This window comes from Silurus meridionalis, chromosome 13, assembly GCF_014805685.1.
Source record: "Silurus meridionalis isolate SWU-2019-XX chromosome 13, ASM1480568v1, whole genome shotgun sequence".
Classification (NCBI taxonomy): domain Eukaryota; kingdom Metazoa; phylum Chordata; class Actinopteri; order Siluriformes; family Siluridae; genus Silurus; species Silurus meridionalis.
The window spans coordinates 16,167,966-16,312,144 of record NC_060896.1 but is presented as its reverse complement, the minus strand read 5'-3'; the positions used below and the strand labels follow the sequence as shown (position 1 = coordinate 16,312,144).

General features: G+C 38.5%; 2 protein-coding genes and 1 long non-coding RNA gene across 6 annotated transcripts in view; 1 reads left to right on the top strand and 2 right to left on the bottom strand.

Annotated features, from left to right (window-relative positions):
* Positions 1–47,161: 47,161 nt before the first annotated feature.
* Positions 47,162–99,984, bottom strand: srpra (SRP receptor subunit alpha). Of its 2 annotated transcripts, none has more exons than XM_046864501.1 (14): positions 99,718–99,984; positions 95,604–95,687; positions 95,302–95,465; positions 93,598–93,758; positions 74,148–74,295; positions 68,628–68,778; positions 68,131–68,255; positions 63,688–63,806; positions 63,141–63,227; positions 55,239–55,411; positions 54,248–54,458; positions 50,818–50,981; positions 47,774–47,872; positions 47,162–47,655 (listed from the first exon to the last, which is right to left on the bottom strand). In XM_046864501.1, the coding sequence occupies exons 1-14, from the start codon at positions 99,838–99,840 to the stop codon at positions 47,527–47,529; spliced, it is 1,938 nt and encodes a 645-aa protein (XP_046720457.1). In that variant the 5' UTR covers positions 99,841–99,984; the 3' UTR covers positions 47,162–47,526. The 2 variants fall into 2 exon arrangements, with proteins under 2 accessions (XP_046720457.1, XP_046720456.1); XM_046864500.1 differs by having other exon boundaries at positions 74,148–74,298; positions 99,718–99,982.
* Positions 99,985–100,070: 86 nt separating this feature from the next.
* On the top strand, positions 100,071–103,500 carry LOC124395723. The gene is made up of 3 exons (XR_006927671.1): positions 100,071–100,262; positions 101,782–101,938; positions 102,118–103,500. It is a non-coding gene; the product is annotated as an uncharacterized LOC124395723 (long non-coding RNA).
* Positions 103,501–142,747: 39,247 nt separating this feature from the next.
* The window catches only part of slco3a1a (solute carrier organic anion transporter family member 3A1a), a 67,492-nt gene continuing 66,060 nt past the window's right edge, over positions 142,748–144,179 (bottom strand). For 2 of the 3 annotated variants that reach the window (XM_046864499.1, XM_046864496.1), the window contains exons 9-10: positions 143,439–143,503; positions 142,748–143,319 (exon numbers count right to left, since the gene is read on the bottom strand). In XM_046864499.1, coding sequence (XP_046720455.1) covers positions 142,940–143,319; positions 143,439–143,503 — 445 coding nt within the window. In that variant the 3' untranslated portion in view covers positions 142,748–142,939. The remainder of the gene's footprint in view (positions 143,320–143,438; positions 143,504–144,179) is intronic. The other variant, XM_046864497.1, reaches the window with a different exon arrangement.

The following is a 144,179-nucleotide window of genomic DNA, read 5'->3' as shown; positions in this document are numbered from 1 at the left end:
TATGACAAACAATGGATTGAAACAAATCTGACTTGCTTTTATAAAAAAAAAATATATATATATAACATTTCATATTCATAATCATAATTTTATAAAAACTGTTAACTTTTTCATAAAAAAAATACGAGTTTTTGTGAAGATATGAATTTTTATATTCATAAGCATAATTTAATTGGAAGTCCCCTAGTGGTTAGGATGCCGCAGAACCAACCCCAGCCACTCTTAGTGGTCCCAAGTCCGGATAAATGGGTGAGGGTTGCATTAGGAATGGCATCCATGTAAAAACTCAAGCATCTGCTGTGGCGACCCCTGATGGGAGAAGCCAAAAGCAAGTACAGTGGAACCCCGTTGTACGAGCAACCTATAGTACGAGCAAACGGAGATACGAGCAACCTCGCTCGCAAAATTTTACCCTGTTTCACGAGCAAATTTCGAAGGCACGAGCAAACTCACGCTGCCGGTTCCCTGTTTTTGGCGGAGGCTCGCATCAGTCGCTTAGTTGATGACGTATCACTCGGTCGCTCTCGTTGTTCAGTGCAGCAAAAACGTAACTGTGGCAGCGGGGGCGTGGCCGAGCGGCGGGTTTTGAATGGAGGGCGGGTCCGGGAGCAGATAGGCAGGGGATTGCCTCACCTGAAGTTAATGTGACCTAATGATTGTTCTCTCTTTTCAAGTGATCGGAGGGTGCATTTAAGGAGGAGACCGTGTGTGTGTGTGTGTGTGTGTGTGTGTGTTTCGTAAATTCTATTTACGAAAGTAAATAGAATTACATGGAAACCGAGGAGGTTTTGTGCGTCTCACACTCGCAATCAACCACTATCACATGAGTAAGTGTTAAATTATGTTTATATTAACATTTGCTGTGTATTTGTTTTTAAAAATAGGCTACAAATACTTTTTAAGTGCAGGAATAAGCGATCGGATGAGATCTCAGAACGGATTAAATCACTTTTACATTCATTCCTATGGGGAAAATCAGTTCGAACATACGAGCAAATGGACACATGAGCAATTTTCAAGAACGAATTCTGCTTGTACAACGGGGTTTTACTGTAAAAGCATAATTTCATTAAAAAACATTAAAACGTGCAATACGTAAATGAAAAACTTTAACAACACAAACCATGGTTTGACCAAATTATGACATTTTACATAAATATTAAATTCATTTGTATAATATTAATTTTCATATACTGAAGCACATTTTCATGGAAAACAGTTGAATAAAGTGCAATACGTGAACAAAAAAGGTTTCATGATAACGATGATTGGTAAAAATAATGAATATGAAATAAATTGGCAAAATGGGAATTTGTATATCCAAAGGAAAAATTTCATGAAAACTTTTTAAAAAAGTGCAAAAATTCAATGAAAAACATGATATGACAAATCAAGTTATTGTTCAATTATGACTTTTCATATTCATATATCTCCAATATACCAGATATTGATGGATAAAGTAGCTAAGGAAGCAGCAAAATAACCAGTAGATTTGGACACAGTCTCAAACGGGATCTCAAATCCTGAGATCCCGATGATGGCACATATCTCCAATATACCAGATATTGACCTAAAAATACTTCAGAGTCAGCCTACTGAGGAGGACATAAATTATTGGGCTTCTAAACAATGTGACTCATATTCTGCTGGTATCATTAGCGCTGTAGATGGAAAAATTGTTCTGCCTAAACTAGCTTTAATATTGTTGGTGAAGCATTACCATTGGGTGTCATAAACGCATTATACTCTATTGCTGATGTAGCTAAAACTAAGCTAGTGTTAGATTCATGTTTGACTTGTGCCAAAACTAACATACATTGACCTGTACGACATGACCCACTTTTACCTTTCCTGAGCAACCTTTCCAACACCTACAGCTCGATTTCACATATATGCCACCAGTAGGAAATTTGAGAAACCTGTTGGTTATAGTTGACAGATTCAGTAAGTGGCCAGAAGCATTTGCATGCGTGACAGAGACACTAAAACAGTTGTGAAAATATTAATGAAAAAGATCATCTCTAGGTTTGGTATTCCTAGTGTGATTGAAAGTGATAACGTTAAAAAATCAATTTAATTAAAATATAAAATATATTTTATATTTTTAAAATATAAATGTTTGTATTCATTAACATAATTTAAAAATAAACCGTTTGATGGTGCATTTCTTAAAAAAAAAACTGACATGAATCATGTTTTGACAATATAACTTTTTAAAATAAATATGATCGTTAATCTCAAAATACGAATTTTCGTGTTCCTAAGCATAATTTCATTGAAATACGTTAAAACAGTGCAATACGTGAACGAAAATGTGACATGAAAATACCTTTTGGTATTCATTTTTGGACAAAGCTATAATTTTTATTTTTTTTAATGTTATTCTTTATATACAAATGTTCATATTCATGAGAATAATTTGATTAAAAACAATTGATAATACTTTAAAACAAAATATAAAAAAAGGGACGATAGTTAATGTTTTAATTTTACTTTTTTCATAAAAATATGATCTTGTTCAAAAGAATAATCTATCTTAAATCCATTACAAAAGGCAATACGTGAACGAAATGGTGACATGACAAATCATATTGGACCGAAATATTTTTTTTTTTTTTCAAAAAGATATAATGGTTATGCTTAAAATATGATTTTTTCCCACATCATAAGCAAAAGTGTTAAAAAGTGCAATAATTAAACCAAAAAAGTGACGAGAGATCATGCTGTCACAACATTACTTTTTTATGAAAATATGTTAAAATTTGAATTGTTTATTCCTAAAACTAGCTTAATTAAAATCTGGTAAAAAGAAAAAGGAAAGTGCAATACTTGAATGAAAATGTGACAGGACAAATTTTTTTTATTTTATTTAATTTATATATATATTTTTTATTTTGACAAAAAAATTCCCTTTTATAAAAACTATAATAGTTCTTCTTAAAATATAAATTTTTATTTTCCTAAGCCGAATTTCATTAAAAAGCATTTAAAAGTCCAATACGTGAACGAAAATGTGACATGAAAAAATCATGTTTTGACAAAAATATTCCTTTTTTTCCATAAAAATGCAATTTGCATAAAAAAGGGATTTTCTCATTCATAAGCATAATTTGATTCAAAATGGGTAAAAAGTGCAATAAAAAAAATTACACAACATATGTGCTGACAACAAATTTGAAATTTCATATTCGAAAGCATAATTTCATTAAAAAAAATGTAAATACATAAAAAGGTGACGAAAAGGTGACGAGACAAATCACATTTTCACCAAAAACATTTTTTTTTAAATATGATTTTTTTATATTCATGAGGAGAATTTTCTTAAAAAATAAAAAATAAAAAAATAAAAAGTGCAATTCTTTAAACGTAACATGAAACATTTACAAAAATATTACTTTTTAAGTAGAAATATTATAGTTAATCGAAAAATATGAATTTTCAAATTCATAAGCATCATTTAATTAAAAACCGTTAAAAGGTGAAATACAAGAAGAAAAAAGTGACAAGACAAATCATATTTTCACAAAAAAATCGATTTTTACCCAACAAATATTTACAAAATATAAATTTGTATTTTCATAAGCAGAATTCCTTAAAAACAATTGATTTTTCTCATCATAAGCATTACCATATAAAAACATTCCTAAGATTAAATTAATTAAAAGTAAAAAGAAAATAGAAAGGTGCAATACTTGAATGAACATCTGACAGGACAAATAATGTTTTGACAAAAATATTCCTTTTTTTTTAATTTTTTTTTTTAAATATTATAGTTATTCTTCAAATATGAATTTGTATATTCCTAATCCGAATTTCATTAAAAAACGTTTAAGAGTCCAATACATGAACAAAAAGTTGACATGAAAAATCATGTTTTGACAAAAATATTACTTTTCTCATAAAAATGCGATTTGCATAAAAAATGGATTTTCTTATACATAAGTATAATTAGATTCAAAATGGTTAAAAAGTGCAACAACTCACAGGGGTCACTTTCTAAGATGTGAGTTCCGAACCGCTTATTATTGGAGATTACTTTAAAACGAAAAATAAAAAATGTGGCATGACAAATCGTTTTTAAACCAACAAAACTTTTTATTAAAAAATATATTTATTTTTAACATTTTTCATATTTAAAAGCATAATTTAATTATAAACATGACAAAATAATATGCAATTATTTAAACAAAAAACCTAAAAGTGACATGATAAATCATGTTTTAACAATATTACTTTTTTCATACAAATATGATAGATATTCTTTAAATATATATTTTTATATTCATATTAATCATTTCATTAAAAAACTTTATAAAGTGCAAAACGTAAAACGAAAAAATTACGACATATCGTGCTGACAACAAATATTCCTTTTTACGTATAAATATGACATTCCTAAAATATAAATTTTCATATTCAAAAGCATAATTTCATTAAAAAACATTTTAAAGTGAATACATAAAAGAAAAGGTGACGAGACAAATCAAAATTTCACCAAAAAACATTTTTTTTTAATATGAATATGAGCAGAATTTCCTTATAAACCAATAAAAAAAGTTCAATTCATTAAAATAGTCATTCTATAAACATATATTTTTATATTTATATTAATCATTTCATTAAAAACTGTTAAAAAGTGCAATTCTTTGAAACGTAACATGAAACATTTACAAAAATATTACTTTTTACGTATAAATATTATAGCTATACTAAAAATATGAATTTTCAAATTCAAAAGCATCATTTACTTTAAAACTGAAATTTAAAAGTGAAATACATGAAGGAGAAGGTGACAAGACAAATCATATTTTTAAAATATGAAATGTAATTTTCATTAACACAATTTCCTTAAAAACAATAAAACGATTTAAATGAAAAACAGTGACCTGACAAATCAACTTTTTATAACATTAAATTTTTCATTATAAAATTTGTTATTCTATAAATATTGATATTTTAAAAATGTATATTAATATTTTAAATAAAAACCGTTAAAAACTGCAATTCTTTAAAACGTAAAAAAAGATTCACAATGGGTTTTAGAAAATTATTACTTTTTAGGTATAAATATGACTTTTTTAATATGATTTTTTTATATTCGGAAGCATGATTTCATTAATATCCTTTTAAATGTGAAATACATAAAGACAAGACAAATCATACTGTATTTTCACAAAAAAAATAAAATTTTCCAAAAACAAATTATTTAAAAAATACAGTATTACTTTTTCTATTAATAAGCACAATTTCCTAAAAAAAAATCAAAAAGTGCATTTAAATAAAACGAAAATCGAAAAAGTGGCAATGTTATGATCATATTACTTTTTATATAAAAATACAATATTTATTCTAAAAATATTCTTTTTTATATTCATAAAAATAATTTTATTAAAAACGATTAAATGTGTAATACATGAAGGAAAAGGTGACAAAAATTTTCTCACAAGAAAATGAGATCAAAATAATATTTTTTTAAATATTAAATTTTATATTTCATAAGCATAATTTCATTATAAACCGTTATAAACTGCATTTCTTTAAAACAAAAAAAGGCACACGAGAAATCGTTTTCACAAAAATAATAATAAAACAAAAGTTATGAAAATATTAATTTTCAAATTCATGATCATAATTTCATGAAAAACTGTTTAAAACTGTAAAAGGTTAACAAATATGCTTTAGAAAGTAATTTTAAAACATATCAACAGCTTATGTATGGCAAAGACATGTAGGGGCAGTCAAGAGTGAGCTTCTTAGATGCAGAAAATGCGATTCCGCAATCTCAGCCCCGTAGAACGAAAAGATAATGTTTTTCAAACCAACGCTTATTTGCACATACAGCATGCACTTAATCACGATTCTTTTACATGTGTCTGCTAAATGCCGCAAATTTAAATGTAAATGTAAATAAGAACCATCTTAACACTAACAATGGCCACTTTAACTCATTTATGATTTAGCATTAAACACCAAACTAGGATGTTCTTTCCTGGGAATAGGATCGGTGCGATAAACTGCAAATGAAAAGATAAAGACAAAACAAAAGATTTCATTTTATTCTGTCCCTACATGCATATAATCCTTCATCATTACCACTCCAATCGAGGCCTTTATGGCCTGTCTTACCATCGTCATCAAACATGGAAACATACAAAGTACAATTCCAACTTAAACACAAGAATCAATCCTAAAACAAAGTAGTGCTCAACACTCGTAAATAAATTCTTAATCTTCTCAAAAACCCTTGTCAGCATTTATTTCACGTTCTCCAAGACATCATGAGACAATTGTTTCTCAGTGCTTGTTCAATATGTCTATAAGCAGTATATCAGGTAAACGTAGCAGTTTCCTCTCTCTGAATGATGTGTTCAAAAAGAATAAGAAAAATTCAGAGTGTAGTTTCAACTATGCAATTGCCTATTGTTATTAATTTTAGACCTAGAGCAGGTATCAGGGTAAGCTAAACAAAACAGTCAAATAGGTCAAATCTTCACCCCAAAGTTGGCCCTCTTTTTACTATAAAGAATGGATCTTTCCGTGGACTCTCAACTATTTCAGCTTTAAATACTCACTTAGGCAGGCTTCTTAGGCCAACAGACCAATTAATGCACAGATTAAGGGGGTGCTGTTTTGCGTGTATCCACTGTGGCTGATAATCAGTCAGAACTCCAGTTCTGGTAACAGCTAGAACAGTCGCTGGAGTCCGATACTTCGGCTCACCGACCTTGGTAGGCTTCAGACTTCATATCAGGACCTGCTGATTAGGCACAAAAGGGTGTGTTGGGTTTTATGTGGGCAGAGGAAGAGTTAGTGAGACATCAGCACTAATAGAATTAAATTTTTTTAACCAGGGCAGAAATGTAGTCGTCCACCATCACTTCCAGGTTACCTAAAGAAGAAATGCCAGTGCATCGCCTGACCCATGGGGTCGGGAAAGGCCGGCCCATTAGAATTTCAAAACAGTTTAGTAGTTGAAGGTGGAGTCATTCTCATTTCTCTGATTACTGCCGGGAGAACAACAGTCCAATTTCGGCCTGTTTCAATGCAGGCTTTAATAATACGCTCCTTAATGGTGCTGTTCGTTCTCTCTACCACTCCAGCTGACTGTGGAAATATTAAAATGGCAATCGCCATTTGCTAAGCTTTTAGCCAAAAGTTGTGTTACTTTAGAAGCAAAAGGATAAAACTCATTTTTTTTGTAAGAATATGATTTGTTATGTCACCATCTCCTTCCCGCAATTTTTTAGCGGTTTAAATTAAATTACTCTTATGAATATGAAAAATCATATTTTAAGCATGATATAATATTTTTATATAAAAAGTAATATTATTATCAAAACATGATTTGTAGTGACACTTTTTTCGATTTTTGTTTTCATGTAATGCACTGTTTAAAGTGTTTTAATAAAATTTGGATATGAATATGAAATCTCACATTTTAAGAATAAATATCATATATTTATATAAAAAGCAATATTTTTGTCAACACATAATTTGCCACGTGACTTTTATCATTTTTTGGTTTTTTAAATAATTTAATTTTTTTAACGTTTTTTAAGGAAATTATGCTTATGAATATAAAAATGTACTCATATTTTTGTCAAATCATGTATTGTCAAATGTGAACATATTGCACTTTTTAATGCTGTGAATGAAATTATGCTTATGAATATGAAATATGATATCAAAATAAAATAGGATGTAAAATATGGGAGAAAAAAATACATTGTTGTGAAAAAAAATAATTTGTTACCCATTGTTTTAAGTATTGAACTTTTAAATAGAGGCCGGAAAAGTTAAATATAAGGCTGGAGGACCAATTTGAAACTTATTAGGTCAATTGGCAACATGATTGGGTATAAAAAAGAGCCTCTCAGAGTGGCAGTGTCTCTCAGAAGTCAGGATAGGCAGAGGATCACCAATTCCTTCAATGCTGCAGCGAAAAATAGTGGAGAAATATCAGACGAGTTTCTCAGAGAAAAATTGCAAAGAGTTTGAAGTTATCATCATTTACAGTGCATAATATCATCCAAAGATTCAGAGAATCTGGAACAATCTCTGTGCGTAAGGGTCAAGGCCAGAAAACCATAGTAAGAATTACAGACAGATTCCACCCCACGCTATATCAAATTCAGCTCATCCTCAAAAGCTAGATGAGCTTAAGGCTGAAAATAAGCAGCTTCATTCTAGAGTCAGTATCGGAGACATTTATACAAAAAATTACCAAGTCAGTGAAACCATATGGAAAGAAGAAAAGGACAGAATGCAGAAACAGATCGCATTTCTGAAAACTAACAACAGTATGCTCAAACTGTCTGTTGAATCCTTGTTTAATGATTTGGAGGAATCTAATGCTGCCTGTCAGTTTCTGATAAAGAATGGCAGATTTGAGAAAAATCCCAGTAAAAGGTTGGTAGATGTTGCATTGTGTAACCGAGTTCCAGGAATATTCAATTTGCAGAAAGACAGTAATGAGGGTTTGGAGAGAGAGTCTCAGTTACTCAATAGTAAAGACTCTGAATATACAGTTAGATTTCCAGTAGCACCAATTCACATCACTACGACTTTGAGAGCTAATGAAGGAGGGAAGGAGCCAATGGTTTCAAATCTGGTCAGAGGGTTTAGCCCCAATGAACTAGAAACCGTGATTAAGAATATTGGGAAATTTGATCCTGTAAAACAGGATCCCTTAGATTTTCTGAAAAACCTGGAACGATATGCCGACGTTTACAAATGTACGGATGGTGACATATGCATTTAAAAAAATGTTTTGCCTGACACCTTGTCTGGAGCCTTAACTAAGAAAGTAATGGACAGAACTGCAAATACGTTTGAGAGGAAACAGGCACTGCTTGAAGTGATAGGGCTGATGTCAGTTAACTGGGATAAAATAGCTGACATTAACACGAAAAAAGGGGAGCACCCAGTGAAATTTTCTGGGCGATTATTTGATGCATTTAGTTTTACTAAACCTGCGCAAATTTGCGTAAATTCCCTGGACCTAACACCTACTAGCACCCCTGCTGAGATTTTCACAGGCCTTCAGCTCCATTGTTCTCCTGCTTTTGTTGTGCAAACACACCCATTACCTGTGAGGCCTGGCACATTTGCATTTGTTTACTCAGAGGGGGCCAGAAGAAGACTCAGAATTGTGTCTCACTGAATTGTGTCAGAGGGCCACACCAACAATAACTTGAACTTCATTCTGCTCAACTTTCTTCCATTGTAAAATGAACTAAATTATATAATTTTTGAATAGCTGGTACTGATCATTGGAAGAATAAAACTATTCTGTAAATATTTGTGAAATTGTGGTGTATAGGTCGAATAAGAAAACAAAAAAAAATATTGTTATCCTAACCTCACTAAAATCAATGAATTGCAATTCAAAGAATAAATTCAATTACAAAAGTTTTTTATTTATTATTATAAATTATTATAATTTATTTGTTACCATTCATAGTATTGACAGACAGACAGCGGTCAATTATTATTAGCAACGGTCTGTTATACAAAATAATTGCCTGCCGAACGTTTGGAAGTCCATTCAAGTGAATGGAACGTATTATTATATTATAATAATTATAATTTTCGGGATCTACGGGGAATGTTTCAAAGATGTGATCTAAGGCAATAATTTCCATATTTTTTTGTGTTATGCCTTTTTCCTTGACACATCACTGGAAAACTTTCTTGCCTTTTCAAAAACGTCCTCTACAGACGGAGTGCGCATGCTCGGATTGACTTCTTTTCTGTGCCGCGTTCTTCTCATATTTAGAATGACAATCGGGATGTTTGGATTTCAGGTGATAAATTAAACCCAACGTGGATAAACTCTTTGCAGATACATCCTCTCTTGAAATTTCAGCATTGCATGTTTTGCAAATCGCTATCCGTGGGTCTTTCTCCAAGATATTGAAATAAGTCCACACTGCAGACATGTTGGCTCTTATCCAGATAACTGTGTGCATGCTGCGCTTTTTTACTGCATCATTACAATTGTGTTTCAGCCGTGTTGTTTCAGTGATTTAGGTATTTCTCCCGAAAATTTTCTGTGGCCGAATTTTTGGTGCATCCCTATAAATTATGATTGTCCTCACGCAGGCTGGACAGGGACGTACAAAGGGCCGGATGTGGCCTGCGGGCTGTAGTTTGCCCAGGTCTCATCTATGGTCATGTGTTCTCCTGGAGTGAAACTCTCAGCACAGTTCTTGTTGAAGCGTGTCCAGATGTCGAAGATTGCAGCAAATTTGTCTGTTTTCACCCATTCTGCGTGTCCTTGTCATCAAATCGAAGGTGTTGCATAATTGAAATGAATCTATCTCGGGGCATTGTCTCTTTGATTACTGGCACCAGAAAGCTTTCTGACCAGCAATCCACAATGGCACCAACAGGACACATGATTGCTCTTACAAACAGAATTGAAATGAATGCCATCAGTTCATGAATTGCGAAATTTCAGTCCGGCCTGCGGGCTTGATGGACCGTGCATTTCCTGATGGTCTGCAGCATTCCCATGTCTAACAGACAAAAGAAGCTTTGGAGCACGCTTGTAATTTTACGCTGTCGGAAGATAAACAAATAGAGAATGGTAAATTTACATGAACCTCACTCTAAATGGGTTTATATAAATACCATATGTACTATGGCAATGACAAACCTTAGCAGACTCTGTGGGTCCAGCTTGCGCAGTGAAGCACGAGTGATTTGCTACTGCACTGGGCATTCCAATGTCCTCCTCTACCCACACAGTGCCATCTTTTGCCGTCTGGCTCAGACAGAGCTTCCCAGTAACACAGTGCATCTTCCGTGGAAGCATGTTGGATTCTTGTTCCGTCTCCTTTTCGGGTTCTTCTAAAGAGGTATCAGTGGCCTGCTGGACAAATGAAATCTTTCCTCCATCAGAGTCTACTTCGTCCATTTCCTGAAGCCAGGCCAAAGCCTGAGAGGTTCTTCCTGCGTGGCAGTGATACGGAGGCCATCCTCATGTGCGTTCTCAAAAAGGCGAAAAATAAATGATTGTCCCGCCTGGGTCGGTCTGCTTTTATGCATAGACCTGCGATGTTGTATGGATTAGAGACAGTGGCATTGAGTAAAAGATAGGAGGCGGAGCTGGAGGTGGCAGAGCTGAAGATGTTAAGGTTTTCGTTGGGAGTGACGAGGATGGACAAGATTAGAAATGAGTTTATTAGAGGGACAGCGCATGTAGGATGTTTTGGTGACAAGGTGAGGGAGGCGAGATTGAGATGGTTTGGACATGTGCAGAGGAGGGACATGAATTATATTGGTAGAAGAATGCTGAGGATGGAGCCACCAGGAAGGAGGAAAAGAGGAAGGCCAAGGAGGAGGTTCGTGGATGTGGTGAGGGAAGACATGCAGGTAGTTGGTGTGAAAGAGGCAGATGTAGAGGACAGGGTGGTATGGAGACGGATGATCCGCTGTGGCAACCCCTAATGGGAGCAGCCGAAAGAAGAAGAAGAAGAAGACTGTGCTGTAGTCATGCAATGCCACTCCCTTACATACACAGTCACAATGGACAGAATCACAACCAATTGTTAAGAAGGTTTCCTATCCAGTTCGAAGGACAAAATGTTAGGATTTTCACTATCTGGTGTGCGCTGATCAGGGGATTGTACTCGGCCCAGCGTGTCAGTCAAAACACGGTACAGGATTCAGAACACTCAACTTTACTGGGTATAGAACTGATCGTATATGAGGTGATTCTTGCTATCTTAGCTGCTGTTCAGTAGGTTGCGTGATGGAGAATGCATGCTAAAAGGCCACTGCTGAGTGACCACTGCTGAATGGTCAGTGCTGAGTGACTCTGCTGAATGGTCAGTGCTGAGTGACTCTGCTGAATGGTCAGTGCTGAGTGACAGGTTGCATGATGTCGAATGGCCACTGGTAGTTCACACTGTAGTTCACCATCTCCCTCAGAGTCTAATGAGTTCATGACCCATGAGAGCTTGAATTTTGAGTGAGAACAGATCAAAACTGGCTGTATCTCCAGGCTACACTAGAGGCAGACACACAGTTTACCAAGCAATGACAAGCTGCCTATGACATTTCAGGAGATTTGGCAACTCCTTGAAGATAATTCTGGAGGAACTCCGACAACTTAGGGTCCTTTACAAGGATATGCAGAATTTAACAGTAAAGCTGAAGACAACTCTGCTAGTTCAAGCTCTAAATTCAAGCTCTCGTGGGTCTCCTGAACTCATTAGGCTCTCTCAGTCTCAGTAAACAAATGCAAATGTGCCAGGCCTCACAGGTGTTGGGTGGTTTGCACAACAAAAGCAGGAGGAGAATCAAGCTGAAGAACTGTGAAAATCTCAGCAGGGGTGACTAACACCTCAGGACGTGCACCAGAAAATAAAAAGTCAGTCAAAAGTCTTAGACCTAGTCCTTCTGTGTCATTTCTCCTGAAGCACAACTCCTTTTCTGCTGTACCTTTTTGGTATCTAAAAACATGTTTTGCTTCCAATGATGAATTGTTGGTTCAGCAAAATGCTAAGATAATTTACTGACAACAAAACTTAAATCTGGTCGTGGGCAAGTGGATAAGTAAAAAAAGAAAAAGCATTCAGATAATGCTTTTTCAGCATTATCTGAATAATCAAGCCTTGGTTCACATGGAGTTTTTCTAGATTTACAGTTTTGCATATCAAATTGATCTAGAACTTTTCTCGCATATCGCTTCTGTGACATTTTGACTTGACCCTCTGCTTGTTCAAAATCTATGCCCAGGAAATATTTCAACCTTCCCATGTCTTTCATTTTGAACCTTTCAGTATGCATTACCTTTACATTTTCCAGAACATTTTTGTTGTTAGCTGATATGATTAGATCATCGACCCATACTATCAGAATTACTTTCCCATCATGGTTTTCTTTTGTATACACACAGTTATCAGCTTGGTTTTGTGTAAAACCCTTCTCTTTCAAACACACACATAACACATCATTCCAGTTTCGCCCAGACTGCTTAAGACCATAGTGCGATTTCTCTAATTTGCATACTAGTTTTTCACCGATTTCAGATTTTTGTTCATAGCCCTCTGGCTGTTCCATATAGATTTCGTGATTAATTGGTGCATGCAAATAAGCTGTCTTAATGCAATGCTGGCCATCTGATGCAAGATCAAATTTTCTTGTGCATAACCACTCTCACACTTGTCACATCAGCTGTGGATGAGAATGTTTCATCGTAGTCAGTCCCTTGTTTCTGACTGTAAGCTTTTGCAAGAAATCTTGCTTTGTATTTCTCACATCCATCAATGTCCTTTTTGAGTGTATAAATCCATCTGCCCCCAACTGTTTGTTTACCTAGTGGCAAATGAGTGAGTGTGAATGTCTTATTTTCCTCCAGTGAATGCATTTCTTTGTCCATAGCATCCTTTAATTGCCTTGCTTTGGTTGATGTTATGGCATCCTGGTAAGTAACAACAGTCTATACATGTTTGAAGTTTGTCTTCTATATACTCAGTCTCAAAATATTGTAGATGAGCTGGTATCCTCCTACTTCTTTGAGGGTTCCTTCTGACTTCATTCTCAGCATTGTTGCTCCACCATTTGTTGCCCTTGCAACTGAGAAAATATCATGTGGGTATGTAGGCATGTCAAGTGTCATCTAGGAAGAAAATCACAGCTGTTCCTCTTTGTTGAGCCTTTTCGCTGCATTTTGTCCTGTCTGATAATTCCACTGAATGAGTTTCAGGATGAAAATAGCTGTCAAAGTCTTTGAATTTCTTTATGTCATTCACAATATGAGCTGTTGCACCATCGTCTACCATGATGCCTTTGATCTTTACATTGTCTGACGGTCCTCCAGATTCGGAGTGCTCAGCTTTAAAGAGATGGTCTTTTCCATCTACAACCTTTTCATCTTGGTCTCCCCTTTTCTTACATAGAAATTCTGCATGTGTATTATTTTTGCAATGATTGCACCACACCCTCTTGAAACATTTTTTGGCTATATGTCCCTTAACCCCACATTTGTAACAGGTCACATTGGTATCCTCATATTTTCTGTCTTTAGTGTGTGACTTTAAAGGGCTTCGTGCTTGTCTCATGTGTGCTTTCATCACATTATCTGTGGATTTTGTTTTTATTTTCTCCGCTTCCTCATAAATTCTCAATCTTCTTTTAAAGTCTGTGAATGTAACGTTGTCCTCATTTTGCGTTATGTGGACGGCTAGCGGCTTGAAATAATCTGGGAGTCCACGGAGAATCATGGCAATAGTCAATCCATCACTCATGGTTTCTCCTGCATCTCTCAATGCTGTAATGATGTTCTCTGCTTTTATCAGATAATCAGTAACACTTTCGTTGTCCGTTATGTGTAGCTGGATTAACAATGTGTACATATTTATTATGCGTGGCTTGCTTTTCCCCGAATAATGTTCTTTCAGTATTTTCAGAGCTTTTCTACCATCATCAGCTGCTTCATGTCTTATAAGCGATAGGCTTTTATCCTCTATAAGTCGTATAAATTCAGCATAGCAATCAGCATTCTTCTGCCCGTCTTCGATTAGCTGTTCTGCATTAGCATCAACAGGTTCTTGTAAAATAGTTTCTTTTAGCTTTAGAGTATGCAAATAGCCAAAGAAATATTGTTTCCCTAAAGTTATTAGATCCATCAAACAGAAACTGCGGTGCCAGAAACACTGCAGTTCTACTTGCCATTTTTTAGAATCGCTGACGTTGTTCCTAATGTGTCTCTTGGTAAGCTAGTTCAATAGCCTTTTCAATAACGCATAATACGTCGCGTATAACTCGAGAAAAAAAAAACGCTCGCTTGTTTCCTTGACTGGGCCCATAACCTGTTGTGATTCAATGTGCAGTTCACTAGCACTCGTCGAAACAAACAGAAAGCGTTGCACATTTTGCTCTTCTCATTTATCTTTTATCCAGCATGAACTTAAACAAAACACAGACAAAACACAGACAAAACACCTTCGACAAAACGAAAGAGATGGTTGTTGACTTCAGGAGAACACAGAGCGACTATTCTCCACTGATCATCGATTGATCCTCAGTGGAGATCGTCAAGAGCACCAAATTCCTTGGTGTTCATCTGGCGGACAACCTCACCTAGTCACTTAAGACCAGCTTTATCACCAAGAAAGCCCAGCAGCGTCTCTACTTCCTGAGAAGGCTGAGGAAAGCTCAGCCTCCCTCCCCCCATCCTGACCATGTTCTACAGAGGGACCATCGAGAGCATCTTGAGCAGCTGCATCACTGCCTGGTTTGGGAACTGCACCGTCTCGGATCGCAAGACCCTACAGAGGATAGTGAGGACAGCTGAGAAGATCATCAAAGTCTCTCTACCCTCTATCATGGACAATTACACTACTAGCTGCATCCGCAAAGCACACAGCATTGTGGATGACCACACACACCCGTCTCACACACACACTTCACCCTCCTACCATCAGGGAAACGGTTCCGAAGCATTCGGGCCGTCACATCAAACTGTGCAACAGTTTTTTCCCGGAAGCCATCAGGCTTCTCAACAAACATCTGAACTGAACTCTCTCAGACATACACACTTACACACAACTGTGTGACTGATCTGTACAACTGGACTCAACACACATCATACACTTCGCACACCCAGGTTTCAGCACCATTCACACTTTTCATTATCGCAAAATGTTTACATGCCATTTGTTGCTGATCGTCCGGGACTTGCTCTCTTTGCACAATATTCTGTCCAAATCCTTTGGTCACTGTTCAGTTTATTTTGATTGCTGCTATTGTTGAATTGTACAATTCTGTTTACATTTTTCTGCTATTGTAGAATTGCACAATTCTGTTTACATTTTTCTGTTTACATTTTTCTGCTACTGATGATTATTCTGTCACAACAGGTTTTACTGGCGGAGCTACTGCTATTCTTATTTTTATATTTTGTGTATTGTCCTGCACTGTCCTGTGTTGTCTTGCACTGTCTTGTGTTGTCTTTTGCACTGTTTGCACCAGTTGCACACATGCACTTTATGTGGCGAGGATCTTAGTTCCTGGCCCTGTGTTCTTCTGTTCTGTGACTGTTGTTTTATGTTGTTTTATGTAGCACCTGGGTTCAGGAGAACCGTTGTTTTATTTCACTGTGTACTGCATCAGCTATATATGGTTGAAATGACAATAAAAGCTTCTTGACTCTTGACTTGGAAACGGAGAAAGAAAAAATAGCAGCACATCATCACCACTCCAAAACCGTAATAACTTCAAATAAACCTATAAGTAATTTTAATGATACCGTCAGAGGTGGCAAAAGTACACACATCCATTACTTAAGTAGAAGTACAGATACTCATGTTTTAAAATACTCGGGTAAAAGTTTAAGTACTGATTATACTTTTTTACTTAAGTGAAAGTAAAGCAGTCTTGGCTCTGACATGTACTTAAGTAAAAAGTAGTTATTACTTCTACCTGTTTTAGCTGTTAACTGGACCTCACATCATATTAATATTTAATAGAGAGATAGATAGATAGATAGATAGATAGATAGATAGATAGATAGATAGATAGATAGATAGATAGATAGATAGATAGATAGATAGACCGACCACTGGACGGACAGACGGACGGACGGACGGACGGACGGACGGACGGACAGACAGACAGACAGACAGACAGACAGACAGATAGATAGATAGATAGATAGATAGATAGATAGATAGATAGATAGATAGATAGATAGATAGATAGATCTTTATTGTCATCTTTATTGTCATTGCATTGTACAGGTACACAGCAATGAAATGCAGTTTGGCATCTACCAGAAGTACAAAAAGTAGCAATCGTGCAAATAGTGCAGATAAATATGTATCATATTTACAGCATGTGATATATATGTAAGCATATGTACAGAGCCTTTGCTATGTTTCCACACGGACAGTTAATAAGGTGATACTGGAGAAAGTGCACCTCTTCAAGTCAAGTCAAGAAGCTTTTATTTATATATATATATAATCATAGACATTTTACAGATTTGAATGATGTGTTGTTTTTATCTGTACGATCAATAAAGACAGTAATTTAAGTTTGTGTCGCCATTATGAGGGAAAAACCCACAAAACGCCACCTAGAGGGTTAATTGTGTGAATCAAGGTGGATTTGGTGTTTGATTTGAGACTTGGCGCAAAAATAAAACAAAGGTTTACTGATAAAAAATATTTTTCGGTGAAGTTTATTTATTTATTTTATATCTAAGTAAAGAAGGGATGTCGTGAATAAGTGTATGTTTTGCTGGAGGTTTTAATTTTGCCTCTTTTATATTTAGTTATTTATTTATGTATTTACATTTTTGTTAATAAAAATGGTAAAAACAGAAATGTGCGCTGAATTGATAGCGTGTTAATAACATTTAGTGCCGTTTACAATAATTAGAATTTTGACAGCCAAATACATATATATTAATACAAAACTAATTAAAAATGTTGTTACCTAATGAATGTATCCAGGCTGAAGATCCACATATAGAACACAAGCAGAGAAAAGATGATGATCATCATGAATGGGTCTGTTCTCAGTCATGTTTACATCCCTGACTCCCTCTGTCTCATCCACGTTAACCCCAAACTTCTAACTGCCTTCTGCCTGCTGATTCTCATCTTCGTAAAGAGTGAGAGTCAGGACTTTATACACCAGCGGATTGAAAAAGACGCGCAGTAACAGGAAATCGGTTGTTCGGCTGAAATCGGCGCGCAGTGTAAATAAAAAAGTTTATAAGTAAAAAAAAAAAAAAAGTAACGAGCCTGTTTTGAAAATGTAAGAAGTAAAAAGTACAGATATTTGTGTAAAAATGTAATGAGTAAAAGTAAAAAGTTGTCTGAAAAATAAATAGTGGAGTAAAGTACTGATACCAAAAAAATCTACTTAAGTACAGTAACGACGTATTTGTACTCCGTTACTTCCCACCTCTGGATACCGTAATACTACGTATAAGAGCGCAATATTTAACAGGTGGGCGGTCAGGGCCAGCAAAGCCGTCTCTGCTGGCCTAAACACTATCAGAAGCACTGACCTACATTAAAAACCTAAATTACTGCTTCCAGTACGTGTATGTGGATGTTAGATTTTTTGTCGAATCAGATTTCAGCCTCTATGTGCTGCCATGTCAATCTAATCTGCCCAGGGCCTACATAGTCTGTTCTACTTGCCTTTTTTTTAACCATAGTGTCCTTCATAAATATCTGTGTTTCTTTAGCCAATCAGATTTCATATTCGCCTGAGAAGGCCAGCTAGTGCAGCAAAGAATCCACCCCTGATTTGTCTGCTCAGAGACGGGTTCTGATTTCCAACACTAGTTGGCCCAAAGTAGAGTCAGCATTTTTCTGTCCTCTAATTGGTTGGTCAAAGGGAAATTTACAGCCAAGTTCGACTAGCAAAAGCTAGCGTGCTGCACACACATCAGAGACTTTTTATGCCTACGGAGGAAGAGAAATTGATTTGGCTGCGAACATACTTAAAAATAAATTTTCAAGAAAAGCTATACATCTTGAGGAAAGGTCGGCCAACCCCAAAGCTAATCTCAGCCTGGGAAAGGGTTTAAATATATATATATATATATATATATATATATATATATATATATATATATATAAAATTAATAAAAAAGAAATTAGAAGAACTTAAGTGACCTGCACAAAGCTCTGATCATAACTTTACTGAACACAGTTCAGGCCCAACAAACAGTGAACTCACTCATGCTCATCCTCATCCTCATCCTCACTCATGCTTTTGTTGCTAAATGGGCAAATCCTCACAGCTGTTTGCTAAAATCTACAGTGCTTCACTTTTTCCACATTTTGTTGTTACAGCCTTATTACAAAATAGAATAATTTCCTCAAAATTCTACAAACAATACTCCATAATGACAATGTGAAATACGTTTGTTTGAATTTTTTGCATATTTATGAAATTAAAAAAACAAAACAAAAAAAAAAAACCACATGTACATTAAGTATTTAAAGCCTTCGCTCAATACTTTGTTGAAACACCAAAAAAGCCAACCTTTAGGACCAGTTACAGCCTCAAAGTTTGAGAAAATAAGTTTGGCACGCCTAGTTTTGGGAAGTTCTTACATTCTTCTTTGCAGAACCTCTCAAGCTCCAACAGGTTGGTTGGAGAGTGTCAGTGCACTGGCTGGGTTGGTTGTCCTGCAGCCACTCCTTTGTTATCTTGGCTGTGTGCTTGGGTGTCAATGTCCTTTTGGAAGATGAACTGTCGCCCCAATCCGTGGTCCAGAATGCTCTGGAGCAATTTTCTTTTATTCAAGGATTACTTAAGTAGAAGTACAGATACTAATGTTTTAAAATACTTGGGGGAGTGGTAGGTCGGGGGCTCAAGCCTCGGTATCGTCAAACTGCCACTCTTAGGCCCTTGAGAAAGGTGCTTAACCCTCTGTGCTGCAGGGGCCCCGACCATGGCTGACCCTGCGCTCTGACCCAAGCTTCTTAGCAAGCTGGGATATGCGATGAATGAATTTCACTGTGCTGTAATGTATATATGACAAATAAAGGATATAAAAGTTGAAGTACTGATTATACATTTTTACTCAAGTAAAAGTCAAGACATTTTGGTTCTGACATGTACTTAAGTAAAAAGTAGTGATTACAACTAACTGTTTTAGTGTCACGCTGGTAAAATGACCTCACGTCATTAATATTATCACGTCATTAATAATATTAATATAAGGGCTGTCAAAAAATTTAATTGCAACTTAAATCACACATTTCTATCTGTTCTAAATGTACCATATATTAATTCTTTATGTTTTTAATACTCTAAGCAGCATGGACATGGAGAAGTATGGATGCTTTTGCAAATGTTTTTTTATTATTGACTATATATGTCTTACCTACATCCGCTACCTAGGGTCTGCTCCGTAACACATAATACATTACCGCTAATTTTAAACCCCCAAGCTAGCAAAATTAACAAAAAACAACACAGTGGATTCACGTTTATAATTATATTTAGAAAATACCAGTTTGTATGCCAGTTGTATCATTTTATTTTGTTGTATTTATCTGTCACACCTTAAAGGCCGGTGCGTGAAAATATTGTCTGACATTAAACTGGTCCGTAAAAACGTTGGGGACCACTGCTCTAGGCAACATGGACATGGAGAAATTTTGATGTTTTATGCAAATGTATGTTACAAAACGCCACCCGGAGGGTTATCTGTGTGAATCATGGCGGATTTGGTGCTTGATTTGAGACTTGCAATATAAATTTAAAAAAATGTTTACTGATTACAAGTATTTTCGGTGGAGTTTATTTAATTTTATATCTAAGTAAAGAAAGTTTGTAAAGTTTGAAAGTTTGTATTATATACACTATATTTATACATTTATATATTTATACTGAATTTATACACTATAAATTCAGTGCACATTTTCCATTTTTAGAAAAAAAAATATACGCTATAAATTCAGTGCACATTTACCATTTTTATAAAAAAATATACGCTATACATTCAGTGCACATCTACCATTTTTATAAAAAAATATATATACATAAGTAAATAACTAAATATAAAATAGGCAAATTAAAATCCTAATAAAATGTAATAAAATTTAGTTTTTAATTAAAAGTTTAAATTTTAAAAGCCTAATTTATATAATAATACAAAACTAATTAAAAATGTTGTTACCTAATGAATGTGTCCAGGCTGAACATCCACAGATAGAACTCAAGCAGAGAAAAGATGATGAACAGGTGATCAGGAATGTCTCTGTTCTCAGTCATGTTTACATCACTGACTCCCTCTGTCTCATGCACTTTAGCTTTACTTCTTGTTGCTTTCTGCTTGTTGCTTTCTGCTTTGTAAACTAGTCTACATCTGTGGTGAGTGAGAACCAGGACAATATACACCAGTGGATTGAAAAAGAGACGCGCGATGACAGGAAATCGGGTTGATGGGCTGAAATCGGCACGCAGTGGAAGAAAAATTTAATATTGACATTTCATCAAATCCATGAATTAAAACTAAAGTAACAAGCCTGTTTTGAAAATGTAAGAAGTAGAAAGTACAGATTTAAAGATGTAATTAATAAAAGTAAAAAGTTGTCTGAAAAATAAAGTGAAGTAAAGTACTGATACCAAAAAAACCTACTTAAGTACAATAACGAAGTATTTGTACTTTGTTACTTCCCACCTCTGATCTCTGTACATTGCTGCATTCATCTTTCCATTTGGCCTGACTTGTGGAGTGCAGCAGAGATAGTTGTTTTTCTGAAAGTTTCTCTCCACAGAGAAATGCTTAAGCACTTTCAGAGTGACAATTGGACTTTTGTTCACCTCCCTGACTAAGGCCTTTCTCTCTGATCGCCCAGTATGGCTAGGAGTCCTGGTGGCTTCAAAATTCTTTCAATTACAGATGATTGAGGCACTAGGCTTCATGGGGTTGGGGTAATTCTGCATAGCTGCTTTGGTAACTGTCTCCCATGGGTGGCTGTAAAAAAAATTAAAAACTGTTTTGTTCTGTTTGCAAACCAAGTAATTTGGGTTGCACAAGCCAATGCACTCTTAGTGGTGGTCCCAAACTCAGATAAATGCGAAAGGGTTGTGTTAGGAAGAGCATCCAGTGTTAAACGTAGCAATATGCGGATCCCGAACCAGAATTTCATACCAGATAGGTCGAGACCCGGGTTAGCAACGACCGCCCACAGGTATTGTTAGCCAACAGGGAACGGGTGGAAATTGGGCTACTATTGGCCGAAGGAGGAGAAAAAGAGGAGAAAGATGTCTACAGAGACAGCAGAAAATGGAGAAGTGGAGGAGAGTGGAGGTTAGGGTGTCTTTAAATGTTGGTACTATGACTGATAAAGAGCGAGAGTTAACCAATATGATGGAGCGGGTAAAGGTTGACATTTGTTCAGGAGAACAAGTGAAAATGGAGTAAGGCCAGGAACATTGGAGGTGGGTTTAAACTGTTCTTTCATGGTGTGGATGGAAAGAGAAATGGGGTAGGGGTGATCCTGAAGGAAGAGTACAGTAAGAGTGTAGTGAAGAGACTTTCTGATAGGGTAATGAAATGAAGCTGGAATTGGTGAAGATAAATGTCATCAGTGCCTATGCTCCATAAGTGGGTTGTGAGATGAAGGACAAGGAGAAATTCTGGAGTGAGTTAGATTAAGTGGTGGAGAGTTTATTTAGGAAAGAAAGATTGGTGATTATGGCAGACTTTAATGGGCAAGTTGGTGAAGGGAACAGAGGTGATGAGAATGTGATGGGTAGGTAGGGCGGGTGGTAGATTTTGCTAAAAGCATTGAAATAGCAGTGGTAAATACTGATTTAAAGAAAGAGGATCATAGGGAGAGGAGGAAGGTGCACACAGGCGGACAATGTTGTATGCAGGAGACGCAACCTGAAGGAGATTGGAAACTAAGGTGTTGGCAGGGGACAGTGTAGCTTAACAGCATCGGCTGGTGGTCTGTAGGATGGTTTTGGAGGTTTTAAAGAAGAAAAGAGTAAGGACTGAAAAAAGAACAAGATGGTGGAATCTGAAGGAGGAAGACTGCAGTGTGAGATTCAGGGAAGAGAGGGACTCTGGGCTCGATGGTGGTGAACAGGTGCTGGATGATTGGGCAAATACTGCAGAAGTGATCAGGGAGACTGCTTAGTAAGTACTCTGAGTAACATCTAGAATGTGAAAGAAAAACAAAGAGACATGGTGGTGGAATGAGGAAGTGCAGGAAAGCATAAGGATAAAGAGGTTGGCGAAACAGAATTGGGCTCGGCAGAGAGATGAGAAAAGTAGGAATGTAGCAAAAGTCGGTTGGACCAGATGACATACCAGTTAGATGCATAGTGATGTTTAGGAGATGGCAGTAGAGTTTTTAACCAGATTGTTCAACAACATTTTAGAATGCAAGAGGATGCCTGAGGAATAGAGGAGTGTACTGGTACAGATTTTTAAGAATCCGGTGAGATGTGCAGACCTGCAGTAACTACAGGGGAATAACGATCAGCTACACCATGAAGTTATGGGAAAGAGAAGTGGAAGTCATGCTGAGAGAAAAGGTGACCATCTGGAAGCAACAGTATGGTTTCATGCTGAGAAAGAGCACTACGGAAGCAATATTTGCTTTGAGAATGTTGATGGCATTGTGCGTTTGTGGATTTAGAGAAAGCGTAAGACAGGGTGCCAAGAGAGGAGTTGTGGTATTGTATGAATAAGTCAGGTGTGGCAGAGAACTATGTGAGAACAGTGTGACAGCAGTAAAGTGTGCCGTAGGAATGACGGACTGGTTCGTAGATCAGCTTTTAGCTCTTTTCTGTTTGCAGTGGTGATTGACAGGTTGACGGACGAGGTCAGACAGGAGTCTCCATTGACTATACTGTTTGTGGATGATATTTGTGGTGAGAGTAGGGAGTAGGTGGAGAAAAGTCTGGAAAGGTGGAGGTACACAATGGAAAGAAGGGGAATGAAAGTCAGTAGAAGTAAGAGAGTACATGTGTTTGAATAATGCAATGCAGGGAGGTGGTGGTAAAGGTGGTGGTGAAGTTGAAGGAGTATAGGTACTTGGGGTCAACAAAGTACTGGAGTGTGTTAGAGAAATAAAGAAAAGGGTGGAGTGGGTGGAGAAGAGTAGCAGGGCATTGACTAAAATACAGGAGGTAGAGCTGGAGATGGCAGAGTTGAAGATTCTGAGATTTTCATTGGGAGTGACGAGAATGGACAGGATTAGAAACGAGGTTATTATAGCATATATAGAGCACATGTTGGACATTTTGGGGAGGATGTGAGAGAGGCCCGATTGAGATGGTTTGGACATGTGCACATGTTATATCAGTAGGAGAATGATGAGAACAAAGTAGTATGGAGATGAATGAGATGCTGTGGCGACCCCTAATAGGAGCAAGCAAAAAAAAAAGATTTTACACCAAATGAGGCACAAAAAAAGATCAGCAGGATCAAAGATTAGAGTAGAGCAACAAGACTGGTTAGACATTACAGGAAGTCTAAACTTAAATAAACACCCTTTACAATTGTGCTGAGCAGAAAAGCATTACATATTGCACATCAATAATCAGTTTGTGCACTAACTTAATACTCTTATTACACTTTTTTCAGCAAAAACTATAATTTCCTCTAGGGAAAGGAATGCCCCGCTTGTTTTCGGTTAGGAAAGTCTATCCACAAAGATACAGAGAACAATCATATATCAGAGTGACACTTATGTTTGAATGAGAACCAAAACTGATTATGTAACAAAGGTTTTTAATTTTATTTAAAATAAACTTGAACACAACAACCTATATGCAATTAGGAAAAATTCATTATTTATACTTTTAGTTTATACTTCGTATGTACTTTCAACAGTATTACTAGACAGATATTAACCCTCATTTTGAAACACTTAAGTATCATGTCCCAATTAACATTTCCTGAACTCTCAAAGCATTGACCATGATTCCATATAACTGTTGTATTTGTATCACTGTGCAGCTTTGAGATATTGTATAATACATTCAAAATGGCAGTTGGAAGAGAAGATGCACTAAGTACTTAAAGAATTATGAGTTATAAATAAATAATAGTAAATTGCTTTTACTCTAAAAAAACCCTGACATGTAAAAAATATTTTTAAGCTAATTTAGATGTTAGAATTTCTTGTATCCAGGTTTGAATAATATTTTCCTTGTATATTTGTTCTTGTGACAAAATACATCTGTCCAATACAGTGGACGTTATGCTCCAAAGAGCCAAAGAGAATAATTAGACTGTTTCCTGTACATAAAGATTTGGCAATGCTTTGCTCATGCACATCCAGTTGAAAATTAACAAATCACTTTTTGAGACTACTCGTTTTATGTGACTCATTACTTACTACTCCTTTTTTTTTCTTTATTTCTGTCTCCATTTCCATATATGCAACATTGCATAATGTTGCATATATTCAACATTATACACACACACACACACACACACACACACACACACACACACACACACACACACACATCTGTAGTGTGCTGTGCTTTGCATGCAGATGTTTTTTTTTTTTTTTTTTTTGAAGTGGTATGTTTTGCAGTTGACAAGAGCTTTTCACCAACACATAATCTACACTTAACCATTATTTCTTTCTCCTTTTCCTTGACTATTTCAAAATAATGAGAATACTTCCATCACCGTAATGTAATTCTCTGGTTTGCCATCTCATCTTCTGACCAGCTTCTGTTCCTGCTGCTCGCACGTATGAGTGCTCGATTCTAAGTGACTACGTTTCATTTTTTTATGCAAAATAATTTAACTGAAAAGTAACTCGCGTTAAAAGTAATTCAGATATTAATGTGTAAATTTATAAAGTAACGCGCTACTTTACTCGTTACTCCAGAAAAGTAATATTATTACGTAACGTTACGTATGAACAACATGCCAGAAAAAAAGAACAAAAAATTACTTTTGCCAAGCATGTCAAGTGGCATTGTGTCTGGGTGCCTTGAATTGTTTCATTCTTGTTAAACAATCAATAACCCACTTTAAGAGGCATACATTTTTTTTAAAGAGGCATACGTTCCTAAATAGACAGGACTAATTTGGGTGTGTGGAAGTCAGAATTCTTGTTGGTTGGTTGGTAGGGCATGAAATACTATTTCACTCGTTCAAATACAAATTAATTAATACATAATTTTTATTTTTTTCCGGATATTCTCTTTCTCTCTCTCTCTCTTATTATTTTCCCCACTGTAACTCACTCAAAATATATGTCAAAAAAATCATGTTTTGACATATTTCTGTCAAAACATCAAAAAATCAAATAAAATGTTATTTATCACATACACATACATACAGGGTACGACATGCAGTGAAATGCTTTATACGACGGTCCGGCATGTACATGATTTCTCATGTACATTTTTTTAGTTCTTTTGTTCACTTATTGCCTTTTGTAACGTCTATTAATGAAATTATGCTAATTAATTTAAATATTCATATTTTCATAATTACTTTCATTAGTAGTTTTTAACAAAATTAGATTTTTAATGTCATGTTTTTTCCCCTTATTCCATTATTATTATTTTTTTTTTTACAGTTTTTAATGAAATTATGCTGATGAAAATAAATATTAATATTTTCCAAATAGATAAAAAATTAGGAAAAAAAGTAATATTTCTATCAAAACAGGATTTGGCATGTAACAATTTTTTAGTTTTTCATGTCACGTTTCATTGACTTCTTGCATTTAAATTTGTTTTTCCTGACATGTAATTTTGAAATAAGAAAATTCATATTTTCACAACAATAATTTTTGTCAAAAGGTGATTATATCATGTCTGTATTTTCGTTAACTTATTACACCATTTTACCTTTTTTTTATGAAATTATGCTTATGAATATAAAAATTCATATACTCACAACAACTCTAATAACTTGTATAAATAAAACGTTATTTATCATCCATCATAATTAACATTTTGCATAACTGCTTTTTAATGAAATTATGCTTAAAAATTCATATTTCAACTAGATTTTTATGAAAAAATTTAAAATCTTTACAAAACTTGATTTGTCATGTCACGGTTTTTGTTCACTTGTTCCACTTTTAATGGTTTGTAAAACTTTTGCTTATGAGCATGAACATTCATACTATCCTACATTTTCTGGAAAAAAATAAACTTTTTGTCAAAACATGATGTCTCATGTCAATTTATAGTTTTTTTGTTAACTTATTGACGTTATCCCTTATTCCACCTTTGATTGGTTTATAATTAAATTATGCTATTTTTTTAATTGATGACAAAAGAAGAAAAAATTATGAAAAAAGTCATATTTTGGTCAAAACATGATTTGGCATGTAACATTTTTAGTTTTTTTGTTTAAGCTTTGTACTTTGTAATTTTTTTCATGAAACTTTGCTTATAAAAAGGAGAAATTCATATATTTATAATATATTTTTATGAACAAACATATTGTTGTCAAAACTTTATTTGTCATGTCACGTGTTTCATTGAAGTTTTGCGCTTTTTAATGTTTTTTCCTGAAATGTACCTTCGGAATACTTGCCTGTCATGCTTATGATTATCTGTCATGCTTATCTGTCATGCTTATGAATGATAATTTATATTTTCATATTAACTGTCCTACTTTTTCTGAGAATAAAGCCATCTATTTTTTAAAACATGATTTCTCATGTCAATTTTCTTTTTTTCGTTCAATTGTTGACTTTTTCCATATTTATATATATCAATACATGAAAAATATATGAAAAAAATATGCAAAAAGTTTTATTTCTGTCAAAATACGATTTGGCATGTAATATATTTTTTTTTTGTGTACTTAATGTACCTTGTAACGTATTTTCATGAAATTTTGCTAATGGAAATAAAAATGGGTGGGGTTCAGGACCTTTAAAATGTCACAAACACCACCAATCGTCGGTCAGACGTTTGGAACAGATTAGAAACGACTCTCTCGCCCTTCAAGATCTTCCGGCAAGCTTTACTTTCAAGAACAACAACTGCTCTGATTTTCAGGAGAACATCTGACTCCCTCCTAACCGACTCTTCAAAGATTTCTTTGTCCACCGCATCCGGACTCTTGTGCAACAAGTAAGTAACCGTTTACCATCCAATTTAAATAAGTGTTTAAGTTTGAGCCTCTTAATTTTAAGGTGAATTTGAATTTTTTGATGATTCTTGTTTAGGCTGTGGTTAATTTTGAAGATTAAACTTGCCATTCATTCCTTTCTTTCTCTCATTCCTTCTTTAACCTCTTTCTCCTTTTTCCTAGTTTTAACTTTTTGGTCATTTTTATTATTATTTTCTTTATTTCTTTTGTATGTTTGTGTAGTTAGTTTTATGTTGTGTTTGTCTCATTCATTAAATGCCGTATTTTTCATAAGTGATTGTCTCTGAGTGCCGCTCACATTTCAAGGTTCCTGCAACATTCTATCTGAAGTACATGCTCTATTAATTGTTCGGTATAAAGTAAAGGGGGGTTGCGTCTTTCTTGGCCGGGGAGATACCCTCTTTTATAGAACTAATAAAAGATTATACTGTCTGTTCACCGGACGAACAGACCAAATAAGTGTAACGTTAATTCCATTACCTTTTCAACTTAATTTAAATATTTAGGAGTAACTATAACCCGCTATAATTACTTATAAATACAGTGGAACCCGGTTATGTCGATGTCCTAGGGGGTCACCAAAAAGCATTGAGATAACCGATGATCGAGATAAACGAAAATCAAAATGGCGGCAATATATTAACGTGCTTGAAATTTCTTTATGTACATGATGTGCGTTAATAAATGAGAATGTGCATGCACGTGTTTTTGAAGGGTTTTTTTACACAACAGCGTTGCCGCGATTTGTTCGAAGAAGGCATGCTATAAAAATACATACAGTACATGTTTATCTGTCAGTAATCCATCTGCCACGCCCCCTTCGGCCCCCTTCAGCGTGTCAGGTGCTTTCTCGGCCGCTTTCTCTGAAGCTCCCGGCTTCAATCGTGCACATATGATGCTCGTTTAGCATCATCAGCTCCTATTTAAACTTATTTTTTACTTGTTATTGCTCATGCGTATCCCGGTACGTGCCTTCCCACCGGCACTTTCTCACCGGCTCCCCTTTTCTTCCCAAAGTGCACCGAGGATTCCCCCCGATCCTGCCGGTGTTCATTCTATGCTTTTGCTGCTCATCCCACGTTCCGCGCTGCGCTACTAACAAGCGCGGCTTTCGCCTCCCGTTCATCGCATAACATTTAACAACAAAAGGCATATGTGCACTAACTAACAGCAGAGATTCACCAGTATACAATACAACACCTGTAGCAGCTGTAAGCCTTGATTTTTCCGCCACTTCTGCGAGTTCTTCTGTGGCTGCACCGAGATAACCGACATTAAATGGCAAATTTTTCCCCCTTGTGCTCGAGATATCAGGGTTCGGCGACATAAAAGAATCGACATAACCGATAAAAAATGCTAAGACAAAGCGAGAATTTGGCGATTCCACTTCAAAAACGTCGACTTAATAGGGTTGTCGAGATAACCGAGGTCGAGATAAGCGGGTTCCACTGTATTTCCTTTTCTTTGCAAGCTAAATTCGCTACATCATAGGGAGGAGGTTCATGGATGTGGTGAGGGAAGACATGCAGGTAGTTGGTGTAAAAGAGGCAGATGTAGGGATATAAGATATTTTTATAATTATCATCTTCTTCTTCTTTTGGCTGCTCCCATTAGGGGTCGCCACAGCAGCTCATCCATCTCCATACCACCCTGTCCTCTACATCTGCCTCTTTCACACCAACTACCTGCATGTCTTCCCTCACCACATCCATGAACCTCCTCCTTGGCCTTCCTCTTTTCCTCCTACCTGGTGGCTCCATCCTCAGCATTCTTCTACCAATATAATTCATGTCCCTCCTTTGCACATGTCCAAACCATCTCAATCTCGCCTCCCTCACCTTGTCACCAAAACATCCTACATGTGCTGTCCCTCTAATAAACTCATTTCTAATCTTGTCCATCCTCGTCACCCCCAACGAAAACCTTAACATCTTCAGCTCTGCTACCTCCAGCTCCAACTCCTGTCTTTTACTCAATGCCACTGTCTCTAATCCATACAACATCGCAGGTCTCACCACAGTCCTATAAACTTTCCCTTTCATTCTTGCAGATACCCTACTATCACAAATCACTCCTGTCACTCTTCTCCACCTTCAGAGTTCAGGTACCTGGGGTCAACAGTGCAAAGTAATGGAGAGTGTGTTAGAGAAGTAAAGAAAAGAGTGCAGGCAGGGTGCTGCCTGCACTCTTTTCTTTACTTCTAACACACTCTCCATTACTTTGCACTGTTGACCCCAGGTACCTGAACCTCCACCTTTCCAGCTCTTCTCCTGCAACCACATCACTCCACTGCCCTCCCTCTCATTCACACACATGTACTCTGTCTTACTCCTACTGACTCTCAATCCCCTTCTCTCCAACGCATATCTCCACCTCTCCAGGCTCTTCTCAACCTGCTCCCTACTCTCACCACAAATCACAATATCATCCGCAAACATCATAGTCCAGGGAGACTCCTGTCTGACCTCGTCCGTCAACCTGTCCATCACCACTGCAAACAGGAAAAAGCTCAGGGCCGAGCCTTGATGCAGTCCAACCTTCACCCTGAACCAATCTGTCTTACCTACTGCACACTTAACTGCTGTCACACTGTCCTCATACATGTCCTGCACCACTCTCACATACTTCTCTGACACTCCTGACTTCCTCATACAATACCAAAACTCCTCTCTCTGCACCCTGTCGTATGCTTTCTCTAAATTCACAAACACACAATGCAACTCCATCTGACCTTCTCTATTCTTCTCCATCAACATTCTCAAAGCAAATAAGGCGTCTGTGGTACTGTTCCTCAGCATGAAACCATATTGTTGCTCACAGATGGTCACCTCTTATCTCAGCCTGGCTTCCACTACTCTTTCCCATAACTTCATGGGGTGACTGGTCAACTTAATTCCCCTGTAGGTACTGCAGGTCTGCACATCTCCCTTATTCTTAAAAACCGGTACCAGCACACTCCTTCTCCATTCCTCAGGCATCCTTTCACCTTTCAGAATCTTGTTAAACAATCTGGTTAAAAACTCCACTCTCCATCTCTCCTAAACATCTCCATGCTTTGAGCGGTATGTCATCTGGTCCTACCGACTTTCCGCTCTTCATCCTCTTAATAGCTGCTCTCACTTCCTTTTTACTAATCCTATCCACTTCCTGCTTCACCATCTCTACACCATCCAACATTCTCTCTCTCATTTTCCTCATTCATCAGCTGCTCAAAATACTCCCTCCATCTTCTCAACACACACTCCTCACTAGTCAACACATTTCCATCTCCATCCTTTATTGCTCTAACATGCAGAACATTCTTCCCAGCTCGGTCCCTCTGCCTGGCCAATTGGTATAAATAATTTTCTCCTTCCTTAGTTTCCAACTTCTTATACAGCATCTCATATGCCTTCTCTTTGGCTTTTGCCACATCCCTCTTTACCTGCTGCCGCAGCTCCTTGTACTCCTGCCTACTTTTCTCATCTCTCTCTTGATCCCAATTCTGTTTCTCCAACCTCTTTCTCCTTATGCTGTCCTGCACTTCCTCATTCCACCACCACATCTTCCCTTCTATTTACAGATGTCACACCAAGTACCTTTCTGGCCATCTCCCTTATCATTGCTGCAGTAGTTGCCCAATCATCCAGCACCTCTTCACCACCACCGAGCCCCTGTCTGAGCTCTTCCCTGAACCTTACACTACAGTCTTCCTCCTTCAGTTTCCACCATCTTATTCTTCTTTTAGTCTTCACTCCCCTGCTCTTTTTCTTCAACTCCAAAACCATCCTACAGACCACCATCCGATGCTGTCTAGCTACACTGTCCCCTGCCAACACCTTACAGTCTCCAATCTCCTTCAGGTTGCCTCTCCTACATAGAACATAGTCCACCTGTGTGCATCTTCCTCCACTCTTATACGTCACCCTATGCTCTTCTTCCCGAAATAAGTGTTCACCACTGCCATTTCCATCCTTTTAGAAAAATCTACCACCATCTGCCCTTCCACATTTCTCTCCTTAAAGCCATACCTACCCATCATCCCCTTATCACCTCTGTTCCCTTCACCTACATGTCCATTAAAGTCTGCCCCAATCACCAATTGTTCATTCTTAGGTCTACTTCATCTAATTCACTCCAGAATTTTTTCTTCTCCTTCATCTCACAGCTGACTTGTGGAGCATAAGCACTGATTACATTTATCATCAACCCTTTAACTTCCAGCTTCACGTTCATCACCCTATCAGAAACTCTCTTCACCTCCACTACACTCTTACTGTACACTCTTACACTACACTCTTACACTACACTCTTACTGTACTCTTCCTTCAGGATCACCCCTACACCATTCCTCTTTTCATTCACACCATGGTAGAACAGTTTAAACCCACCCCCAATGTTCCTGGCCTTACACCCTTTTCACTTGGTCTCCTGAACACACAACATATCCACCTTTCTCTGCTCATCATATCAGCTACCTCTCTCCCCCAGTCATAGTACCAACATAGATGTCTTCCTCCTCTCTTTCTCCCAACAATAGCCCAATTTCCACCGGTACCCTGTAGGCTAACAATACCTGTGGCGGTCATTGGTGATCCGGTATGAAATTCTTATTCGTATTCTTATTTTCACTGTGGAGGCACAAGCCAGTGCACTCTTAGTGCCGGTCCCAAGCCCGGATAAATGGGGAGGGTTGCGTTAGGAAGGGCATCCAACGTAAAACATGTGCCAATCGAATATGCGGGTCACGATTAAGAATTTCATACTGGATCAGTCGAGGCCCGGGTACCAACGACCGCCACAGGTATCGTTAGCCAACAGGGTACCGGTGGAAATTGGGCTACTGTTAGCCGAAGGAGGAAAAGGAGAGAAGAAAGACGTCTACAGAGACGACAGGAGAAGGAGAAGTGTAGGAGAGTAGAGGTTCTGGTTGGTACTTTAAATGTTGGCACTATGACTGGTAAAGGGAGAGAGATAGCTGATATGATGGAGAGGAGAAAGGTAGATATGTTGTGTGTTCAGGAGTCCAAGTGGAAAGGGAGTAAGGCCAGAAACATTGGAGGTGGGTTTAAAATGTTCTATCATGATAAATGTCATCAGTGCCTATGCTCCACAAGTCCGCTGTGAGATGGAGGAGAAGTTAAGATTCTGGAGTGAATTAGATGAAGTGGTAGATGGTGTACCTAGAAATGAACGATTGGTGATTGGGGCAGACTTTAATGGACTTGTAGGTAAAGGAAACAGAGGTGATGAGGAGGTTATGTGTAGGTGTGGCCTTAATGAGAGTAATGTGGAAGGGCAGATGGTGGTAGATTTTGCTAAAATGGCAGAGGTGAACACGTATTTTAAGAAGAAGGAGGATCAGAGGGTGACCTATAAGAGTGGAGAAAGGTGCACACAGGTGGACTATGTTCTATGTAGGAGATGCAACCTGAAGAAGATTGGAGACTGTAAGGTGTTGTGCAGGGGACAGTGTAGCTAGACAGCATCAGATGGTGGTCTGTAGGATGGTTTTGGAGTGAAGAAGAAGAGGAGGAGAGTGAGGACTGAAAGAAGAAAAAGATGGTGGAAACTGAAGGAGGAAGAGTGTAGTGTGAGGTTCAGGAAAGAGGTCATACAGAGGCTCAGTGGTGATGAAGAGGTGCTGGATGATTGGGAAACTACTGCATGAGTGATGAGGGAGGCAGCTAGAAAAGTACTTGGTGAGACATCTGGAAATAAAAAGAAAGACAAAGAGTGTGTTGAGAAGGTGGAGGGAGTATTTTAAGCAGCTGATGAACGAGGAAAATGAGAGAGAGAGAAGATTGGATGATGTGGAGTTAGTGAAGCAGAAAGTGGATAGGATTAGTAAGGAGGAAGTAAGAGCAGCTATTAGAAGGATGAAGAGTGGAAAGTCGGTTGGACCAGATGACATACCGGGAAGCATGGAGATGTTTAGGAGAGATGGCAGTGGAGTTTTTAACCAGATTTTTTAACAAGATTCTGGAAGGTGAGAGGATGCCTGAGGAATGGAGAAGGAGTGTGCTGGTACCGATCTTTAAGCATAAGGGAGATGTGCAGACCTGCAGTAACTACAGGGGAAATAAGTTGATCAGTCACACCATGAAGTTATGGGAAGGAGTAGTGGAAGCCAGGCTGAGAGAAGAGGTGACGATCTGTGAGCAACAGTATGGTTTCATGCCAAGGAAGAGCACCACAGATGCCTTATTTGCTGTGAGAATGTTGATGGAGAAGTATAGAGAAGGACAGAAGGAATTGCATTGTGTGTTTGTGGCTTTAGAGAAAGCGTACGACAGGGTGCAAAGAGAGTAGTGAGCAGGTTGAGAAGAGCCTGGAGAGGTGGAGGTACGTGATGGAGAGAAGGGGAATGAAAGTCAGTAGGAGTAAGACAGAGTACATGTGCGTGAATGAGAGGGAGGGCAGTGGAGTGGTGCGGTTGCAGGGAGTAGAGATGGAGAAGGGGGAGGAGTTCAGGTACCTGGGGTCAACAGTGCAAAGTAATGGAGAGTGTGTTAGGGAAGTAAAGAAAAGAGTGGAGTGGGTGGAGAAGAGTGACAGGAGTAATTTGTAATAGAAGATTATCTGCAAGATTGAAAGGGAAAGTTTATAGGACTGTGGTGAGACCTGCGATGTTGCATGGATTAGAGACAATGGCATTGAGTAAAAGACAGGGGGTGGAGCTGGAGGTAGCAGAGCTAAAGATGTTAAGGTTTTCGTTGGGGGTGACGAGGATGGACAAGATTAGAAATGAGTTTATTAGAGGGACAGTGCATGTAAGACGTTTTGGTGACAAGGTGAGTGAGGCGAGATTGAGATGGTTTGGACATGTGCAGTGGAGGGACATGAGTTATATTGGTAGGAGAATGCTGATGATGGAGCCACCAGGAAGGAGGAAAACAGGAAGGCCAAGGAGGAGGTTCATGGATGTGGTGAGGGAAGACATGCAGGTAGTTGGTGTGAAAGAGGCAGATATAGAGGACAGGGTGGTATGGAGACGGATGACCCCTAATGGAAGCAGCCAAAAGACGAAGAAGGAGACTGTGCGCCAATTTTAGCCCATCAACCGATTTCTTGTCAATGCGCGTCTTTTTCAATCCACTGGTGTATAATGTCCTGGCTCTCACTCACCACAGATGTAGACTAGTTTACGAAGCTAAGAATCAGCAGGCAGAAAGCAACAAGAATTAAAGCTAATGTGGATGAGACAGAGGGAGTCAGTGATATAAACATGACTGAGAACAGACATTCCTGATCATCATCATCATCATCATCATCTTTTCTCTGCTTGTGTTCTATTTGTGGATGTTCAGCCTGGACACATTCATTAGGTAACAACATTTTTAATTAGTTTTGCGCTATCAATTCAGCACGCATTTCTGTTTTTACCATTTTAAAAAAAAAATATAAATACATAAATAAATAACTAAATATAAAAGAGGTCAAACTAAAACCTCCAGCAAAACATACAGTTATTCACGATGTCCTTTCTTTCCTTAGATTTAAAATAAATAAATAAACTTCACCGAAAAATATTTTTAATCCGTAAACTTTTGTTTTATTTCTGCGCCAAGTCTCAAATCAAACACCAAATCCACCAATTAACCCTCTGGGTGGCGTTTTTTAATCATAATGGCATAACGAACTAAAATTACTGTCTTTATTGATCGTACAGATAAAAACAATACATCATTTGAATCTGTAAAATGTCTAAGATTATATATATATATATATATATATATATATATATATATATATATATATATATATATATATATATATATAAAAGCTTCTTTAAGAGGTGCAGTTTCTCCGGTATCAACTCATTAACTGTCCGTGTGGAAACGTAGCAAAGGTTCCGTTTGTGTCCTGAAGATTTACGTAATTTAAACCACCATTAATAGTTAAAAACATTTACAATATTTTTTTGTCTTCATGCTCTATGTTGCATCCATATTTCTCCTTGTCCACGTTGCTTAAAGTATTACAAACAGGACGTATTATTATATGGTACATTTAGAACAGATAGAACTGTGCGATTAAGTTGCGATTAAATATTTAATTTGATTGACAATCTCTCAATCTCTGTACAGTTGTACATACAATGTACATATTACATAGAATATCTTTTTTACTACTCATTACATCTGCATTATTTTTTATCTATATGTATCTTTATATCCTTACTGTACATACAGTACAGACCAAAAGTTTGGACACACCTTCTCATTCAAAGAGTTTTCTTTATTTTCATGACTATGAAAATTGTAGAGTCACAATGAAGGCATCAAAACTATGAATGAACACGTGGAATTCCACATGTGTTCATTCATAGTTTAGATGCCTTCATTGTACATAACAAAAAAAAGTGTTATATACATAACAAAAAAGTGTGAAACAACTGAAAATATGTCATATTGTAGGTTCTTCAAAGTAGCCACCTTTTACTTTGATTACTGCTTTGCACACTCTTGGCATTCTCTTGATGAGCTTCAAGAGGTAGTCACCTGAAATGGTTTTCACTTCACAGGTGTGCCCTGTCAGGTTTAATAAGTGTGATTTCTTGCCTTATAAATGGGGTTGGGACCATCAGTTGTGTTGTGCAGAAGTCCGGTGGATACACAGCTGATAGTCCTACTGAATAGACTGTTAGAACGTGTATTATGTCAAGAAAAAAGCAGCTAAGTACAGAAAAACGAGTGGCCATCATTACTTTAAGAAATGAAGGTCAGACTGAAAAATTGGGAAAACTTTGAAAGTGTCCCCAAGTGCAGTCACAAAAACCATCAAGCGCTACAAAAAAACTGGCTCACATGCGGACCGCCCCAGGAAAGGAAGACCAAGAGTCACCTCTGCTGCAGAGGATAAGTTCATCCGAGTCACCAGCCTCAGAAATCGCAGGTTAACAGCAGCTCAGATTAGAGACCAGGTCAATGGCACACAGAGTTCTAGCAGCAGACACATCTCTACAACAACTGTTAAGAGGAGACTGTGTGAATCAGGCCTTCATGGTAGAATATCTGCTAGGAAACCACTGCTAAAGAAAGGCAACAAGCAGAAGAGGCTTGTTTGGGCTAAAGAACACAAGGAATGGACATTTGACAAGTGGAAATCTGTGCTTTGGTCTGATGAGTCCAAAATCTGAGATCTTTGGTTCCAACCACCGTGTTTTTGTGCGACACAGAAAAGGTAAAAGGATGTACTCTACATGCCTGGTTCCCACCATGAAGCATGGAGGAGGAGGTGTGATGGTGTGGGGGTGCTTTGCTGGTGACACTGTTGGGGATTTATTCAAAATTGAAGGCATACCACACCATCTTGCAGCGGCATGCTATTCCATCCGGTTTGCGTTTAGTTGGACCATCATTTATTTTTCAACAGGACAATGACCCCCAAACACACCTCCAGGCTGTGTAAGGGCTATTTGACCAAGAAGGAGAGTGATGGGGTGCTGTGCCAGATGACCTGGCCTCCACAGTCACCGGACATGAACCCAATCGAGATGGTTTGGGGTGAGCTGGACCGCAGAGTGAAGGCAAAAGGGCCAACAAGTGCTAAGCATCTCTGGGAACTCCTTCAAGACTGTTGGAAGACCATTTCAGGTGACTACCTCTGAAGGCATCAAAACTATGAATTAACACGTGGAATTATATACATAACAAAAAAGTGTGAAACAACTGAAGGTTGTAGGTTCTTCAAAGTAGCCACCTTTTGCTTAGATTACTGCTTTGCACACTCTTGGCATTCTCTTGATGCCTACTTTGAAGAACCTACAATATGACATATTTTCAGTTCACTTTTTTGTTATGTATATAACTCCACATGTGTTAATTCATAGTCATGAAAATAAAGAAAACTCTTTGAATGAGCAGGTGTGTCCAAACTTTTGGTCTGTACTGTATATATAATATATATAAACTTTTGGTCTGTACTGTATATATATTTATATATATATATATATATATATATATATATATATATATATATATTGTAGCGTCTGGCACAGGTCATTTAGACTTCATGTCCCAGGCATTCCTTTTAACCTATGACATCTACATCTCAATCAAAAGGTAAAACTTTTATTGGGGTGGTGTATAAGTAAAGTGTCACACTCTCCCCCGGAAGACTGATAACACAAGCCGGTCTCTATACCACACACACACACACACACACACACACACACACACACACACACACACACACACACACACACACACACACATACACACACCACACCGAAAACCAGATAACCCCCCTGGCCTCTCTGGTTGAATTCACAGCGACCCTCAGACCATAAAACAATTCACTCTCGGAACTTGGCCCCAGTATGTCTGTTTGTGACACACACACATATGCAGACACACACACCGAAAGGGAGCATTCTTTTATTAATTAAATAATAAATAGAATGTCCCATTTCACATGATACAAACATACATCTTGTTTGTATCTTCTACTATAAATAAAGCAAGTGTTTAACTCTACATCAATAATATTCAAACCTTAAAATGTTTAGTAATATAACTCTGTGTTAAATGTTGTTTCTTTTCTTCTTAAGGCTTGATTGACTTAGAATTATCTGTTCTTTACTTTCCTGACAACGGTGCATTTTATTTATCAGAATACAACATTGTATTAACATCAGTTAATTACTGATCTCTGTAAGTTAATGTACCTCTGCCTCATACTGTCATTCCCTTTCATGTTTAGTATCCAAATGAGCGCAAAATTATCTGTTTCTTTATTTTTCAAATAATGGTACATTTTATCATGAAATGTACCATACCGTCTTAATTCACTTTGAATAAAACTTTAAAGTCCTCCAAAAGCAAGTATAGCCGGAAACCATGCCCACAGATGCATGAACAAAGGAAGTTTTTCCCTCCAAAATTTCAGGCCATAGCATTGGCCATTTCCCCAAGGATGGGTGGGGTTCAGGACCTTTAAAACATCTTGAACCCAACTAATCGGGCCAGTCAGAGTGCAGTCGGGTCCAGTCAGAGATCAGTCAAGAGAGCAACTCGCTCACTCGGCTCGACCGGAAGGCTCGGACCCCGGGGCCCGGCGTCTGGGGCCCGATGGCCTGGAGAGTCGGACGCTTGAACAGTTCAGCAGCGATTCTTCGGGACGAGATCTCAAATCTCTTTTGAGATCTTCCAGCAAGCTTTATCTTCAAAACACCAACTGCTCTGATCTTCAGGAGAAGCTGGAAGAACATCTGACTCCATCCTAACCGACTCGTCCAAGATTCTTTTGTCTAGCGCATCCAGACTCTTGTGCAACAAGTCAATGCAAGTAACCGGTTTACCAACTAATTTAGATGCGTGTTAAGTTTGAGCCCCTTAATATTAAGGCGAATTTAAATTTCCGTGACGATATCTCAGTTAGGATGTGATTAATTTGAAGTAAGCTGCCCTTTCCTCCTTTTACCTCCTTATTCCTTTCCCTTCCTCCTTTCATAATTTCAACTTTCGTTTATTTTATTTTATTTTAATTTTATTTTCTTTATTTCTTTTTGTTTGTTTGTTTGTGTAGTTAGTTTTATGTTGTGTTTGTCTCATTCATTAAACGCCGTATTTTTCATAAGTGATCGTCTCTGAGTATGTTCCATAAATGCAAGTTCCTGCAAACATTAGGTCTGAACTACATGCTCTATTTAATTAATTTAATTTACGGTATAAAGTAAAAGGGGGTTACGTCTTTCTTGGCCAGGGAGATACCTCTTTTATAGAATTAATATAAAATTATACTGTCTGTTTGCGGACGAACAGACAAATAAGTGTAATGTTAATTCCATTACCATCAATTCAACTTAATTTAAATATTTAGGAGTAACTATAACACGTTATAATTACTTATAAATATTCCCTTTTCTTTGCGAGCTAAATTCGCTACATATAATGGTGGAGAAAGCGGGCAGACTGTGCTTCCAACTATATACTCAATTTATCTGTATTATAAGTTTGTCCCTCTTATCCCCCAGTCGCTACAATATATATATATATATATATATATATATATATATATATATATATATATATATACAGTGAGGATAATAAGTATTTGAACACCCTGCTTGCAAGTTCTCCCACTCTGAAATTGTCATCGTAGGTTCATGTCCACTGTGAGAGACATAATCTAAAAAACAAAATCCAGAAATCACAATGAATGATTTTTTAACTATTTATTTGTATGATACAGCTGCAAATAAGTATTTAAACACCTGAGAAAGTCAATGTTAATATTTGGTACAGTAGCCTTTGTTTGCAATTACAGAGGTCAAACGTTTCCTGTAGTTTTTCACTAGGTTTGCACACACTGCAGGAGGGATTTTGGCCCACGCCTCCACACAGATCTTCTCTAGTTTAGTCAGGTTTCTGGCCTGTCGCTGAGAAACACAGAGTTTGAGCTCCCTCCAAAGATTCCCTATCTGGAGACTGGCTAGGCCACACCAGAACCTTGATATGCTTCTTACAGAGCCACTCCTTGGTTATCCTGGCTGTGTGCTTCGGGTCATTGTCATGTTGGAAGACCCAGCCTCGACCCATCTTCAATGCTCTAAGTGAGGGAAGGAGGTTGTTCCCCAAAATCTCTCAATACATGGCCCCGGTCATCCTCTCCTTAATACAGTGCAGTCGCCCTGTCCCATGTGCAGAAAAACACCCCCAAAGCATGATGCTACCACCCCCATGCTTTACAGTAGGGATGGTGTTCTTGGGATGGTACTCATCGTTCTTCTTCCTCCAAACACGTTTAGTGGAATTATGACCCAAATGTTCTATTTTGGTCTCATCTGACCACATGACTTTCTCCCATGACTCCTCTGGATCATCCAAATGGTAATTGGAAAACTTAAGACGTGCCTGGACATGTGCTGGTTTAAGCAGGGGAACCTTCCGTGCCATGCATGATTTCAAACCATGACGTCTTAGTGTATTACCAACAGTAACCTTGAAAACGGTGGTCCCAGCTCTTTTCAGGTCATTGACCAGCTCCTCCCGTGTAGTTCTGGGCTGATTTCTCACCTTCCTTAGGATCATTGAGACCCCACGAGGTGAGATCTTGCATGGAGCCCCAGTCCGAGGGAGATTGACAGTCATGTTTAGCTTCTTCCATTTTCTAATGATTGCTCGACCAGTGGACCTTTTTTCACCAAGCTGCGTGGCAATTTCCCTGTAGCCCTTTCCAGCCTTGTGGAGGTGTACAATTTTGTCTCTAGTGTCTTTGGACAGCTCTTTGGTCTTGGCCATGTTAGTAGTTGGATTCTTACTGATTGTATGTGGTGGGCAGGTGTCTTTATGCGGCTAACGACCTCAAACAGGTGCATCTAATTTAGGATAATAAATGTAGTGGAGGTGGATATTTTAAAGGCAGACTAACAGGTCTTTGAGGGTCAGAATTCTAGCTGATAGACAGGTGTTCAAATACTTATTTGCAGCTGTATCATACAAATAAATAGTTTAAAAATCATATATTGTGATTTCTGGATTTTTTTTTTAGATTATGTCTCTCACAGTGGACATGCACCTATGATGACAATTTCAGACCCCTCCATGATTTCTAAGTGGGAGAACTTGCACATTAGCAGGGTGTTCAAATACTTATTTTCCTCACTGTATATTTTTTATATATATATATATATATATATATATATATATATATATATATATATATATATATAGACTTGTTTATTCAGCTTGCACATTTCTTAAATGCTATAATATTATAACCTTCCTTTTCTGCATATTTCCTCTTCAATGCCATAGTCTATCTGTACTTCTTAATGATGTCCACACATCTCTGCACTGCTATAGCTTTATGTTTATTCACATGCTACATATTTATCTTCACTATTTGCACGATTGCTACTTTTTGCAATTCTGTGAGATCGATCGATCGTAGACGAGGAACTTAGCTCCAGGGCTGTTGATATTAAGGAGTTGTGTTGCGCTGCCGACCTATCCCTTAGAGCCACAAAGCACACGGTAGGGCTGGGTTTCTCTTTAATGTCTGCCGACGGCCCCTCTCTGGGCTTCCACAGTTTCGAACGAACTCAGCCCTCCCCCAGCGCGTTTGCCATAGAGATACACAAACAACATGGCAGTGAGCAGAAGAACTAGTTCCCAAGAAAGGCACAGTGTCATCTGTAATTTGGAATTGGTTCGGTTTTGCTGCGTCAGACACAGCACAAACAACACCCCGCTGCAATGTGTGTTTGAAGGCTGTTGCAAGCAAAGGTAGCAGTACCGCCAATTTACTTCAGCACCTCAAACAGAGGCATGTTGTCGAGTGGGAGAGATGTAGGGCCCTACGAAACGCAAAACAGCGGCAGCACAAGACTGCGGTTAAGCCAGCCGCATCTTGAAAATACACGGCTAAGCAGCCGCACTTTGTTTAGTGTTGCGTGTCTAATCGTACACGTACGGTATGGGTGGTGGAAGCGATCAAAATACATGTAAAGACGCTTCAGAACGGCGTTTCCGTTAAGAAAAAGAAAAATCAGAGCATTTGAATCACCATATTCAAACACTCATAAAACATTTTTTTTTTTAGGTTTGCTCAATCTGTCAAATAATTCTTATTTAGAATCTCCCTGTCTATTATATTCTTATTTGAAATTTCAACTCATTGTACTGTGGAGTTTTAAAAAAAATGTAAGGCAAAATCACTCCAAGCATCACTGCATTTTTAACCATGTTAACATTCAATCACTCATAAAACATTTTTCTTTATAGGTTTGCTCAATCTTTCAAATACTTATTTACAGTGTCCCTGTCTATTACTCTTAGATTTAAAATAATTTTACTGTGGAGTTTAGGAGAAAAGTAAAGGCAAAATCACTCAAAACCTCAGGTGCATTTTCAATCATGTTCCACATTTAAACACTCGTAAAAAAATTTTCTTTGTAGGTTTGCTCATTTTATGTTATGTTACGTTCTATTTTCACAATTTACAATGGCAGGGCCTGCCATCTTGTATTTTTGGCTTGTTGTTTTTGATTGCCCAAAGTGGGTTATAATCCAGAAGGCTAAATAAACTTTATTATAAACATTTTCTTTGTCATATGCAGATTGTTTTTAAGCAGGGGGAAAAAAATCAATTTAAATCGCAAATCGGATTTTTAATGTTTTTTCATGAAATTGTGCCAATGAGTATAAAAATGTAGATTTTAATAATTATAATTATTATTATTTTTATTAAAAACAGTCACATTTTGGCTGAAATTTGATTTGTCACGTCACATTTTTCGATCTCTTATTCCACTTTTTACATTTTTTTTTATCAATTTATGCAAATAAATATAAAAAATATATATTTTCATTAACATATTTTAAATAGATTTTTTTTTGTTGTAAAAACATCATTTGCCATGTCACTTTTTTTGTTTTTTATTAGCACTTATAAATGTTTTTTTTTAATGAATTACGCTTAAGAATTGTGTAGCCCAGAAAGAGGGTGTTGCCATTCGATCCCAATGGGGAAGGCCTAGGGGCCCCTGGCGATGCTGTAGGCCCTAGAAGAAGCCGGCTGACCTAAGGGTCACCCTTGCTTTAAACAAACGGGCCATGGCGTGCAAGTCCCGAAGGATTACGTCTTGGAGGGCGGTGTACACCTCATGCTATGCAGCGCCACCTTGAGGCCAGGCCGTTGGCTCTGCCACTGGATGGGCTTTAGAGCACAGCCCCCCTCCAGCGGGCGTCTCCCCCCACCTGGCGCTGTTCCAGCCGATCAGAGACAGGAGGCCAGTTTGTTAGCCCTGCCACTGGCTGTGTTTCAGGGCGCTGCCCCCCTCCAGCGGTCTGCTTCCTCTATCTCCACCCAAAAGATCGTTGGAGAGACCCGCCAATTTCTCCAACGGGAAATGCTGGCGGTTGCGGGTCCACGAGACCGGTAGCATGACATTCAAGAACCAACAGTCTGTGACTCTAGAACGGTCATTTATAAAGGTGCATAGTTAACGAGTGACAGGTGTCTGTAGTTAAAGCCGGGAGTGGCAGAGATAGTGGCAGCATGACAGCTGCAGAGGGGGGCGTGATCCCTGACACATAATTCATAAAAGAACGTTTAAAAGTGCAACAAGGCAACGAAAAACAGAGAAATGACAAATAAGTTTAAAAAACTTTTTTCATAAAGAAAATAATAATGAAAAATATTATATTTTATATATATTTGCATAATTTGATGGTGGAATAAGGGAACAAAAAAAGCCACATTTATAATTTATTTGTTTTTCATAAAAATATGATTATTAAAATATGAATTTTTATATTCATTAGCACAATTTTATGAAAAACCGATTTAAAATATAAAAAGTGAATGAAAAACAAAAAGGTGTCAAAACAAATCATATTTTGTCAAAACATGACAGATTTGACAAAAATAAGATTTTTTTCCTATAAAAATATATTAATGAAAATATAAATTTATTGGAACTAAAATATGGCAAACAAAGATAATTATGAAAATATGAATTAACATTATCATAATTGTCATCGAATTCTGATAGTTATAAGAACATTTTCATTTTAATATTAATTTGAAAAGTTTAATGAAAAATAGTTAAAAGATACAATAAGTAAACAAAAAAATGAAAAGGCATGACAAATAATATTTTGACAAAACAAAATCGTTGTTCATTTTAATGTTATTTTTAAAATGTATATTTTTATATAAGCATAATTTTATTAAAATCAATTAAAAAGTGAAAAAGAGAACGAAAAAAGGAGACATGGCAAATCAAATTTTGCCCATTATATACACACATATGTGATAGTTATTATTAAAATATGAATCTTATATTCATTAGCATAATTTTATGAAAAAACTTTAAAAAGTGCAATAACTAAACGATAAATGAATAGGTGCTGTGACAGAAAATGTTTTAACTAAAATATGATTTTTTTTCCAGTAAAAGACAAATAATAGTTATGAAAAAAAAAAAAATTAATTTAAGTCAAATGTAAGCTGTGTATTTCTGGTTCGAAGCTCGTATCTACTGCGATAAACAGCAACTCCAATCTGTTGAAGCTGCTCCAGGACCTCCATGCCTAAGAAGCTAGAAGCTATGCGCTAACCCGGTGTTCTGTTCTACATTGTTGATAGTTTTCATACTTCAGCTGTGAAAGGAACATGTTTAAGAGATGTGATATATTCAGTTTGTGCTGGTCTGACTTTAATAAAATTGTGTTTAAAAATTACTTTGTGTTTAAGTCAGTTTTGTGTTTGTATAGACCATAACGCATAAAAGGGCATTAATGAGAACATTAAAGAAGGTTCTTTAAAAAAGTAACTAAAAAGTTACTTTTAACAGTAACGCATTACTTTTTGGTGTAAGTAATCAACAAAGTAACGGAGTTACTTTTTGAATGAAGTAACGAGTAACTGTACAAGTAACGAGCACAACACTGTGTGTATATATATATAAAAAGACCAAAACCACTGCTGAGCAAAAAGAACATGAATGCTCATCTTGATGATCCCCAAGACTTTTGGAAAAATACTCTGTGGATTGACGAGACAAAAGTTGAACTTTCTGGAAGGTGTGTCCCCATTACATCTGGCGTAAAAGTAACACTTTATTTCAGAAAAAGAGCATCATACCAACAGTAAAATATGGTGGTGGTAGTGTGATGGTCTGGAGTTGTTTTGTCCTGGAAGACTTGCTGTGATAAATGGAACCATGAATTCAGCTGTTTACCAAAAATTCCTGAAGGAGAATGTCTGGCCATCTGTTCGTGACCTCAAGCTGAAGCAAACTTGGGTTCTGCAGCAGGACAATAATCCAAACCACAGCAGCAAGTCCACCTCTGAATGGCTGAAGGAAAACAAATTAAAGACTTTGGAGTGGCCTAGTCAAAGTCCTGACCTAAATCCTATTGAGATGCTGTGGCATGACCTTAAAAAGGCGGATCATACTTGAAAACCCTCCAATGTGGCTGAATTACAACAATCCTGCATAGATGCGTGGACCAAAATTTCTCCACAGCGCAGTAACCGACTCATTGTGAGTTATCGCAAACACTTGATTGCAGTTGTTACTCTTAAGGGTGGCTCAACCAGTTATTAGGTTTAGGGGGCAAACACTTTTTCACACAGGGCCATGTAGTTTTGGATTTTTTCCATCAATAATAAAAACCTTTATTTAAAAACTGTATGTTGTGTTCACTTGTGTTATCTTTTACTAATATTTGAATTAGTTTGATGATCTGAAACAAAGTGTGACAAGCATGCAAAAAATAAGAAATCAGGAAGGGGGCAATCACTTTTTCACACCACTGTATGAGGAATGTGCAGAGGAGGGACATGGGGTATATCAGACATTTTTTTTAATATAATTTAATTTAACATTTTATAAATGAAGTACATAATGTATTAGGTTTTTGTTTGTATAACCTTCCTTCTCACTGTCATCTAGGGTGAAACCAGTTTTAGTTCAAATACAAAGTTTGTTGGAATGTAAGATGGCGTCAAATTGTATAAGTGAAAAAATCTTAAAAACTAAACATAAATCTTTAGATGTTATCCTTTTAGAAAACATTGCATCTATAACCACACTTATAATGCACATACAGTGAATACAATCTTTTTTGTTTGATTTGTCTTAATACTTCCCATTCTCATGATTCAAAAAGATACTTTGGTTTCTGTCATCTCATATTCATAAAACAAAAGTGAAAGTCTTTGCTATCCATTTAATAGCACCTAAATACCTAAAGTACTTAACCTAACCCATCATTACCAAAGGCACCAATAATTTTGAGGCTGACTATATCTGACATTGAAAACAAGTGGCCATTTGTTTATTATATGAAAGTAAAAGTGTCAGCTTTTTAACCTACCGAATCAGAATTAACATATAAGAAAGTGCATAAACAAACTACCCTAATTTCCGGACTATAAAGCGCACCCAATGCATTTTACAAATATTTTTATTTTTAACATAAATAAGCATAAATATGTCTACAATAATGTACTTTACACAGGCTTTAACGAAAGACACACGGTGTAACGGGTGAAATATGTTGCGCTTCCTTTAGGAGCATAGAGGTATTTTGGGAATAGCATGCCAGAAGCGAGCTCTCCCTTCACCCGTTACAATGGCTTGTATCTGAACAGTAGCCGACCAAGAAAGTCATGGTTCACTGTCTTTCCTCCTTCCTTTCACAACTATTTCTCTCGGAGTTTATCTTTTGGCATCGTTGTGCATTTAAAAATCACCTGATGGAAGTTTTTTCTCCCGATGCCGTGCAGCTCAGAACACAGGTGAGGTGCGTTTTTTCGTTTCCGTTCGGGCATTTCATTGGTCTAATGTTATGGGGTTCAGTTTTTTGGCTTGAAGTTTGTGAAACCGGGAAAAACCCAGGAAGAATTCATAAATTAGCCACTTCGTTGTTTAAGCCGCGAGGTTCAAAAACGTGGGAAAAAAATAGCTGCTTATAATCCGAAAAATACGGTACATAAAAAATTCTAATTTTATATAGTATTGATTATAGATTAGTATGTATACTGGAAGGGGGTAGAGGTAAGGGAGAAGGAAAGAATGGATACTGTTCATATATATTGCTGAAATGATAAGAGCAACAAAAAAAAAACAGATTTGGAATTGTATTAATTTATTGTATTTGATTTCTTCCTTTGGACACAGAGCTTAGCAGCATGTGGGGTTGTGCCCAGGGAGCAAGAGAAGAGAGAGGAAATATTGTTTTCTAGACTTTGCTAAATATCAACACAGTTTTGTTGATCATTTCATAACCACTGGTTTATCACTAGCTTTTTACTAGCCCTGATTCTTTAGTACAATAGTGTAAATAATACCCAACACCTTGGACATTTTAATCTTCCTCTTAAATTAAGTTTTGCAAAGTGGAATTTGAAAAAAACAATATGTTCATGATTTCTAATAAGGCTGGTCAACCCTTAACTATATCCAACTGCACTGTGCACAAAAATCTTCTCAGAACTCAGGCCTTCATGAGAGCATTTACAACAGCTCTAGCATTCAAGCTGCGAAGGTCATTATAGGTTTGTCCTGTACCTACAAAAACAATAGGCTGACTTGTGATGTAAGTCATGGAAATGGCAGCACCAACCTAGAAAAAAAAAAATGACATCCAAAATCATTCCAATAGAATTTGTAATATGCTGAGACTTAAATTTAGGCATATTAATAAATATCTACATATATGTAGAGGCAAGAAAAAATCCTACCTTGTCATCAATAGTGTCGAACTTGGTAAGGACAATGCCATCTATGAGTCTCGGGTGGTCAGACATGGAATGATCAGCCAGCGCCTGGTTAAACTTAACCTGCATATACACATTGTTGCTGTTTTTATATATATATATATATATATATATATATATATATATATATATATATATATATATATATATGATCACACTATTGAGGAATATGAAGTTGATATAACATCACTTGCACTGCTTTTTGGTGTGACAATATAGTTTTGGTTGTTGTTTGCCTTGTATTAAACATGTTAAGGTAACACTAAATAAAAGAAGAAGAAAAAAGGATCGGGGAATAGAAAAACATATACTACCAGTCAAAAGTTTTATAATGCCCCAATTGTTCCAGTTTTTATTGAAATGTAGCAGTTGAAGGCTAGTTACAGACCTGAAATTTCAGCATAGATTTAATTAATAAAATTAAGCCATGAAAGTTGAAGCTGACAATTCCTATATTTGCCCCAACTTTTGCTGATTTGTACAAATCCTCTGTCTTTATAAAAGCAGTGGTAGAACATACTGTTACTACACCCTTCTAAGTAATATTTGGACAGTATTGTACTACAGGAAGCAGTATATTGTTCTCATTATTGTGAGAAAAAGGCAATTCATAAAACTGGAATATGGAACAGTCTGAGTGTAAGATTTGTTGCTGCAAAGGTTGTCCCTAGGCTGCTGTCCTAGGTGCAGAAGCAACACTGTGTTGAAGTCTGCAAAAAACTCCGGCAAGCTTATATTTTAACCAGTGGTGGACAGTAACGAAGTAACTAGTTCTTTACTAGTTCTTGAAGTTCTTTACCAAAGTATTTATATTGAGAGAAACTTTCTTCTTTAACTTCACTACATTTCAAGTCAAATTTCTTCAACTACATTTTGCAAAATCAGTTCCTTTTTATTTATGAGTAGATAAAAACGTAACCAGTCAAGTACTCAGCAAGCCACCAATTGCCACTTGGTGGTATCTACTTAACACAAACTTACAGTTGAGGGTCAGTTCAACAGCAAGTACAACATTTTGAGATTAATAATACAAATAAACCTTTAGACAAAAAAACCCAAAAACTCAAATCTTGTTATTTTATTCGGTTCTAAAGGAAGTATATTTCAGCTTCAAGGTTTTGGGCTCATTTTAATATACAGGTGCATCTCAATAAATTAGAATATCATTAAAAAGTTGATTTATTTTAGTAATTCAATACAAAAAGTGAAACTTTTGGCTTACAGATAACGAAAACCCAAAATTGAGTATCTCAGAAAATTAGAATATTGTGAAAAAGTTGAATATTGAAGACTCGAGGTGTCACACGCTCTTGTTCTTCTTTTGGCTTCTCCCATTAGGGGTCGCCACAGCGGCTCTTCCGTCTCCTGTCACACTCTAAACAGCTAATTAACTCCAAAAACACCTGCTCAGGTTTTCTGAGCCTTTAAATAGTGTCTCAGTCTTGTTCAGGCTACACAATCATGGGAGAAGACTGCTGACTTGACAGTTGTCCAGAAGATGATCATTGACACCCTGCACATGGAGGGTAAGACACAAAAGGTCGTCGCTAAAGAAGCTGCTGTTCACAGAGCCCAGTATCCAAGCACGTTAATGGAAAGTTGAATGGAAGGAAAAAATGAGGTAGAAAAGGTGAAACGAAGCCCATGGAGTAATTTCAGGGATTCACAAAAAGTGGACTGCAGCTGGAGTCAGTGCTTCAAGAGCCACCATGCACAGACTTATCCATGGGCTACAACTAACGCATTCCTTGTGTCAAGCCACCCCTGATCCAATGACAATGTCAGAGGTGCCTTACCTGGGCAAAGTACAAAAAGGACTGGACTGTTGCTCAGTGGGCCAAAGTCGTCTTTTCAGATGAAAGGAAAGACAATTTTGCATTTCATTTGGAAATCAAGGCCCCAGAGTCTGGAAAACGAGAGGAGAGGCACAGAATCCAAGTTGCTTGAGGTCCAGTGTAAAGTTTGCACAATCAGTGGTAGTTTGGGGAGGTGTGTCATCTGCTGGTGTTGGTCCACTGTGTTTTATCAAGTCCAAGATTAGCACAGCCGTCTACCAGGAAGTTTTAGAGCACTTAATGCTTCTCTCTGCTGACCAGCTTCATTGAGATGCTGATTTCATGTTCCAGAAGGATTTGGCACCTACCCACACTGCCAAAAGCACCAAAAAAAAGAGACCAAAAAATCCAAATGAGCTGAAGGTCACTGTCACAGAAACCAGGGATTCCATACCACCTTAGCAGTGCCACAGACTGATCACCTCCATGTCATGCACAAAATGAGGCAGTAATTAAGTCAAAAGGAGCCTCTACCAAGTACTGAGTACAGTAAATGAACATACTTGAATTATTCAAAATTTTTTTAGATGAATTGGTGGGTTTTTGTTAAATGTGAGCCCAAATCATCAAAATTAAAATAATTAAACACTTGAAAAATATCAGTGTATGTGATGAATCTATATAATATATAGGTTTCTCTTTTTGTATTAAATTACCAAAAACTTTTTTTTTTTTAACATCTCAGTTCTACTCCGGTCACAACTCTAAGTTGATCTGTAAGGCCAAACAAGGAAAATGCAAAAATATATGTCTCTTGAACTAGTGAAGCTAAAAATCAAGTTTGCACACTAAGCTTGTACTGCTAGAATCATTTAATTTTCCTCATTTTCTCTCTTTGCATTAAAGTAATAACACAAAAAACTGAAAACAAACGAAAAAAAAAAAACATCCATATGTATAGATTTATGAAAAATGTTTGTTCTCTGTACATTTACTAATTGTACCCATTAAAACTATGTTTTAAAAGTAAAGTAAAGTCATCAGGCCAACCTGTGCATGGAATAGTGTGCATTTTGCATGTGTTACGAATGGGCTAAAATGGTGGTTCTTAATCACATTGTTTGTGCTCAGTAAATTCGTAAGTGATAGAGTTTTCAGTATAATCTGTCAATATTATATTAGCCTCCAGGTTTTATGTAACGCAGTTTAGTTAAGAGGTAATGCTAAACTTACCAGCTGATCCACAGCCTCATTGCCCACCAAAGCCTCCCCAACAAATAACACCAAGTCTGGAGAATTTACGGCAATAAGCTTAGCTAGAGCGGTCATTAGTGGAGCGTTATCCTGCATGCGGCCAGCTGTGTCCACCAGCACAACATCAAACCCCTGGTTACGGGCTATAAAAGAAGAGGAGGGGTAAAGAAAAACAGAAACAGAAAAATATACAGTTAGGTCCATGTATAGGCACAAATACAGGAACAATTAATTTCTATTTGGTGCTGTATGCCAAGATGTTTTGTGTCATTGTCCACCTAAACTGTGAAGCACCATTTAATCAACTTTGCTGCATTTTGCATAATCTGGCCAGATAGTATACTGTAATTTCCGCACTATAAAGCGCACATATATAAGCCGCACCCACTGAATTTGACAAAGATTTTTATTTTAAACATAAATAAGCCGCACCTGTCTACATTGAAACTAATGAACTTTACACAGGCTTTAACGAAAGACACAGGTGAGGTGCGTTTTTTTGTTTCTGTTCGGAAATTTCATTGGTCTAATGTTATGGGGTTCAGTTTTTTGGCTTGAAGTTTGTGAAACCGGGAAAAACCCAGGAAAAATTCATAAATAAGCTGCTTCGTTGTTTAAGCCGCAGGGTTCAAAATGTGGGAAAAAAGTAGTGGCTTATAGTCCGAAAAATACGGTATCCGTATACATTTTAGAATTCATCTGGCTGCTTTTGATTTTTGTAACCAATAAACACAAGCGACCCAGGGCAACAAACGACCCCATACCATCACACTGCCTCCAATGTGTTTTAAAGTTTTGCATAATGCGCTGTTCCAAGCATACTTTTTTCTTCACATAATTCTGGTAAAGATTGATCTTTCACCTAAAGAATGTATTTCCAAAACCAGTCTGGCTTTTAAAAAAAGAAATAATTAATAATAATAATAATAATAATAATAATAATTTTTAAAAAGAAAAATCTAATTTGGCCTTTTGATTCTTTAAGCTTACAAATGGTTTGTAGTAAAACCTCTGTATTTGCTCTCAAAGTCTTCTTTTGATGGTAGACAATGACGTATTCCTCCTGCTGGTTTTGACAGCAGTTACATTAATAAATACAAGGGCACAAGTTCTACTAGCTGGAATAGGTAAGGTGCTGGGCTTCAGACCTTCAGAGCAGTTAGTTTCCATCTCCATGCCCTCAGCCCTGACATTCTGGTATAAATGTATTTATTTATTTTAAAGAAATAAAAATTATTTCTTTTTTTTGTACCACATCAGTGATTTGGCCACATCTTATGATTCTGCTATATCTGTGTTCTGATATTTCAGCCTGGCATGGCAGTTGTTTAACTTCATGTTGAGAGTTAACAGCAAACGATTCAGATTTGTATAATATCAGCTGTGGACCTATTATCTGTTTACTTGTAAGTGATACTGTATAATGAGAAAATAACATACAACTGGCCTTAATGAAGCTAAGCAGCCAAATTAGCTTTATACAATTACTGTACTTCCTCCAACATTCAACCAAAATTTAAAAATGACAGACAGTATTTTTAGATAATATTATTTAACTTAAACTATAAGTAGCTGTGACTGAAAGCTAAAATACAGTGAGGAAAATTAGTATTTGAACACCCTGCTATTTTGCAAGTTCTTCCACTTAGAAATCATGAAGGGGTCTGAAATTGTCATCGTAGGTCCATGTCCACTGTGAGAGACATAATCTAAAAAAAATAAAAAATCCAGAAATCACAATGTATGATTTTTTAACTATTTATTTGTATGATACAGCTGCAAATAAGTATTTGAACACCTGAGAAAGTCAATGTTAATATTTGGTACAGTAGCCTTTGTTTGCAATTACAGAGGTCAAACGTTTCCTGTAGTTTTTCACCAGGTTTGCACACACTGCAGGAGGGATTTTGGCCCACTCCTCCACACAGATCTTCTCTAGATCAGTCAGGTTTCTGGCCTGTCGCTGAGAAACACAGAGTTTAAGCTTCCTCCAAAGATTCTTTATTGGGTTTAGGTCTGGAGACTGGCTAGGCCATGCCAGAACCTTGATATGCTTCTTACAGAGCCACTCCTTGGTTATCCTGGCTGTGTGCTTCGGGTCATTGTCATGTTGGAAGACCCAGCCTCGACCCATCTTCAATGCTCTAACTGAGGGAAGAAGGTTGTTCCCCAAAATCTCGCAATACATGGCCCCGGTCATCCTCTCCTTAATACAGTGCAGTCGCCCTGTCCCATGTGCAGAAAAACACCCCCAAAGCATGATGCTACCACCCCCATGCTTCACAGTAGGGATGGTGTTCTTGGGATGGTGCTTATCATTCTTCTTCCTCCAAACACGTTTAGTGGAATTATGACCCAAATGTTCTATTTTGGTCTCATCTGACCACATGACTTTCTCCCATGACTCCCCTGGATCATCCAAATGGTCATTGGCAAACTTAAGACGTGCCCGGACATGTGCTGGTTTAAGCAGGGGAACCTTCTGTGCCATGCATGATTTCAAACCATGACGTCTTAGTGTATTACCAACAGTAACCTTGAAAACGGTGGTCCCAGCTCTTTTCAGGTCATTGACCAGCTCCTCCCGTGTAGTTCTGGGCTGATTTCTCACCTTCCTTAGGATCATTGAGACCCCACAAGGTGAGATCTTGCATGGAGCCCCAGTCTGAGGGAGATTGACAGTCATGTTTAGTTTCTTCCATTTTCTAATGATTGCTCCACCAGTGGACCTTTTTTCACCAAGCTGCTTGGCAATTTCCCCATAGCCCTTTGCAGCCTTGTGGAGGTGTACAATTTTGTCTCTAGTGTCTTTGGACAGCTCTTTGGTCTTGGCCATGTTAGTAGTTGGATTCTTACTGATTGTATGGGGTGGACAGGTGTCTTTATGCAGCTCAAAACAGGTGCATCTAATTTAGGATAATAAATGTAGTGGAGGTGGACAATTTAAAGGCAGACTAACAGGTCTTTGAGGGTTAGAATTCTAGCTGATAGACAGGTGTTCAAATACTTATTTGCAGCTGTATCATACAAATAAATAATTTAAAAATCATATATTGTGATTTCTGGATTTTTTTTTTTTTTTAGATTATGTCTCTCACAGTGGACATGCACCTATGATGACAATTTCAGACCCCTCCATGATTTCTAAGTGGGAGAACTTGCAAAATAGCAGGGTGTTCAAATACTTATTTTCCTCACTGTAACAATAACTTTGTAAAATTCCCATATTTTTTCGGATCTGACTGCATTTTTTAAGTGAATAAAGTCTCCAATTAGGTGTTTACAAGACAAGTTAATTTGTTTAGTTGTTCATGTTATTAAGAGAAAATAAACTTTTCATATAGATACATTTTGGAAACCAAATTCCCTCTATGGTATACAATTTTACCACAGGTACCATACAATTTACCATAAGCAATAGCCTCCATTGCGATGCCGGCAGCGTCCTTGCCATAACCCCTTTCAAAGAGCTGAACGACAGGGCGTCCATGCTGCTGTGGTGGGTGCAGTGAGTTCAGTCGCCGTTGGTGGGTCCTCAGCTGTTCTACAGCACCCGCACGAAATGTGTCACATGCAGCAATCAGCACCGAGAAACCATTTTCAATTAACCAGTATGAGATCTGTAGGAAGGGATAATTATGATGTAAATTATTTTACAAGTCTCTAGAACTGTACACTACAGTACTTGCCCACTTTTCGAGAATATGGTTAAGGATGTCTCACCTGACCATGCTACATGACCCCCACTACTAAACCTTCAAATGTCATGTGCAATAACTTGCAAACATACTAAATTTTCCATTTGTTTGTTTCATTGCAGATGGGCTGTTACTGCATATGGTCTAAATGCAACACAAAGTGTTCCTAATGCACCAATGCCTAGTTGAGTAATCTTTGTGACTAAAGCTCTAGCCATTCATGCCCAAAAACGAACATTGTTTTAACCCAAGTTACTTGAAATATTTTTTCCCTCTCTTTATTAATTTAAAATGTAGGTAAGCTGAGGTTGCTCAGCACATTCATATTAACAACAAAATATATCTGTATGTGCATTTTCAAATAAAATTATGCAGAACTGCATTATGGGTATCCATTCGGGCCTTTCCTCATTGAGTTATTGAGTCATGCAATTTTGGCAGAAAGCTATGTTACATCAGTAAAGGTTACGGACCTACGTCAACATTGCCCTTATCTTATATTTGGGTTGAAAATTTTGATTTCTCTAATTATTTAAAATTTATTATATTATCACATTCATCAAAAAATTATACTTAAAACAATCTGGGATTACAGTTAATAAACAACCCACATACATTAAATACGGTACAGTATATCATCCCAGTGCTGTTTAAAAGCAACTTATAAAACTAACATATAAACTGCAGTCATATTGTTCTGACCTTGGCAAGGTTGGTAGATTTGCCAACCCCATTGACCCCACAGAAGGTAATGACAAATGGCTTGTGCTGAGCCTGTGCCTCAAGTACATCTCTCAGAATGTCTACTCTTCTTTTTGGCTGCAAAATTTGCACCAGAGCTTCCTGCAGAGCCTGCTTTACCATAGACATCACAGCTGTAGAGAGAATGTGAGGAACAAAAAAAGCATGAGACAGTAAGAAAGACATCATACAAAAGATTAACACAGAATCTATATACAAATATTAAACATAATTTTAAAAACCAAATGCCCATACTAATTGGTACAACAGCCACTTAGAAGTTGCATTTCATTTTACTGTTAAACCTAATCAATGTAATGGAAATTTATAATTGACAACTGACATTTTTACGACATTTCTTTGTGCTTAGGATTTAGTTTGTTCTAACAAAGTGTTTGCACTGATCGGCCATTTCTCTCAGTAATGTGACATTTCTCTGGAAATGGGCTTAGACATTTTCTATTTTATTTATCAATAAAATAATATTTAATAATTAATTAATATTAAAAAACTGCAACAATAAAATTCTTAAATTTGTGTTTACAAAAGAAACATGCAAATTCTTAAATCCCTGAATGTCTGCTTTTATATAAGCCTTTACCCACTGAGTGTGATATCACAAATAAATTCAATGTTAAGCTTGGAAACCCCTTAAAAGTGAGAATTCCATTATTTGGCCTAGAGTATTATAAAGTTTGTGTGTGCAGCTCAATATAAACAGCCAATTCGTGAAAAAAATCCCCATGCTAACTGATTTAAAATAACAGTCTACAGAAAACATTTATAGTAGAGTGCACTATCATTGTACAAATACTATCAACTACTTCTTCTTCTTCTTTCGGCTTCTCCCATTAGGGGAGCCATGTCTTCCATCACCACATCCATAAACCTTCTCCTTGATCTTCCTCTTTTCCTCCTTCCTGGTGGCTCCATCCTCAGCATTCTCCTACCGATGTACCCCATGTCCCTCCTCTGCACATGTCCAAACCATCTCAATCTCTCCTCCCTCACCTTGTCTCCAAAACATCATACATGCGCTGTGCCTCTAATAAAATCATTTCTAATCCTGTCCATCCTCATCATTTCCAACAAAAACCCTCAAAATCTTCAGCTCTGCTATCTCCAGCTCTGCCTCCTGTCTTTTACGCAATGCCACTGTCTCTATACCATACAACATCTCAGGTCTCACCACAGTCCTATAAACTTTCCCTTTCACTCTCACAGATACTCTTCTATCACAAATAACTCCTGCTATCACTCTTCTCCACCAACTCCACCCTGCCTGCACTCTTTTCTTCACTTCTCTAACACACTCTCCATTACTTTGCTTGACCCCAGGTACCTGTATTCGTGCCTACTTTTCTCATCTCTCTGTCGATCCCAATTCTGTTTTGCCAACCACTTTCTCATTATGCTCTCCTGCACTCCAGAATTTTTCCTTTTCCTTCATCTCACAACCCACTTGAAGTGCATAAGCACTGATGACATTTATCATCACCCCTTTAACTTCCAGCTTCACGTTCATCACTCTATCAGAAACTCTCTTCACCTCCACTACACTCTTACTGTACTCTTTCTTCAAATACTATCAATAAACTTTAAAAAAATGTAAGTTGTGTGTGAACCAGTCCATTAGTAGACAGTGAAGTGATCTGCTGATTTCTCTAGGTCTGTTTTGTATCAGAGATTTTTACAACAGTCTCAATGATATCTCCCTAGGTATTGAGAGTGGGTTCTCCATTTCTATCTCCTTAACTGAACATAAAAACATTTTACTTACATAATGTGTAAGGGCCTTGAGTCAAAAATCTCTTTGATACATTTCTAACACTATAAGCTGTTATTTATTAAACATAAGCAGCTATTTTAATACAATAATTATTATTCAATTAAAGAGTTACCTGCACAATACACTTACTACAAGATAATTCATTAAAAATTATTTATATGAAATTATAATAATTTGTGCCTTTATAAGGTCCATCTCAACCTGTTTATGACACTGAAACTGTCCTCCCCCTTAATAAAAGGCACACATTCAAAAGAAAAAGCAGTTGTCTTGTCTTATGTCTGCTCTGACTTATATTGCGTTAGAAAATTCAGATTGGCATGTGTGAATGGTTTGTATAGGGTTAACGGTAATTTTGGTTCAAGTTATTGATGGCAACAGAGAAGCAAATATGATGTATAAGAAATAAAAACCCTCAAAACTCAAAAATCTAGCTTCATGGACAAATGCACTACATGATGCTGTGACCATGCATTTCAGACAATTTAATTATAACATTAAGGTGGTTGTAAATGTGTAGAAGATATGAATTAAACCCAGACAAGTAGTACACAAAATAAGTAAATAATTAAGTTTCCTATTGCAAGTTTTGATGACGGGGATTTATAATCATTACCATAGGCCATTGAATGGAACTACAAAGGATACATTTTGCATTATGTTAAAGTAATAAGAACATTCAATGGAGGGAATGTGGGAATGCAAAATTTAGGGTCACTTTAAGATGAGTTTATCCTTTACCTTTTCCATGTTTACACATGAAACACTAAACAAGATTTTGTGATTATAAATAAAAATTACATTTACAACATTTTGATTTTCCCCATCTTGAGTTATGAGACAATTGCCTTTTTATTGTTTGAGTTATGACACAACAAAAAAATATAGCTGCAAGCAGCGATGGCGGGCCCTCGCACGTTTGTGTATCGCTATACAGTGCCTCCCAGAAAACAATGCACGATGGGCAAGTGCATCAAGTGGGTAAATATCAGTGGACTATTTTATGTTGTTACTGACCCATTTGGGGACTGTAGGTAAAAGAAACCCCACATTTTAGACAAACGGGGGCGCTAGTGAGCCACTTAAGAGACACACCTTTGTCAGACTTTTTTGTCCACACTTAACAGCCGACAAATGTGATGTATGTGTCAAATTTCAAGTTAATCTAAGCACGCCAAAAGCCTTAAATACGCCTGAAATAAAAGTAAAGTTTGACACGTTGCCATGGGAACAGCGTTCGAGAAATAAAAAATCCGTTCACAATTTATCATCTACAATGTCTCGGAATCATGTTGACCACGTTTGGTGTCAATCGCATAAATATCCTAGGAGGACTATTTAAAAGTTCACCACATGCAACTGTCAAAAAATCCACCTTTTGTGACTGACACACTTCCTGGCGCCTGTTGGCGCTATGTCCGAGATTCACAATAAGCACATCGATGCGATCAGAATCCTTGGCCAAACATACACAATGTGTGTCATCCGAATAAGACATTTTTTGCTTTAGATATTAGACACTTCTGGTTTATCTGAATTCGCCATAAATTTGTCGCCTCCCCATGGCAGCACCGTGCGAGATATCAAAAATCCCTTCGCAATTTAGCAAGTGCAATGTCTTGGCATCATGTTCACCACGTTTGATGTCAATCGCATGAATTTACTAGGAGGAGTATTTAAAAGTTCACTGCATGCACTTATAAAACAATCCAAAATGGCCGACTTCCTGTTGGGCGGAGCTCATATTTTTGAGGGCAAAAGTTGTTCGGGTCAATGAGATCTATATGCATTCGACTCTCGTACATGTGCGTACATGTTTGCCCGATCTGTGCACCGATATTTGTTTTTGCATTACAGGTGGCGCTACAGAGCCCTACTGCCATATCTATGTTCCAGTCTTTGACCGGTCCTAATGGCAGATGACTTTGATGTCTGTGCCAAATTTCCGGTGTTTTTGAGCATGTCAAGGCACCCAAAGTGCATGCCAAGTGCTTAAATACGCCTGAAAATGAAAGTAAAGTTTGACGCGTTGCCATGGGAACAGGGTTCGATATATCGAAAATCCCTTCGCAATTTATCAACTACCATGTCTCGCCATCATGATGACCACGTTTGGCGTCAATCGGATGAATATCCTGGGAGGAGTATTTAAAAGTTCACCACATGCAACTGTCAAAAAATCCACCTTTTGTGACTGACACACTTCCTGGCGCCTGTTGGTGGCGCTATGTCCGAGATTCACAATAGGCACATTGTTGCGATCGGAATTCTTGGCTGAACATACACACCGCGTGTCATCAAAATAAGACATTTTTTGCTTAAGATATTAGACACTTCCTGTTCTCTGAATTCGCCATAACTTTGTCGCCTCGCCATGGCAGCACCGTTCGAGATATCAAAAATCTCTGCGCAATTTAGCAAGTCCAATGTCTCGGCATCATGTTCACCATTTTCGATGTCAATCGCATGAATTCCCTAGGAGGAGTATTGAAAAGTTCACCACATGCACTTATAAAACAAAACAAAATGGCCGACTTCCTGTTGGGCGGAGCTCATATTTTTGAGGGCGAAATTGTTTGGGTCGATGAGATCTATATGCGTACCAACTCTCTGGATGTGCGTACATAATTGCCCGATCTGTGCACCAATGTTTGTTTTTGCATTACAGGGGGCGCTACAGAGCCCCCCTTCCACGCCTGTATTCCAGCCTTTGCCTGGGCCTAGTGACGTACGACTCTGACGTGTATGCCAAATTTCAAGAGTTTTCAAGCATGTTAAGGGACCCCAATTGGCCAATGTGTGTAAAAAAAACAAAAACAAAAAAAAAACAAAAAAAAAACAAAAAAAAACAAAAAAAAAGGGACAAAATATAGCTGCAAGCAGCGACGGCGGGCCCTCGCACGTTTGTGTATCGCTATACGGTGCCTCCCAGAAAGCAATGCATGGTGGGCAAGTGCATCAAGTGGGTAAATATCAGTGGACTATTTTATGTTGTTACTGACCCATTTGGGGACTGTAGGTAAAAGAAACCCCACATTTTAGACAAACGGGGGCGCTAGTGAGCCACTTAAGAGACCTTTTTGTCCACACTTGTGATGTATGTGACTTGTCAAATGTGATGTGTCAAATTTCAAGTTAATCTAAGCACGTCAAAAACCATAAATATGCCTGAAATAAAAGTAAAGTTTGACGCGTTGCCATGAGAACAACGTTCGAAATATCAAAAATAACTTTGCAATTTATCATCTACCATGTCTCGGCATCATGTTGATTACGTTTTGCGTCAATTGCATGAATATCCTAGGAGAAGTATTTAAAAGGGCACCAGATGCAACTGTCAAAAAATCCACCGTTTGTGACTGACACACTTCCTGGTGCCTGTTGGTGGCGCTATGTCCGAGATTCACAATAGGCACATCGATGAGATTGGAATCCTTGCCGAACATACAAACCGCGTGTCATACAATAAGACATTTTTTTGCTTTAGATATTAGACACTTCCTGTTTCTCTGAATTCGCCATAAATTTGTCGCCTCGCCATGGCAGCACCGTTCGAGATATCAAAAATCCCTTCACAATTTAGCAAGTGCAATGTCTCGGCATCATGTTCACCACGTTTGATGTCAATCGCATGAATTCTAGGAGGAGTATTTAAAAGTTCACCACATGCACTTTTGAAACCATCCAAAATGGCCGACTTCCGGTTGGGCGGAGCTAATAGGTTTGATTGTGAAAGTTGTTCGGGTCGATGAGATCTATATGCCTACCAACTCTCGTACATGTGCGTACATGTTTGCCTGATCTGTGCACCAATATTGAGCCCTGTTGCCACGCCTATGTTCCAGCCTTTGACCGTTCCTAATGGCAGACGACTTTGATGTCTGTGGCAAATTTCCGGTGTTTTCGAGCATGTTAAGGCACCCAAAGTGCATGCCAAGAGCTTAAATATGCCTGAAATAAAAGTAAAGTTTGTGGCGTTGCCATGAGAACAACGTTGAAATATCAAAATAACTTTGCAAATTATCATCTACAATGTCTCGCATCATGTTGATTACGTTTTGCGTCAATTGCATGAATATCCTAGGAGAAGTATTTAAAAGGGCACCAGATGCAACTGTCAAAAAATCCACCGTTTGTGACTGACACACTTCCTGGTGCCTGTTGGTGGCGCTATGTCCGAGATTCACAATAGGCACATCGATGAGATTGGAATCCTTGCCGAACATACAAACCGCGTGTCATACAATAAGACATTTTTTTGCTTTAGATATTAGACACTTCCTGTTTCTCTGAATTCGCCATAAATTTGTCGCCTCGCCATGGCAGCACCGTTCGAGATATCAAAAATCCCTTCACAATTTAGCAAGTGCAATGTCTCGGCATCATGTTCACCACGTTTGATGTCAATCGCATGAATTCCCTAGGAGGAGTATTTAAAAGTTCACCACATGCACTTTTGAAACTATCCAAAATGGCCGACTTCCGGTTGGGCGGAGCTAATAGGTTTGATTGTGAAAGTTGTTCGGGTCGATGAGATCTATATGCCTACCAACTCTCGTACATGTGCGTACATGTTTGCCTGATCTGTGCACCAATATTGAGCCCTGTTGCCACGCCTATGTTCCAGCCTTTGACCGTTCCTAATGGCAGACGACTTTGATGTCTGTGGCAAATTTCCGGTGTTTTCGAGCATGTTAAGGCACCCAAAGTGCATGCCAAGAGCTTAAATATGCCTGAAATAAAAGTAAAGTTTGACGCGTTGCCATAGGAACAGCGATTGAGATATCAAAAATCCCTTCGCAATTTCGTCCGGGCAAAGGCTAGAACATAGGCGTGGCAGTAGGGCTCTGTAGCGCCCCCTGTAATGCAAAAACAAATATCGGTGCACAGATCGGGCAAACACATACGCACATGTAAGAGAGTTGGTATGCATATAGATCTCATAGACCCGAACAACTTTCACAATCAAACCTATTAGCTCCGCCCAACAGGAATTCGGCCATGTTGGGTTGTTTTATAAGTGCATGCGGTGAACTTTTAAATACTCCTCCTAGGGAATTCATGCGATTGACATCAAACGTGGTGAACATGATGCCGAGACATTGCACTTGCTAAATTGCGAAGGGATTTTTGATATTTTGAACGGTGCTGCCATGGCGAGGCGACAAATTTATGGCGAATTCAGGGAAACAGGTAGTGTCTAATATCTAAAGCAAAAAATTTCTTATTCAGATGACACGTATGTTCGGCCAATGACTCCGATCGCATCAATGTGCCTATTGTGAATCTCGGACATAGCGCCACCAACAGGCGCCAGGAAGTGTGTCAGTCATTAACGGTCGATTTTTTGACAGTTGCATGTGGTGACCTTTTAAATACTCCTCCTAGGATATTCATGCGATTGACACCAAACGTAATCAACATGATGCCGAGACATGGTAGATGATAAATTGCAAAGTGATTTTTGATATCTCGAAAGCTGTTCTCATGGCAACGCGACAAACTTATTTATGGCTTTGGCATGCTTAAATTAACTTGAAATTGGACACATACATCACATTTGTCGGCTGTTAAGTGTGGACAAAAAGGTCGGACAACGGTGTGTCTCTTAAGTGGCTCACTAGTGCCCCCGTTTGTATAAAATATGGGGTTTCTTTTACCTACAGTCCCCAAATGGGTCAGTAACAACATAAAATAGTCCACTGATATTTACCCACTTGATGCACTTTCCCACCGTGCATTGTTTTCTGGGAAGCACCGTATAGCGATACACAAATGTGCGAGGGCCCGCCATCGCTGCTTGCAGCTATATTTTTTCCTATTTCTTTCTTTTTCTACATGCACAAATTCTATTTTATGCCATAGATACTCCTAAAAACTATTGCAGTGCGTGTTAAAAATAAGAATTTAACCTCTTACAGAAGACTGAAAGTTTCAGGCTTCTTCTCATAAGTGCATTCTGTTTTTGCACCTTAAAGGAGAAACACAGAATTTACTTTGCTCATTTCCATGATTAAGCCCATTGGCAATGATACAATATTTATCTGTCCCAGCTGTTCAGCATGTATACTCACTGGTGAAAGTTCCCATGACCTTCCCTTCCAGTTTCCTGGCCACAGAGTCACAGAGTTGTGAGGCAATCTCAGCTGCTACATTCTTAGCTTCAGAACACAAGACCACATGATTGTTATGAAAATGAACTGCATTACACACTTTCATTACAAAGAACTAGATGAATCATATACTGATGAGCAGTCTTACATAAAAGTGCATAAATAATTTCAGAAGACATGCATACACAGACTAAACACTTTATTAATAACACTATACTAATACTGAGGAGGGATCTAAAAACAGAGATTTGAGAGATAATCCCAGATAAGGAGTTAAAGAAGTGTCCAAATCAGCCTGTCTGGCACCAACAAACATGTCATGGTCTATTTGAGGGTTTCAGTGAACATTACCTGATTCTGCTGGCCCATATCTGCAGGATTTCATATATTGCTTGCTGTCACCCAATTGGCTGATTAGTTAATTGCAATAATGAGTAGTTATCTAAGAGTTAATAGGTGTCATGGTTTAGAGGGTAATGTGTTTTTGAATAAAGGACATTTGGTATACCAATCAGGTGGTCTTTCATCTTTTCCAAAGCAGGTTCCATATCTTGCCGAATCAGGGTCTTCGAACCAACCAGACCTTTTAGCACTCCAAACATACCACCAATACCATGTTTCCTGGCTCTGAAAATATAAAATACACAAATGAAAAACTCTTTAAAAGGCATGAGAACTATTGTCTTTTATAATAGGAACTCAGTATGCAAAAAATCTGTCAGGAACAATTACATACAGTCCTCTCAGAAAGTACTGCAACAGTTTTTTTTTGTTTTTTTTTTTGCAACATTCAGGTTAACATCAAGAATAAAAAAAAACAAAACAAAACTGTGGAATAACCATGAAAGCAGAAATATACAGATTAACGAAAACAACCTTTTATCTTTTGTTGCATACTCCTATCTTAGAGTAATAAATAAATAAAACTGAAATTCCAACGTATAATTCTTTTGCTCTTAAACCCAAATCATTAGTGTATATAGCATTGCTGTTCATTCCAGGTCATTCATCTCTATGGACATGCTCATTTCTCCTTTAGAATATCAGAAGAACTATTCCATTCCTATACACACATGCCACTCAGGTACTTGTTCAGTCACTTGCATTCTCAAAAAGGGATTCCTGCACCTGGCTTTAAGTTTCAAGTTTATTTCTATAGTGCTTTTCACAATAGACATTATCTCAAAGCAGCTTTACAGAAAATATGAATTATAGAATTATGTGTATTTATCCCTGATTAACAAGCCTGGGGCAATTGTGGCAAGGGTAAACTCTCTTAGATAGTATGAGGAAAAAACCTTAAGAGGAACCAGATTTTAAAGGTGAAATCATCCTCATCTGGGTGATAAGATTGTTCTTATAAATCATAAAAACAATACAAAACACCAGAAAGAGAGACATACCATGGGCACCAGAGTGTGTGATGAGTAATGTTCTTTCTACAGTCTTATACAGTCGGTTGAAGTTGTGATACCAGTAGCTCCTGAGCAACTCATAAAATAGCTCAATGTCTGAGATCATTATAGATCCAACACCAACTCCTCGATGCATTTAAAAAATTTAGACTTCTATTTGAAAACAAAAGTGCATGAAAAGATATGAAAATAGAAGGGACACAGAAGCAGAGCTATGAAAGTAAGAAAGCAAGCAAAGCTGTGTGCTTGCACGTGCTTCAAATCCCAACAAAAAGTAAAAATAAATTTGGCTATAAAAGACAGTTAAGTAAAAAAAAACTGTCATCTGCCTCCGACTCCTTTTTCCTTGAGCAAACAAGCTTACTACACTGGTGTCAAAATCATGGGGAAAAAAGGAGGAAACAGCTATGGAGTCCTCTCTGCTGAAAAGAATGAGAGAGCTTGTGAAAGCCCTCACCACCCTCCACAAGACCCAACATCAACACCACCTAGACAGAATAACAGGCCATTAAGTGATGCAGAAGCTTTTCTGTAGCTATTTGATCGCACAACTTAATCATGGAGCTGGCCAGTGTCAGATTAGACAGACCCACCATTCCTATCTGAAGAAGCCCAACCTATAGCTCAGCAGGTGAACACAACCTCAAATATGCCAATCTGAAGCGGGTGACCTTGTAGTCCAACACCTAAGCAACACCAATAGTAGGTCTGCTGTCTGACTCTTAATGAGGTCAGATGATAATTTGCATTCACCCAGCTGTTCTGCAAGACACACAGGAAGTGGCTGCCTCAGGTGGAGAACACCTCCAAGAAGTTCTTCACCAAGGTTTTGTTTGCCACCTTACTCACCCCCCCACCCCTCCTCATCTCCCCACTCCTCGGAAATGGGGGTCCAAGCTGCAATCATACTGCCATCCACCAGAGCCTGGTTTGTCTTTAGATACAGCATGTAGAGTGAAGGTGAGCTGTGTACACAGGGATGTTCACAAATATTAGCAGTCAGTTATATTTAATTTTGGGGGGTTATACTGTGGAGGTTGTGGTTAGTCCCCGTGTTTTTAGTATTGTATTGTTTTTAATGATAATTAATACAAAATGTATATCGTTTTTAATAATAATTGCAGATGGCAAGTTAACAACCATGCTTAAAATAATCAATACAGTCGAACCCCGTTGTACGAGCAACCTATAGTACGAGCAAACGGAGATACGAGCAACCTCGCTCGCAAAATTTTACCCTGTTTCACGAGCAAATTTCGAAGGCACGAGCAAACTCACGCTGCCGGTTCCCCGTTTTCGGCGGAGGCTCGCATCAGTCGCTTAGTTGATGACGTATCACTCGGTCGCTCTCGTTGTTCAGTGCAGCAAAAACATAACTGTGGCAGCGGGGCCGTGGCCGAGCGGCGGGTTGTGAATGGAGGGCGGGTCCGAGAGCAGATAGGCAGGGGATTGCCTCACCTGAAGTTAATGTGACCTAATGATTGTTCTCTCTTTTCAAGTGATCGGAGGGTGGATTTAAGGAGGAGACCGTGTGTGTGTGTGTGTGTGTGTGTGTGTGTGTGTGTGTGTGTGTGCGTGCGCGCCTGAGACGTGCTGCGAGGGGCACTAAGCAGACCGACACAAAAAAAACAAATGAAAGTGGATGTGAAGCCTTTGCATCTGACCTGTTGTGGCGTTCCTTATTCCCGTATTCATACGCTCTCCCACTTTTTTTAGTTTTATATTTTTATTTCACTAGAAATCTTGAAAAATGGCTCCCAAGTAAATCAGTGATGGTGCTGTGAAAACGAAAGTAAATAGAATTACATGGAAACCGAGGAGGTTTTGTGCGTCTCACACTCGCAATCAACCACTATCACATGAGTAAGTGTTAAATTATGTTTATATTACGGTCATTTGCTGTGTATTTGTTTTTAAAAATAGGCTACAAATACTTTTTAAGTGCAGGAATAAGCGATCGGATGAGATCTCGGAACGGATTAAATCACTTTTACATTCATTCCTATGGGGAAAATCAGTTCGAACATACGAGCAAATGGACACACGAGCAATTTTCAAGAACGAATTCTGCTCGTACAACGGGGTTATACTGTATAAAATAATACATTGTTTTGACAAAAAACAAAATAAATACACAGACATTTTTTTCATTTGTGATGATATAAGCATCTACATTATAATTAATTTAATTTGTATAATAATTAAATTAAATATGCATATATTTAATATATACAAACATTGAAAACAAGCATTTGAACGTAGTAAAGCTGCAGTACATCACATTTGAAAACAGATAAGTTACTGTTGTAGACAAATGCTTGTTAAGAAAAGAGAATAGAACAGAGAAATGCAGCAAGCTAACAGCCTTAATTAAAATAATAGGCAAAAAATATGCATTGGTGTTCAAATGCATAAGCATTTGCTGAAAACCACAACAGTGACTAAAAAATTTAATCGTTTACTGCTGCTGTTATTTGCTGGTTTTAGATTTGGTGTTTGTTCACTAAAACTGTCCCCAAGTTAACAAACAGTTTACACAGCACTACATTAAACTATAATACTTTCACATGATGAGGATTTTACAGTTTTTGCTTAACATGCTGATGTTTTGCCTTCATCCAAGACACCATTGTGCATTTTATGTGCTCATGCATTACTGTGGTACTTCCATGCACCACAATTTCTGCTTTGTTAATTTACAGTGTTCTTTGTTTCATTTAATATAAAATGCTCCCATGCCTTTGGATGATGGACGCACACTTTTTGCTGCTGCTGGTTGACCTGTACCACCTGTACTGTACTGCCATTTCGCAAGCGTCTGTGTTATCTTGCTGTCATGCTAACCCGTATCTTAAGCAGGCCAACTAATCGACAACAGCATTCGTTGGCAATGAATTTCATTATCAATTTTATCGATTAGTTGTTGCAGCCCTATTTGTAACTGAAGAAAATGTAAATATTTGGCTTACCCCCATACTTAATCTTTTCTGTTAAGCCCAACCCAGTTTGGATCGATTATCCATATTACTAGGCAATCATTTTTGCGCCTAGGTAGTATGTATTATTTTCTTATTGTTTGTGACTCAAAAGGTATAGAAAATGGTTATAAATTCCCTTACAACTACACTTTTGTGACCAGGACATTGGTGTTTTCAAATGAATCTATTTTCTTTGATAAACAAGCAAACTGTTATTTACATTTATTCTAACTTTCTGATAAAAGGATCTGAAGAGGGCAGTCTCTGGTTGATGCCTTTAAACAAACAGTTCTTCAAAAATACAAATGTTGCAATAGATGAGAAAATAGAAGAAAATGCAGCAGCTGATAAAATAAAATAAGAATAAGCAAATAGTACTAGCAGTGACAAAAATGTAAAAGATCTACAGTGCAAAAGGTAGCAAAATTTCCCAAAAAACAGATATGAACCAGTAAGAGGCTCTGAGCTCTTGAGCAACTGGCTGTTTACCTACTTTTAAAAAATGTGTTTGTTTTGATCTATTAAATAAAATCTATTTGAATCTCAATAAAGCCTCACCCTTTTCTACTGACATCAAAAGTCACTAATGTGTCATTTTGTTCCTCTTCTTCCTCATCCATATCCTCAGAGGATTCATAATCCACATCTAGCAGGTCACCCTTCATAGAGCCCATCTGGATTTGCTGAGTAAAAAAAAAAAAAAAGATTTCAATAACTTTTCAGTTTACAGGGTATTCTAATCATGAATTATCACAGAGCACCAAACATTATCAGGACAGAGTAGCATTCTTAGTACAGCAGTTATACAGACACTGCAGTAGCAAAATAATGTGTGGGGTTTTTCAAAAACTACAGGTTTGAGAATAATCCACCCAAAGTTATCCTTCTAGCACTGACAAAAGACTATGGAAAAAAAACTAATCAAATAGGGGGATTACAAATTGGGTCTAAAACTATTTGCTATTAAAACAAGTACATAAATAGTATATGCACCTGATTAAATGGCTAATAAGTGTACCTATTGTATGTATTCTGGTTACATTTTAACTACTTACTGTTTCAGCTCGGAACTCCTCATCTTGCCCTTGGTTATTAAACGATCCCTTGTTGCTGGTTCCACTGTAGTCTAGGTTTCTGGTGCTTGTACCACCCATATCCCAAACTCGTTTCTCCTTCCCCTTTGGCTTTGTTAGTTTTGGGGATTTGCTGTCACAAATAAACAGAGCAGTTATGTACAAACAGTATATGTGAGATATACTCAGCCTGTTGCAGCAGCTCCCGTTTAAATTTGAAATGTTTTTTTAATACATATTTGGGTTTTTTTTTTTTTTTTTTTCTGGCACTTCTTGCTTCTTTTTGTGTGTGAATGTGAGCTGCACTATGGACTAGGGCAATTGCTATCAATTATTTTAATAATCGAGTATTCTATTATTCCAACAATAAATCAAGTAATCAGATATAAATCTGCTTTTTCTTTATTAAAGAGCAATACTAAATATACAAGAGAAAAGTAATGTCTCTTGAAATGAACAAGTCATTTGTTTCCTTTTTAGAATAATTACATTTTTATTGCTGAAACTGCATACAAGAATATTTGTGAAAACATAACCAATTTAGTGCATTTAATTGCCACATTACATCAAAATGTAAATACAAATATATACCTTAAAAATGATAAATAACAAAAATTTCAGATTCTTTATGCTTTAGTTGAAAATGATCCCAAACTTTGGAAACTTTATCACATTCTTTGGCCCAAATCCAATGGAAGCCTGTTCCCGCCACTAAAAAAAAAAGTTTGCCTTTTTTTTTCTTCACAATTCCGACTACCACCGGTAACCATGTTGTTGGCCTGAAGTTTGAAGCTTTTGGTGTATGAACGAGGCCTCCTCCGCATCATCTGCCTTGTTCCGTCTCCTCCAGAGCTGATTGAGGATTGGAGGCTTAGTTTGATACCATGCGATTCTACTGATTGTAGCCTATTTCATTTTCAATGTGTAAAGCTTTCTTGTTAGGGATGGCTGACAGGAAGGACCCAAAAGCAGGAGGCCACTGGAAGAAATAGCACTAGTCCGGTAGGAATAGCACAGGCAGTGAAGGGAGTCTGTACAAATACTCACTAAGTCAATTCCGACAGTTGGAAACATCGGGGAGGGAAATAAATGGCTAGAAGGTTTCCAGACAACGCACGGAGCCAAACGAGCCAATCTGGTGGCAAGCGCATGGGATCGGTGTCTATTTATAGAGTAGAGGGGGGAAATTCCAATATGGCAGAGTGAGTGGTTGCATGTAAGCAGGCTCTGATAAAAAAAATTGTGTGAAAAATGTCGTAGAATTGATTTCTAATTGATACAATTGTGTGAAGGAATTGTGCAATCCACATGGGGAGGATATGGACAATTGAACAGACTGTATAAAGGATTATATCAACTTCTGTGTTGAAAATCCTGTACGCACCAGAACTGTACAGCGTTTTCCCAACAAAAAAACATGGATCAACCTTGATATAAAGACTCTCCTTATAGAGTAGATGTTTTTTAAATCAGGAAACAAGGAGGAGCTGAAAAAGAAAAACAGGGGAAAAAAAAAAAAAAAAAAAAAAAACAGTGGGTGAATGATATGTATCTATTTTTGAATAGATTTGATCAGGCTCCTTAAGACCTGTGCAGACCAGCTGTTCTTAACATATTGTTGTACATGTTTGGTTTGAGCCTGAAGCTGGGGAAGGTGCCACAGCTGTGGAAGACACCCTGGCGTGGTACCTGTACCAACGATATTTTGGTATAGACCAGTATAGACCAGTTTCGCTGACCTTACATCTGATGAAGATGCTGGAGACGCTGGTGCTTACTCATCTTTGACCTCTGGTGAGCCCATAAATGGATCCACTTCAGTTTGCCTACCAGCCAGGTATAGGAGTAGAAGATGCTGTCATCTTCCTCCTTAACAGGGAGGAACTTAACATTAAAAGGCTGGGAGCACAGTGAGAGTCATGTTTTTTTACTTCTTTGGCACATTTAACCCGAGCTTCTAAAAGAATAAGCTGGTGTACATGGGGGTGGACCATCATCTGTGGTCGGTTTATGAGGGTAACCCATCATCTGTGGTCGGTTTTGTGAGGTAATCCAGTATACTGATATTCTGAAACAGAGGACTGATCCAGGATTTTGTGGACTGTGCCAACAGAGCTGCCTCCAGATGAATGTGGGGAAAACCAAAGAACTGATGGTGGATCTCCGCAGGCACAAACACACTTCTCTGTCACTAGGAAAAGGACATTGAGAGTGTGGACTACCTGGGTGTTCATCCAAACAGCAAACTAGACCAGACAAATAATACTGAAGCAGTTTATCAGAAAGGACAGAGAAGACTCTTTCTACTAAGAAGATTAAGGTCTTTTGGAGTGCAGACAGCACTACTAAATAAATTTTTTGACAATGTTGTGGCATCAGCAATCACCTGTTGCCAATTTATCTACAGTAATTGGAATTGGGGTTGTATTAGTTAGCAAGCAAACAGTGATTTATCAAAGTTAAAGGATTGCTAGTATGAAAAAAAAGCAAGTGCAAAGATTGGAATGGCTAGTCACCTAAGCAGCTATAAAATGGCAGATCATAATGGGTCAGATCATCCGAGAATGTAGTGTTTATTACCTACCAAAAGTGGCCCAAAGAAGGTTTGATGAGCGTGACAGAGTTAAAGTCTCTAGTTTTAGCTAATCACAATCTGATCTAGTGGAATGTCCGGGACAAAACAAGTCTGACCCATGGCATCTTACAGAACTTAAAGGATTTGTTTCAGCTGTCAGAGGTGAAACCAATAAGTAAGTCATAGCTATTTTTGCAGCACAAGACAACTATTTATTTAGTTATTACTTTATTACTTTATTTTAATTTTCACCCAATAATATTTTAAAAGATTGTTTCAAATAAAAAATGTGTGTCAAGTTACAAGGGATAGGTACAGAGAATCGTTTTTCTTTTGGTTTTTTTTTTGGAATTGCAATTGGGTCAAAAAGCTTTAAGACAACCGATACTGTTTTTGATACCTGCATGTTTATGTCTATGGTATGTCTATTTTCTTTGGTGTTATTGACAAACACTCATTCTAAAATAAATCTTTAGTTAATACTAGTAGTCTTTCGGGCCACCACATAGGTTTATATTAGGGCTGGGCGATATGGTCTAAAAAAAGAAATCCCAATTTTTTCACAAAAAATCCGATTTGCGATTTAAATCGATTTTTTCCCCCCTGCTTAAAATCAACCTGCATATGACAAAGAAAATGTAAAAAAAAAAAAAGTTGTAACTTTATTAAATGGGTTAAAGTGCAATAAGAAACAACAAGCCATTGTAAATTGTGAAAATAGAACGTAACAAACATAAAATGAGCAAACCTACAAAGAAAAATGTTTTATGAGTGTTTAAATGTGGAACATGATTGAAAATGCATCTGAGGTTTTGAGTGATGTTGCCTTTACTTTTCTTAAAAACTCCACAGTAAAATGAGTTGAAATTATAAATAAGAATATAATAGACAGGGAGATTCTAAATAAGAATTATTTGAAAGATTGAGCAAACCTCAAAAAAATGTTTTATGAGTGTTTGATTGTGGTGATTCAAAAGCTCTGATTGTTCTGTTTCTTAACAGAAACGCCGTTCTGACGCGTCTTCACAGGTATTTTGACCGCTCCCAAGACCCATACCGGAAGTGTACGATTAGACGCGCAACACTAAACACAGTGCGTCTGCTTAACCGTGTATTTTCAGGATGCGGCTGCTTAAGCGCAGCCTTGTGCTGCCGCTGTCCTGTTCACTTCGTAGGGCCCTACATCTCTCCCATTTGACAGCATGCCTCTGTTTGAGGTGCTGCAGTAAATTGATGCTACTGCTACCTTTGCTTGCTCGCTGCCATGTTGTTTGTGTATCTATGGCAAACGCGCGGGGGAGAGTTCGTTCGAAACTATGGGAGCTCAGAGTGGAGCGCCGGTGGACATTAAAGAAAAAAACGATTTTTATTAAAACATATCGACGTAAACTACACATTCGAGTTAATCGATAAAATCGATTTATCGCCCAGCCCTAGTTTATATATGCTAATCCAGATATGAACAACCCCATAGGAAATGCTAGGCTGGTAAGGGTTTCACTGTCAGTGAAGATAGAAGATTTGAGACACCGTCTCAGACACCCAAGAGCAGCTAATTACCATAGCGATACATGAGAAGATAACACCTAAAAAAGCATCATAGGGCTGTCATTAAATACATAGTGAAAGATGTATTGCCCTTCACTAATATGGAGTCAAGCTGGTTCAGACATAGTAGGCAATAAATACGCAAGCCTAATTGCTAGAAATGGCAGAATTCTCTATTACATAATGTTATGCTCCTATGCGCATTGTGTTCAGATATGTTGTTCTGTGGTATGCTGAAATCTCTTCCTCTTTGTTATGAAAGGGTTTTTTATTTGAAAAATGTGCTTAATTTGCCTTTTTGTGTTTGCATAGGGGCATTTGTAAACTGCTGTACTTAAGTTCAAAATAACTTGGAATTTTTAAAATTATTTTACATCATGTCTTTTTGCATCAAATTATAGAGTAGTATTGATAACAGTATCGATAAGTACCGAAATCGATAGGCAGTATCATTATTGATAAAATACTGTAACATTTCAATGACACCCATCCCCACTTGTTACTGCATTTTGCCCTCTGTATACAGTCATGGGATAAAATGAGTACTCCTTTAATTTTAGATTTTTATTTTTTCGGTGGTTGTGATGATACACATGAAGAAGAAAAAAAAGGATAATGGCATAACATTTTTGAATCATTGGATTCAGGAGACCAAGGTGGAGATGGCAGGTCATATGCATTCATCATGCACAGGACCATTGTGGCGAAAAAAAACAAAAAAACAAAGCACCTCTCCAAAAATATCTCATACCAAATGTCAAGCGTAATGGTGGAGATAATGCTTTTCTCCAGCCACAAATTAACAATGAACTCCACTTCATACCAGAATATCAGTAATAGAAATTTGAGGCCACCTATCCACCTGGATACTGATTTTTTTTGTTTACACTGAAGAAAATGGCTATAGATAGAAATTATTCTGTTCTTTGGTTTTTACCTGATGTTATTTGTTTGTTTATTCAGACAACAATCAATTAAATTATAGAATTAAAGAAGGTTGTGCCTTCCAGTGGCCAAAAGTTTTAAGAATGACACAAATATTCTGATAAATATTCATAAGGTTTGCTTCTTCAGTGGTTCTAGATCTTTTTTTGTCAGATGTTAATTAATATACTGAAGTATAATTAAAGGCATCTCCTAAGTGTCAGAAGCTTTTATTGACAATTACATCATAAAAACTGAGGCAGCAGACTTTGTGAAAATGTATATTTGTGTTAATCAAAACCTTTGGTCTAAGTTTTAGTAATAAAAAAGGCTATAAAATCTATACATGAACCATTATATTCAGTGACATTAATCAACTTTGCAATACACCTCCTACTTTGACAACAGCAACACAAGATATTACTTGGCATCCCATAAAATTGAGATATACATACTTAGACTTTTCTGTTCGTCCACCTGCTTGCCTGCGGATGAACTCAGCAAGGTTCTTTTGAATGATCTCCTCCTGGCTCAGGACCTGGCTTTTATTCTCCAGTACCTTCTTAGAGGTGGCCTGAGAAATCTCAACTTGTTCCCCTCCTCCTGCTGAGTATCAACACAAGGCACTTTAAGGCTAAAATTATAATCACAAATTTCAACACTTATCTTCTGACAGTTAACATAGATTTGAAAGAATAAAAGCACTTAAAAGAGAAAACATCCAGTGAGTGGCCGTTCTGTAGATGGAAACACCTTGTTGAGGAGAAATGTCAATAAAGAATGGCCAGTTAGTGTACTGAGCCTGGCCGCAGTAACTCAGTTGTAGTAATAAAATTGTTTAATTGCAGTGTGAACAAAAGCACATTGGGGAACACAACATGTTAAACCTTAAGGCAGACAACTGCAGAAGAGATTACTTTTTTTCAGCCAAGAACATAAATCAGAGGCAGAAGTTGGTACAGGCTAACCAAAACTAGATATTTGAAAAAGAAAAACATAGCCTGGTCTGATTAATCTCAATTTTTGCACACAGACAGTAGAGCCAGAATTTGTTGCCATTCGCCTATATACATAGATCCAAACAGCCTTGAGTCACAAGCCAGACAGTAGGAGGTGGTATACTGGTGAGAGAAATGTTTTATTGGCACACTGTGGGCCCAATAATATTAATCACAGCTCCAAAGCTTAGCCTATATGAGTACTATTGCTGAGAATGTGCATCGATAACAGGCCCAATTTACCCATTTTATTGGATACCTGCATCATGATATGTACCATGTGATAAAACAAACGGTCATTTAAAATGGTTTCATAAAAATGATAAGTTCAATGTTCATTTAATAGTAGCTTCTCATTTTTTAAATAATCAAGACAGTAGACTATGCTGAGGTCATGAAAAGATACTACTCTGGTTCAAAAAGTCAAATTATTCTTTGTTTTATGCAGAGAACAGCTAAGGATATTTAGGTTAAAAACTGTCCAATGCATTATTATAACATGTGATAGTAGGGAAAAAATACTATCAAAGAATATATGTGATCAGGAAAAAATTCTGAATGTCCATAATTGGAGATCACAAACAATTGGTGAAATATATATTTTGTTTATACAAAGACAGCATCAGGGTAATGGTAAGAAGAGAGGATGATATTTACACATTTATGGCATTTGGCAGACACCTTTATCCAGAGCAACTTACAACTAAGCAGTTGAGGGTTAAGGGCCTTGCTCATGGGCCCAACAGTGGCAGCTTGGTGTTGCCGGGATTGTGACCTTCCAGTCTGTTCCTTTGGGGAACTGTTATGATCTGGGGTTGCATCAGTTGGTCAGGTATAGGTTCAGCAATGTTATTTGCAGAATTAATTACGTCAGCTGACTACCTTAGTATATCAAATGACCAGGTTTTTCAATCAATTGACTTTTTTTTTCTTGATGGCATGTTTCATAATGACAGTGCCAGGATTTATTGAGCTAAAAAAAAAAGAAAAGAAAAAAAAAAAAAGAAAAAAAGGGAAAGAGTGTTTCAAAGAAAATAAGATCATTTACACACAAGGATTAGCAATCACATAGCCAAGACTTTAGCCCCATCTAGAATCTATGGAATGTGCAGGAAAAGACTTTACACAAAATTCAGACTCTGCCAATTTGATCAAAATGTTATGCCATTGCATAAGATTATCAAAATAACGCCAGAGCAAACTATTAAAACTAGTTTAAAGTTTAAATAAAATTAGTTAAAACTATTGGTCCATAAACTTTAAGCAAACACTGAGCTATTATCACAAAATTGTCTATGGAGTCTGATCAATTTAATGTGATAATTTTCATAAGCTAAATTTCCCTTTGAGAACCTGTCCAATACTTTTTGTACTTTCTACAAAATAATGATCCCAATCTCAGACTCACCAGAGTGTAATGATGACGAAAATCATGTTAACATTTATAAGAAATACTGCTGCAGCATGGCAATCAAATGACAGGTAATGCTGAGGCAATTTATAAGAAAGGACACAACAGACTCTTTCTGCTCAGGAGAATAAGGTCTTTTGGAATTTATTATTTACATTTTCAAATAATCACTTCTACAACATTTTCACCAGCCACTAACAATTTTTAACAAATCATCCACTACGTTGCATCATGTTTGTACAGATTATCAATTATGTAACACACAAAAATCAACTTTCAGATTTTATGGAATTTATCACCAAATCTGCAGCATTTTTAACAAAATTATCATATATTACATTTAACAAACACATTAACATTACAAACACATTTACATTTACAGATTTAGCAAAATTCGTCCCCTGCTGAGCCATTGGATTTCCGTGTGTAGTAGCAGGTCACCATATTCAGCTGACAGCTCCTCCAATAGCACCTTAAATCTTCTGTGCTGTTTAGCTCTGGAGAGGATGCTGTTTATGATTGTCACGACGGGAGTCATGACGTGCCCAAAGCTGATCACCTTTGCACATAACGCCTGCTAGTGAATGATGCAGTGGTAATGCATGAAGTTTGGGAACTCTGGGTGACCTTTACATTGAGTAATGAATCCTGTATGTCGGCCGATCATAGCAGGAGCCCTGTCGGTAGTCACTGATACCAACTTTTCCAACGGCACTTTTTTCTTCGCGAAAAACTCCTTCACCGCGTTATAGATTTCAACTCCCCTCGTAGTTGTCTTTAGGGGCAGTAGTGTCAGAAGCTCTTCTTTTGTGGAGAAATCATTAAACACCATCCGGATAAAGACCATCAGCTGTGCTGTACTGCTGCTGTCCACAGACTCGTCACACCGGATGCCAAACCACCTGCACTTCGCCAGATCCCGGTCCAGCTGATCCCGGACATAGCAGACACTCTGCTAACCATTGTAGTTGCCCACAGTTGGACATTGGAGAGAGTGGAGATGACATCAATTCCATAGTTCTCTTCTTTAAGCAGTTGTTGCAATTATCATCATTGTTTCTTTGAAAACCTCCCCTTCTGAAATTAGGTTTTGGTTGCTTTTTGGAAGCTTTTCTCATGAAAAAAGACTTCTGTTTGCACAAACCTGCCTTTAACTTTTTCCGTTTGTAGTGCGCTGCCTGGCGGGTAGTTAGCATGGTAGCTTTCTGAATTGTCTCTTAACATTGTGCCGCTTTGCCATCGCCACAGTCGCCACGCAAATGAGACACACGCAGAAATCTTTCACAGTGGTAAAAAAAAAATAACTCTTCCTTCTATTCACTGTGTAAATGATATGTTTTCTTTCTTTTTTCTGCCATATTTTCGAGGGTAAATCATCATTACATTTTATTAATAAAAATGTTTTATTATTGTCATTTTCAAATTCAGACCAATGCAAGTGTGATTTAAAAAAGAATAGCGACAAAAAAAAAAAAATTTTATGCAGCTCACTGGTAAGTGGCGCTTTGGTGAACTATTTTTAGAAAAGGTCCGCGGGCAACTCATGTGGTCCTTGCGGGCGACCTTGTTGGTGACCCCTGTTCTATGGTGTGGTATGCTGGTGCAGCAGCATCTCTACTGCAGAAAGGAAGCGACTGGACAAGCTGATCAGGAAGGCTAGCTCAGTCCTGGGGATTCCTTTGGACACTGTACAGAAGGTGGGAAAAGAAGGATGGGAACTAATCTATCATCATTGCTGGAGAAATAAAGGTATATCTTAATTGTAACCAGGCTGAGCCAAATGTACGTAGATTACAGGGTTAGTGATGAAACACAGTTGGTTGAGTAACCCACTCACAACTCAACAAAATTATGCCACAACAGGGTGCTGTAATAGTAGTAATAGTGTAGTGTGGTGTAGTGTAGTGCCATGTCATTATCTACAGCTATTCATGGCAAAAATCATTTACAAAGAGACAAGAGCAAAATTGGAACAATAAAACAAATACAATAAATAAAATATATCAAACAGAAAGAGGACAGTCTGATAAAACATGTTTGATAGAAAGGAAGTCTTGCAGAGAATAGAGTTAGGTCTTCACCTTTAAACAGAAAAGATCTGATGATTTTTGCATTAAGGGGGGTTTAAACTTATGAAGTTCAAATCACAGCACTACCATAGCTTAAATATATCCACCTCTCTTCTGATTTTTATTCATTGAAGGTGATGTTTCACTATTATCCTTCTAGGCTTTAATAATGCATTGGGAGCATTCTTGACTGACTTTAAGTAGTCACATATTCAAGAAAACAAATACATTTCTCTAATTTCTGTATCAAAATCATTAACGTGTTCTAGACCCTTCAATTTCAATCACACAATTCTGAATTCTGCATTAATCGCGTGATAATAAAACCGGTGCCGTTAAAATGTATTTGCATTTTGACAGCCTTAATTGATATACAAAACTAATTTTACATTTTGTTACCTAATGAATGTATCCAGGCTGAACACCCATCATATAGAACACAAGCAGAGAAAAGATGATGATGATCAGGTGATCAGGAATGTCTCTGTTCTCAGTCATGTTTACGTTGCTGACTCCCTCTGTCTCATCCACATTAACCGCAATCTTCTTGTTGCCTTCTGACTGCTCATTGTTATCTTTATAAACTAGTCTATGTCTGTGTCATGTGAGAGCCAGGAAATAAGTGGCAGGTTGAAAAAGCCAGGCAATGATAAGAAATAGGCTGATGGTCTGAAAACGCACGCGATGAGAAGGAAAAAATTTACATTTCAACAAATAAATTAAAACTAAAGTAATGAGTCTGTTTTAAAAATGTAAGAAGTAGAAAGTACAGATATTTGTGTAAAAATGTAATAAGTAAAAGTTGTCCAAAAAATTTATAGTGAAGAAAAGGACTGATACCAGAAAAATCTAAGCCAAGTATGTCTTCAGACCTGAAACCTATTGAGCACATGTGGGGCATCATCAAGTGGAAGGTGGAGAAACCCCATGTGTCTGACATCCAGCAGCTCCATGATGTCACGAAGAGGGTTCTTTGGACACAGTTTTGACACTTTTACATTTGTTTCCAGCTATTTTGACTATAATGGCTGCTTGTTGAATTATTTTCAGAGGACAGTGAATATTTACAGCTATACAAGCTTCACTCGGACTACTCTAAAATATATCAAAGTTTAATTTCTATAGTATTGTCCCTTCAAAAGAGATACTATATTGGTTGGTGAATTGTAAGGGGTGTACATTTAATGGTACATGTATTCGTCTAAAATTGTTTGAGTACAGGGCTTTCTTCCGTGCGGAACATACTTACAATCTGCATTTCACTGAGTATTAAGTGGTGGACCACAAGTTTGTTTAGTCTCCACCTCACACTTTCAGCGAATTTATATTATTATTATTAATTATTAACACAACAATGCCAGGCTACTGTCTTTTTATGTCCTGCTTCAAGAATTTTTCTTAAAAGCAGAAAATCCTGACAATTCTACATATCGAGGAAGAAAATGAATAAAGGAGGGAAAGAATTAAAACATTTGTTAAAGTATACTGAAATAAGTACTACAGCTAAGTAGATCATATCTTTAGAAATGTAAGTAATAAATGTAAAACACACACACTTACATACACAGCTGTATTACCCAAATAGGGTTTAACAAATGTTTAAATAAACATTTGTTTATATGTTCAAACTATTTAAATATTTTTTCCAATTGATTAAATTTTATTTAATCAATTTAATTTGTGCCAAATGAATTAATTACTCAGTTTAATCAATATAATAAAACGTCTATTGAATTAATTGTATTTATTCTATTGTTTTTAAATAGAATATTATAAAATATAATTTTACACAGACATTTTATTTAAAATTGTTTTAAAAATGTAAACTGTTGTTGTTCACAAATGTTAGCAATAATAAACTGTGTTGGTAAAAAAAGACAAGCAATAATATGTTTTGCATTTCTTCCCCATTGCTGCTTCTCTACTGTTCGGACGCTTTTACTTTTTCGCTTTTATCTATTGTTTTAACTACCAGCAGTTCAGCACAGTGCTCAAACGAAACAATTGGGCACTCACACTAAAACAAATGTTATATTGTTATTTGAAATATTCAACAACTTGGGGAATTTGTCATAGCAGTCTACCAGTCTGCTATTGCCAGCAGTTGACATTCCTAAAACAGGACAACACGGCTGCCCACACTTGAACAGAAGAGAAAATGCCTTCTTTTGTATCTCAATCCACCTGTTGCTCAAACTGCCACAGACTTCTACAAAAGTCTGCTGACCCTGCCATAACATACAACAGAGCTTCATTGTGGTCCCTCTCAACATCAAGCTGGTGAGTCCTGTGAACCTAATGCTTTTAAACAGGTCATAGGGAGCTTAGATAAACCCAAAGTAATTGAGGACATAAACCAATGGCAAAAACATTGTGGGAGACCCAAAGGTGCTCAAGACATTAGACTGTCACGAGTGTCACAAATTGCTGCATTAGCATCATCTACCCCAGATATGGGTACAACTCAAGTAGCCAATATTGGTATTCCACCACCTCATGTGCAGCTTGAAAATAGATTTAAAGCACTAATGAGTATGGGTGAAGAATCCCCAAATGTAAATGGACACAGATCACATCAGCCTGTAGCTAACAGAGCTAACAGATGCTCAATAAAATACAGGTAGCGGCACTCCACTCAGACAGCAGCCGAGCCAAGCATGCTGATAGTGATGACTCTATTATCAGAAACATTGGAAGCAAGGCTACCCGTACATACTGCTTTCCTCAGGCAACAGTTTCTGTTGTTAACAAGGAACTTTGCAACATTCTGATGAAACAAAAGTCTGTCAGTCGGATTGTCATACATATGGGAAAGAATGATATTCGGAAAGAGCAGTCTGAGCTCCTTTTCAACACAGATGGCATCCACCCAAACAAACTCAGTGCTAGGTTGCCTAAAGACAATATATATTTTTTTCCTTCATTATTTATCAGCTGAGTGTGCCAGTCCACTCCTGAACAGCCTAAATGACCACAGGATTTCACACCAGAACCTGGATGGATCTGCTTATTAGTAAGGGTCTAAACATTTCATCCACTGTTATCAAGGATAAAGCGTTATCTGACCATTTCTGTGTTTACTTTGATTTAAGATTTACAGAATGGCGATCAATACGGCCTCATATTGTATTGTGGTCAGTCAGATATCATTACAACAACCTCTGAAATAAGTCATTCTCTCATGATTTGACAATTTATGTAAAAACCTTGGAAGAAACAGTACAACATCTTAAAGCATCAACTTGCAGCCTTGATATGCTCCCCACATCCTTTCTCAAAAAGGTACTTAACTGTTTAGAAACTGATCTTTTTAAAAATAATAAATACCTCTCTGATCACAGGCCTTTGACACAGTAGATCACACCATACTCTTACATAGACAGGAAAACTGGGTAGGGCTTTCTGAAATGGTTCTAAAATGGTTTAAATTATACTTAAAAGAGAGAGGCTACTATGTGAACATAGGTAACCATCAATCTGAGTGGACATCCATGACATGTGGAGTCCAACAAGGCTCAATTCTTGCACCGGTTCTGTTTCATTTGTATATGCTTCCACTTGGTCAAATATTGAAAAAGTACCAAATTGCTTACCACAGCTATGAAGATGCTTAGGCCCTGTCACCCAATGACTACAGCCCCATTGACTCTCTATGTACACTCGCCGACCACTTTATTAGGTCCAACTGCTCGTTAACGCAAATTTCTAATCAGCCAATCACATAGCAGCAACTGAATGCATTTAGGCATGTAGACATAGTCAAGATCTGCTGCAGTCCAAACTGAGTGTCAGAATGGGGAAGAAAGGTGATTTAAATGACTTTGAACGTGGCATGGTTGTTGGTGCCAGACGAGCTGGTCTGAGTATTTCAGAAACTGCTGATCTACTGGGATTTTCATGCACAACCATCTCTAGGGTTTACAGAGAATGGTCCAAAAAGAGAAAATATCCAGTGAGCGGCAGTTCTGTGGGCACAAATGCCTTGTTGATGCCAGAGGTCAGAGGAGAATAACCAGACTGGTTCGAGCTGATAGAAAGGCAACAGTAACTCAAATAACCACTCATTACAACCGAGGTACGCAGAAGAGCATCTCTGAACGCACAACACATCTCTGAATGCCACTCCTGACAGCAGGAAACTGAGGCTACAATTTGCACAGGCTCACCAAAATTGGACAATAGAAGATTGGAAAAACGTTGCCTGGTCTGATGAGTCTCGATTTCTGCTGCGACATTTTTATAGTAGGGTCAGAATTCGTATTGTATCAACGGTTCAGGCTGGTGGTGGTAGTTTAATGGTGTGGGGGATATTTTCTTGGCACACTTTGGGCCCATTAGTACCAATTGAGCATCGTGTCAACACCACAGCCTACCTGGGTATTGTTGCTGACCATGTCCATCCCTTTATGACCACAGTGTACCCATCTTCTGATGGCTACTTCCAGCAGGATAATGCGCCATGTCATAAAGCGCGAATCATCTCAGACTGGTTTCTTGAACATGACAATGAGTTCACTGTACTCAAATGGCCTCCACAGTAAACAGATCTCAATCCAATAGAGCACCTTTGGGATGTGGTGGAACGGGAGATTCGCATCATGGATGTGCAGCCGACAAATCTGCGATGCTATCATGTCAATATGGACCAAAATCTCTGAGGAATGTTTCCAGTACCTTGTTGAATCTAGGCCACGAAGGATTAATGCAGTTCTGAAGTCAACAGGGGGTCCAACCCGGTACTAGTAAGCTGTACCTAATAAAGTGGCCGGTGAGTGTAAGTGCATTGATGAAATTAACAGTTGGATGCGTCAAAACGTCCTCCAGGTTGTTATAAAAAGAAGAGGGGATGCCACACATTGGTAAACATGGCCTTGTCCCAACTTTTTTGAGATGTGTTGATGCCATGAAATTTAAAATCAACTTATTTTAACCTTAAAATGATACATTTTCTCAGTTTAAACATTTGATATGTCATCTATATTGTATTCTGAATATTGTATTCCCCCCCCCTTTTTGGGAAAAATAACCGCAATCAATCGCTTCCTGTAACCATGAATGAGTTTCTTACACCTCTCTACTGAGGACCACTCTTCCTTTGCAAACTGCTCTAGGTCATTCAGATTTGAAGGATGCATTCTCCCAACTGCTGTTTTGAGATCTCTCCACAGGTGTTCAGATCTGGACTTATTGCTGGCCATTTCAGAACTCTCCAGCACTTTGTTTGTAACTATTTGAGTGCTTTTTGACGTGTTTCGGGTCATTATCCTGCTGAAAGACCTATGACCTCTGGTGGAGATGCAGCTTTCTGACACTGGCCAGTAGGTTGCGACCCAAAATTCTTTTTCAGATGTCATGATACCGTTTACACAGTCGAGAAACATTAAAGCAACCTCAAAACATCTTTAAACCTCCTCTGAAGACCTTGTTTATTTTTTTGTAAACAGTGCCTAGAAGGATTTTGGTTTTATCACATAGGTTTAGGCAAACTCCAGCCTTGTTTTTTTTTATATGCCTTTGTCTCAGCAGTGGTGTCCTCCTGGGTCTCCTACCATATGGTGACAGATGCACCATGACAATGTTATTAGTTATTAACACATTAGAAATTGGAACATTTTTCTGACAGAATTGCAAGGATGCCATGACTATATATACACACAGTATATATTAGGGATGCACCGAAATGAAAATTCTTGGCCGAAACCGAAAAAAGGAAAGCAAGGCCGAATCCTTTTTATCCTGTGCAACAATGCACAGGATAAAATAAAACAAATTAAAATTCAAACTTAAATGTTTAACTTAAATGCACTCATGTGTACATTAAATCATAATGTACAGGCCCTCTGCTGAAAGGTTGTAAAATTAAATATGTTCTTTCATAAAAACAAAGTGCAGTCAGAACAAGTGCAACTGCTTAAAGATACAACAATACAACACTATCACTGGGAAACTTCCTGCCTTTTCAAAAACGTCCGCCACAGACAGGTAGCGCATGCTCGGAGGGGTTTTGCTTTTCTGTGCGTTTGCGTTCCTCTCATATTCAGCATAGCGATCGGGATGTTTGGATTTCAGGTGATAAATTAAACCTGACGTGGAGAAAGTCTTTGCAGAAATGTTGCTTTAGACATGCACGTGCAGGCTGCGGTTTCTGTTTGCGTCATCACAACAAACTGTTTCGGCCGTGTTGTTTCGGTGTTCAAAGTCTTTTGGCCGAAAACCAGAAATGCACCTTTGGGCCATTTTCGGCCGAAAATTTTTCGGTGGCCGAATATTCGGTGCATCTCTAGTATATATATATATATATATATATATATATATATATATATATACACACACACACACACACACACACACACACACACACACACACATACATACACACATACACACACTGTGTACAACATATATACATATACACATATATACACACACACACACACACACACACACACACACACACAAACCTAATTCCAAAAAAGTTGGGACACTGAAGAAATTGTGGATAAAAACAGAATGTAATGATGTGGAAGTTTAAAAGAAAGAAAATGTATAATTTTAAGGTTAAAATACGTTCATTTAAAATTTTAAACACATTTTTAAAAAGTTGGGACAAAGCCATGTTTACCAATGTGTGGCATCCCCTCTTCTTTTTATAACAGTCTGCAAACGTCTGGGGACTGAGGAGACAAGTTGCTCAAGTTAAGGTATAGGAATGTTGTCCCATTCTTGTCTAATACAGGCTTCTAGTTGCTCAACTGTCTCAGGTCTTCTTTGTTGCATCTTTCTCTTCATGATGCACCAAATGTTTTCTATGGGTTAAAGATCTGGACTGCAGGCTGGCCATTTCAGTACCCGGATCCTTCTTTTACGCCATGATGTTGTAATTGATGCAGTATTTGGTCTGGCATTGTCATGTTGGAAAATGCAAGGTCTTCCCTGAAAGAGAAGACGTCTGGATGGGAGCATATGTTGTTCTAGAACTTGGATATACCTTTCAGCATTGATGGTGCCTTTCCAGATGTCTAAGCTGCCCATGCCACACAAACCTATGCAACCCGATACCATCAGAGATGCAGGCTTCTGAACTGAGCGCTGATAACAACTTGGGTTGTCCTTATCCTCTTTAGTCCGGATGACATGGCGACCCAGTTTTCCAAAAAGAACTTCAAATTTTGATTCGTCTGACCACAGAACAGTTTTCCACTTTGCCACAGTCCATTTTAAATGAGCCTTGGCCCAGATAAAACTCCTGCGCTTCTAGCTCATGTTTAGATATGGCTTCATTTTTGACCTATAGAGTTTAAGCCGGCCTTGGCAAATGGCACGGTGGATTGTGTTCACTGACAATGTTTTCTGGAAGTATTTCTGAGCCCATGTTGTGATTTCCATTACAGTGGCATTCCTGTATGTGATGCAGCGCCGTCTAAGGGCCCAAAGTTTACGGGCATCCAGTATGGTTTTCCGGCCTTGACCCTTACGCACAGAGAATGTTCCAGACTCTCTGAATCTTTTAAAAAGACTTTTTTATGTCGCCGAACCCTGATATCTCGAGCACAAGGGGGGAAAAATTTGCCATTTAACGTCAGTTATCGCGATCGGCACTGTGCAGCCGCAGAAGAACTCGCAAAAGTGGCAGAAAAAATCAAGCCTTCCAGATGCTACAGGTGTTGCATTGTATACTGGTGAATCTCTGCTGTTAGTTAGTGCACATATGCCTTTTGTTGTTAAATGTTATGCGATGAACGGGAGGCGAAAGTAGAAGCGCGGCGCTGAACAGCACACGGGAGAACGTGGGATGAGCAGCAAAAGCATAGAATGAACAACGGCAGGATCGGGGGAATCCGCGATGTGCTTTGGGAAGAAAAGCGCAGCCGTTGAGAGAGTGCCGGTGTGAAGGCATGTACCGGGATACACATGAGCGATAACAACGACCGCCGTGAACCAACATATACCAACAATAACGGACGGTGAGAGTGTGGAAGTTAAAATAGGAGCTAGTGATGATGCTAAACGAGCACCATATGTGCGCGATTGAGTCTTGATGCTTGCAATGAGTCTGTTACAGCGCTGTGGAGGAATTCTGGTCCACGCATCTATGCATAATTATTGTAATTCAGCCACATTGGGGGATTTTCGAGTATGATCCGCCTTTTAAAGGTCATGCCACAGCATTTTAATAGGATTCAGGACTTTGTTTTAATGTCAGGACTTTGACCAGGCCCCTCCCAAGTCTTCATTTTGTTTTTCTTCAGCCATTCAGAGGTGGACTTGCTGGTGTGTTTTGTATCATTGTCCTGCTGCAGAACCCAAGTTGGCGTCAGCTTGAGGTCACAAACAGATGGCCGGACATTCTCCTTCAAAATTTTGGTTTTCAGAATTCAGAATTCATGGTTCCATTTATCACAGCAAGTCTTCCAGGTCCTGAAGCAGCAAAACAGCCACAGACCATTACACTACCACCACCATGTTTTACTGTTGGTATGATGTTCTTTTTCTAAAAATTTTTTTTTTTTACTTTTTCTACTTTTAAGCCAGACGTAATGGGGGACACACCTTCCAAAAGTTCAACTTTTGTCTCGTCAACAGAGACAGATTATTTTCCCCAAAAGTCTTAGGGATCATCAAGATGTTATTTGGCAAAACTGAGATTTTCTTTTCTTTTTGCTCAACAGCGGTTTTGGTCTTGGAACTCTGCTATGCAGACCATTTTTGCCCAGTCGCTTTCATATGGTGGAGTCTATAACTGAGGCAAGTGAGGCCTGCAGTTCTTTGGATGCTGTTGTGGGGTCTTTTGTGAACTCTTGAATAAGTCGTTGCTGTGCTCTTGGGGTAATTTTGGTCGGCTGGCACTCCTGGGATCGAATTACTTATTCATATTTTTTCCTTACTCTTTACATTTACGGCATTTAGCAGACGCCCTTGTCCAGAGCTGCAACTACTACTACTTTTCTTTCGGCTTCTCCCGTTAGGGGTCTCCACAGCGGATCCTCCGCCAGTTTGATTTGGCACGTTTTTACGCTGGATGCCCTTCCTAACGCAACCCTCCCCATTTATCCGGGCTTGGGACCGGCACTGAAAGTGGCTGGGGTTGGTTCCCTGACCGGGGATCGAACCCTGGCCGCAGCAGTGAGAGCGCCGCATCCTAACCACTAGGGTCTATAGGAAACACAAAGTTGGATCGTTATCTCTCTTCAATGAAGAGCTATCGAAGCTTGGGTCAGGGTAGTTGGTAGCAAACCATTTTCCACAGATTCATTAAACATCAGCAGAAGCACCAATTTATTAATAAAATTATTGTGAAACTCAATAGGAAACCCATCAGGTCTCGTGGCTTTGTTGGACTGCATCGCATTAACTGAGAATTGTATTTCTTCAAGGGCAAGTGGGGCATCTAATTCCTGTTTCACGTTGACGTTTCAACTGGTTAGCCAGTAGTTTATACACTTTGTCCACATGTTCAAACTAAATGCTAAATGTCTGCAATAACAGTCGGTCTGTCTTTAGTGGAGATTAAATCAAATTCTGTCATTGGATTCATACTCTTGGTATTGGAGGCATACTCTTGTTCTTAAGCTCAGCTATAAAGTCAGTACAAACAGAGAGTGATTCCCCCATTTCCCACACTGTCCCTTTGAGTGCAGCCAGTCTGAAGTGGCTTTGTTGTTTGTCAGTGTTTTTTTTTTACTAAATGTAGGTCAGCTCTATTTGTTGAAAAATCATCACCCAGAGCGGCTCGGAGTTCAGTGTAAAGATCTCGTTTCAGAAAGTGTGTTGGAACATGTTTAATGTTACAGATTCTTTATTTTGTGTTTAATTTGATAACACAATAATTTAATGTCTGTAATTCTTTGTTATCCATAGCACTAATTAGCCTGCTCAGTTCATTTTGGTTTAGAGCCACCTCTAGTGGCAAGTTTCGATGTTGCTGTAATTCTGTTATATTCACTTGAATCAGGAAGTAGTAAGTGTTCCATGCATGCATCGGTATTGATGACTCTCATATGAGTGGTGTGGTTTAAGATCCTTTTCTTTTTATAATTTTCCATCCGGCTATTGCATTAGCCACATTGTGCTTTAGTGTCACGTGTTATTACTGATATATTAATTTGTTCATTTGTAGTTTCATTCCATACCCAAGACCATTAAACCTGTGGGCAAATGAACTTCTTGTCTTCAGAGTCGTGTGAGGGAAGGGAGTTTATCTGACTGTCAAGGCACTAACACATGTTGAGGACAGTACAATATATATACAGTACAGATCAAAAGTTTGGATACACCTCATTCAAAGAATTTTCTTTATTTTCATGACTATGAAAATTGTAGATTCACACTGAAGGCATCAAAACTATGAATTAACACGTGGAATTATATACATAACAAAAAAGTGTGAAACAACTGAAAATATGTCATATTCTAGGTTCTTCAAAGTAGCCACCGTTTGCTTTGATTACTGCTTTGCACACTTTTGGCATTCTCTTGATGAGCTTCAAGAGGTAGTCACCTGAAATGGTCTTCCAACAGTCTTGAAGGAGTTCCCCAAGAGATGCTTAGCACTTGTTGGCCCTTTTGCCTTCACTCTGCGGTCCAGCTCACCCCAAACCATCTTGATTGGGTTCAGGTCCGGTGACTGTGGAGGCCAGGTCATCTGGCGCAGCACCCCATCACTCTCCTTCTTGGTCAAATAGCCCTTACAAATCCTGGAGGTGTGTTTGGGGTCATTGTCCTGTTGAAAAATAAATGATGGTCCAACTAAACGCAAACCGGATGGAATAGCATGCCGCTGCAAGATGCTGTGGTAGCCATGCTGGTTCAATATGCCTTCAATTTTGAATAAATCCCCAACAGTGTCACCAGCAAAGCACCCCCACACCATCACACCTCCTCCTCCATGCTTCACGGTGGGAACCAGGCATGTAGAGTCCATCCGTTCACCTTTGCTGCGTCGCACAAAGACACGGTGGTTGGAACCAAAGATCTCAAATTTGGACTCATCAGACCAAAGCACAGATTTCCACTGGTCTAATGTCCATTCCTTGTGTTCTTTAGCCCAAACAAGTCTCTTCTGCTTGTTGCCTTTCTTTAGCAGTGGTTTTCTAGCAGATATTCTACCATGAAGGCCTGATTCACAGTCTCCTCTTTACAGTTGTTGTAGAGATGTGTCTGCTGCTAGAACTCTGTGTGCCATTGACCTGGTCTCTAATCTGAGCTGCTGTTAACCTGCGATTTCTGGTGACTCGGATGAACTTATCCTCCGCAGCAGAGGTGACTCTTGGTCTTCCTTTCCTGGGGCAGTCCGCATGTGAGCCAGTTTCTTTGTAGCGCTTGATGGTTTTTGTGACTGCACTTGGGGACACTTTCAAAGTTTTCCCAATTTTTCGGACTGACTGACCTTCATTTCTTAAAGTAATGATGGCCACTCGTTTTTCTGTACTTAGCTGCTTTTTTCTTGCCATAATACAAATTCTAACAGTCTATTCAGTAGGACTATCAGCTGTGTATCCACTGGACTTCTGCACAACACAACTGATGGTCGCAACCCCATTTATAAGGCAAGAAATCACACTTATTAAACCTGACAGGGCACACCTGTGAAGTGAAAACCATTTCAGGTGACTACCTCTTGAAGCTCATCAAGAGAATGCCAAGAGTGTGCAAAGCAGTAATCAAAGCAAAAGGTGGCTACTTTCAAGAACCTACAATACGACATATTTTCAGGTTGTTTCACACTTTTTTGTTATGTATATAATTCCACGTGTTAATTCATAGTTTTGATGCCTTCAGTGTGACTCTACAATTTTCATAGTCATGAAAATAAAGAAAACTCTTTGAATGAGAAGGTGAGAAGGTGTGTCCAAACTTTTGTTCTGTACTGTATGTGTGTGTATATATATATATATATATATATATATATATAAATAAAATTGATTTTCTATAAAGTACTACTTCGGACTTATAAAGCACTATTCGTTCTCTATAAAAAAGTGCATGCTATTTGTTGGTACCTTGAATAGTGAAGACTGCAGCAATGGGCACAGCTTTCTCTTACAAAGCCCCAGTTAGGAAACAACCTTTCAAATAGTGTTTGGGACTAACAGGCTTAGTATTCAAGTGTATCTGTCAAGCTTTATAGATCATTTCCAATGGCTAAGCATTCGTGGGAATGTGATGGTGAGTGGCATTTTGCGAACTTCAGCTGGTAAATTTGCCAGCCAACCCTTTGAAAGAATCTAAAACAGATGGCAGTGGCAGATTTCCTCTCGTGAAAAAAGGGGGTGGGGGGTAGTGGATTCGGCTGCAGGCTGCACGGCTCCCCAGCCAGCAGCAGTATGTCATAGTGGGGGTTTGTAAATGTAGGTCGTAGGTAAAGAAAAAGATTGATAAGAAGCAACTCTGATGGTATTATGACTAATCAGTTTTATGTTTCAGTGAGCAGCAGAACGGAGAAAAGTCAGAGACAGAAGCCTCAAGACAGGGAGAAAGAGAAGAGACAGACACAAATTGTGTGCATGTACAGTACTGTGTAAAGGTACTGTACCTTCTGTACAATAAGAATACTTTCAAAAATAGAAGTTGTGGCAGCGGGGGCGTGGCTGAGTGCCGGTTGGTGGATGGAGGGCGAGGCCAGGACCAGGGAAGCGTGGGATTGACACACCTGAGGGGAACTGTGACTAATGAATGTTCTTTCTCTTGTAGTGATCAGGGGGAGCAAAAAAGAGGAGCGAGAGGGCATGCCAGTGTGTGTGCATTTAGCACTGATAATTTAGAATGAAAGAAAAAAAGAAAAAATAAATGAACTCTCTCATTCAGAACTGGTCCTGTCCTGAGTGGTTTTCCTTTCCCCGAACCGTCAGCTCTCCCACAGAAGTATTCATAGTTTAATTTATATTAAATAACAAAATGGAAAGTAAATGAACAGCAGAGAAACACATTTCATTTTTAACGATGGACATTGTCACACAGCAGCTTTACAGAAATATATAGTTTCAGGATATAATGTGCAAACAATTACTAAACTTATTCATATAGTCCAAAAATAGACAAGAGGAAATATACCGGCAAAAGAGTACCAAAAAAAACCTCAAATAAAAAAGGAGTTTCGCTTCCAAATTCCTAGCAAGGTCTCTCCATGTGCTCTGCATGTATCTTTTTACTAATGGTAATATTATGAGGGCCTCTCTTTTGACTTATTAACTGGGTTAACTGTTCTATATGATTGGCCATGTTTCCTTAAATAGTAAGAAATGTAGACACTAGATCCTACATTTATGATTTTATGTGGCTAACGCATCTCTAGTTTTCCCAGTTATTCTTTTTACCAAATAAAGAAAGGTTTTCACAAGCAATACTGTGTGCTGTGTGTTTCTTCTTTGATCAGTCGTAGGTTTTAACTTCGCTTCTATTATATTTATTTATTTATATTTGTAATAAAATTGTTCAAAATAGCTGGCAACAAAAGTGAGTACACTAACAGCTGCTTGTTGCTTAACCATGCAAAACCAGATGTCCTATTCGTCATGTTCGGTTTTTTTGTCTGCTTTAAAGGACCATACAAGTATTAGAGCAGTTAAAAGTTGGTGCTTTGACAACAATTCTCTCATGGTGACCACTGGATGGTCAAACTGGCACAACATGGCAAAGAACTCTCAGAGGAAAAGAAATAGTATTACTCTCCAAAGAGATTGTCTGGGCTATAAGAAGTAAGGTAACAGCTTGAAACTGAGTAATAGAACAGAGGTTTTCCAAAATGGTTTCCATTTTGAAAAGGCCTAGCAAGGGTCGTAAAGAAGTTGAATCCTTGTGCTGTGCATGAGGTCTAGAAGTTGCGTTTAAAAAACAGACGCATGAGAGCTGCCAGCATTGCTTTTGAGGTTGCAGAAGCAGAAGGTCTACTTGCCAGAGCTCAGACCACACACTGCTCGCTGCAACAAGTTGGGTTGCATGGCTGTCGTCCCAAAAGTAAACTTCTTCTAAAGCTGGCTCACAAGTAAGCCTGCAAACAGTGGCTGAGTACAACCTGCCCAATAGCATGAATTTCTGGGACCATGTCCTGTAACCTGAAGAGACAAAGACAAACTTGATCGGCTCAAATGGTGTCCAGCACATGTGGCTACACCCTGGTGAGTAGTGCCAAGAAAACTGTCTTGTCTACAGTAAAGCATGGTGGTGATAGCATCATAGACTGGAGCTGCATGAGTGCTGCTGGTAATAGGGTGCTGTGGTTCATTGAGGGAAACATGGATTCCAACATGTACTGTGACATTCTGAAATGGACAATTATGATCTCCTTTTAGAAACTGGGAACAAACAGCAGTTTTCCAGTATAAAAACAGCCCCAAACACACCATTAAGAGAACAAGTGCCTTGCTAAAGCTGATTGAGTGGCCAAGTATGTCTGCAGAACTGAACTCTATTAAGCACATGTGGGGGCATTCTCAAACAAAGGTGGAGAAGCGCCATGTGTCTAACATACAGCAGCTCGTGATGCCATTATGGAGGAGTGGAAGAGTATCCCAGCAACAACCAGTGCAGATCTGGTGAATGTCATGCCCAAGAGGATTAAGGCAGTGCTGGATAACAGTGCTCACAAAATATTAACACTTTGGACACAATTTTGACACATTAATTTAGGGTGTACTCACTTTTGTTGCCAGCTATTTTAATAGTAATGGCTGTATGTTTAGTTATTTTTAGAGGACAGTAAATCCGTAACTAACAGCAGGGCTAAAATTTTACATAGTGCTAAAGGAAATTTTAAATAAATGCCAGAAGTCCTAAATGTGGCAGTGTCAAATAGTCAGACAAAGTTAAAGGTGCCAATGTTGGTGAATGGAACTTACAAACTTTAGTAAGTGTACTAGTAATAGTTATTACAAACAATTGTTTTAATCATGCTAAACAAACCTCTAAAGTTAAAATATTTTTTTTTTTTTTATAGAATTCTCATATGGTCCAACTTTCTGAAGAATTCTATATTAGAATAAGTAAAAGCTGGTGCAAGCATCTTAAATATAAAATGAAATGATCGTTTCACTCCCATTTAATATAGACATTTAAAGAGACTATTAGACAAGACAATTAATGCGGTATCACTAACGTAAAGTGAATTAAATCTGTGTTCAAAATCTCTGGATCCAATATTTTCTTCTAGGTATTAAACATTTCATGGTATATAGGATAATAATAATAATCAATAAATCATAACATTAAAAATAATAATAATGCTGAGCAAAAAATAAGGTTGCTGTTTCAATTTAAATGTAATAAAAAAAAGCATATAGTAAAGAGCCTCTGACTACCATTATTGCAGTGATTAATATATTTCAGTGGCAACAAGCAGTTAAACCCCATCTGCAGTGTATAGCTTCTAATTTCAGTTAATATTCACAATAAAAAAAATTGTAACTGCTTTTATGGCGTTCAACAAGCTCACCTTCTTTCCTGTTATGTTTATTCTTCTTGCTAGTAGACTCCTTGCTTTTGTCTCCAATGTTTGTCTCAATCATAGATTTCACAGTTTTCTGAGATTTCTGGGACTCACTGTAAGTCCTCATGGCCTTTTGAGGTTTAGCTATGCTTTCAGCTTCCACCACACTGCACACAGACACACAAATACATATATATTAATTTAATCAAATTAAACACCTTAAACAAAGTGAATATATATATTTATAAATATATAAAAAGATAAAGATATATTTCATGCTGTCTAGTATTATTTATATATTTCTACGCTATTTATTTAGACTTGTTTTGTTAAACTTTTTTTTTTCCATATTATGCACAATCCCACCTGACTACCAAATGATGTCAGTGCCAGTGACATTTAGGCTGCATTTAACTAAATCACATAAATCAGAATTTCCCACCTCCCAAATGGGTAAATCCAAATAAATGCTTTGTAAAAATCCTACTCAAATTTTAGGTTGTTTCCTCAGCAATGTTTAGCATTAAGCATGTTAGGATGGCTGCTCACAAAAAAAATCATTTTATTAGTTTAAATGAGTTTGTTATATTTACTGAAGGTCAATTAATATAGACAAATTAGATAATACAGTCATATACTAATAATACAGTCATTGGTTTTTAATATTACCCTTTTTTTTAACTCAAATACAAATATAGCTTGGTATTACATCATTTACATAATATGAATCACATCACTATCAGTACAACTTTATTCTTCTTTGTTTATTCTACTTTATTATCAATGGAATTATGCTTGTTATCTTGTAGATCCCTAACTAGGCAAAGCAAATATTTGTTCGAGAAACTGAGCTGTATTGAGCTGCTTTGCTTTTATTCTCCAAAAGTAAAACCTGTTATCACGTAGGCTTCAAATGTTTTGTTTAAACATTTTAGCATTATGTAGCTTCTAATATCTTAAGCAACCATGTACGAAAATAACTTACAGGATTGGGACTAAGTAATCCCAGTTGGTTATCTGTGACTTATACGATGACATGGTTGCTGTCCATCCACTGCAAAATTCTAGTTATTGTGCATTCTAAAATGCTTCTCTGCTCATCACAATTGTAAAGATCTCTCTAATCAAGAAAGCGTCTCAGCTTGTAGAGACTTGTGTATTAAAAAAGTAAGATCAGCAATATCTAAAATACTCAAACTTTACAAAATTGAAAACAACTAGGTCTCTGTTTAAGACAGACAAATCACACTTTAAAGTGTATTTTAATGTGAACTAGGTTTGCTCCTATCGATTATTCTAGTAATCGAGTATCCGATAAGTAGTACTTTCTTTATTAAAGAGCAATACTAAATAAAAAAGAGAAAATAAAATGGATCTAAAATGAACAAGTAATTTGTTGTTAGTAAAATTGCAACAGATTACAGTAAAAAAACTAAAACCATTTAGTGCATTTAATAACCATATTACATCAAAATACAAACACAGTTGCATTCAAAAAATCTCTTCGCAGTGGTCAACATTAATTTAAGTTAATTCAAGTGTTTCTTTCAAGACAGTGACTGTATTTACTTATAGTACTTAATGTTTTTTTTTGAGGGACAGTGTTAACAGATTTTTCTAAATAACCCATATAGCAAAATAACCAGAAGACAATATATGATCAAAGGTGAAACAGTATGAGCACTTTATAACCATTAAGTAACAGCTCACCGCAGAAGCCGGTAAAATTCATCATCAAACTCAAAACAACTGATCAAAAACTTCAGGGCGCCCCGCTGCTCAAGCTCATTTTTATAACGATCCCTGAAGTGTAGCTGGACATCATCTATTAATTTGTCCACATATGTTAGAGTCAGAATCTTCTGAAACCCCACCTATATCAGAGGAATAACAACATTAGGCATGATGGGAAGTATTAAATAGCAAATACAATTTTAAACAGACTCTTCATAGACTAAAAACAATGGTTATAATTGAAATAAAACACTTATTTCAGGAAATGAATCACTTACCACAAATACAAGCTCAAATTCATTGTCCAGCTTGTATTTAAGATTTAAGGCATTGTGGGAGAAGGGACTGCTCCCAGCACGCTCCTGAAAACAAAGCTTTGCTTTAGAAATCAAACAGATATTAAAGTATTGAGCGTTCAAAGAAGTGCAGGTTTCAACAAGTTTAAATTAAGAAATGTTTAGGTCCATTACCAAAACAACTTAAAACATATTACACAACCTTACTGGCAAAGATTGTATGAAGAACAGGAAAAAAAAAAATCAGTCTCAGAATTACATTTAAAGTAAATAAATGTATTCACATTCACTTGAACACAGAACTGAACACAGGTGTGTTTCTCATAACAAAAAAAAAGAAAATATTTAAAAACATGTCAAACAGATTTATCTGCTCTTTAATTAATTAATTAATTAAAGCTAGCCACCATGACACATTGAAACACACTACCTGCTCCAATATATTTTGGCTAAATAAATTATTGACTAAATAAACTGTTCATCAGTTATTCATTAGTACAACAATCCTTCTCTCTCCCCCTCTCTCCCCCTCTCTCGGTTAAGTTAAACATGCTCCTGAGGTTCCAGTGAACCTCAGGAGTCCAGAACAGGACCTTTGAGGATGGATTTGGACTGTAGTTAATGTCAACAGTCTGCTAGACTGACTCAGGTTGCTTTGATCATCGCTGCACACCTCAACATAGTATATCTATAATAAATGGGCATTCGGTGCAACCCAGATGAGGATGGGTTCCCACTTGAGTCTGGTTCCTCTCAAGGTTTCTTCTTCATGCCATCTCAGACAGTTTTCTTTGCAACAGTCACCACTGGCTTGCTCATTACGGATAAACTTATAATTATAAATTATAAAAAATTATTAAAAAATTATAAAAAAAAAAAAAAAAAAAAAAACCTAGACACCAGATTTTTTTTTTTTTTACTACATTCTTTTATACAACTTGATAACCGCATTATCTGTTTAAAGCTGCTTTGATACAAAGTCCATCGTTAAAAGTGATATACAAATAAAAATTAATTGAATGAACTGAATTAATTAAATAAATAAGCTTTAAGTCTTTTGGGGTAAATATGTACTAAATTTGTACACAATGACAATGATTTTGGCCGATTTGCTCCAGGTTGTTCACATTAAAAACTGAAATCCACAAGCATCACGCAATCAAATAGTGGCACAGATTCTGAATGGTATGGAGATCAGGACTTCAGTGCGATGTAGGGCTGCACGATTTGTAGAAAAATGTCATGTTGCGATTATTGATATACTAAATGGCATCATTAGTACACTTGTTTTTTTTTTAATCAAGGAAATTGCCCACAGACAATTTAATAATATTTTACAAAATAACAACATTTGCATTAATGTAAAAAAATTCCCCAGGGTACAGTGGAATTAATTAATGAATTAATTAATGAATTAACAACTAATTTTTAAACACCCATTTAAATTATTTACCTGTTTTTCTGCTAAAGTTTAAAATACAGTATATGTTTAAATACTTGAATTCAGACAATTTTGCAATCATTATTATTAAATGTGTTTAACCTTTTATAAGGGAAATTCTGCCAGCTGTTCTCAGAAAGTGTGTTCACATGCGCACTTATTTATTTCATTAAATCACAACATTTGCAGTCATATATTTGCACAAGCTGACATCGCAATTGCGAAACAATTAATCAGGCAACATAAGGAAGTATGGTCTGCCACAGAGCTGCTGATGCAGTTCTACACTGCAGTCATTGAAAATTCTAAAATAGACTTACTCAAGGTTCTTACCTCCCTGCTCCCTACTCTCACCACAAATCACAATATTATCCACAAACATCATAGTCCACGGAGACTCCTGTCTGACCTCGTCCATCACCCTGTCTATCACCACTGCAAAAAGGAAAGGGCTCAGAGCCGATCCTTTATGCAGTCCAAACTCCACCTTAAACCAGTCTGTCGTTCCTACTGCATACTTCACTGCTGTCACTGTCCTTATACATGTCCTGCACCACCCTCACATACTTCTCTGACACACCTGACTTCATTATACAATACCACAACTCCTCTCACAGCACCCTGTCGTACGCTTTCTCAAAATCCACAAACACACACTGTAACTCCTTCTGACCTTCTCTATACTACTACTATCCTCAACATTCTCAAAGCAAATAAGGCATCTGTGGTGCTCTTCCTCGGCATGAAACCATACTGTTGATCACAGATGGTCACCTCTTCTTTCAGCCTGGCTTCCACTACTTTTTCCCATAACTTCATGGTGTGACTGATCAACTTTATTCCCCTGTAGTTACTGCAGGTCTGCACATCTCCCTTATTCTTAAAGATCAGTACCAGCACACTCCTTCTCCATACCTCAGGCATCCTCTCACCTTCCAAAATCTTGTTAAAAACTCCACTCTCCATCTCTCCTAAACATCTCCATGCTTCAACCGGTATGTCATCTGGTCCAACTGACTTTCCACTCTTCATCCTCTTAATTGCTGCTCTCACTTCCTCCTTACTAAACCCTCCACTTCCTGCTTCACCATCTCCACACCATCCAACCTTCTATCTCTCTCATTTTCCTTGTTCATCAGCTGCTCAAAATACTCCCTCCATCTTCTCAACACACTCTCCTCACTAGTCAACACATTTCCATCTCCATCCTTTATTGCTCTAACTTGCTGCACATCCTTCCCAACTCGGTTCCTCTGCCTGGCCAATCGCTACAAATCCTTTTCTCCTTCCTTAGTGTCCAACTTCTCCTACAGCTCATCATATGCCTTTTCCTTGGCTTTCGTTACATTTCTCTTCACCTGCTGCTGCATCACCTTGTACTCCTGCCTACTTCCTACTCTTCTCATAACTCTCAACCTCTATCTCATTATGCTCTCCTGCTCGTCCTCATTTCACCACCACGTCTATTTGTCTTTCTTTTTTTCCCAGATGTCACATCAAGTACCTTTCTAGCTGTCTCCCTTATCACTTCTGCAGTAGTTGCCCAATCATCCAGCACCTCTTCACCACCACCGAGCCCCTGTCTGACCTCTTCCCTGAATCTCACACTACAGTCTTCCTCCTTCAGTTTCCATCATCTTATTCTTCTTTTAGTCTTCACTCTTCTCCTTTTCTTCACCTCCAAAACCATCTTACAGACCACCATCAGATGCTGTCTAGCTACACTGTCCCCTGCCAACACCTTACAGTCTTCAATCTCCTTCAGGTTGCATCTCCTACATAGAACATAGTCCACCTGTGTACACCTTTCTCCACTCTCATACATCACCCTATGCTCCTCCTTCTTCTTAAACATTCAATCTGCAGTCAATGTTAAATCCAAAAATATTGGTTTTAATGTTTATTTATTATTACTCTCTATCATATAACCATTTAATATTTGCATCCCACACAATTTAAATTGAACTCTTTTGGCCTATCACATTTTAAATAGGTGTCAGATGGCTCTATCCACCAACAAGGAAGGAACAGTTATCCAGGTTTGCATTTTTAAATCCATGCTTCCAAACAATTTTTAATTTTATACTGGCTGGTTTCAGTTACTGAAATACTTTTTTATTTAGCATTTTAAAAGGGTAAAATATCATCTAAGAACAATGCATTTAAGAGCAAAGGTCATTAAAAAAAAGCAACTTTTTTTTAAACAGCCTTTTCACTATTGTAAACACCCAAATTAAAACTTTTTGGACTAATATGGCAGTACAGCAACAACTGTAGACAACAGTGAGTAGTGGTAGCAATAAGCTAATCAGCTAATGTTTATAGGTGATAATGTTAACGATGATCTCATTACAGCTATTAGGATGGCCATATACACATATAAAGTTTTATATATATTTTTTTTTACGAATGCTGCGTATCGCAAGTCGAAAGCTACTAATTATGCTTCGTTCCAACATTTCAGCAACCACGAACGCAACGTCGTTCCCGCTTAATGTTTTGTTTAGCGTATCCCGTTAACGACAGATGTTAATTACAACTGACAGAAAATAATGTATGTTTTAATGCGCCAGCAAATAAGAGAAGCACGATGGCTCGACGCGAACGTACTGTGCATTTAATAATTATTTATCTGATTTCTCTGTTGCCACCTACCTGGAGAATGACAGAGCGGATGAGAGCGTTTACAGGGCCTGTAAAGGGTTCAGTTACCCCAGCCCCCTGGAAACACCACAACACTATTCCCCCCTTACTGAAGATGGCGAAGAAATCCAACATCTTATCAAAAGCAGTCGCTACGAAGAATTAGACAAACACTATCAAAACAGAAAAACAAAAGAATATATATCAAATAAATGAGACCTAAACGTTATACGGACTATGCCTTTACTTCCCCACTGAATTAGTGACCAGTACTAGCTTCAGCCACGTTAACCACGTAAGTAGAAAAAAACAGGAAATTACGTTTATTTCCGCTTATATTTAAAAGCCTTTTTTTTTCTTCAAAATAAACGTAATTTCTAAAATCATTATACTCAAGTTCAAGCTCCTACATTAAAATTATCTATTGTACTCCAACGCTGTTAAAGCACCAACCTGACTATAAATATTGATAATCGTTTTCTGAACTACAGTGTAGAACTAAAGTGTGGAAAACAGTTGTCAATTGTGACAGTATTTCAACAGCAAAACAACAGCAGGTACGTTCATATTGCATTTAATGTTCCAAAATGTGACCACTTTTGGAGCATAAATATTGAGTTGAGTAACTAACCCATATTAAAGCCGCGTGCGTTATCATATCCTTTTTAGGTATAACATAGATTAATCCTTGTAGTTATTAACAGCCATTCCTAAATGATAGGCCTAAATATTGCCTATTGGATTTAGCAAACTCTTGCTAAAGCTTTTTGTACCTTTGCTTAAAACTATCAGTACAACTGGACATATAAGAAGCTTCACAAGCCCTATCCTGTGCACACTGTATACTGTGGCAGATTAAACAAAAGTTTAGTGTTTGTAAAGGTAAAGTGGAACTTAAATTAAATGTTTCTTGTTTGTATCAAAAGATAAAAAAATAAATTACTGCTCCTGCAATACATGCAATGAAATGTATTCAAAACAGAAGCATTTACTGATCTGAAACAAATCAATATTAACAGCTGCTAGCATATTGTGGATTTTTTTGGTGAACATCTAAATCCAAGTGAAGCATTTTTCAGTGAATTATTAATAAATCCCCAAAATACCCTATGTCAAAAGTGAACACAGTTAAAGACCATTATCAGTTATCTGCACATTTTGCATTTGTTTTATAAGTAGATAGATCGATCAGTAACAACAGACAGTCAGTAGTCAGTAGTGGTAGCAATAACCTAGCCAGCTAAGAATTTGGTCTGATAACTCTAAATGTTAACAATTACCTTTCAGTAAAGCAATTATGATTGCCAATGTTGTATATTTAATGAGTGCTTCATCTGTATATACTCACCAAAATAACTTTTATTTATTATGGAGGGAAATTCACCAATTACAAGAGAGGTACCTGGATTCTACAAGGACATTACCATAAAAATAACATCCCACCACTCCCCTAAGTTCCTCTGCCATATTGATATTGGCTTCCTGATACATGCAAATCAATCTCAATTCTTTTGACAGAGAGAGAGAGAGAGAGAGAAAGAGAGAGAGCAGAGAATACCTAATAGTAGTTAGACCTAATGGTAGTTATGCATATTACTTACTGCTCATTTAAATGAATATGTTTGTATTTTTCTGTCATTTTTAATTTGATTGTGTCATTCTCAATGGTGCAGGGTTTATATTTCTTTCCTTCTGTAAGGTTGTTAATTACACAGTTGTCTACCTTTTGTCTTTTTCATATACTTATTTGTTTTAAGAGTTTAGATTGCAATGTGGTTCACATTGTATCTTGTTGGTTTAGACTGAAAGCCTTTATGGGAAAACAAATGGGGAAAAATACTTAATAATTAATAACAGACTTATTCAAAACTAGGCTAATAATTTTGGAAGGGTCTGATTTCAAATATGGCCAGGTGTGACTGTTTCACCGTATATTAAAAAGTTTTTCCGACTATTTGGGTGTCCTGTACACAATTTTATTACGCTATCGTTTCAGCACAAGCAATAAACATAAAAATGTTCACAGTTTATATTAACAAAATAAATGTAATTAAATTTGTATTAATTTGTTTCAAGGAGAGCGCCAACCCCCTAGTTGACCTGGCGAAAAAATTGACAAGGGTTGTGCCTTTGACAGTATACTACTTTTTGCGGCAGAGGAAACATTAGGAAAAGAAGAAGAGAGAAAGTCAAAAGGCACTTAGATGCTGATGACACTTATTTTCCTGAACTGGTAAATATAAAATGTGTAATTTTTGCTAGCCACATATCAACATGAAGTAAATGATAATTGTTCTTGCCTTTTTATGTTTTTGTAAATTATCTGCCAATATAGTTTTAGATTATAGACAATAGAATAAATCTGGAATTTTCATGAATGGTTTTTTTTTTTGTGTGTGATGGTGGTTTCAGGACAGTGCACCAGTTGCAAAAAAAAAGACAATAAAAATTATTTAGCAAAAGATAATGGCTGTTTCAGAATGCCACAGTACATCTTGGAATCCATGTTCCCTCAATGGAATGCAGCGCCCCAATACTAGCAGCACTCATGCAGCCCCAGACAATGATGCTACCACCACCATGCTTGACTGTAGGGAAGACAGTTTTCTTGGCACTCCTCACCAGGATGTTGCACAGGTTGTTTTTAGCAAACATTTTGCAGGCTTTCTTGTGAGCCAGCTTCAGAAGAGGCTTCCTTCTGGAACAACGGCCATGTAAACAGACTTGTTGCAGTGTGCCGTCCGTTTCTGCAACCTCTAAATCGATGGTGCAGCACTAATGCGTCTTTTTTTTTGAAGAAGCTTCTGCACCTGACGCACAGCACAAGGACTCAACTTCTTTGATAGACCCTTGCGAGACCCGTTCTGTCTTAAGAAACCTCTGTATGACCCTGGCCACTATACTGTAACTCAGTTTCAGGGTGCTTCTGATCTTTTTATGGTCTAGGCCAGCGGTCCCCAACTTTTTTGCGCCACGGACCGGATTAATGACAGACAATATTTTTGTTTTGTAGACATTGTGAATTTATTTTTATTTGTTGGTGAGAGTATTAATTAACCAACATACCATGGCAGATTCCATCTGGATTTTCCCCTTTCTTTCTGTGGATGAGAATGCAGAAAAACATGTAAACATAAAAACAAAACCTCTGTGTGTCAGAGTCATTAAAGAAGTCGTTACAAACAATATATCATTTAAAAGCTAGTTTTTATAATTGGTGACATTGTGTGTGTGATTTATTAATATAAATAAATAAATAAACACAAGTAAACACAATATGCAGTTTTTAAATTAAGGTTATTTTTGAGGGGAAAAAAATCCCAAACTGTATGTATGTATTCCTCTAGTTACGATAGCGATACGTTTCGACGACCCCATCATTATTTACAAATATCGTCAGTTGAAGATAGTGCTATGACTTTGATAGCCTTTAAATTTTTTATATTTCTTACCATTTTGTTGTATCACTATCTTCATCGTAAGATTGAAAAATCGTAAGTCGAACTATCTTAACTCGGTTACCATCTGTATACATATGTGTATATATCTATATTAGTGTTGCACAAGCCAGTGCACTCTTAGTGCTGGTCCCAAGCCCAGATAAATGGGGAGGGTCGTGTTATTAAGAGCATCCAGCATAAAACATGTGCCAAATCAAATATGCGGATCAGGAAATAGAATTTCATACCGATGAAAGGAGATTAAATAAATATAAAAGAGGCGAAATTAAAACCTCCAGCAAAACATACACTTATTCACGACGTCCCTTCTTTACTTAGATATAAAATAAATAAATTAACTCCACTGAAAAATATTTGTAATCAGTAAACTTTTGTTTTATTTTTGCACAAAGTCTCAAATCAAACACCAAAACCGCCATGTTTTACACAATTTACCCTCTGGGGGCGTTTTGTGGGTTTTTCCCTCATAATGGCGACACAAACATAAATTACTGTCTTTATTGATCGTACAGATAAAAACAATACATCATTCAAATCTGTAAAATGTCTGATTTTATATTTTATATATATATATATATATATATATATATATATATATATATATATATATATATATATATATATATATATACTGTGTGTGTGTGTGTGTGTGTGTGTGTGTGTGTGTGTGTGTGTGTGTGTGTGTATATATATATATATATATATATATATATATATATATATATATATATATATATATATATATACAGTGAGGAAAATAAGTATTTGAACACCCTGCTATTTTGCAAGTTCTCCCACTCAGAAATCATGGAGGGTCTGAAATTGTCATCATAGGTGCATGTCCACTGTGAGAGACATAATCTAAAAAAGAAAATCCAGAAATCACAATATATGATTTTTAAACTATTTATTTGTATGATACAGCTGCAAATAAGTATTTGAACACCTGTCTATCAGCTAGAATTCTGACCCTCAAAGACCTGTTAGTCTGCCTTTAAAATGTCCACCTCCACTACATTTATTATCCAAAATTAGATGCACCTGTTTGAAGTTGTTAGCTGCATAAAGACACCTGTCAACTCCATACAATCAGTAAGAATCCAACTACTAACATGGCCAAGACCAAAGAGCTGTCCAAAGACACTAGAGACAAAATTGTACACCTCCACAAGGCTGGAAAGGGCTAGGGTGAAATTGCCAAGCAGCTTGGTAAAAAAAGGTCCATTGTTGGAGTAATCATTAGAAAATGGAAGAAGCTAAACATGACTGTCAACCTCCCTCGGACTGGGGCTCCATGCAAGATCTCACCTCGTGGGGCCTCAATGATCCTAAGGAAGGTGAGAAATCAGCCCAGAACTACACGGGAGGAGCTGGTCAATGACCTGAAAAGAGATGGGACCACCGTTTCCAAGGTTACTGTTGGTAATACACTAAGACGTCATGGTTTGAAATCATGCATGGCACGGAAGGTTCCCCTGCTTAAACCAGCACATGTCCAGGCACGTCTTAAGTTTGCCAATGACCATTTGGATGATCCAGAGGAGTCATTGGAGAAAGTCATGTGGTCAGATGAGACCAAAATAGAACTTTTGGGTCATAATTCCACTAAACGTGTTTGGAGGAAGAAGAATGATGAGTACCATCCCAAGAACACCATGCCTACTGTGAAGCATGGGGGTGGTAACATCATGCTTTGGGGGTGTTTTTCTGCACATGGGACAGGGCGACTGCACTGTATTTAGGAGAGGATGACCGGGCCATGTATTGCGAGATTTTGGGGAACAACCTCCTTCCCTCAGTTAGAGCATTGAAGATGGGTCGAGGCTGGGTCTTCCAACATGACAATGACCCGAAGCACACAGCCAGGATAACCAAGGAGTGGCTCTGTAAGAAGCATATCAAGGTTCTGGTGTGGCCTAGCCAGTCTCCAGACCTAAACCCAATGGAGAATTTTTGGAGGGAGCTCAAACTCCGTGTTCCTCAGCGACAGGCCAGAAACCTGACTGATTTAGAGAAGATCTGTGTGGAGGAGTGGGCAAAAATCCCTCCTGCTGTGTGTGCAAACCTGGTGAAAAACTACAGGAAACGTTTGACCTCTGTAATTGCAAACAAAGGCTACTGTACCAAATATTAACATTGACTTTCTCAGGTGTTCAAATACTTATTTGCAGCTGTATCATACAAATAAATAGTTAAAAAATTATACATTGTGATTTCTGGATTTTTTTTTTTTAAGATTTTGTCTCTCACGGTGGACATGCACCTACGATGACAATTTCAGACCCATCCATGATTTCTAAGTGGGAGAACTTGCAAAATAGCAGGGTGTTCAATACTTATTTTCCTCACTGTATATACACCATATTTTTTACACCAATAATTTCGAACATCTCCCTTATATTTGGCCATTGGTGTTAAGGAATGTCTTTTGTTTTTATTTATTTTCACGTTGGTGACTCCCTCTGAATTCACATTAACCATTCCTCTTGTTGCCTTGCTCATTGTTTGCTCCGCTAGCCTACGTCTACGTCTGATATTCAGGAAATAATACACCAGTGATATGGAGAAAAAGCCGCACAATAAGGGGTTGATAGGCTGAATACAGTGCTCAATGATAATAAATAATAATAAAAGTAACAAGGCTGTTTTAAAAATGTAAGAAGTAGAAAGTACAGATATTTGTGCAAAATTGTAATGAGTGAAAGTAAAAAGTTGTTCGAAAAATAAACAGTATAGCAAAGTACTGATGCCAGAAAAATCTACTTAATTACAGTAACAAAGTATTTGTACTTCATTACTTCCCACCTCTGTTAACCAGTCATGCATGTCTACACTTACAATTTATATTGGTCTATGCATATACAGTAGGGCAAATAAGTATTTGATACACTGCCGATTTCTCAAGTTTTCCCACTTACAAAAAACGGAGAGATCTGTAATTTTCATCATTGGTACAACTCAACTGTAAGAGACAAAATAATAAAAAAAAAAATCAAGAAAATCACGTTGTGTGATTTTTTAAAAATAATTTAATTACATTTTATTGCATAAAATAAGTATTTGATACAATTGAAAAATATAACTTAATATTTGGTAGAGAAACCTTTGTTTACATATACAGAGGTCAGATGTTTCCTGTAGTTCTTGACCAGTTTTGCACACACTGGAGCAGGGATTTTGGCCCACTCTTCCATACAGGTCTTCTTCCAGATCAGGTTTTAGGGCTGTCGCTGGGCAACACGGAGTTTTAGTCTGGGTTTAAGTCTGGAGACTTGCTAGGCCACTCCAGGACCTTGAAATGCTACAGAGCCACTCCTTAGTTGCCCTGGCTTTGTGTTTGGATCATTGTCATGGTGGAAGACCCAGCCACGACCCATCTTCAATGCTCTCATTGAGGGAAGGAGGTTGTTGTCCAAAATCTCATGATACATGGCACCATCCATCCTCCCCTCAATACGGTGCAGTCGTCCTGTCCCCTTTGCAGAAAAGCACCCCAAAGCATGATGTTTCCACCCCCATGCTTCACGGTTGGGATGGTAATCTTTGGATTGTACTCCTCCTCCTTCCTCCAAACATGGCAAAAAGTTCTATTTTGGTCTCATCTGACCACATGACCTTCTTTGATGCCTCCTCTGGATCATCCAGATGGTTTTTGGCAAACTTCAGGCAGTCCTGGACATGTGCTGGCTTGACCATTTTTTTTTTAATTGCGCCAGCAGTTGTTGCCTTCTCACCATGCTGTTTGCCTATAGACCTGTAGCCCATCCCAGCCCTGTGCAGGTCTACAATTTTGTCCCTAGTGTCCTTAGGCAGCTCTTTGGTCTTGCCCATAGTGGAGAGGTTGGAGTCTGATTGATTGAGTGTGTGGACAGGTGTCTTTTACACAGGTAACAAGTTCAAACAGGTGCAATTAATACAGGGAATGAGTGAAGGATATGAGGGCTTTTTAAAGACAACAGGTCTGTGAGAAACAGAATTCTTGCTGGTTGGTAGGTGATCAAATACTTATTTCATGCAATAAAATGGAAATTAATTATTTGAAAATCATACAATGTAATTTTCAAGATTTTCTTTTTCGATTCTGTCTCTCACGGCGTTTCTACAATAAAAATTACAGAATACAAATACTTATTTGCCCCATTGTATATATCACGGCAGAATGTCCCAGGTTCAGTTTAATGGAATTGTCTGTTACACGTTTTATTGTGTCCTTGTTACACAGTGTAACTGTTTATTTAACATCAGAGTAATATTATTTAAAAAGTACTTATTATAGGTTTAGTAATAGAGTTTGGTTTAAAGTTACTGCAAGTAACTATTCCTAATTTACGATTACAGTAAGTGCATGTAACATGTAGCAAGGACACTGTAAAATAAAGCATAACCGACTTGTTTTTCCTCTGCTCTCCCCTACTCGCCCCTACACAGTGTAAGGGACAAGTGGTGGTGGTCCACAAGTCTAAGAAGGATCACAAAACAGTCCTATAAACATTGGTTTCTTGGTGGATCCTTGCAACAAACCTAGAAATGGCCAAGGCTGTGTACTAATAATCTTTAAGATAGGTAGTCCAACAAAATTCAACTGAAGTTTAAAAACATATCTGTCTGGAACAGCAGACCAAATACATCTAGATTTTCCAAAATCCCACAATAATGGAACACACCACCAGCTACACTGTTAATTTTGTAGCTCATTTATTTTTTTCAGCAACTTTTGTCCATCCTTCAGCAGAGAAGGATGACAGATTCTGAGGATGCTGAGAAGCACTAAAAGAGCTATTAAAGATATTTCCAATTCAATTGCCCAGTCTACCAGAGAACTCTGCAAATCACCATCCATCGCACTACTATGTACTGACCAGCCTTAAGGTCTTTCTATGTGAATTGCCCCATCATTGTACATTCAAGTCTTTTCTTACTGTGTCTCTCTATTCAAGTCTTTTGTTCTTCAACCTGAAACAAACAAATGAAAAAATTACAAATTGCAAAATTACAAAATTATGTATATAAATTATTAATAATATAAAAAAAAAACAAGCACACATACCAAACAAAAAAGAATCAAGAAAATCAGAAATTAATGCGTGAGTGTATTGATTTATGCTGTATAGTAAGTCACTTGGCATTATGTCCACTGGACTGTCTCAGTTCGCAAGTACTCAAAACGCAGGGAACGTTTGTGTAGTGCTTGTTGTCCTAGTCGGAGTCCGCAGTTGCTTCTGCATGTTATATTATAAAGGACGTAAGTTATACTTCTTCCTCAGTATTTTCTGCCTCAAAAGGTATCACATAATTGGCGACGAGGATTCATGGGGTTGCGTGGAGGACAGGTTTGCTGGTAATGCCGCTGTCGAGGTAAACAGACCGCTACTAAGGAAATAAAAATGTCGGAAAAAAATGGCTACTTTGGTGGGATTGGGGAGTCCTTCTGAGAGTTCATCACAGTTGTGGGATGAATATATCGAGATGCATACAGTGTATGAAGCCTAGAAAAAGGGGCAACAAAAAGCCGGGGTGTGCTGTAGGGTGCCCACCCAATGGCCCAATGACGGAATCCACTGGTGTGGGTGAAGGTATGCTGCATGTTAGTCCTTCTCGCACGGCTGTAAAAGATTACTCAAATAGATTGCACTTTGTTACATTAATCCAATTTTAACCTCTAATCTGACTCCAATTTATAATAAAGATTTAACTTGAATATCTCTAATTCAAGCTGATCACCCTATTGGTTGTACTTGTTTAATTTTAATAGATTATTCTAAACATTCCGTCTTTTCAATTAATCATTTATTATGGTCCTGGAGTCACTTAGAACCTTGTGCTCGGCTAACTATACCTGCTCACGGAGGCACATTGGCCAGTCCAAATCTTAGTCAGAGGATATAACGGTAAACTAATATTCTTTAAGTAGGCTGCCAATGCTTGCTCATGCATAAAGAATACTGGATTTAGTCACTTACCGTAATTTCCAGACTATAAAGCGCACCCTTTTATAAGTCGCACCCACTGAATTTTACAAATATTTTTAACATAAATAAGCCGCACCTGTGTATAAGCCTACACTAAAACTAATTAACTTTACACAGGTTTTACCGAAAGAGAGTGTCTGATACATGGTGTAACGTGTGAAATATGTTGTGGCTCCTTTAAGAGCAGAGCGGCATTTTGGGAACAGCACGTCACTGCATTCTTCCGGTATTACTGCGCGTGTGCGTGTGTGTGTGTGTGTGTGTGTGTGTGTGTGTGTGTGTGTGTGTGTGTGTGTGTGTGTGTGTGAGAGAGTAAGTGAGTGAGAGAGACTGAGGATTATGTGCTCATTATTTTCTGATGCTCATTTCTAAGTTTCTTTGACTAACCCATAGCGCTGTTGCCAAGAAAAATAAAAAAAGCATGCGTTTTGGAAACCTGTCTGTGCTTATATGATTTAATTTGCAACTGGAGTTAGTGAGCTCTCCCTTCACCCTGACTCAACATGCTACAACGGCTTGTATCTAAACAGTAGCCAACCAAGTAAGTCATTGTTCACCGTCTTCCTCCGGCCTTTCACAACTACTGTATTTCTCTCGGGAGTTTATCTTTTGTCCTTGTCATGCATTTAAAAATCAACACCGGTGAAAGTTTTTCCCCGAAGCCGTGCAGCTCAGAACACAGGTGAGGTGCGTTTTTTCGTTTTCATTCGGAAATTTCATTGGTCTAATGTTATGGGGTCCAGTTTTTTGGCTTGAAGTTTGTGAAACAGGGAAAAACCCAGGAAAAATCAGCCGCTTCGTTGTTTAAAACGTGGGAAAAAAGTAGCGGCTTATAGTCCAAAAATTACGGTAGTTATAACTTGCTAAAGTCAGAGATAGTCAGAAATCAGAAGGTCTCAGACGTTGTGCTCTATGCTCCATCCGTTCATAAGCCTTCAGTTTGTACTAGCCTGGTCACAGATTTGCGGTAACGCCAGACTACATAATCAACTAGATATGAATGATTTCAGGAAATTTCAGAGTTAATCAAGAATTTTACATTTATTTGCCAGGTAATAATTAATAAACAAATGGTCAGAATTTTCCCAAACCTGGGCTCTGTTCTACTGATATGGGACTGAGATCATATTTCCAATCACACTGAGACCTTTAAAATTATACTTAACATGTAAAGGTAAAATGTATACATTCCTAAATTGTAATTATTACATTCCGGGATCTTCTCAGTCACCTTTCCATGATCTGGCCATCTCCCCAGGAGGGAAAGAGGGGGGCTCAAGGGTGGGTGACTGGGCAGCTGAACAAATGGTTTTCTCTCCTCAGATCAAAGAGATCCTCTCCTCAGTTTAGAAGGTTTATTGTTTTGTTGCATGGTAGTTCTCGGGGTCTGGTCTCATGAAGTTGCATGGTAGTTCTCGGGGTCTGGTACCATGAACAGATCTGACCATCCTTACAGTTTCTCCCCTGGCCCCTTAGGGCAAACTCAGAGCAGTCCCTGAGGGGCCATCATTGGATGGTGATTTTTGTCCAAGGTTCAGTGATATTATAGTCGAGGCAAAGCCGGTACCTGCAAAGGACTAAGGGTTACGGCAGAATAAACCGACGTATGTAGGGAATGAATACGGTGTCAGAAAGTAGCAGCACTGAAACAGAGTGAATACAAAGATGAGGGAACTGCTAATGGCACACCCTCGAATTATCCAATCCCACCAGGTGTAGACATACTCTGCCGAGCGGGTGGATGAGATGGATAGGATGTTTGCAGTGCTCTTAGCCAGGTTTGTCTCCACCTGTGCTTGGTTAAGATGATATTCAGTCTGCAAAATCATATTCTGCCAAAGTCCATTGTGTCAACCAAGGTTTGTGTACCTTGTTCATAGTAGGTGTCCTCCCATCACAGGGAGACATCAATGTCCATTGGAACTCTCCCCAAGATATTTATCTGACCCATAGAGAAATTCTCTGTCACCTCCAAGCAGAAGGTGTGATTTGCAGGGCAGGTCAGACCTCCATACATAAATGAGTTCATTTCACTGATGACACACCACTGTGTATGAAAAACCTTACAGCATCAGAATGACCATGCAATGATTGTACATCAATAATTTTAGATTTATTAGAGGCAAATGGTTGTAAAGTGTTACAAGTACAAATAATATAGCTAGATGTTTCATGACAACAGGTGCGAGTTGTAAATAAGATCTCAGTGCCCTTTAAAGTCATATACTCGGTAAGGTGGGCTAAAATTTCAATCAGATCATTTAAGACATGCGTGTCTTATGGAGACGTAGATCTAAAATTTCCTGTCGTGCTACAGTAAAAAGATCTTGTGCGTAAGTTCTGCAGGCTAAGTCATGCTCGATAGTATGGGTCTGATTGAAAATTGTATGGCTGATTGTGAGAAGCGATTGCGCTTCAGATCTAACCGCTTTGATAATGTTTTCTTTACTATTTGTGATGTGTTGAAAACCAGTAGCAACCTGGTTTCCCAACCACACTGAAAATTGCGATTGTCCTGTTATTTTATAAGTGTTGGCTATAGAATTAATTGAGGCCTGCTATATTTCTAAACAGGTCTCGTCTAGTGCGGACAGGTGGAATTTGAACTGCAAGTCTGTTTTTATAATCAGAAACTAAATCATCGATGCGTGACTGTAACCATGCATACGTTTTATCATTGTCACTACAATGTTTTACATAGGCAGACAGGATATTAGAAATATTGTATGTTACATGAGTTATCACAAGGTTAACATCATGAAGCAAAGTTTTGTTAATGTTTCCTTTGATTACACCACCAGGAGGGATAGGATGTAATCTTGGACAATGTGTAGGTTTTTTATATTCACAGGTAGTTAGATTAAAACAATGATGTATAATCCATTAACAATTTTGAGGATTTGTAAAATCATTCACATTTTCCCACACAATATGTACCCTCCTTTCGGCTTGTCCAGACAAAAGATTTTAATCTATTATCAGTAGTTGGGTGTGACAGATTGTACAGAAGTTCTGTGAACTTTAGATGTGTAGCATTGTGAGTTATGCTATGTGTGCATCTGTAAAGGGCTGGTTCTAAATCCTTGGTGGAGTAACACTTTTTAGGATCTTGACCCTGGTTGTCATTTTCATATAAAGTGTATATTCAATTCAATTCAATTCATTTTTATTTGTATAGCGCTTTTAACAATGAACATTGTCTCAAAGCAGCTTTACACAGATAATGTGGTGATTAAATGTAAATATGTTCTTTGTAAGTATGTTTGTCCCCGATGAGCAACTGTGGCAAGGAAAAACTCCCCGAGATGGCAAAGGAAGAAACCTTGAGAGGAACCAGACTCAAGAGGGAACCCATCCTCATCTGGGTTGCACCAAATGTCCATTTGAAGCATATATGCAAAGATAAACCCCCAATGTTTGATCCTGGATACCTTTTAAGTTTATACCAGGCGGTAATGTTATATAAGGATAATGATGCACTTGTATATCCTGTTATGTTTCTGACCGGAAGATGAGTGGAACCTGTGTTACAGCAAATTTGTGTTGCAAAATTTGGATCCGGTGCTACACCGGGAGGTCATGTAAATATATCTTTATATGTAATTGCAGTGTACGATTTGGATGGCCCCTTAGTATATTTCCATACCCATCTCCCACATTTTGGGGTGTGTGTGAGTGTAACCCGTTGTCCCAATTCGATGCAGGTGGGACCCGACACTGTTCGGACATCTGGCATCCATGGGATTGCTGTTATTGTCCTGAAAAATAGACATATCACATATATCACAGTTAATTTAATGAACCTTTGAACAGTTTGCATTGAGACATGTGATACCATCTCATCTTTCCTCTGACAGTCACAGCCACACAGCTGTTGAAAACAGCTTTAATTTCATATGGCCCGTGCCATCTCGGGGAAAATGCATTTTGTTTAACAAAGACGAATCATAACAATGTCTCCTTCTGCAAGTTTGATTATAGAGTTTGGTTTGAATTATGCGTTTGCCAGATCTGACTGTTGTTGTTGTTTAAGTGCAGCGTGGGCATATAACACCTTTAATTGCTCTTGCAGTTGTTTTAAAACAGCATGAGGGGCCCCAAGTCTGCTGGGGAAATCTCTGGATCAATGGGCAGTTTCATCACCCTTCCAGTCATAATTTCATACTGGCTGATGCCTGTAGCCTTTGATGGTGTTGCTCGCAATACAGTCAGAACTGTTGGTAGAGCCTCAGTCCACTTGTTCTGGTGCTGTGCAACTTGTTTGGCAATGTTTTCTTTAATGGTGAGGTTGACACGTTCAACCATTGCTTGATGTTTAGCATTTTGCACATGTTTCTCATGACTTTTCCAGTAAAGTAAGTACCTTGGTCCGATTTAATTTGAATTGGTGCCCCCCAGAGAGGGATGATTTGGTTCGCTATCACATGTGCCACTGTGTTCGCTGTGTTTTTGCGAGTGGGAATTGTTTCAACCCATTTTGAAAATTTATCAATAATCATGAGACAATAGCGTTACCCCCCCTTGGCACTGGGTAGTGGACCAATGAAATCTAATTGCAGGTTTTCCCAGGGCCCTTTAGGTATTTTAGGCCTGAGTAGGTTTGTTCGGCCTTGCGTGCCCTGATTAACGGTAGCACACACCAGACAAGTGTTGCACCATCTCTCAATATCTGCTGTCATTCCTTGCCAACAAAACTGTCTTTGTATCAGCTACAATGTCTTTGCTGGTGATACGTCGGCATACTCATGATACATCTTGATTACTGGTTTTTGTAGGGCTTCAGGAACGTCAAATTTTCCGTCTCTCGGTACAATACCTTCAATAACATTAACCATTTGATCATGCTTTGAATTCGGTATAAGATGTCCGTCAGAGACCCACAAGTCTTTTTGGTACTGTTTGAGATCTATAGAAGAAACCTGTATTGCACTCACGGTAGAAGCAGATGGCTCGTTGCCCTGCCAACTGTTGCCTTCTACTGCAGCTAATTTAGCCAGTTGGTCAACGATGTTGTTGTTTTGCTCATGTTCGTTAGGATGCTTGGTGATGTGGGCTTGTACTTTGACAACAGAAATGGGGGTATCACGCGCTTGTATGACTTGCCATATTTTTGTTATGGTGTTGAAATGTTTTATCTGTGTTCCTGCAGACGTAAGGAATTTTCTGAGTTGCCATTGAGCCGTAAAATCATTGACAACACCAAATGAGTAGCGGCTATCGGTATACACGCAGAGTGTATTGATTGCTTCCAACAAAGCAACGAGTTCAGCTTCTTGTGCAGACATGTTTGATGGTAATTTGAACAGTATCTGTTGTTTGGTATCTGAGTTAGAGAGGTGAGGAGCCCACACTGCACAACCCGTAAAGAATTGGCCATCTTGTTGAAAATGAGAACCATCAACATAAACTGACAATTGCCCTGGCAGAGGCTGGTCATGCACAAGACTTTTTGTTTCTTTTTCTGGCTGGCATGTATGTGGATGACCTTCACCATCTCCAAGCAGATGTGGGAGAATTTGGGTATTCTTTATGGTAATTTCCCGAGCTTGAATACCTGCTAGCCACCTTGCTAATCGTTGGAAGGAAACTCCTTTTATCCGGCCCTGTATCAACATTTGCACTGGTGTGTGCATGGTGTGAATTATCGGGGGCTGGAAACCAACGATGGGTTCTGTTTTTGATATCATCCAATGCACCGCAAGTACATGCTGTGTACATGGGTCAAAAGCCTGTTCTACCAATGTTTTTTTCCTGCTGTAATATCCGATCGGACGTAATTTCCCCCATATTCCTGAGCTAGCACTCCACTTAGTGTAATGTTGTGGGTCTTGACTTGAATGTGAAACGGTTTTGATGGGTTGGGCAAGCCCAGAGCAGGCGCGGAACATAAACGTTGTTTTAAATTTGAAAAAACCTGATCGTGCTCACTATTCCATTCAATCACATCATTTGGTTTTGTTTTACCTTTCACCAGTGAGTGTAATGGTGCAGACATATTAGCAAAATCTGGAATGAAGTCTCGCAAATAATTAGCTGTTCCTAATACCTTTTGCAAGGCATTTAAAGTATGAGGTCGGGGCAGTTTAGCAATGCACTTCTTTCTGTCATCGGTCAGTGGTCGGTGACTTTAAGTAAGCATGTATCCTAAATAGTTTACTTCTTTTTGTGCAATTTGGGCTTTCCCTTTGCTCATTTTAAATCCTCCTTTGCCCATCACCCTCAGTACTGGATCAACCAACTGTAAGTGATGCTCAAATGATCCCTCTGTGGCGATCAGTATGTCATCTGCATAGTGAACGTATGAGGGGGAGGTGGATCTCCCTCAATGCAAACTTCAAAATCAATGAGACCACAGTCGTGTTAATGATTAGCCCAAACATTACTATGTTTGTTGATGAAATGCTGGATTCGGTCTGTGTTATGCATGGACATGATTCTAAGGTTGCCTTATGGTAAACGATTTTTGGCTGTTTTGTTAGTTTGCAGTTCAGTTTGTTTTTCAAAACAGTGAATTACAAAGCCATGTTTTTGCATGATGTCCATTCCTAACACAGTACCCTCACTGTTGTCTGGTAAATACCAAAATGACTCTAATAACACTGCCACACCTAAGTCAAGCTGTACTGGCTGTGTTTGGGTTGCTGTCATTACAGTGTCCCCTATGCCTTTGATCTGAATTTGGTGTGTGCTGAGCGGTAAAGGAATATTTGTGCAGGAGCAAGCAGCACCGGAATCAACAAGGATATTAGCTAGCCGGCCTCCAAGACTAGCTCTTATTTTGATTCGATTGCCGCTTTTGATAATGCTCCCTATATCAACGGAGGCCACGCATCCCTATTGGGGATTGTTATATTTTGCTAATGGGTTAGCGAGTTCTAGCTGTAGATTGCTGTATGGACTATTTTGATTTTGTGTCTGCTCTTCCCTTTGTTTTGAGTTGTTTTCCATTTGTTTTATAATCAAAGCTTCTAATTGCTTCAGTATTCCATTGTCTGCTTTAGAGTGGGAATTTTGGTTAGAACCCCAACCTCTTAATTTAAAGCAGTCTTTGACTGTATGATTATTTTTCTTGCAAAAAGTACAGTGTAAATGGAATTTTGGTTTTTGCTCAATTTGCTTATCTTGTCTACCTTCAGCTACCCACTATGTTGCCGCAATGGAGCATGTTTTATTTCGTTTAATTCTGGATTCAATTCTGGAAGCCCACTCCCCAGTGACCGGTAGGTATTTTCTGGTGGATCAGCACCATGCATTAAGGCCTGCTGAATGTGAGGGCCTGCATTGTTTTTTAGGAGTTGTATTAAAACTTCCGGATCACGCTGTGCATCTTCCAATCCCGAATGTTCTTTAAATGTCACCCATAGGCGTTCTGAAAATGTTTCAAATGGCTCTTTGTTAGCCTGTTTATTTCTAGGATTCTATTCCATTCAGCTTGGCCCCCTTAGCTCTAATAACGCTTTCTTTAATCTCTTATACACATCATTCTTATCTTCACCTTCCTGTTTAACTACGATTTCTCCAGATCTTAACTCTAAAGGCATTTTCGATTTCAGCTCTTCAGGCAATGTGAGGAGGGCTACCTGCCACACATCCCTTACCTCTAAATTATATACCGATGCCTGCAGCATTAAATTGTCCCAGTAGGGTTGGAAAGGGCCTTTCCGTGGCATTGTGCCCACAACATCTTTATGCTTGGTACGTTCTTCACAAGTTAACGGGCGGCTGATAGTAGTAACTTTGTCATCCGTATTTGTCAATGTTTTCAGCACAGCTACTTTTTCGGATATTTTTCAAGCTGTTTAATGCTTCCAATGGAGCGCATGTTCTGTTCCATAATCTTTTTGTTGTTCTTATGGAGAATTGCATTCGAAGTCTTATGATACCGTTTTTTTCTACTCCAGTTTTTACCCCACTGTGGAGTACCACACTAAAAGTTGATCATTACTCCATTCTAGATCCACTCCTTTGTTGTGAAACCGCACAAGCGCATTCTTAATCCTACTGCAACAGCCTCCATTACTCCCTTGTCTCCACTCATCATATTCTCGCCCTGATAATCCATGATTTTTTTTAATACTCTTAGATTATAGATTTCTACGGTCTCCGTTCTATTACCTGGGTATGTCAACACATTCTATTAATGTGTCTATATGGGGTGCGTCTTTCCGTTCCCTCAAGACTTTCTAAACAAGAGATAAACAAAATGAACTTACCAGATCAGTTGAAGATGGAGAAGGAGACACTCAAACCTCATGTTCTGTTGAATCTGAAATGTCGCGCTGAAAGACGTCACTCGCCTGAGACTGGGAGATCACGTTGGGGTCATCAATTTGTAGGGTGCCCACCTTGCACTTTGTTACAATAATCTAATTTTAACCTCTAATCTGACTCCAATTTATAATAAAGATTTAACTTGAATATCTTTAATTCAAGCTGATCACCCTATTGGTTGTACATCTTTTTTAATTTTAATAGATTATTCTAAGCATTTCAATTAATCATTTATTATGGTCCTGGAGTCGCTTAGACCCTTGTGCTCGGCTAACTATACCTGCTCACGGAGGCACATTGGCCAGTCCGAATCTTAGTCAGAGGATACAACGGTAAACTAATATTCTTTAAGTAGGCCGCCAATGCTTGCTCATGCATGAAGAATACTGGATTTAGTTACTTAGTAATAACTTGCTAAAGTCAAAGATAGTCAGAAATCAGAAGGTCTCAGGCGTTGTGCTCTATGCGCCAGCCGTTCATAAGCCTTCAGTTTGTACTATCCTGGTCACAGATTTGCGGTAATGCCAGACTACATAATCAACTAGATATAAATGATTTCAGGAAATTTCAGAGTTAATCAGGAATTTTACATTTATTTGCCAGGTAATAATTAATAAACAAATGGTCATGTGACATAACATGACCAGCATAAAACTAAATATTTTAGCAATTCAGTTTACTAAGGAAATGTTAAAGAATCACTATACCTGGCAATAGAGACACACAGAGACTGTGTGGGAAGTTCTGACTATCGAATGTTTCCCTGAGTGTTTCGCCAAATTTCCTTAAATATCCAAACCATTGTAAACACTTGTAAATTCAAAGTGATAAAAGCTTTGCACACCATTTCTTGGGACAGGATGTGACCTAAAAAAAAACAAATGTCACCTAGACCACCTGGTAAGGTTCTTCGCCGTGGCAACCCTTGTGTCAGTAGGACAGAATTTCCCCAAAACTGGGGTCTGTTCTACTGATATGGGACTGAAATTTCCAATCACACAGAGACCTTTAAAATGATACTAAACATGTGAAGGTAAAATGTATACATTCCTAAATTGTAATTATTACATTCCGGGATCTTTTCAGTCACCTTTCCATGATCCGGCCATCTCCCCAGGAGGGAAAGAGGGGGGCTCAAGGGTGGATGACTGGGCAGCTGAACAAATGGATTTCTGTCCTCAGATCAAAGAGATCCTCTCCTCAGATTAGAAGGTTTATTGTTTTGTTGCATGGTAGTTCTCGGGGTCTGGTACCATGAACAGATCTGACCATCCTTACAGTGCTATAGGTGCAAAGGACAACATGATCCAGAGGAATGTAAGTTTTTGAATGAACACTGCCACAAGTGTGGAAAGGGTGGTCATATAAAACAAGCATGCAGGGCAAAACGGGTCCTGGGGCCTACCAAAAGAGGACACCAGTGAGATTAATACAATATACAGTGTATCCCAAGTCCAACCTAAAGTGGATCCTATAACACAGAAGGTAAATGTGAATGGCATAGAAGTTAAGTGTAACATCTGGTGGGTGTCATTTAGATTTCATGTCCCAGGCATTTCCTTTTAACCCTTGACATCTGCTTTTCAATCAAAGGATGAGCACCACGGTTTACACTTTTATCGAAAGTTTGTATACCAGTGTCATACCCTCACCCCGGAAGACACGAAGCAGGACAAACCCTGACCTCTCCAGCTGACTTCTAATCAGCATTCAACTGATAACACAAACCAATCTCTATACCTTACACAGTACACACACACACACACACACACACACACACACACACACACACACAAATACATACACTACCCCGAAAGCCAGATAACCCCCTGGCCTCTCTGATTTACTCCACAGGGACCCTCAAACCATAAAACAATTAACTCTCAAAACTCCAGTACGTCTGTTTGTCACACACACATGTACAGACACACACCATTATTAATTAAATAATAAATAGAATGTCCCACTTCACATGAAACAAACATACATCTTGTTTGTATCTTTTCCTATAAATAAAGCAAGTGTTTAAACCTACCTCAATAATAGTTACACTCTAAAAGGTTTAGTAATATACCTCTGTTTTAATGTTGTCGCTTCTTTTTGATTTCAAAGTTGATTTAAAATGATTAATTCTTTCCTAACAAGGGTACATTGTATACACCAGAATATAATGTTGTATTAACATAAGTTATACCTTAAATACTGGTCCCGGTACAGTGTACATCTGTTTTAATGCTGTATTTTCTTTTAAGGCTTGATGTCAAAATTGACATAAAATTATCTTCTCTATAGTTTCCTAAAAGGGTGCACCTTATATACCTGAATATAACATTGTATTAACAAAGTTATACCTTCAATACTGGTATGTTAATAGTATGTTAACTGGTATGTAATGTATCTCTGTTTTAATGCTGTCCTTGCATTCCATGTCTAATATCAAAATGATCACCAAAATGATCTGTTCCTTATTTTGCAAACAATGGTGCATTTTATTTGATCATAAAATGTACCATACTGTCTTAATACACTTTGGATTAAACTTTAAGTTCTCCAAAGCAATTATAACCCGGAAACCATGCCCACAAACGCATGAACAAAGGGAGTTTCTCCCTCCAAAACCTCAGGCCATAGCATTGGCCATTCCCCCAAAGATGGGTGGAGTTCAGGACCTTTAAAACATCTTGAACCCAACTAATCAACAGTCAGTCAGTGAAGTCAAGCAAGCTTGCTCACTCGGCTCGACCAGAAAAAAGCTTGGACGCCCGGGGCCCGAAGGCCTGGAGAGTCGGATGCTTAGAACAGCCAAGCAGTGACTCTTCGAGACGAGATCTCAAATCCTTATTGAGATCGTCCAGCAAACTTTATCTTCAAGAACAACACCTTCTCTGATCTTCAGGAAACCTGGAAGAACATTTGACTCCCTCCTAACCGACTCGTCAAAGATTCCTTTGTCTACCGCATCGGACTCCTTTTACCAACCAATTTATATGCATGTTTAAGTTTGAGCCCCTTAATTTTAAGGTGAATTGAATAAGGTGATGTGGTTAATTTTAAAGTTTAAGCTTGCCATACCTTTCCTTTCCTTCTCTCCTTTCTTCTTTTCCTTTCTCGTCCTTATTTTCCTATTTTTAACTTTTTGTTTATTTTAATTTTAATTTTCTTTATTTCTTTTTGTTTGTTTGTGTAGTTAGTTTTATGTTGTGTTTGTCTCATTCATCAAACGCCATATTTTTCATAAGTGATTGTCTCTGAGTGCTGGTTACATTTTAAGGTTCCTGCAACATTCGATCTGAACTACATGCTCTATTAATTGTACGGTATAAAGTAAAGGGGGGTTGCATCTTTCTCAGCCGGGGAGATACCCTCTTTAATAGAAATAATAAAAGATTATACTGTCTGTTCACCGGACAAACAGTCCAAATAAGTGTAACGTTAATTCCATTACCGTCAATTCAACTTGATTTAAATAATTAGGAGTAACTATAACCTGTTATAATTACTTATATTTCCTTTTCTTTGTGAGCTAAATTCGCTACATATAATGGTGGAGAATGTGGGCAAACTGTTGTTCAAACTATATACTCATTTTATCTTTATCAATTGTTTTCCCCTCTTCTCTCCTATTCGCTACATGAGTTTGAAGTTGACGCAGCTTGTAGAGTTACCATTGTCAGCAAAATGCAATATGCTAGATTGTGGAAACAGACAGACATGCCAAATGGGGACCCTGCATTTCAAAACTGATGACATATACAGAGGAAAATATGTCAGTGTTGGGACAAGCCACAGTAACAGTGGAAATCCAAAAAGTAAGAAAAAGATGATTTTGATAGCTGGAGAAGAGTCTAACTTATTGGGTCGTGGATAGCTCAAAGATTTGGATTCACAGCTGGTGAATTAAGTTATAGTGGGGCCAGCACTGAAGTTTTTAGATGTGCTAGACCGACATGCAGAGGTGTTTACAGAAGAGCTGGGGCAGTTAAAATTCAATTCAATTTATTTTTATTTGTATAGCGCTTTTAACAATGAACATTGTCTCAAAGCAGCTTTACACAGATAATGTGGTGATTAAAAGTGAATATGTTCTTTATAAGTAAGCTTGTCCCTGATGAGCAAGCCAGTGGTGACTGTGGCAAGGAAAAACTCCCAGAGTTTTTCACAGCCAAAATTTATATCAACCACGAGGCCCAACCTTGATTCTATAAGCCAAGGTGAATTCCTTTTGCCATCAAGCCTTTAGTGGAGGCTGCGCTCCAGAGATTGGTGGAAAAGTGATTAATCTTGAGGTTATCAAGATGACGCCGGTGAGGTCGGCTGCCATCACGACTGCTCCGGCTACAGTTTTTCTTTTTTAATTTATTTTATACTTTTATTTAACTAGTTTTAGTTCCATTTACACAAGATGGACATCATTAGATATGACAGAGACACTCATATCTATTGGTGTACAATGCACTCACATTTCGCCGTTTTTAAACCCGGACCCATGCTGGCCAAGCGAGATCCTGAGGGAGAACAAAGTGAGAACGTGACCCGTACCGGCTTCAGAAACAGGCTGAGGGCACGCGCACACCGCGCTCCCTTACCTAGTATCCTGTTAGCCAACGTCCAGTCATTGGAGAACAAGCTCGACGACCTCAGGGCAAGGGTCAAGTTCCAGAGAGACATTCAGGACTGCAACCTTCTCTGCTTCACCGAGACATGGCTGAACCCAGCGGTACCGGACCACGCCATCCAGTAGTCGGGGAAGTCAAGAGGAGGTGAAGTGTGTCTGATGGTGAACAACCACTGGTGCGACAGCGTGAGTATCATTCCTCTTTCACGCTCCTGCACACTAAATTTGGAACTACTGACCATCAAATGTCGGCCCTTTTATCTACCTCGGGAATTCAGTTCGGTCATAGTCAGTGCCGTTTATATTCCACCTCAAGCGGACACGGACACTGTAGTATGGGACTTACATGAGACACTAACGCAACACCAAACACAGCATCGCGACGCTGCGCTCATTGTGGTAGGAGATTTCAACAGTGCCAACCTCAAGCGCGCACTACCAAACTTTTATCAGCACATCACCTGCCCCACCAGGGGCGAAAGAACACTGGACCACTGCTATACAACATTCAAGAACAGCTACAAGGCACAACCACGTCCACCGTTTGGGAAATCGGACCATGCCGCCATCTTCCTCATGCCTGTTTACAAACAAAGGCTGAAACAGGAAGCTCCGGTTCAGAGGGAGGTCGCGCGCTGGACTGACCAATTGGTGGCTGCTCTGCAGGACGCTTTGGATGACGCAGACTGGGACATGTTTCGGCGCAGCTCTAATGACGTCAACATGTTTATGGAAGCGGTTGTGGGATTCATCAGGAAACTAACGGATGATACGGTGCAAAAAAACACTATCAGAATGTTTCCCAACCAGAAGCCGTGGGTGGATAAAACCATCTGCGACGCTCTGAGATCCCGCTCAGCTGCCTACAATACGGGGCTCGCCACCGGGGACATGGATGAATACAAGGCTGCGTCTTACAGTGTTCGCAGAGCGGTGAAGGATGGAAACTAGAGTCACAGTTCAAACAAGGTGGCTCTAGATGCCTGTGGCAGGAACTAAGGACAATAACGGACTATAGAACACCATCTTCCAGAATGGTGGATGCGGACGCTTCTCTGGCAGACAAGCTAAACACCTTTTACGCTCGTTTCAAGGCTGCAGCTAACCACGCTAGCGGCGCCAGCAGCACAACCAGCGTGCACGCCGAGAAAGCCGGAGAGGTAAACATATTCCCTAACTCAGAGCATGATGTGAGGAGGGCATTCAAGAGAGTGAATACCAGGAAGGCAGCAGGACCAGATGGCATCACAGGTCGGGTTCTGAAAGCCTGCGCTGACCGGCTAGCACCAGTGTTCACTGAGATATTCAACCTCTCCCTGGAACAGTCTGTTGTCCCCTCATGTTTTAAACAGTCCACCATTGTTCCTGTCCCGAAGAAACCCCAGCCCGCCTGCCTCAATGACTACCGCCCTGTAGCTCTGACCTCAGTAGTGATGAAGTGCTTCGAAAGACTGGTCAGAGACTTCATCACTGCATCACTACCGGACACACTGGACTCACTACAGTTTGCGTACCGTCAGAACCGTTCGACTGAGGACGCAATTGCACATCTTCTCCACACTACAATCGGCCACCTGGACCAAAGAAACGGGAATTACACAAAGATGCTGTTTGTGGACTACAGCTCAGCATTTAACACTATAATTCCCTCCACACTCACCTCCAAAGTGGAGGTCCTGGGACTCAGCCTGCCGCTGTGTCAATGGATCTCTAACTTCCTGACTGACAGACCACAAGCTGTACGGGTGGGAAAACACACCTCATCCACCCTCACCCTCAGCACTGGAGCTCCCTAGGGTTGTGTTCTGAGCCCCCTGCTGTACTCACTGTACACGTATGACTGTGTGGCCACTTCCAACTCCACCACCATCATCAAGTTTGCTGACGACACTGTTGTGGTGGGCCGGATCTCCAACAACGACGAGACGGCCTACCTTCAGGAGGTTAAAAACCTGGAGAGATGGTGCCAGGTGAACAACCTTCTCCTGAACGTCAGCAAGACTAAGGAGTTGATCGTGGACTTCAGCACGAAGCAGGAGCGGTCATACCAACCGCTAAACATCAACGGGACCCCAGTGGAGAGAGTGGACAGTTTCCGGTACCTTGGTGTTCACATCACACAGGACCTGTCTAGGTCCTGTCACATCAACACCCTGGTGAAGAAGGCCCACAGCGTCTGTACCACCTGAGACGCTTAAGGGACTTTAAACTACCCTCTCAGGTGCTAAAGAATTTTTACACCTGCACCATTGAGAGTGTTCTGACGGGTAGCATCACTTCCTGGTTCGGGAACAGCACCATGCAGGACAGGCGAGCCCTCCAGAGGGTGGTGCGTTCAGCTGAACGCACCATCCAAACTGAGCTTCCTATCCTGCAGGACATCTACGGACCAGAGCCAGGAAGATTGTGAAGGATCTTAGCCAACCCAATAATGGACTTTTTTCTCTGTTGCGTTCGGGGAAACGCTTCCACTCCCTGAAAGCAAACACAGAGAGAATGAGGAGGAGCTTCTTCCCGCAGGCCATTCGGAGTTTAAACCAGGAAACACCCAGGATCTAAAAAACTGGCCCACTCTCTCCATCCATTATCAGACCTTTTTTCCCTGCACATATCACACTTTTCGTGCTACGACACTTTAGACACTGGACTTGCACAGTGCACTTTACATTTCATATTTTTTATATTCTTATTTTTTATACCACACCATTCCGCACAAGGACACTTTACACCACACCTTACTGCACACGGACACTTATGGACACTTTACACCACACCAGACCGCACACGGACACTTTATGGACAATCAAAACCATACTTAACTTGTTTACTGTTGTTTACTGTTTAACTGCACACTGCCATAAGAATTTTTATATATATATATATATATATATATATATATATATATATATATATATATATATACAGTACAGACCAAAAGTTTGGACACACCTTCTCATTTAAAGAGTTTTCTATGAAAATTGTAGAGTCACACTGAAGGCATCAAGGGCTATTTGACCAAGAAGGAGAGATGGGGTGCTGCGCCAGATGACCTGGCCTCCACAGTCACCGGACCTGAACCCAATCGAGATGGTTTAGGGGTGAGCTGGACCGCAGAGTGAAGGCAAAAGGGCCAACAAGTGCCAAGCATCTTTCGGGGAACTCCTTCAAGACTGTTGGAAGACCATTTCAGGTGACTACCTCTTGAACCTCATCAAGAGAATGCCAAGAGTGTGCAAAGCAGTAATCAAAGCAAAAGGTGGCTACTTTGAAGAACCTAGAATATGACATTTTTCAGTTGTTTCACACTTTTTTGTTATGTATATAATTCCATATATAATTCCACATGTGTTAATTCATAGTTTAGATGCCTTCAGTGTGAATCTACAATTTTCATAGTCATGAAAATAAAGAAAACTCTTTGAATGAGAAGGTGTGTCCAAACCTTTGGTCTGTACTGTATATATATCTTTATATCCTCATATATTCTTTTTTCTATAGTTTTTATACTTTATTTATCTGCCTTCTTTTCTTGTTATTATATATATTTTTTTTAATTCTCCTTTTCAACCCATTTATTCCCTCATGCCGGACCGTCGTAAAAAGCATTTCACTGCATGTCGTACCCTGTATGTATGTGTATGTGACAAATAAAATTTGATTTGATTTGATTTGATTTTTAATTGAATCGGTGCAGTTTGCAGAGTGGGCAGCACCTATAGTGCCTGTTAAGAAACCAGATGGCTTTATTCGGATTTGTGGGGATTATAAGCAGTAAACAGAGCATCCAGTGTAGAACAATATCCCATTCCAAAAGTGGAAGAATTGTTCAGAAATTTTCCAAGCTGGATATGAGCCATTCATATTAGTAAATTGTGCTGGATGAAAGTGCCTAGAAATATGTTACAATTAACACACACAAAGGGGTTGTATACATACTGTAGACTTCCATTTGTGGTGGCCTCCAGTCCAGCCATTTTCCAACGCACTATAGAAATTTTCAAAACATGAAACACGTGGCAGTGTACTTAGACGACATATTGGTTAAAGGGGCCAATAATGAGGATCATTTGAGGAACTTGGAGGAGGTTCTGAGAACACTAAGGGCCAGTAGATTTAGATTGAAAAGAGAGAGTATGAATTTCTGGCAAAGAAAGTGGTTTTCCTGGGCCACTGCATCAGTGCTTTAGGTGTACAGCCAGTAACAGAGAAAGTACAAGTGATTTAAGAAGCTCCTGCTCTTGCAGTCAGTGAAGGAACTGAACTAGGCTTGTTGAACTATTATCATAAGTTTTTGCCCAGTCTGCCAAGCAGCCATACTAAGACAGTTGCACAGTGGGCACCCTGGCATAATATAATATAATATTATATTATATAATACTGTATATGTGGGAATAATCTATGTGCATATATGAGTTTTGGATACAACCTTTGCTCTGAACCTTAGGTTCTCATCTTCTGATACATACACATACACATATATGTACATTGCTAGGGTTTAGACGTTTCCCTCCATTACAGAACATTCTGTTCTCATGGTTCTTCTATTTTTACATACCCAGACTGTCGCCCTTTTGATATGCGCTAAATCTGCACGTATACTCTAGACGGTTCCTCTTTTCCCACAGACACTGACCTTTCTTTTACCCTGTATCTGTAAAACATATTCATGGGTGACACAATAACGCTTTGGAACTTTCTCTGAAAACTGACTAGTGTGTTTCATTGAGACTTCCCCAAGTACTTGCAGGAGAGTAGAGATCGAGAGGAATGGCTGAATTCAGGGAATCTGTCCAGGCGACAGAGGATAGAGATAATTCCTTATAATATAATATAATATAATATAATGTAATATAATATAATAAATATAATATATGGCATGAGTATAGTAAAACTGTGTGCCAGATGCCAGGAGAACCAGAAAATCCCCCCTTGTGAATTTTTACACCCGTGCAAGTTACCGTGGAGAAGATCCATATTGATTATGCACGTCCTTGGCAAGAAAAATTGGTTCTGATTCTAGTAAACACATACTCTAAATTAGGGTTCACCAACCTTTTTGAAACTGAGAGCTACCTCTTCGGTACTGATTAATGTGAAGGGCGACCAATTTGATACACACTTCTGAAATAACAAATTTGCTCAATTTACCTTTAATTATGTTATTATTAATAATTATTGATATTCATCTATATCTTGTCATCTATATTTTAATATTTTAATTTTTAAATTCACACCAATGCAAGTGTGATTTTATCAGGGAACCACCAGCCACGCCTCCCACCAAGGCTCTAACTCTTACTCAGCCTCTCCCCGCTCTAATCACCAACCTGTTCCCCATTACCTTTCCCCTTTATAAGGTCCCGATTCCACCTCACTCACGGTCGGATCTACTCGTTGCCATGAGAGATTTACCGGACTTCCTACAACTAGTATTGCCCGTACTTTCATGCTCCTGGCTTTGCTTCGGAGGACGCGCTCAAGATAGGTTTGCCTTTAACGGTTCACATTGGCGAATACCTGGACTACCCGCATTACGGATTCTACCCGAATTACTGATTCTACCCGCATTACGGTTTATACCCGCTCTCCGGTCCGTACTTCTCCTCAAGCCTTTGGCTTGTATATGTTCAGACTAAATAAAGACAAGGTGTTTTACCATACTCCAGTTTTCTCGACTCTTGGTCTATTCGTGACAGATTTAAAAAAGAATAGCAACAAAAATTTGATGCAGCTCACTGGTAACTGGCGCTATGGTGAGCTATTTTTAGAAAAGGCCCTGGTGACTCGTGGTCCTTGCGGCGACCGCAAGCTTTAAATGGATAGAGGTATATCCTCTGAATAACACTACTTCTGCTGTTACCATTCAGTGCCTGAGGCAAAGTTATAGTCAGCATGGGTTACCAGAAATAGTGTTTTTCCGACAATGGCAGTTGTTTCACAATCAAGGAATTTCATGGTGTCAAACACATAATGACATCATACCATGCAGCTTCTAATGGATTATCTAAAAGCTGTACAAACATTCAAACATATGATGAGAAAGAGCAGTGGCGATTCAATGGAAGCCTGGGTAGCTAGGCGTTGTTTAGCTATTGAACTACACCACAATCTACTACAGGAAAATCACTGGTAGAACTGTTGTATGCGGCGGAAACGTCTCTAGGTTACATATGTAACTCTAGTTCCGTGAGGACCAAAATGCTAAGTCCAAACGCTTCAGGAATGCGCCTGAGTGTTCATGCTCTGAAATAATGTGTGTAATTAGTCAAAAATTAGGCGCTAGCCGTCAGCGGCGGAGTAATATCACGACCAGGAAGCACATGGGTGAGGTGAGCACCAGCTTCTGTAAGTGAGAAGGAAGCGCTGCAGCTCACTGAGCCTCTCCTGCTCTAATCACCTACACCTGTTCCCCATTACCTTTCCCTTTATAAGGGCCCGATTCTACCGCACTCGCGGTCGGGTCTACTCGTTGCCATGAGAGATCTACGGACTTCCTACAACTAGTATTGCCCGTACTTTCATGCTCCTGGCTTTGCTTCGGAGGAAGCGCTCAAGATAGGTTTGCCTTTAACGGTTCACATTGGCGAATACCTGGACTACCGCATTACAGTTCTACCGAATTACTGATTCTACCCGCATTACGGTTTATACCCGCTCTCCGGTCCGTACTTCTCCTCAAGCCTTTGGCTTGTATATGTTCAGACTAAATAAAGACAAGGTGTTTTACCATACTCCAGTTTTCTCGACTCTTGGTCTATTCGTGACAGATTTAAAAAAGAATAGCAACAAAAAAATTTGATGCAGCTCACTGGTAACTGGCGCTATGGTGAGCTATTTTTAGAAAAGGCCCGCGGGTGACTCGTGGTCCTTGCGGGCGACCGCAAGCTTTAAATGGATAGAGGTATATCCTCTGAATAACACTACTTCTGCTGTTACCATTCAGTGCCTGAGGCAAAGTTATAGTCAGCATGGGTTACCAGAAATAGTGTTTTTCCGACAATGGCAGTTGTTTCACAATCAAGGAATTTCATGGTGTCAAACACATAATGACATCATACCATGCAGCTTCTAATGGATTATCTAAAAGCTGTACAAACATTCAAACATATGATGAGAAAGAGCAGTGGCGATTCAATGGAAGCCTGGGTAGCTAGAGCGTTGTTTAGCTATTGAACTACACCACAATCTACTACAGGAAAATCACTGGTAGAACTGTTGTACGGGCGGAAACGTCTCTAGGTTACATATGTAACTCTAGTTCCGTGAGGGACCAAAATGCTAAGTCCAAACGCTTCAGGAATGCGCCTGAGTGTTCATGCTCTGAAATAATGTGTGTAATTAGTCAAAAATTAGACGCTAGCCGTCAACGGCGGAGTAATATCACGACCAGGAAGCACATGGAGTGAGGTGAGCACCAGCTTCTGTAAGTGAGAAGGAAGCGCTGCAGCTCACTGAGCCTCTCCCTGCTCTAATCACCTACACCTGTTCCCCATTACCTTTCCCCTTTATAAGGGCCCGATTCTACCGCACTCGCGGTCGGGTCTACTCGTTGCCATGAGAGATCTACCGGACTTCCTACCACTATTATTACCCGTACTTCCATGCTCCTGGCTCTGCTTCGGAGGAAGCGCTCAAGATAGGTTTGCCTTTAATGGTTCACATTGGCGATCATTCCTGGACTACCCGCATTACGGATTCTACCTGAATTACGGATTCTACCCGCATTATGGTTTCTACCCGAATTACGGACCCTACCCGCATTACGGTTTATACCCACTCTCCGGTTCTTACTTCTCCTCAAGCCTCTGCCTTGTATATGTTCAGACTAAATAAAGACAAGGTGTTTAACCATACTCCGGTCTCCGACTCTTGGTCTATCTGTGACAGATTTAAAAAAAAGAATAGCAACAAAAAAATTTTCATGCAGCTCACTGGTAACTGCCGATATGGTGAACTATTTTTAGAAAAGGCCCGCGGGTGACTCGTGGTCCCTGCGGGCGACTGCAAGCTTTAAATGGATAGAGGTATATCCTCTGAATAACACTACTTCTGCTGTTACCAATTAGTGCCTGAGGCAAAGTTTCAGTCAGCATGGGTTACCAGAAATAGTGTTGTCCGACAATGGCAGTTGTTTCACAATCAAGGAATTCCATGGTGTCAAACACATAATGACATCATCCCATGCAGCTTCTAATGGATTATCTGAAAGCTGTACAAACATTCTAACATATGATGAGAAAGAGCACTGGAGATTCCATGAAAGCCTGGGTAGCTAGACAAGACTAAATAAAGACAAGACTAAATAAGGACAGTGTGGCTTAGAGACGCAGTGTCTCGTTCCCTTAAGGAACTAGGGTTACATACGTAACCTAGAGATGTTCCCTTTCAGGAACTCGAGCTGTGTCAAAACGCTTTGGGAACGAGTGTCCAATCATGCCAGACTGACCAGTCCCTGACAAGTGTGTATAGGCACAACTAGGTCGAAGGACAGAGGGGCCAGGAGTGGTGGTCCAGTTTGTAGAACCGGACAAAGGTCAGCAGGGTGGCCCAGCCCCCAGCATTGCAAATGTCTTGGAGGGGTACTCCAGAGGACTAAGCCTTTGAGGCAGCCACACTCCGGGTGGAATGAGCTCTCACCCCGAATGGAGCAGGGAGCCCAGAGTGTCTGAAAGTCCAGAGAATCAGCATCCTGATCCTAAGTTTGAGAGTGGATCTCTCAAAACATCTAAGGCACTTAGGCATGGCCACGAGACCATGATCGTACGGAGGGCATTACCCTTCCGTGAGAACCCATGGGCCACCACTGAAGGGGACTCATGTACAGAAGGCCAAGTGGGATAACACTGGACACAACTGCCATAAGTCCGAGCAGTTTCTGGACCTGCTTGGCAGTAAGAGGCTGTCCTTCTCTGACCTTCCTGATGGCCATAAGGAGGGCCACAATGCACGCAGCTGTGAGCGCAAAGTAGTCAAATTCCATATGATGGCGAGATAGTTGGTTCTCTGTAATGGAGAAAGCACACTCTTTCCGGCGTCCACCCGAAACCCCAAAACCTTCAAGTGAGCGAGAATGACATCTCGATGACGGACCGCTAACTGCTCTGATTGAGCTAATATCAACCAATGGCCGATATAGTTGAGGATGCAGATCCTCTGAAGTCTCAGGGAGACCAGAGCTGCATTGACACATTTTGTGAATGTGTGGGGTGAGCAGGCAAGACCAAACGGAAGAACCTGTTACTGGTAAGCTTCGGCCCCGAAAGTGAACCCCAGGGACTTCCTGTCAGAAGAAAGGATAGATACATGAAAGTATGCATCCTTTAGATCTACCGTGACAAACCAGTCCTTGGATCTGATTTGAGACACGACCTGCTTAGGGTCAGCATCCTGATCCTAAGTTTTACAAGTGAGCGTTTCAGATGACATAGGTCCAAAATAGGACACAACCCACCGTCCTTTCTGGGAACTCTTAAGTACTGGCTGTAGGCCCGGACTCTCGTTTTGATGGAGGGCACCGAGACCGAAGAGGATGCTCGCTGGAGCTGGCAGTGCCCTGAAGCACATTTAGTGGCAGGGTTAACGGACCAGGTTCCTGAGTGATCCAGGGCAGGGCGGGCACCGGATACTGCGGTGCAACGCGCCCCTTCACGGCCGAATCCCCAGAACGTCCCATGTCTGGACTTTTTCGCAGTAGCCCGCTTATTGAAGATGACAGTCCTCAGATCTGCGTGGGAGGTACTGCTGGAACCCCGCCACCTGTTTCTTACTCAGTGAGAGGGGGGGCACAACCGCGAGGAGCCATCATCACCAAACATGGCAACATACAAAGTAAAATTCTATTAATTCAACATACAATATAACAATCAATCCTAAAACAAAGTAGTGTTCAACACTCATAAATAAATTCTTAACCTTCTCAAAAAACTTTGCTCAGCAGTTATTTCACGTTTTCCAAGACATCATGAGGCTAATGTTTCTCAGTGCTTGCTCAATATGACTATAAGCAGCATTATCAGGTATACGTAATAGTTTCCTCTCTGAATGATGTGATCAAAGATAATAAGGAAAATTCGGAGTGTAATTACAACTATGCAAATATAGTTATAGAATTTAGACCTAGAGCAGGTATCAGGGTAAGCTAAACAAAACAGTCGAGTGAGTTACAGTAGATCTTCACCCCGGAGATGGCCCCCTTTCTACTATAAAGAAAGCCTCTTATGTGGGCTCTTGGCTGTTATACCCTGATTGGTGACTTGGATAAGCTTCTTAGGCCATTAGACCAAATAGTGCACAGATACTTTGATTCTGTTTGTGTGAATCCACTGTTGCTGATAATTAGTCAGAACTCCAGTTCTGGTTACAGCTAGAACAGTCGCTGGACCCAGATACTTCAGCTCACAGACCTTGATAGAGTTCAGACTTCATATCAGGACCTGCTGATTAGGCACAAACAGATGTGTTGGCTTATCTGTGGGCAGAGGAAGAGTTAGTGAGACATCAACACTGATCAAATTAAAATTTTCAACCAGGGCAGAAACGTAGTTGTTCACCATCACTTCCAGGTTACCTAAGGAAGAAACGCCAGTGCATCCCCTGACCCATGGGGTCGTAAAAGGAATGAACATTAAACTTTCAAAAGTTTTGTTTTTATTTGTTGAAGATACATTCCTTAAAGTTTCTGTCTGTTCTCTTTACCACTCCAGCTGACTTTGGGTGAGAGGGAATATTACGATAAAAAACAATTGCTAAGCTTTTACCTAAAAGTTGTGTTACTTTAGAAGCAAAAGACCTGACATACTTTTGTAAGTGCCAACAACTCTGCAGCTTGTACAGATGTGTATGGTTATGATTTAACTTCAACTATTTCATCAGGTAATCTTATAACCGCATATCCACATAAATGCACATCAGAAGATTTTGAGCATGAACCATCTACATAGAGGCATTTCCCCTCTTCAAGGGCCATATCTAAAAAATCGGGCCTACAAAGAGGTCTGTGTTTAAGGCAATAATGTGCATCGTCAAAACCATCTAAATCAATAAAGTCTAGCAGATCTAGTGCTACTACAGCTGAATGCGGCTGAGAAGTACGCATAATGGTTAAGTTTTCTGTCTCCAAGAGTGTGGTTTCATAACCAGATCTACATTGTTCTGTCATATGTTGTGTGTTGTTGTGTAAAATAGTTATTACCTGATTTGAGATGTGAAGTATCAAAGGATGTGACAACACCCCGGTCTTAGCATCCCGGACCATCAGAGCCAAGGGCATCCTATGTCTAAGCTATGTTGTCTAAAGATTTGGAAAGCTACGCAACAGGGCAATATCTGTCTTCTGGGCCAGAATCCCCGCAGCTGTACCACCACTTTCTTGCACATAAAGGTGAAAATGCTTACTATAATTTGTAAGACCTAAAGCTGGAGCAGACCGTATAGCCTTCTTAAGGGCAGTAAAAATGTCAATCATTCCTGTCCTGTAACAAGGATGTCATTTGCTTATTGAAGGATGCAGGTTGTTTCTGGCAGGTGGATATCAGCCAAGTTTTTGTGCACTACGGCGGAGAATACGGCTGGCAAGTCAGCAAAGCCCTGAGGAAGATGGGTCCAGGTGAATTTACGTCTCTTAAAGGTAAATGCGAAAAGTGGCTATGACTCAGAGGCCAAGGGGACACTGAAAAAGGCAGAACAAAGATTAATCACAAAAAAATTTGGGAGTGGCTGGCATAGAGTAAACTATTGTTAGAGTAAACTATTGTTTACTCTATGTCAGCCACTCCCAAATTTTTTTTGTAATTTTTTTTACAAATAGAGGTCACCACAGCTGATCATTCGTCTCCAGACCCCTCTGTCCTCTACATCTGCCTGTTTCAACCTACCTGCATGTCTTCCTTCACCACATCCATAAACCGCCTCCTTGGTCTTCCTCTTTTCCTCCTTCCTGGCAGCTCCATCCTCAGCATTCTTCTACCGATATACCCAATGTCCCTCCTCTGAGCATGTACAAACCATCTCAATCTCACCTCCCTCACCTTGTCTCCAAAACGTCCTACATGCGCGGTCCCTCTAATAAACTAATTTCTAACCCTGTCTATCCTCGTCACTCCCAATGAAAACCATAACATCTTCAGCTCTGCTACCTCCAGCTCCACCTCCTGTCTTTAAGTCAATGTCACTGTCTCTAAAACAAACAACATAGCAGGTCTCACCACAGTCCTATCCCTTTCACTCTCGCAGATACCCTTCTATCACAAATCACTTCTGCCACTCTTCTCCACCCACTCCACCCTGCCTGCACTCTTTTCTTCACTTCTCTAACACACTCTCCATTACTTTGCACTGTTGACCCCAGATACATGAACTCCTCCAACTTCTCCACGTCTTCTCCCTGCAACTGTACCACTCCACTGCCCTCCCCCTCATTCACACACATGTACTCTGTCTTACTCCTACTGACTTTCATTCCTCTTCTCTCCAGCGCATACCTCCACCTCTCTAGGCTTTTCTCAACCTGCTCCCTACTCTCATCACAAATAACGATATCATCCACAAACACCATAGTCCATGGAGACTCCTGTCTGACCTCGTCTGTCAACCTGTCCATCACCACTGAAAACAGGAAAGGGCTCAGGGCCGATCTTTGATGCAGTCCAACCTCCACCTTAAACCAGTCTGTCGTTCCTACTGAACACTTTACTGCTGTCACACTGTCCTCATACATGTCCTGCACCACCCTCACATACTTCTCTGACACACCCGACTACCTCCTACAGTACCACAACTCCTCTCTTGGCACCCTGTCGTAAGCTTTCTCTAAATCCACAAACACACAATGCACCTCCTTTTGACCACAGATGGTCACCTTTTCTCTCAGCCTGGCTTCCACTACTCTTTCCCATAACTTCATGGTGTGACTGATTAACTTAATTCCACTGTAGTTACTGCAGGTCTTCACATCTCCCTTGGTCTTAAAGATCAGCACCAGCACACTCCTTCTTCATTCCTCAGGCATCCTCTTACCTTCCAAAATCCTGTTTAACAATCTCGTTAAAAACTCCACTGCCATCTCACCTAAACATCTCCATGCTTCTACCAGTATTTGAACTGGTCCAACCGACTTTCCACTCTTCATCCTCTTAATTGCTGCTCTCACTTTCTCCTTACTAATCCTATCCACTTCCTGCTTCTCCAACTCCACACCATCCAACCATCTCTCTCTCCCATTTCCCTTGTTCATAAGCTGCTCAAAATACTCCCTCCATCTTCTCAACACACTCTCCTCACTAGTCAACACATTTCCATCTCCATCCTTTATTGCTCTAACTTGCAGCACATCCTTCCCAGCTCGGTCCCTCTACCTGGCCAATCGGTACAAATCTTTTTCTCCTTCCTTAGTGTCCAACTTGTCCAACAGCTCCTCATATGCCTTTTCCTTGGCCTCCTTCACATCTTTACCTGTTGCCGCATCACCTTGTACCCCTGTCTACTTTTCTCATTACTCTGTTGATCTCAATTCTGTTTCTCCAATCTCTTTCTCCTTATGCTCTCCTGCACTTCCTCATTCCACCACCACATCTCTTCCTTTCCATTTCCAGATGTCACAGCAAGTACCTTTCTAGCTGTCTCCCTTTATCACTTCTGCAGTGGTTGCCCAATCATCCAGCACCTCTTCACCACCACCGAGCCCCTGTCTGACCTCTTCCCTGAATCTCACACTACAATCTTCCTCCTTCAGCTTCCATCATCCTATTCTTCTTTCAGTCCTCACTCTCCGCCTCTTCTTCTTCACCTCCAAAACCATCCTACAGACCACCATCCGATGCTGTTTAGCTACACTGTCCCCTGCCAACACCTTACAGTCTCCAATCTCCTTCAGGTTGCATCTCCTACATAGAACATAGTCCACCTGTGTGCACCTTCCTCCACTCTTATGTGTCACCCTATGATCCTACTTCTTCTTAAAATAAGTGTCCACCACTGCCATTTCCATTATTTTAGCAAAGTTTACCACCATCTGCCCTTCCACATTCATCTCCATTAAGCCATACCTACCCATCACCTCTGTTCCCTTCACCTACATGCCCATTAAAATCTTTCATTCCTAGGTACACCTTCTACCACTTTATCTAACTCACTCCAGAATTTTTTCTTCTCCATCTCACAACCCACTTGTGGAGCATAAGCACTGATGACATTTATCATCGCCCTTTCAACTTCTAGCTTTACAGTTATCAACCTATCAGAAACTCTCTTGACCTCCACTACACACTTACTGTACTCTTCCTTCAGAATCAGCCCTACACCATTTCTCTTTCCATCAACACCATGATAGAACAGTTTAAACACCTCCAATAGTCCTGGCCTTACTCCATTTCCACTTGGTTACCTTAACACACAACATATCTACCTTTCTCCTCTCCATCATATCAGCTACATCTCTCCCTACCAGTCATAGTACCAACATTTAAAGTACCAACCCTAACCTCTACTCTCCTACACTTCTTCTTTCCCTGCCATCTCTGTAGACCCCCTACTCCTCTTCTTCTCCTCCTTCGGCCAACAGTAGCCCAATTTCCACCAGTACCCTGTTGGCTAACGATACCTGTGGCGGTCGTTGGTAACCCGGGCTTCGACTGATCTGGTATTTTCTCTTTTGTGATCTGCATATTTGATTTGGCACGTTTTATTCTAGATGCCCTTCCTAACGCAACCCTCCCCATTTATCCGGGCTTGGGAAGAGTGCACTGGCTTGTGCATCCCTAATGGCTGGGTTACCAAAGGAAATTGTTATCATTAATTAAACAATTAATGCATAACCAAGATGCAACACACATGCAGCCCCTTTTGGCTGGCAAATGGGACAATCTCTGCAAACAAGGAAGTATCCTAAAACTTACCTTGATGCGTGATTTCCCTTCAGTTATTGCCGGAAAGTATCTCATTTCTGACACCAAACTGTTAGATTTTTACAGCATGTTGCAGTGCGAGATGTGATGAGGTCACTGAGGTAAGATGGGCCTGGTCCATTTTTGGCCTTGTAAGCAAACATCAGTGTTTTGAATCTGATACGTGCAGCTCTCTCTCTCTCTCTCTATATATATATATATATATAGTGTATGTATATATATATATATATATATATATATATATATATATATATATATATATATTTATTTATTTATTTATTTATGTACACAAACTGGAAAAAACCTGAGCTAAAACTGCTCCTGATTGGGTAAGAACCAGAGATGTGTCACCTGTCACTTACATACTCACATCATAAAGATACTATAGAGAACCAGTGTGAGAGCCCATCTTAACTCTAACAGGTTATATGGTCATATTTTATCGACTTTGTGAAAACTCTGGCTGCTGCATCCTGGACTAACTGTAGCTTGTTTATTTTTTTATTTTTTGCAGGACAACTACCTAGTAATGCATTACAATAGTCCAGTCTGGAGTTCATGAACGCATGGACGAGCTACATCAGATATAGACAACAAGTTTCTTAGCGTAGCAATATTTCGAAGATGGAAGAAGGCTGTTTTTGTCTAAAGAAGGAAGTTGGTGTCTAAAATAACTCCCAGGTCTTTTACTGTTGAATTAGTATTTACAGTACATGCTTCTAAATGCAGATTGATATGCTGGAGCTTTTGTGTACTGGCTTTTGGGCCAATGAGCAAAATCTCTGTCTTATTAGAATTTAATAATAGAAAGTTATGCGTCATCCAATCTTTTAATTTCCCTCCTGGTTTTACCCCCTGGAGCAAACACGAGACGAAACCCTCCGACACGCCTCTGACCAAATGAGAGTAATCGATGGTCAGCGAGTCCAGCTAAGCACCGTACTTTCCTATCCCTCGTTCGCAGTTATTAAAGATAAGTTATACCGAGTGACACAGGACACTCGAACCAGAGAGGAAATTGCCCAGTTGTTGGTCCCAAAGAACTGCAGGGAACTTCTATTTCACACGGCTCACCATAACCCGATGGCTGGGCACTTTGGCTGTGATAAAACCGTAGACCTACTAATGGTCCGGTTTTATTGGCCAGGCATTCGCAGCGATGTGCGTAGATGGTGTGCGACCTGTCAGAAATGTCAGCTGGTGAATCCACTGTAAATGAAGAAAATTCCCACGGTGAATAAAAAGGTTTATAGTTTATGAACAGTGCTCCCAAGTTTGGGCTGCAGTATTCATCCAGCACTGTCACATCTGTGCACCAACGTTCATTAATGTAAAAGCAGATTCCGTCTCCTTTCATTTTACCCTAGAGCTCCGTTATGTGATCCGCTCAGTGTAAGTGGAAGCCTGAGAGAAGTAATCCCCTCTCCAGGATTCAGTGACTGAGCCCAGTTTTGGTAAAACAGAGAGTGACTGAGCATGCGAAGTCTTTGTTTGTTCCATTAAGAAGAATCAGTTCATCCATTTTGTTTGGCAATGATCGGCGGTATACATAGTAATAGAGTATTGGTGCGACCTGTTGCCTGCCACCCATTCTTTTCATGGGCCAGAAAGCTCTCTACAGTGTTATGAGAAATCTTATTTTTATGTCTGAATGTGTTCTCTTGTTAAAATAACATAAATCTAGCCACACTTAACCCTTAATAGACTAAACATACAGTAGTGTGAAAAAGCTACTTCCTGATTTCTTTCTTTTTTTTTTTTTTTTTTTGCATGTTTGTCACACTATAATGTTTCAGATCACAATTGAACACAACATGCAGTTTTTAAATGAAGGTTTTTATTATTAAGGGAAAATAAAATCCAAAACTACATGGCCCTGTGTTAAAACTGTGGTTTATGACACCGGAGTTGAATTTCACCAGCCACACCCAGGCCTGATTACTGCCACACCTGTTCGCAATCAGAAAATTCTTAAATAGGACCTGTCTCACAAAGGGAAGTAGACCAAAAGATCCTCAAAACATAGAAACGTGCCACGATCCAAAGAAACTCAAACAAATGAGAAAGAAAATAATTGAGATCTATCAGTCTGGAAAAGGTTATAAAGCCGTTTCTAAAGCTTTGGGACTCCAGAGAACCAGAGTGAAAGCCATTATTTTACAAATGGCAAAAAACTGGAACAGTGGAGAACCTTCCCAGTAGTGCCGGCCGACCAAAATCACCACAAGGGCACAGCAACGACTCATTCAAGAGTTTTACAAAAGACCCCACAACAACATCCAAAGAGCTGCAGGCCTCAGTTGATAAATGGAACCATGAATTCAGCTATTTACCAAAAATTCCTGAGGGAGAATGTCTGGCCATCTGTTCGTGACCTCAAGCTGTAACGAACTTGGGTTCTGCAGGACAATGATCCAAAAGCAGATGAGTTTCAAGGTTAATTGGTATACTATCCCATGTCAAATTATGAAAGGATGTGCACATTTATGGTTATTGTTAAGTTTAATTTATTTTTGTTGTCCCCACTATGTTTCTATTTCTTTTTTTATCATTCGTATAAAAAGATAATTGCTTTATCACATTAAAGGTAGAAAGTTTGATATGATTTGTGTGTTTGTGTGTGCGTCTTAAATATTCACTGTTATCGCTATTAACAATTGCACAAGAAATGTCAGACAAAATGTTGCTGGAAACAAAGTAATTTCTAGAGTAAAACAAAGTAATTTCTAGATGATTTCAGCAAATAAAACGAACAAAAAATTAACAATAATGATTTCATTATTATTCTTATTAAAATGTAGTCTATTTGAATACACTTCTGAAGTATTATTTAATGACTTTTTTAAAAATTTATCTCATGATATTTGCTTTTTGTAAACAGTGCATAAGACATAACATTCAAAGCAATATGACATTTGATGATCTGAATGACTAAAGCAACATTGCTACCCCAATGTATGAGGTTTTTATTCCCCTTCAAAGAGTTTTTCCATTGTTTCTAAATATCTTATATTGGCCAGAGTGATTATATGTGGCATATTCTTTTCCCGTGAAAGTGTATTACTGTTTCAGCTTTTATTCATATATCAAACAGAAATTGTATCACATCTGTTTGCTTTGTTAAATTTTTTTATGTGATATTCATACAAACAGAGAAATATAAAATGATCATTCACTTATAGAAACTTAAGATGCCATGAAAGGTTATTACTACCCTAACCTGTAGTTTGTACAGCAAATGTCTTCAAATACCGACTATATAACATACAGTGAGATCAATACATATTTGTACACTGACAAATTTAGTGGCATTTTAGCTGTCCACCATAGTATATGGAAATTTAAATAAAATAATGAATATTACTGAAGCAAAAGTTATTTAAAAGAAAATACACACAAGAAGGCAAATAAATGCCAAAAGAAACATTTTATGCATATTCAGGATAAACCTCTTCATGACAGTTTAACAGTTTAAGATAATCCCCAGGTGGTGGATTATTTTTTCCCCAAAGTTTCTAAAAATGTATCTTGGCCACATTTTTTACCCTGAAATTATTTGCTATTTCAGCTTTTATTCAGATATTAAACAGAAAGTAAAATGTAAACTAAAAGCTCTTTTGAATAATTTCATGCAACATCATATTTATACAAAATAAAAATATAAATATAAATTATAATATACTTATTGAAACCTAAGATGCCATGAACAGATGAGATTATTACTAGTTTGTACAGTAAATGTCTTTAAATACTAATTATATAACATACAGTGAGATCCATACATATTTGTACACTGACAAAGTTAGCAGTATTTTTTGGTCTGTGCACATTGTGTTCCTTCATTTTTTGTTTTGAAAATTAAAAACTGTAAAATGAAAATTAAATTTAAAAACCAGCATGATTTAAATAGTTTAAAATCTGCCTCATTTATAGTTTCTTAGCATCTTATATTTTAACTGTTATTTTGTTTTGTAGTAATCTTAAACAACCTTAAAATATCAGAATAACTGGTCAACCAACAGCGTATAATCTACAGACATCAAACATTCTGGCTTCACTAATAATATGTATTACTAAGTACTAATATTTATTACTATTTTAAAAGCGGTCATTTTATAAGGTTATGCCTCACACAAAATCTTTGGCCACTCAGAACAGCATAACAGCTAACTTGTCAATTGCAATTGACTAGTAGAACTTATCAAGTCTTGGTAGCTAATGAAATTTACAGCATTGCAAGTACTAAAAAAACTTTGTGCCTGATGTATAGTTTTGCAACTGAATCACTCTTTTTCTTGATCCAACTGATGCATTTATTTTTATTAAGGAGACCAATGAGAGAGTAAGAGCACCAGTAAGTCAACTGCCACAAATATATGACTATGAGTAGTCAATATATGACTCTCCTTGGTGATAATAGCCTGCAAGGTAACAGTTAAGCTAGAATAGCAGAGGCTCTGCAAAAAAAGGTGAAACATACACTTTCCATCCAGAATTACAAGAGGAATTTATTTTAATGTGATTTTTTTGTTGTACCACCAAATATAAGCATTGTGCTAGGAAAGTTGACAAGCTGAAACCTAAGTGGAAGGCCCAGCAATCACTTTTTACAAAATCTGCTGCTCAAAATAAGGCTGCTATTCAAGAATCATTTTGTGTAAATCACTTTTTGGCTAAAACATGAAGCACACAGATGGTAATTTATTCAAGGGATCAATGGCCATTACTGCAAAGATATTTTCAAGGATTTCAAAAGCAAAGACTGCATAAAACAGTCAGATAATGTGGATCAACAAGTTTCAAGTTACTTCACAATCTGTAAATACTGTTTATTTAAATTTGCTAAATCTCAGTATGTATTGGACACAGCATATTGTTTTTGTCGGAATGGCTTTCCAGGATTCTACAATAAAGGACGTTCTCACTCATTTGCCCTTAATGGAGAGAAAAAAGTGAGTATGTTTAACATGAGTTTAAAAAATTAAATGTCAGGGCAAATTATATTTCCACTCATAAACTGGTAGCAATATAGCACTAGCTATGTGTGCTCTGGTTTTATACACTGCCATAACAGCACTGTGCCACCCTGATTTTTCTGACTGTGGTTCATGAGCAGTACTTCGCCGTAAAGTCATGGACTTTTCTCACATAATGGCAATGTTGGACAAATTGATAACCCACATTAACCCACTGATAAAGCACTTCTGCATCGCTTTTCAAACCTGAAGTGGTACTCTGCACTAAAAAAATGCACATTGGTGGAGACAATATATTAGGGAGAAACAAATGCACTCGACTATGAACCCAGAATATTGAATGCAGAAGTTCGTAGCGATACAAGTCAGTATATTCTATGCAATGCTGAGAACAGACCGAAGGTGGTGGTCGTGGTGGGGGGTGACTACCAATGAAATAAATGTTTACATGCAGGCTAGGATCCTTAAAATTGGAAATACTGTGCACTTTAGGGCATTGACAGAATTTTGTATTGTGAGATTTTAATCACTTTGCCTGATAGAGAAAATAGAGAACATAATACATTTTTATTTTTCTCCTTTTTTTGTGTGTGCTCAGACACAATAAAAAGCTTTTTTTATTTTTTTTTACTTTTTCTACTTTCAATATTAATTTGAAAAAGAAACAAAGGCATGGTGATTCAAACTTTGTGTTTCAAATGTTCATCACACAAACCTATTTTAGCTGCCTACCATAGTATATGGGAAATTAACTGAAAAATTGACTTAAAAAAGTCCATTATAAAGGGGCACATATAAATCTCAACTTCAGTATACTGTGGTAGACAGATAATAATAACAATGTACAATGTCAATGTTCAAATTTTTAATTGAACTGACTGTAAATTAGTAGAACTGAACAATGAACATAAAAGTGCAACAGTCTTCCACAGTGACCAGTGGTGCCTAAAGCACATCACCGTCGAAGAAAGAAATTAAATGCTCTAAAGAAAAAAGCAACCCAAGATATACGTAAGATGCACATTTGCATTAATGAATACCATTATAAAACAGATTCCATGTTTTCACACCACTCATGATCTTCCAGGTTGTATATAAATTTTGTCCGCTTAATGTCTTTACCCAAACTATCCAAATTTATGTCAGAAGCGAAAATTTCAGTGGATGTGACATATCCCTCAGTATTCTTGATGTACTTCTTGTAGTTGCAGCGTAAACACTGCCATGTGGTTGTGTACAACAGGAAGGCAATTATTTTTAGCACAATGGCCAAGCTCACATAAAGGTGTCGATAGGCTACATTGTCATATAGCACACATGCACCCTTTGTGTTGCACTCGCTGCTCCAGAACAGGCAGGTTGAGTCAATCCCCATACCGAAGATCAAAGGAGGTGGGATGAATCCTGTGGTAAAGTAATATTCTGTAATTGTGAATAATTTACAATTTTAATTAAATGCTAAAATGAATGTTATTTTTAGGAGCATTACACAACAGAATCATAACTTGAATGCTGTAAGTGGATATATGGATGCATCATACCCAACAGTCGCAACAAGAGAAAAAGGACTCCGAGTGCATATGACTTCAACTCTGGGCTGACAGTCCTAAAAAGACAAAAACAGAAAAACATTTTAGGAATTTGATGGAAGTTACATATACAGTTACGAGTTACATATACATCAGCATTTTTATCAGTAAGGGGATTTCTAAGTGGACTATTGACACAAAATTTCCACCAGATGTAGCCATTAAGCCAAATATTGAATTCATACAAAGAAACCAGAACATTTAGTATAAAAGTTGAGTCATAATAAATAAAGTGTAATGACACAGGGAATAAGTATTGAACACATGAAGATAACAAGTTGCAAAATGGCATAGAAAGCCAGGAGATCACCTGAAATCTGTCAGCATTGAGAGAGAAACCCTGCCCCCTATCAGTACTAATTGATATCAGCTGCTTTAGTCCTAACTGATGGCCTATAAAGTCTTCTCATTACCCAGGAGGCACACAGGAAAGACTTCATGGGTAAAAGCAAAGAACTCTCTCAAGATCTTCGTAATCTTATCGTTGAAAAGCATTTTGATGAGAATGGTTATAGGAGCATTTCCAGAATGCTGAATGTTCCTGTGAGCACTGTGGGGGCCATTATCCGAAAATGGAAAAAGCATCAGTTCACCATAAAACAGCCACGATCAGGTGCTCCACGTAAGATCCCTGTCCGAGGAGTCCAAAGAATAATCAGGAGAGTTCAAGAGCCAAGAACCACTCGGGCAGAA

Excerpts from the sequence above, each read along its gene's own strand:
- srpra (XM_046864500.1), bottom strand. The coding sequence starts at position 99,840 with ATGTTGGATTTCTTCGCCATCTTCAGTAAGGGGGGAATAGTGTTGTGG. Across the intron at positions 68,779-74,147 it reads GGACGAACAGAAAAGTCTAA|CAAATCCCCAAAACTAACAA; the intron begins GTATGTATATCT and ends TATTTGTGACAG. Across the intron at positions 68,256-68,627 it reads AGGAGTTCCGAGCTGAAACA|CAAATCCAGATGGGCTCTAT; the intron begins GTAAGTAGTTAA and ends TTTTTTACTCAG.